This window comes from Patiria miniata, unplaced genomic scaffold (assembly GCF_015706575.1).
Source record: "Patiria miniata isolate m_02_andy unplaced genomic scaffold, ASM1570657v1 HiC_scaffold_9, whole genome shotgun sequence".
Lineage (NCBI taxonomy): Eukaryota > Metazoa > Echinodermata > Asteroidea > Valvatida > Asterinidae > Patiria > Patiria miniata.
The window spans coordinates 14,120,223-14,264,401 of record NW_024037076.1 but is presented as its reverse complement, the minus strand read 5'-3'; the positions used below and the strand labels follow the sequence as shown (position 1 = coordinate 14,264,401).

Here is a 144,179-nt window from a genome sequence, read left to right as displayed (position 1 = left end):
AACAGAACATTTTTAAGTCTAGCCAGTGTTAACTAAGCTCAAGTGGACCATGTGATGACACAGAATATGTGCAAACTATATATAGCTTTTCATAATCAAGCTGCACATGAGAGCAGACAATCCGGAACAAACCTGTCGCACTTCTTTTTGTGTGTGTGTGATCTGAATGTGCTTTTCTGTTCCAGCTTGATGGTGTCGTGGTGCAGGCCAGCTGCAGTCGCAGGTCCACTTGAGCTTATGGATTTACATTGGGTTCATTATATTAGTGAAATCGTAGAGCTAGTCCCTATGGTGAAATTGGAATAAGCCGTTGGTTTATGAACGAACAACACAAGATAGCACTTTGTTGCCAATTTCGAGAGCCCCAATGGGAGGACACACCACCTGCGTAAATTCTAAATGTGCGCAAACCCATAATGTCTTCACCTGAGCATCAGGCGTCGTCAACAATGCGTTCAAATGTCCCTCCCAGTGGTCTCCCCCAACTCTCCTTTTCTAACAGTTAAAGGGGTGCTTGTACACAGACTCCATAGCAGTGTTAACTTTTTTTGTAGATTTGGGATAAACATTTACACTGACACACTGTACTAGCAAGTCACATAGGTATTGTGAGTCATGTATGAGCTACATGTACATGTACTTATTGTTCATTGCAGTTAAAACAAATTGCATAACTCTGAAAGTGTGTTGTTTCAATAAAAAAAAGTTGGCAGACGAGTATTACAGAGTATCGGTACCTGTTTTAGTTTCATGTAATTCCTTAACTTTGCTTTGCCTTTGAACTGTTACAAAATTCAATTTTAACCAAAGAGTGATGGAGAAGTACTGAATAAAAGCTTCATTTTTCTTATGAACAACCTTGCAACTAACAAACTGAGACGCGTTAATTTCTTCCTTAATCATATTAATGCATTACATTATCTTTAGTGTATCATCCAACAGCAAGTGGCAAGTCATTTCAGGCAATAAGCATAAAGTTAAGACTACAGAAATTACAAATTATTATAAAGACTTTTTTACATCAACAGTATTAAATGGCATTCAAGGCTATGTATTTTCAGATGAACGGACTACAAGTTAATGCGGTGCTACACATGTCATTAAGTTTGACTACAAACAAGATACAAAAACAGTTTTGGATTTCAGATAATTGGAAGATGAGGTAAAAAAAGGGGTGTGGTCAACTGGTATTTTGGTTGATGACATCACTCCCTCACAAAGGTAAAAATTGTACAATGAACAAGTAAGAACAGCACCTATTGAGCATGTAGAATATAATATTCTTAACCCTAACTCCCTAGCGTCTTTTACTAGGAACTGGACCAATTCCATCAAAATCCATCAATCACTGTACGTGTAATACAAAACTGTACATGACATAATGGAATCCACCACTGACGCACTGGTTGACATTCATGGACTTGCTACACATGGCTTTATCACAAACGCAGTACAGGAAGCTCTAGAGGCAAAATCAATCGGACACCACTAGCACTGCTTCAGGCCATTAGGCCCACTGTCCATCAATATTTAGTCACGCCAGGCCTTCTGTACCAAGTCCACCGAAGTCCACCAAAATGGAGGGGGGGATTTTGATGGAGTTGGGGTGGTTATAAAAACATTAATACTTGTAATTGAAAAGTAAACATATTTCAGTATCCCAATCCTCAATTGCATTAATTGAGCAGGAGGTACCGTATTGAATCAGATGTTTGTTCCCAAGATGACGAAAATTAAAAAGATGTACAAAGAAATTGTACGGCTACGCACTTTCAAAATATTTCATTTTCATACCACAAGTATATGTATTCACATTCATTGTTTGTTCATTTCTCAAATTATAATAGTCACAGCATTTAAGAAATATTCACACCATACACTTTATAATTTTTTTTTTTAAATACATGTAGGCCACCAGCATCATTGAACTAAAACATTTCATGATTAGAGAGTAATTCTGAGAGCCATGGAATTGGGGAATTAAAGATATATGGCAATGAACCTCTGGCCTGGACTTGGGGCTTCCAATTCAGAGCATTTCGCATGAAATTGGGTCCGAAAGTGGTGCTATATTTAGCCATGTTGTGGAGGGATCCTTTTTCAAGATGGCTACTTTTCCACTTCGGGACTGACATCGCTCGTTTTAGGGTGGTCTTGTTTGGGTGAGAACTTCTCCAAAAAAGTCATTTGTTGAACCCACCAAAAATTGGACAGAAAATGACAGATGACATGTTCATCACAGTGGTTAATCCAGCTTTTGATGGTGGGGGGGGGGGGGGGCTGGTATCCATCTTTCAAATGGGGGCGCTCTTCAAAACTGACCATTATTATGCATACTGGAAAATATGCCTATTGGAAAATATATGCCGAGTGCTGTAACTTCTGATACTTGTTTCTGACCGATGTCCTGACAACAGTCATGATGTGGCGGGCCTCACACCCAGCAGCATCTAGAATTGTGACATCTGTTGCTCGCAGACAGTGGTTGGTGTAATGTTTGGAACATTTTGCCTGCAGCGATATTTCAGCCATTTTGTTGAAGAGCTTGTTTTTCCCCAGAGGCATGTTGTCATACCAAACATCACTGTCAACAACGAATTTTTTTGGGCGTTGTCAAAAAGCCTCACAGTTTGGGTTGAGAACTGATACATACTTCTCAAATGAGAGCACAGGACACCGTTGTGGATTGTCTGGTGTGACATACATTCTACCTCCATGACTATCGTCATCAGTACGATGATTTTTGGTCAGACGATCTCTGCTTCTACAGACATAACGCTGATTAGTAGCATCGGTTTTAATCTCGAAGTCGTCTCTGGCCATTTCACGGAGATTCTCGCGACCTCTGTTACACATAATTATGCAGCATTATGTCAATGAAAACTTTATTCTGAAGGCCCTGTGGTGTTTTCTGATCGAGAGAGTTTTGAATTTTCTCCATATCCTCGTTCTGAATAATTTCCTTGTGTTTGACAGCACCCTTGCCTTCCTGTTTCAGTTTAATCATCATGCTCTGAAACATGAGATTGCCGGCACTGTCAAAGGGAGAGTCCTTGATGATGTCAAATTGACGGAGTTTACTAAAATGTCTTTGCAGACCATATCTCAATTACGGAAGCTTGAATTGCCTTCCGCGATACTGCGTTACCGCGATAATTTATCACAGAAATCCGGAATTCAAAGATAATTCCTTCCGCGATACCGCGTTACTGTGATAATTTATCACAGAAATCCGGAATTCAAAGATAATTCCTTCCGCGATACCGCGTTACTGTGATAATTTATCACAGAAATCCAGAAATCAGAGATAATTCCTTCCGCGATATACCGCGTTACTGTGATAATTTATCACAGAAATCCAGAAATCAGAGATACCTTTTCCTCGATACCGCGTTACTGTGATAAATTATCGCAGTAACGCGGTATCGTCGAATGATTTATCTTTGATTTCATGATTTCTGTGATAAATTATCGCAGTAACGCGGTATCGCGGAAGGAATTATCTTTGAATTCCTGATTTCTGCGATAAATTATCGCGGTAACGCGGTATCGTGGAAAATCTTCGGAGAAATTTGTCTAACTCACCAGAAGAATATCCCTCCACTTCGGAAATGTTCAGTTCTTTTGCAGTGCAGTAAGTCTTCAGAGTTTCTACCGCCTTGCGGACAATTTTTTCGTAGCGGAGGCATCTTTATTGTCCACAATATTCTCTAGTTCGGCATCATTGAGCTCGGGAAAACGCTGGTTAACGTGTTGCTCGGCCATCTTTTCGTGTGTATCTATAGTAGTATCTAGGGCGATGTGCGCGCGTGCGTACTGCACCCATGCGACAGTTCCTCGATTGCTCTGTAAAGCGCTACTACGCATGCGTATTTACAATGTGCGTGAATCCTCGCGCGCGCGTTTGGTAAACAGCAAGAATAACATCTGGCACGTGATGGTGAATTGACCAGTGAGAGTTCGGCTCTCGATCATGAATATGTATGAGGTATAGTAATTTGGTCTGGTGGCTTTCCGTAAAAGTGTCCACGGCACATGAATGTTGATCTGGCCGGGGCACAAGGTAAAAAAAATCTGTCCAATGACAGCTCAAACAAATCAGATGTACTAGTCACGACCCAAATCCTTGCAAAGGGTGGTCAGTATGGTCAGGCATACCACAGAGTCCAACAGTTTCGGTGTTGAGTTTACCCATATTACATGGTATAAGAGCATGGAAGTGTGGCTTGTCCTTCCGCTTCTCTCGGACCATGGGGCTGCTCAGTCAGATGGACCATTTTCGGTCAAAGAACATAAATGATGTCTAATATTTACAATTACAGGACAGTCTCTCCGGCATCCTTTTTAACAGCAGCATTAATGTTATTTCAAACGTAGACTTCCAGGGAACTTGTGATGGCACGTCGACAGAGAGGACACTTCGCAGCTGCGTTTCCTTGGGATCGTGCACTGCCTGTTATCAAATCCAAACACTCCTTGCAGCAGCAGAGGTGCCTACAGGGCAGGATCAAGATGTTCTTGACTTTGTCATAGCAGACCACGCACATCTGATCGCGCTCCCTGAGTTGCCCCGTAGGAGTGGTGTTAGTTGAGGACTCGGTAGTAGTGGCACTGGTAGTTGTGTCCTTAGTAGACACTATTTTAAAGGGGTCTAAACGGTTCGCCATTGTGTTGCCCGACCTCAAGGAGATCTTTACAAGGACGTAAAGCATGAAGGTGATTAGGACGAGAAAAAGGAAGGCAATGACAACAATCCCAACGTCGGACAGAAAGGCAACAGCGAGATCCACAAATAAACCTAACGCATTGAAGATGGTTTGTAACATTTCGCTTAAGTAAGCCTTAACCGCCATAAGGGGAGTCAGGTTGGCGTAGCGGTACTTTCCTCGCCTTCCACCGCTGTGACCCGGGTTCGAATCCCGCCTGGGCCAATATGTGGATTGGGTTTTCAGTCCCTGCCTGATTCCGTGGGTTTTCCCCAGAATATTCTTCTGGGCTTTTCCTCCCACCTCTAAAACTGTAATTTCTTCTTATTGTCTTCTCTCTACAGGTTTTTTCAGGCTTGCGAGCTACAGTGCCTTGGGCGCTTTTGAGGAATCCTTGGTTTCATTACCAGAAATGATTAATAACAATAACAATAACAACAATAACAATCGTCATAAACGTCAGAACAGCGGTCCTGATCTCCCACAAATCAGCCACACATACATGAAATGCATCAAAAACAGCAGTCATTGCTACGGTCACAAGACGGGAGTTTTTCAATGCCTGAACAATTGTGTCAAATACTTTGATCAGCAACATCCCAAAAGACTCAACAGCACTGAACAACATTGAAATGATGCTCCTCAGATTTGCTAAAAGCCCGGTCAGTGCCGGTGTTGGAAGATCAGAACAAACATACCATATGTAAAATACTATTGCTGTAAAAACAACCCCACGATTTAACACACGGTAATAGATGGCTAGGAAACTGCTTATCCTATGTGTGATGGTTTCGTCGATGCAACGGATCCAATACAAAGGCCGACTGCAGACCCATAGGAAACCGATAATCCAATACGTGATGGTTTCGTCGATGCAACGGATCCAATACAAAGGCCGACTGCAGACCCATAGGAAACTGCTAATCCAATACGTGACGCTTGCAATTATATCTGCCAATGCCATGTTCTCATGTATTTATGTCTTGCAATGACAAAAGTTAGGTTTTTACACTTTTTGCATCCAGTGTGATATATGTTACAATGTTCATGTACTTTACTAGAAAGAATTCATGCTTCCATACATAAAATTGCCTGCACACAAGACAAAATGTAGTAGATGTTTCTGCACATAAGACATTTCTTAAGCGTGATTTTGCGTGCGTCACACAAAATGTCATACGTGTACAAAAAGAACACTCAGTCGATCGTGACATGTACAACACAATCCAGATGTGCTGGCAATCCTTGCATTCTCCTGTCCCAAAAAGCTGCGGCGTATTCATGAGCTGAGGAAAACATCAGTCACTGTTGAAGATACATGTACGTATAAGCTTCTGGACGTTCTGGTACTAGTCTGAAGTCACGAAATGACAAAGTGCTAATGATATACGTACACACATGTACATCTGCCGTAGGTCCGAACCTCTTGATCTTGCAATTGTATTTGTGTACACTTTGTTCTCATTGTACAGCTCCGTTGGACAGTTTGCTCAAATCGCTGTTGTTCCTTTTTACTAATTTCATTCTACGGACTACTGAGTGTTGCTATTTATGAGACGGTGATTCTGAAAAAAAGCAGAAAAACGTATCGCTTCCATCACAGTAACCTAAAGAAACGAGAAGAAAATAAGAAAAAAATGTGTTAGGCTTACATTGTAATATTGTAATAAAAAAACATTTCTTGAAATGAATGCTGGCTGGGAACCGTGCACAATATGCCACACGCTCCTCGGATGGCTAAACAGCTAACTCGAAAACCAGTTTAGTACATACATGTTGCAACCAAATTCTATACAGTTCTGTAGATAGGCCTTAGAAAATGCACCTTTAATGTGACGTCAAATGTTACGTGATGACGTCATCATGACATGACTTTTTTTTTCCATCTACAGCACCAAACAGTCTATCCAGTTTTAACCCAATCGGAACTGTAGATATACCTTCAAAATATACAAATTTAATATCATGACATCATATAATTATGTCACGTGCGACACATCTGCATGTGCTGGTCTAAGTTTGTGCCAAATATAAAGGCAATCGGATTGATTTTATTGTCCAAAGTGTCATGCACGATGAAAACGTGTACAAGTGCTATGGGATTTTGACTGAAAAAGAACAAAAATGTACTCGACTGAGCATGAAAAGCAGGGAAATATTCGCGATTGTGTAGTTTAGGATTTCTGTATAAATTGTCGTCATATTACTTTTGGTCTGGAGTATTTGATTACAGTTTATTTCAAAAAGCCTTTTCTGATCGACCTAAAGTAGACTTCTCTGAATCCGAATGACATGCTTTTGTAATACTGCAAAGTTTTTCAAGACGGGATATGCGATTTTCTTACGCGGGTTTCAATTTGGCTGGGTCAATCTTAATCCTGGAACCAGGCGCATTGACGTGTACACTGGATTATTGGGCAACGCAGTCTCGTATTTTTTTTTACCAATTTACCCAAGATTTCCCTTAAACAAGCCTGCAATCTGTCTACGACATGGCTGTTTGTTCTGATTGTGGCACAACAATTTAGGTTGTGTTCAGCATGGGGGAAAAGTGTCCTAAACTTCACAATCGCACCAATAGAACAAAAACAATAGCTGTTTAGGCAAGCTACAGAAACAGCCAAAAATACTAGAGCGCTTTCTTTTTGCAAAACCTATCTATAGAGTCTAGTATAATTAATACTGCACGGTTGGTCTTCATCCAATCTCATTTGGACAGTGGCCCAGTCTAGAGGCAGAATGAAAAGGCTTAAATTCCGAGTTGGGCCACATTTCTGGTACGTTTTGCATTCACAAGGTGTGTGAATGCCTTTCATTTAGATACCAGATAATCTGAAAAGTGGCTGAAAAGGGTGGTGACAGTCTTTACAAGCTTTGTCATATCTTTTAAACAAAAGGTCCAAATCACACAGAACAGTTTAATGAACCACATAAAACTGTTCGGTGTGATTTGGACTTAAAAGACAGAATGGATGATTAGGCCTACAAAAAAAATTGTTAGTTGTGGTTAACAACGAATAAGTGACTCGGATTCGAGGCTTGTGACTCGGGACTCGGACTCGAACTTCACAAGTTTAAAAAATAAACCATTAGGCCCTATTACAATATTAAATTAAAGAAAACAAATTGTAATTGTAACGTAAACTTGAAGGGGTGAAAATATCATTACATTGTACAAAGAATTTAAATGTCAAAGATAAAAATAATAAAACAAGAAAAGCTGAATAAACACACAGTCAACCCAATAAACGTAACAATATAGATCTTGGAGCTAGATAGTAGATACTATTCCGGGTAATTTCGACCCAACTCATCACCTTTTTTTTTTTGGACATGATCTGGCGATAGGGTCCAAAGTCCATGGCACTGGCAGCCATCGATCGCGCCTGACACAAAAGGCCAAAAAAACCTGTTGTGTAGTTGACGCGTCATATCATGACTGAAGAAAATATCAGGAGGGTTGGTCGATCGGGGAAAAATCTGCATGCGCCAACTACATGTATACCGGGGTACATTAACACGCATGCGATGCAATGTACATTGTACATGTACATGTATACAATAATGTGCAGAAGCGTAGAATGGTACAAAATACCGTAAATTTGAAATGTACAGTCGAATCTCGTTAGTACAAAAATTCTGGTTATAGCAAGCACAAGCCTTAGTCCCGACTGTGCATTAAATGTGCACATTGGGACTGATGTTCCTCATAGTACAAAATTCTGATATTAAAAACAATTTGGCAAGGTCCGAACAAGTTTGTATTAACGAGACTCGACTGTACTACAATTTATAGGAATGTCCATTTTGTAACGAAATGCAAAACGAACCATGGCATTACAAAGAACCAGTAATGGTAAGGTCAAAGTTAATTTCATTAAAAAAACAAAACAGAGTGGAGATTTCCAGGGTCGGTCAGATGAGGGCAAATGTCTTTTCTTTTCTTTTTTTTGGTTTGGCCTAACTATACAGAGTATACTAACGACCACACAAAAACATCAGATTTCACCATCAAAACGGCCACAATTTACTAGATATACACGCCACCTGAGATCTAAGTAGAGAGGTCGATGACTGTTAAGATCGACGTACTAATTAGGTTTACGATCTGGATGAAAAGTAAAATGTTCCGTTCAATTCCGAGAGCCCAATGGCGTATCCAGTGGGATCAAAGGGCGCAACTTGCCCCCTGGCGGATTGGTTGAAGTTGTTCCATTTAGGGGCCATTCAAAATTTTCAAGGTTTTAAAATTTCGATCTTTTTTCCAAATTGTGTGGGTGGGTGGGTCAAGCTAAATAATTGAAAATCGAAATTCACTTTCCATGGAAAAAAAAGATAAAAACAAACAAAGAAAGATAGATCTTGTGACTTGCCTGAACTACGCGCAAACGTTCCGATATCGCGATGCGTGTTTCTTTTCCAACTTCGTCCCCTGTATGTACTGTCAGTGGCGTAGTCAGGAATTTTTCAGTTGGGGGGGGGGGGGGCTGGGGGGGTGGAACATTTCACGGGGAGGGGGCGTCATGTAGATCAATGATGTTTTTTTTTTAGAAACTCAAAATCTCAGTGGGGGAGGCGACAAGGTTTCATGGGGGGGGGGGATTGTCGCACATAAAAGTATTCAAGTCGCGTTCTTGCACACTTTCTGCAAGTCGACATAGATATCCTTGAACCACTGCCCCTGCTTTGCATAACAAGTGCACATGAATGAACGATTCGACTTTTATTCAAAGAAATTTCTATGTACAGTCACCAGACTCTATTCAGTAAAGTCCCCGTCAAAACGAAAGTAAACAATCCACGTGCATAACGCACGGCTACACCATCGTACAGTGTGGCAGGGACACCAACAAGTAACACAACAACTAATTGTTTTTTTTATAAATTGATAAATATTCTGATTGAATTTCGTTAAAAGATACTTGTTGGTGAGGTATCGCATATTTTATCACATAAAAGAGGAAGACCGACAACTTCACGCCGTCACTGAACTAGACACACATGTACATGGTGTTACATGTACATGCAAGTGCATGTACATGTACATGTACATGTTCAGTTTTTTATTAATCGAAATTAGGGGTGGGTGGGTGGGTCAAAATAATTTGGGGAAAAAAGTCGAAATTTTAAAACATTGAACATTCTGACAGGCCCCTTAGTTAGTCTATGTAATAGACCAATAGACCACGGCCGGAGATGATAGGGCTCCGTGGAGAACGAGCGATACTCGCACTACCTTTTAGTATAGTCCGAGTAACTAGGGCCTGATCGGTCGTCATGGCGACCAATCAAAGTGCCCTGTGATTGGTCTGTACTGATGCTAGCCAGGAAACAGTCTAGCCAGAGTTATGCACAAGTCAATTTTTCCTGAATTCAAAATGGCAGCCTCAAACAAGGCGTGTGCGACAAGGATGTTTCAACCGTGTTGTGTGAATTTTGTTAACAGATTTACTTCTTTCAACTCCCTTACCTATAAGTACAATTCACATTGTTTGCAAATTGTGTTACATATAAATAGGCAATACGATTCCAATTCCATCAGGTGACGATATGCTTACGCAGCTTTATGAATATTTTCTCACGATTAGTTTAATTCTGCAACGAATGTCAAAATAATTAACGCAAAGGCTCTTTTTAGGCCCAAGCTCGTTTTCTCTAGCTCTTAACCTTTAAACTGTTGAAGTATTGTACAAAGTTTAACTTAACAGGTTCAGCAGGATTGGCGACTACATGCAGATAATCATCAACTTCTTTTAGACACATTGTTGTTATTTTATTGTGTTGAATAGTGTCGGAATGAGAATTCCATAATTTATTCTAAAGTCCAGAACACTGATTATGCAGGAGCGTAAACACTGCCTCGCCTACTAGTGATAACAGCAATAATAGTTAATACTTTCGCAATTGTCGAAAATATGTTCAATGTAAAATTGTAATTCGTCGCTTGGAGATGTTATCCGGGGCCAAGTCTTGACAGGCCAACGATGCCACTACGAAACAACTTAACAACTCGGGCTGTTTTAATTTGCTCGTATTACATGTACTTGCTTGTGATTTAAACACAAAAATCAGTGGCATTATAGTTGTCACCGTGTATACCATGCGAGGTAGGCTACATGATGTTTTGACCAGACACGGTTGAGGGCCAAAAGTTGTTGTTATCAGGCCTAGTCCTGAAGGGCCTTAATGGCCAAAAGTATATGTGCTGAGTTCTGATCGGATGTAAGAGTTTTTGACACTATTCTGTATTAAAAGCGCCCGTCATTAATGCCTTGATAGGGCCTATATTACAGAATTAATTTGTAAGAAGATCCTTCGGTTTATATAAGAAGCTAATAAGAATGAATTATCAACTTTGAGGTTTAGACAACAACCAAGCTGTATGAATTTGTCATAATTTTTATTCAATTCTATAAGCTATATAAGTCCAATTCACATTGTTTCTGTGTATCTTTTTCACTATGCAAATCAGTTCCTAAATTCTTCAGCTCATGATGTGCTAACACAGTTGTATCAAAACCAGAAAATCTGAAAATGTAATACCTATATATGTACATGTAGTTTTATTCAATTGTATATCAACAGACACCAATTGTCCAGCCTGAGAGCATTGAGTTGCATAGTTCAGATGTACGTTTCCACTTTTCCAAAAATGTTTTTTGTGGTTTTTCGTATCTGGCAGTCGACACAGCAGTGGGTTGCAATGTGTAACAAATTACTAAGCAAAAGAGCTAAAGCAATCGCTAAAGAGGAATATTTGCTAATCATTATTTATCTTAATTTGCAAAAATTGGCGACTCATATGGAAAGATTCATACATGTATGTACTTCTTCAGCTTAATGGGTTTTGTTTTGGAAGTATTGTAGAAATGTACAATCTGAGTCCAAGAAGCTATAGTTTTCAGTGTTTGATTACAGGAGTATTAAGTGTTTGAAAGAGACACTTGGCGTCTACTGCAAAGGGATATTGTTATTATTATATTATTATTGTTATGATTTGAGTTTTAGACATATTGCGTGCCCGGCCGGCCGTGCGCAGGCCAGCCCCCATGGTGTATAATAAACTGTGAGTGTCTCCTGCCCCTCATTCTGTAAAACAAAACTGTTTTTCATGCGTATGAGCGAAGCGAAGTAGCATGAAAATTAGGTAAAACCGACCCGAACTGATCCGACCCGGAAAAAAAACGAAAAGAAAAACCGATATACCTGGCTTAGACAAAGTGATCATTTTTTTTGTGCCTGCCTACGGAAGACGGATCAGTAAGATTTGAGGCTTTGCATGGTGTAGATATATTAAATAATGAAAGGTTTGCGGAAACACAATGTGCAAATAATTTCTCAACTAAGAGAATTGTTCTGAAAAGAACCAGAGGTATAACGTCGACGTTCCGGTCAGTATGCTCTGACCGTCTTCAAGAGATTTGGATCATTACCGCGAAATTAAGGATCATTACCGCGTACGCAAGGAGAGCCCGATTTTAGACAAACTCACTGCAAATTTGGCCTGAAAATTCAATTTTCCTGCCTATTAACCAGGTGAGTAGGCATATATCTTCTATGGTTGAAATCAAGTGAGAAAAATGGTTCCAATTTCGATTTCCTTAAAATCAACTTTTCCACACAAATTAAGTCATGTCCGGAGAATGCCTGGTCACGTATTCGAGCTGCATTCATGTGGCTATACTGTGCCACGGAGGAAAGATGGAATTAAAAAAAATACTGTACCAGTCATCCAGCTGTAGCCGAAATGCAATCGTCCCCACCGAGTCGGGAAAACAACTTGAAAAGACCAGCATTTCATCAGTGTCCTCGAAGTCGAACACTAAATAAAACTAGAAGAAATAGTTCATTAACAATCTGCCAAAAACGAGGTGGGGCGTAGTGTGAATATTGACGTGGCTACTCGTCAAACTGTAAATCCCAACTGAATGACGACAGTAAAATTTCCAGGAATTCCCAATATTTTCTAAAAACGGAGGTTGGTAATGTAGGGGTGCAGACCAGTAAATCGGTCCGAAATTGCCTGCGCCGGCCAAATCACGATTTGCATGCCCTCAAAATCTTCGGTATTTGAGCATGCTGTGGGCCATGAACTTGAGGGTTTGTAAAAAATATGGGTGGAAACCGTGCACAGGACTTGGAGCTTGCAGTTCTGTGTAATTTTGATGTAATTTGGACCCTAAAAGCGCTCTACTTTGCAATGGAGTGTAGGCATCGTTTTTCAAAATGGCGATGGGCTTCAGGACTATTTTCAGGGGTGATCATCTTCAGATGGAAATTTCTCCTAAAAGTCATCAGTTGACCCCCCAAAAATTGGAAAGAACATGAAAGATGATGAAATAAGTTTTAATTTGATGTGTGTCTCGAACACCTTGGAGAGTTGTGAATATTTTTCCCGAATTTTTGAAGTGGGAGCATTTTCCATTGGGGTCTATGGAAGTTTATTTACTGGTCGGCTACCGTATGAGCAAGGGCGGCCTCTCTAGTCCTTTCCAATATTATGTCGATGACGTATCTGATTTGCAGTTTCTTTATGAAACATTACTTTGTTGATGACCTTTGTGCTTCAACTTCAACAACATGAGAAGCTAGTCCTTAGGGCCATCTCTCACAATTTAATTTGGGATTATTATTGTACAATTTTATACTTCCGATTCAAATATTTTATACATGTAATTTCAAGATTATCGCTTGTAGTTTCATTGTCTGGTTGAACATTGTCGAGGTGTTTGCCCTAGCGTATAAATATTCAGACGAGTGATTTGGCAGCTCCCTCGATATACATGTACTTTTCTCGGTCTTTTTCGGAAAATTCTTCAACCGAACACATTCACAGCCACACTTGTGTCTCGTTTTTCATCATTTTTGGTGCGCCAGTGGCTTTGCCATGACGGCCATGTGTCCTGCGGGGTAGAGCATTCCCAAAGAAACACCCAGAAATGTTTTTTTTTCAGAGTGACCTTCATAAAGTTCATTTTCGCTCTGCTTCTCATCCTTTTCTGCCCCGGTCCCGTTTTGGGGGTCCAAAAAAAAAACTGCAAAGAGAGAAGAAAAACTGTGGAAATGCTAAATAGCGCTCTCTGGCACTAACGTTGTTCGTTGAAGTAGTCTTAAAAACAAGTCTTTGTTGTTGCTGAGCCTGCATGCGATACAGGCGGCCGTCACACTAGACTTGAGCATTAAGTTGGTATCTTCCATAGAGCTATATTAAATGGTATCTTCTTTACTATAATTCCAGGAATCTCTGGCTCCGCCTCGACTTATTCTACGGCTGTTTGCGGAAGTGTGTGTGGGGTGTACGTACATGCACACAAAGCACACGCAATGGTCGTTAGGGCTAACGGTACTGTACAACTAGCGTGTCGCGCGCTGTGTGCGGGGAACAAGCTGATAGCCTTGGTCAAGGCTATTTTCTTCCTCACGTTTTCTTCTATTATTCGAGAAATCTCTCTCCACGTGTAAAAAAAAAAATTGTGCGTTCAACCTGCGAGTGTGCGTTGATTTCTTTTTCATTTCAGTGCATTCTATTTAGCACTTTTTGCATTCAAAAAAATTAAAATAAAACGAAAGCATACGACGCCAGTCTTTATATTTCTTCCACCTTTTTATCATTTCTGCTTTTCCGTTTCATTTTTTTTCAAAGTGTCTACTATCCGTCTCTTTATTTTAAAGAATAATGTAAACAAATTAAACAAAAAGGGGGCATAACTTAACATATATGAATATATGAAACAACAAACCTATAGGCAACAGTAGACTTAGCTGATGTTTTCCCTTCTTTTTATCGTGTTCACATAAATCTATGTTCTTAATTCTTTATCTTTGGGTTTTTGATCTTCTGTTTTCAATTGTGATCTTGGTTATATATATATATATATTTGTTTACATCTCTTTAACTGTTCAGATGTTTGATCATCTTAGAATCCCTTTTTGTCTCTCTTTATTTTGGAGTGATGAAGAAACTGTCTTCTGCAGGTCTGTTAGCCATTGATCTCTTGCCGTGCCTTGCATCTACATTTGAAATTCTCATGTAACGCCCATTACTGCCATGTTGATATTTCTAGTGCTTCAAGCTAACAGTGTGCAAGGCGATCAGAGTATTGGCAGAATCTTGTTGGAGACAGGTTTTATATCCATACTTCCAAATTGGAACAAAGGCACTCCATCTAATTCTAACAAACAATGGAATGACATAAACCTATTTCGAATTCATTTGCTCACTCTTCACAAATGCCTGCTTAATGGTGAATTTGAATGACCAAACTTACACAGCTGGGAGCTCCGGCGAATTTGGATGCTCGTTTGTGCGATTTTAATTTGAATGCCCTGTTGTTTAAAATTGCATGATTAAAATGTGCAATCGCATGCTTCAAATGTTAAATTGATTGGTGTTTTTAGCTAATTGAATGTTGATCTCCACGTGCATTCAAATTCGTGCGAAAATGAGCGATTGGTCACCAATTTGGCCGCCAAATCTGCTAACTTGGCCGGGAAAATCTATAAAAAACTGACACACATTAATTTCTTCCTATCTGCATTACAATATCTTTAGTGTATCATCCAACAGCAAGTGGCTAGATAACAAGTCATTTCAGGCAATAAGCATAAAGTTGAGATTACAGAAATTATTGTAAAGCCTCTTTTACATTTACAGTATTACATGGCATTCAAGGCTAGATGCATCAAATGAAAGGACTACAAGTTAATGCGGTGTTACACATGTCAGTAAGTTTGAAAAAAGCAGCAGTCTGACTACAAACAAGATACAAAAACAGTTTTGGATTTCAGATAATTGGAAGACGAGTTGAAAAAAAGGGGTGTGGTCAACTGGTATTTTGGATGATGAAACCACTCCCTCATAAAGGTAAACATTTTACAATGTACAAGTAAGAACAGCACCTATTGAGTATACGTGTAATGTCATATTCTTAAGACGGGAACATTTTCCTTGAAATAAAAACATTGATACTTTTAATTAAAAAGTAAACATATTTCAGTAAAAGTAAACATATTTCAGTATCCCAAACCTTAACTGCATTGAGCAGGAGTCAGGAGATACCATATTGAAACAGATGTTTGTCCTCAAGATGCAGAAAGGTAAAAAAGATGACATGGAAACTTGAATACAGCTTTGCAGTCTGTACAAGACATATTGTGTGTTTTCACAATACTTCATTTTCATAACACAAATATGCACATTCATTGTTTGTATAGGCCTATCTCAAATTATAACAGTCACAGCATTTAGAAATATGCATGTACCATATACTGTACTTCATAAAAAAAAATTACATGCAGGCCACCAGCATCATTCAACAAAAACAGTTTGCATAAATTTCATGATAAAATGTCATATTACAGCCATTTACATGCACACACATTAATACGGGAATAAATATGAGCTTGGCTTGGCCTGGATGCTGATAACCCATTCATAAATACCTTTCGGTCAAAAATTCACAATTTTCCCAACGATTTTGTTCAACAAGTTTACCTCATTTTTGTGAAACACCCCTCTTGCCATTTCTATGGTCAGTGCCTCACGCGCGTAATGCTAAAAGCTACAAAATACTAATGAGTAGTAACCTGTAGTATGCATAATTTCCTTCCATACGAAATTACAATGGGTACAACACATGTAGTATTCTGTGGTATTTGAAATATATCACTTGACCCCAAATAGTTAGGGGTTCGGGTTAACGTGCTTCAGCTAGCACACCATGTGATGTGACTGCATTTTTCAGTTGGCTTAAAATGTGCAACATAAACAATTTTTCCCACAAATATTGAAGATTCCTTTGAAGCCCAAGCCTATAAAATAGCTTTACCAACCGAGTCAACATCCCTTGTTGGCAAAGTCTCCTTTTGTCAGTTATTTTTGCTCTGGGAGTGCCTCTGGAAGTTACAGGTGCAAATCCCCACTTTTACTCGTACCCGCAACCCTGACAAGTGGTGTTGGTGAGTTCTAAGCACCTTCAAAACTCTTTATGAATGAAAAGTAGACTTTGCAAAGAACCGTAGTAGCTTATTGCCTTAAACCTAACCACCCCGACCCTTCAAATTCCAACACCTGGTGTTCCCGAGCTGTTCCCAAAGGAAGCAATGCATGTTCCCAATTAAAACAGGCTTTTGCCTGGTGGAAAGTTCCAAGAGTTCTGGCTTTTGAGACATTCCCATATCGGCCACAGAACATAAATGATGTCTGTATAATGAATACAATTACAAGGCAGTCTCTCTCATCCTTTTTCACACCAGTATGTTTATTTCAAGCGTAGACTTCCAGGTAACTTCTGATGGCCTGTCGACAGAGAGGACACTTCCTCGCATCTCGTCTTGGCTGGCCTGTTATCTCCTCCACACACTCAAGGCAGATGCAGAGGTGCTTGCAAGGCAGGATCAAGATGTTCTTGCCGTTGTCCTGGCAGACCACGCACAGCTGACGGTCACGTTCCTCCTCCAGTTGTCTCGCAAGGTCATTGGCAGCGCTGGTAGTGGTGGACTTCGGGACGGGTGGGTGGGACGCTGGGGGAGATGGTGAGCTTCTCCGAGGGTTGACTCGCCTCTGGTTCTGACTCGCCCCTGATGGGCCAGCACCATTGGCTGCTGGAGGGGCATACGGTGGCTGCATTGCTGGAACCTGCTGTTGTCCAGGTTGTGGCGCGCTTTGCGGCCTAGGCTGTGGCACTCGCGGGGCTGTGCGCCGTGGTCTTAGAAGCGACTCATCATCGTCCATATCAAATGCATCCCTCTCCCGTGGAAGCCTCTGTTCCACGTTCTGCTGGTATCGTGGTTGCCGTAGGTGGTTGCGCTCACCACGAGACAATGCGCGGTGGAAAAGGTTCATCATTGTGTTGGCCGACCTCAAGGCATTAACAAACAGGTTGTAAAGCTTCAAAGGGATCAGGACAAGAAGAAGGCAGACAATGGCAAAGATCCCGACGTAGGAAATTGTGGACACCAGGGCAACCATGAGATCGACAAATGAACCAAAAGCATTGCTGCTGGCTTCTAGAATTTCAGTATATATTTCAGCCGCCTTTCTGCCCGAGTAAGCCTTAGCCATCATAATTGAGTCTTCAACAGCGGTCCTCATCTGCCACAAATCGCCCACAAATCGGAGAAATGCATCCAAAGCAGCAGTCAGTGCTCCGGTTACAAGACCAAATGCCAATGACTGGACTTCAGTCAATACATCAGAAACCGTCTTCCCTGCTGTAATCAGCCAGCTCCCAAAAGACACAACAATATCGTACAAAAATGAAACGATGCCCTTCAGAGGTTCCTTCAGAGGTTCCAACAGCATGGATGGTGTCGGAAGACCTCCAGCAGAATCCAAAGCCCAATTAATGCAATATGCTATCGCTGCATAACACCACACGGCACCACACCACACCTTTTCAATCACCCAAGGTCCATATTCCAGTACCATTTGGAAAACAGAAACTGAAAATTGCGAGATCTGAATCCCAAACTTGATGAGCGCAAATATTGCAGATGAAATGAAACGGAAGACATATTTCAGACTTGCAAGCACATCTATAATAATCTGGACCATAGACAGAATGCCAAACAATAGCAACTGCACGGCCTTCGCTGTGTAGAACAGACAGTAAAGGATGGCGGAGAATAACGCTGACACAGCATCGTAGTTGGTTTCGTAGATGCAATGAATCCAATACAAAGGCTGACTGCAGACCCATAGGAAACTGCTAATCCAATGTGTGATGCTTGCAATTATATCTGCCAATGCCATGATCTCATGTATTCATGTCTTGCAATGACAAAAGTTAGGTTTTTACTCTTGTAGCAACATCCAGGTGTCAGATATGTCTGTTGTGTTACTTTACTAGAAAGAGCAATTCACCCTTCCAATTGTTCTGTACTCAAGTTGACTGCACGCAAGACAAATGTCGGACAAATGTCGTTGATATATTTCTGCTCGTAAGAAATATCAAGCGGTGTAAGTTTTGGAGCGAAGCGGCACGTTACAGAAAAGTCATGTGTACCTAAGCTAAAGAACACTCATCACCATAGTACAATGCAGTCCAGATGTGCTGGCATTCTCTTATCCGGACAAGCTACGTGAGCTGTGCAAAACAGTTACTGTTGAAGATAAATAAAGAAGCTATTGAAGTCACAAAATGACGAAGTTAATGATGCATGTACACATGTGCATAATCTGCCGTAGGTCTAGCTGGCTGTTAGACTGAAATGTCTTGATCTTGCAAGTGTATTTGTGTACATTTGTTCTCATTGTGCAGTCATTTTCATTCTTCTACTGACTTGACTGGGTTGTACTCTACAGTGTCACTGTCCCGACTGTTTTTTGATACGGTGCTTCTGGAAGAAGGTAGGCTTCCATCACAGTAACCTAAATTAAACAAGAAAAACAAAAGAGAAAACTACGTTAAGTGTAACATTGTTAATATTTCCTAACATTCCAATGAAAATATGTTTTGAATGAATGCCGGTGCGGACATGGCGGAACTGTGCGCATGTGGCTCACTGTGGCCCACAGCTCACAGCACAGGGCCAGTTCGATAGCTCCATGCTTCGACCGACCAATGTCAAAATTTGAAAAAAGGGAGTTCTCCAGCCCACCCCCAGTTACCAAGGTAAGCACTTATTCCAGGTACTGAGTGACGGCAAAGTTGAAAATGGGTGAAGTGACGGTAATTGTGTAGTTGAGGACCAAAGAGAATGAAAATCCACTTCTTAACCCTTGGATTCATCTAAGTAGATGACGATGACACCATGTTGAATATCTGCAGGATTAATATTGTGGAAAGATGGCAGTGTTTTGATATTTGAGGGAAAGTATGGGTTAAAAAGTGATGACATTGACAAGAAACACAAACACTGAAAACCAACTTGGCGATAGTGTCAAATCTGGTTTGGTAGACCGTCGGTTATTGGTTGGTATACCAGCGCACTGTGCCTCACGTGCCACCAGCATACCGCGGTACAACAGTGCGGCAGTGTGTTGATTCGCATGCTCGTTACCAGAAAATCAAGTAAGAAAGTCACATTTTCTCCCAATTGATCGTTCTAAAAAAATAATTTAAGGAAAGAATTGTAGTATCCATGGTATCCAGACTTACGACAGTACCAAAGACCATTGGAAAGACCAAATCCAAATTTCGGGGGAAAAAATGAGTTCTAGCGCCCCAGTTAGAATGGTAAGTGGGTCTAACGTTACGATGATTTTATTTTTAATGAAAAAAAGTGGCGTCAGGATGCAACATTCTTTCCTTTTTAAAATAAGGTCAGTATAATTAAGACTAAGAGAATGTTGCCCGAGATTGCGGACTTTGGAGGAGCGACAGAACTTTTTTAAGAAGAACAAAAAAAACCGGAGGTGTCCGGACACCTCCGGTTTTTTTTGTTCTTCAACTGTCTACACAATCACTCCAGCATGCCAAGTGAAAAGTCACGCCCAAAGTCGCAGCGAAGTCCCCCAGGCACCACCAACAGTCATGACGTGACCATACCGGAAGCAATCGTCCAGCTAAAACCGAAAAGGAAGGAATCGTCCCCACCCTGGTAAAAAGTCTGAGAACAAAAGACCATCACTGCAGTCTACTTCTGTCCTCGAACACAACTAAAATTATCAGCCCGAAACAAGGCCAGGCCGAGCTAACACTTCAGTTCAGTTGTAAACAAAATCTCAATTCAAGCGGATCCCTGACCCAGCGCGGATTAAATGCATTACTATTTGCTTAGTCGGGTACTAATGGTGCTACAAAAAATATTGCTTACGCAATAATAGTTGTCTTAAATATATCTAATTAATATTTCCGTCAGTATACTACAGTTAAATGTTCGCCTATAATTTACAAAATCAATGAATTTTGGGTCATCAATAGTACAGTTGTGTTTGCAAAGAACGAAGAGAACAAAAAATGTGCAGTGTAAATTTTTGTCATTACAAAAGGGGTATCAATTTTTTGCATAGCATTAATGACGTCATCAGGTTGAAAGCGTTCCTATCAACCTCGTCTCCGGCCCTGTACAGATTTGTGCAATGTCCTTGTGCGTGCGTCATAGATAAAATAAGACACCGGGTACGTACGAAACTGACGTGACGTCACTTTAGTCGCCGTTTTCTATTGTCGCTAGTGAGACTCCGAGAAAGGTAAGAAAATCCATCATAATCGCGCTTCATGCGCAAGTAAACTTATTAAAAACAACCTAATTTTGTTAAAACTGTTTCAAATATTTTATGAGGGAGAATTTGTGGAATACTGATTGCCATTTAAATACTTTTTTGGACAAAGATGACAAAGAATTTGGTTAAGGCAGTTTTGTGCCTGAAGCCACGTCTGAGATTAAAATTAAGCGTTCGGAATCGCAAATGGGACGAGAAAATTCTTTATAATTAGGAAATGGGAGCAACTATAGAATGCAGGGCCACGCCGAAGCAAGGTTTTTTATTTTGCCTGGAGGCGTGGATGGAATAGGAGTAATAGATATGCAAACCTGCCAAAAAGTGCTAAGTACAGCGAAGGAATGCACTGCACTTGTCTTCAAAGCTTCTCATGAAGGATCGGAAGGGAGGGCGTGCTTGTAAATGTGTTGGGGGCACTGTCTGGAGCGGCGGAGGCGCGGAGTCTTGGAGTCGCAGAATCGCGGAGACGCGGGGCACTGGAGTGGCCGCAGTGGCGGAGGCGCGGAGTCGCGGAGTCGCAGAGACGCGCACCGATAGAGGGCGCAATTCTCGGCGGAATCTTTTGAGAACGAAGCATCCATATCCACTTTAATTGGGCGGGCCAATTAGGAAGGGGGGGGGGGAGGGCGACGGGGCACTGTCTGGAGTCGCGGAGGCGCGGAGTCGGGGAGTCGCAGAGTCACTTTAATTGGGCGGGCCAATTAGGAAGGGGGGGGGGGAGGGCGACGGGGCACTGTCTGGAGTCGCGGAGGCGCGGAGTCGGGGAGTCGCAGAGTCACTTTAATTGGGCGGGCCAATTAGGAAGGGGGGGGGGAGGGCGACGGGGCACTGTCTGGAGTCGCGGAGGCGCGGAGTCGGGGAGTCGCAGAGTCACTTTAATTGGGCGGGCCAATTAGGAAGGGGGGGAGGGCGACGGGGCACTGTCTGGAGTCGCGGAGGCGCGGAGTCGGGGAGTCGCAGAGTCACTTTAATTGGGCGGGCCAATTAGGAAGGGGGGGGAGGGCGACGGGGCACTGTCTGGAGTCGCGGAGGCGCGGAGTCGGGGAGTCGCAGAGTCACTTTAATTGGGCGGGCCAATTAGGAAGGGGGGGGAGGGCGACGGGGCACTGTCTGGAGTCGCGGAGGCGCGGAGTCGGGGAGTCGCAGAGTCACTTTAATTGGGCGGGCCAATTAGGAAGGGGGGGGAGGGTGACGGGGCACTGTCTGGAGTCGCGGAGGCGCGGAGTCGCAGAGTCGCTTTAATTGGGCGCGCAAATTAGGAAGGGGGGGGGGAGGGCGACGGGGCACTGTCTCTCTCAGTGGTGGAGGCGCGGAGTCGCGGAGTCGCAGAGACGCGCACCGATAGAGGGCGCAATTCTCTGCGGCTCCACGACTCCACGATCGATTTTCGGAGGTAGGTCGACTGCGGTTCCACGCCTCCACGCAGCCGTACGGAGGCGCGGATGTAGAGTAAAGTGGCCCTGCATTCTATAGTTGTACCAGGAAATGGTTCACATCCTTAGATCCGAATTGGGGTTTTCAAGTTTTTACTTTTGAAAATGAGGACTGTCTTGTTTTTATCTACGAAGTGGCTATCGTTACGGCAGCCGTTGTTTAGCGCCCTCTACGATACTTTTTTGATACGCACGCAGGTATATAATTATTTGTTTCCCCACGTTCTAGCGAGCAGTGCGACAGCTCAGTCGATAGGGGGAAAAATTCTGCCAACCGGACACCACTTACCTGCCCCAAACATCCAAATTTTCACCTTACCTTGTGATTTCAACCAAGAGGAATCCAGGAAAGAGTGGACATGCGAAAAAAAATTGGTAAAAATGTGTTTTTGGAGCACACTTTGCATGCACATGTAGTGCAGATCTGAGTTGAAGCAGCCGGTCAAAACTGATTGAAGTGTCTGGAATAGCGGTACGTTATACACATGACATCGATAACCATGACGTCCCATGACGTCGCATGAGACGTTGCCTGAGCCGGCCAATGATAGTGCAATACGTCATTATGAATATTTATTTTCTCATAAATATTTAGTTTATTTCAATGGATACTTCAAATACATCCAAAGATTGATCATTGCAACAGCGATCGTGCGCAGCCTAGCGGTTAAGAGACTCGTGTATCAAGCAAGCGTCCGAGGTTCGAATCTCGATGAAGTGAGTGACTGATTGATAAATAGAAATTAAGGAAAGGAGGCGGTGAGAGTAGAGGAGGGAAAGTGGAGGGAATAACCATAAAAAAGGTAACTTTTGGCGCTAGAAAATTAATTGAAAAAAGTGGTGTCCGGTTGGCAGAATTTTTCCGTTTTTCCTTCTAATTTTATATTTTCTTCTCATGTTTTTATAAAAGTTGCAGTACTACCGTAACGATAGAAAATGGGAAATGCGTTACGGCTGCGGTAACGATAGCCACTGCGTTTTATCTCTATGTGAGTTGTCGATAGAGGGTGCTTTGAGCGAAAGTGCAGTGGATATTCAAACCTGACCTGACAATATTCAACGTCAAAGATGTATTATCTACGGCTTTTGGAACCAGCCTTTCTATCGACATGACCGAATAGTTCTTGGACTTTATTTCCCATTTAAAAAATCCTCTAAGTCTAAGACTAAGCCACAGATTACGAAGAATAAAATGATATCTACCTCTACAAAAACTCTGATTTTATTTTATTAAAAACATTAAAAGTGGGGACTTCAATGAAACTAAAAAAAAAAAATGAAAATGGTAGTGTAGTCAAGCATTCATCCGAGCTATCAAAGTGCTCTATTCAGAAGATCAGTTGTAAATGTGATATAGATTTTTTTGCAATGCCATAACAATAGCAGTTGAAAATCGTGTAACCGCTGTTGTAACGATTGCCACTACGTTAATTTTTTTGTCCGCGAAACAAAGGCTGACAGATATTTGTGGGGATTTGACCGACCTTTCACTGTCATTTGGAGAATTAAACATCAGTTCCTTACTCACTTTGAATTGTTCCCCAACAACAGCAACATAATTAACTAAAATGGCCGAAAACGACGTTGAGCAAGAGCTGTTGGACTACGAGGAGGAGGAACATGACGCCACGCAGGAGGCCGGGGGTGATGCGACCACCCAGGTGGTGGCCAAAAAAGACGTGAAAGGCACGTACGTGTCCATCCACAGCTCCGGGTTCCGCGACTTCTTATTGAAGCCAGAGTTGCTCCGGGCCATCGTGGACTGTGGCTTTGAGCATCCCTCAGAAGGTAATCAGTTTACAGAGATGCCACTTTTCCGGTTTTAACTGGAATTCCCGTTTTTAAAAAAAATGTCACAAAATTCCGGTTTTTCCGGCCGTCAAATTAACCAGAAAAAGAGAAGAAAAACTGTGGAAATGCGTTGATTTTTACCTCGATTTAGTACATTTAGGCGCACGCATGGCACAACGTTGTTCGTTGAAGTAGTCTTAAAAACAGTCTTTGTGTATGTTGTTGCTGAGCCTGCATGCGGCCAACGTACTTAATTGCACGCAGTATACAACGGCGCCTCGCGCGTGCTTCACCGCGTGCGGGCGTGTTGTGTGCTAAGCACACGTATTCTTTTTTTTCAAGCAGACCCAGTTCCGTTTTTTTTTTCAAGCAGACCCTGTGGCATCTCTGAGTTAAGATTTAACTCTGAATCCCCTGGAATTTTTGTCTTCCTGACCACAGCTATTTTCACTTTAATACCGAGGGCTTAATGCCCTGGTTTGTTCAAAGGCAATTTCTTCCAGCAGTTGAAGTGGTTTGCAGATGCCTTATAAGTGTAAAGATATACCATAAAAGGAACGTTAACCCTAACTCCCTAGGCCTTTTTGCTAGGATGTAGCCTCAATCCTGCAAAATCCTCCAGTTGGCCTCATGGAAAAATAGCATGTAGCCTCAATCCTGCAAATTCCTCCGTTATTTCTTGAATATGGTCCATGGAGGGGTGACCACTGCCTGAATCCTGCAAAATCCTCCGGCTATGACTGTCAATAGGCTGAGGCAGAGGCAGAGGCAGTGACATCCTGGAGCAGTGCGGAGGATGTCAGGTATAATCAAGGACTAAATTTATGCACGGCTGAGCATATACAAATAAAACAACACAAGGTCCGGCCCAAGACCTTGACAAAGTGCGTACTCCGAAATCAGCAATGCACTTTTGCCATGTAACCTCAATCCTGCAAATTCCTCCAATTTGCAAAAAGGATTTTGGAGGATTCAGGGCGGTTAGGGTTAATATTCTAATGTTTCTAATGTTGTATTTTTTTTTTAAATCCCACAGTTCAACATGAGTGCATTCCGCAAGCCATCCTGGGCATGGACGTCTTGTGCCAGGCCAAGAGCGGTATGGGCAAGACAGCTGTCTTTGTTCTCTCCACTCTGCAGCAGTTGGAGCCTGTCTCTGGTCAGGTATGGTGGATTTTTCTTAAGTGCAGAAACACAGCCAATCAATTTTTTATGGATGAATTGTATCCAAAAGGGAGATATGCTGAGCCTCCTTGGTTAGACTTTCCCTGCCCATTGCTTATGTGCATTAAAAAAAAATGTATTTTTATTAACCCTAACGATCCCATCCAGTCAAAGCCCAACACCAGGGTTTGTTGGAATCTGTTAGAGTGAGTACTGCACTAGTAAACTGATTATGCTTTACATGGGGTTAGGCATACCACCGTAATCAGACTCCAGCACTTTGGATGTAGAGTTTACCATGGTGTTTGAATTCGTAGGAGTAAGGAAGGTTCCTAGTAAAGCACTCAAGGGGTAGTGGTTAAATTCATGATGCATGTATACCTTAATTGAATCTAGAGTCGGGTTCCCCAGAAGTTTTCTTGCATTTCAAAATGTCTCATTATGTGGCTTGGCTTCCAAAGCATTATTCAAGTACAAGATGTGGTTTGAGCAAAACACAATTGGTCAAAACGTAGTTTACTATAGCAACATACTTTCTGACAAAATGTATGGCGCCTTGTTAAAAAACAAGCATGCATGTATTGTTCGACTTGAACGGTTCATAGTTGTTTTCTGATGCACGCGTGATTCTCTTCTGATTTTCTCCCAATCACACTATCATATTTTTTTATTTATTGCTGTAGATTGGTGTACTTGTCATGTGCCACACCCGCGAGCTGGCCTACCAGATCAAGAAAGAGTACGACCGCTTCTCCAAGTACATGAAGGACATGCAGGACAAAGTGGCCGTCTTCTTCGGCGGGCTGAGCATCCAGAAGGACATGCAGCGGCTCAAGACGGACCCGCCGCACATCGTGGTGGGCACGCCGGGCCGCCTGCTGGCCCTGGTGCGCAACAAGTCCCTCAACCTCAAGAACGTCAAGCACTTCATCCTGGACGAGTGCGACAAGATGCTGGAACAGCTAGGTGAGCCAGTTACTATGTGTTGAGATTTTGAACCGAGGTACTTCCAATGATTGGCGCTGATTTTGAAAGCAATTGGCTGCCAATGTTGTGGTGCTACCCCGAGCTCTGTTTAATTGAGCTGCTTAGCATATATAAAATCAACTGTAAGCATAATCACAAGCAATATATTGCACAGTATTTCTGGGATAAGCAACTCCACTAACTTGGCTTTCCAAGTGAAGGGCCAGTTAAGAGGTGACTAATTTCAATAAATATGTAGGGAACTTGACACTAAATTACATCAATGGCATCCTTGCTAGGAACCTTGTTTATTCCTCCAAAATCTCTTCTGTGCAAAAATCCAATGGCAAATTCTTTGTTCATGGACTTCCAAAAGGCATCAATCCCCATGCAAAGTACAAGTGGCTGGTTCCGTATCGCCTAATCTTTTGAAAACCACCTGGGGGATTTTGAAGGATTAGGATGAAGTGGTCTTGTAAGCTTCAAAATTGACTCAATTTTATAACATAACACTCAGTGCACTGGATTATCAGCTATAATTTTTGTTCTTTTTCTTCTAGACATGAGGAAAGACGTGCAGGAGATCTTCCGTTCTACGCCCCACGAGAAGCAAGTCATGATGTTCAGCGCTACACTCAGCAAAGAGATCCGCCCAGTCTGCAAGAAGTTCATGCAAGACGTAAATATACCCACCCTCTGTCCTGCACTCTGCGGGTTCCAGCTCAAGCGCACCGTGACCGTGGGGTCCTGAAAAGGCCACACTCCGGTAGTCTCATTCTGAGCGTGAATCTTTTCGCTCGATAGCAGCTGATTGCGTCGACAGCGAGATGGCTGTGATCCAAGGGAAGGTCGCATATGGGGTTGGCAGCCAGCAGAGCACCAGCATCGGGGAACAGGAGGCAGGTCGGCAAATGGCAATCAAGTAGGCAGACAAGACATGGCAGACCTTCATCTTCCGACCTCCAGTGGCGGAGTCTACAGCAAGCAGCTTCCCAACGACAACGCACATAATGAAAAAAGAAATTGGGGGGGGGGGCAAAAGCTTCACTCACATTCATATCTTGATAGACTGTGGCAGGCACATTCTAATTCAAAAGTCATTTTTTGGAATTTCTTTTGATGGATGTTTTAGGTTGTCTTCTCGGAAATGCGGACGTGAATTCAGGTCACGCCAAGATGCCCATGAGTTTGTCTCGTCAATGATTCAGTTCCGGTTTTCAAGACTTTTGGTGCTGTTTTTGTCTCATGGAAATATAGACTTGCATCAGGCTGGGCACAAAGAATTTTATGTTAAGTGAAGGATTAATTGCTGAAAGTGTTTATTTTTTATGATTTTTTTTTTCTTCTCATGGGAAATGCGGACTTGACTTTAGGTTAGGCCCAAGGCGCCCATGAGTTCTTCACTTCCGTTTTTTAGGGATGATAATGTTTGTTGGGTTTTTTTGTCTGTGGACATTTCTTGGTCTGGAATTATTTACTCGTGGGAAATGCGGACTTGACTTTAGGTCAAGCCCAAAGGCGCCCATGAGTTCCACCTTTGTAGGGTTTCTCTATATACAGCGGTTTTTTATGCTACTTGGAATTCTTTGGTTTGGATTTTCTTATGGGAAATGCGGACTTGACTTTAGGTTAAGCCCAAAGGCGCCCATGAGTTCAACATTTTTTTTTAGGGTTCATAATATGATGTGGTTTTTTATGCGTCTTGGAATTTTGGTTTGGATTTTACTCGTGGGAAATGCGGACTTGACTTTAGGTCAGGCCCAAAGGCGCCCATGAGTTCATCATCGGTATTTTTTCAGGGATTCTCATTTGGTTTATGATTCTTGCCTTTTCTACCAACCATACTGTCCAAGACAAATGAATAGTGCCTGCCACTTTTCTCCCCGAAAAATACAATTGATAATTGGTTCGTATAATTTCACGCCCTTGATGTGTTCGCGTAGGTTTCTGCATCTGGCTTTTGGCCAGTGAATGAAATTTGATCCCAAAAAGGGCGGACTTTTAAAGGAAAAGCAATACAGCTTCTACCAAACGACAGAGAGAAATATTTCAAAAATACTTCACTATGAAGTGTGGACTACCAGCGGCAGCTCAATCACTACACTATGCAATCACGTGGAATATCCCATACTGAGAACTCTTGCATCATACCGTTATCGGAATCGTCGGCTGAAGTGGAAATTCTTAAAATCTGGACGCATCGGACAATAATCTTGGGGTAAGCAAACCAGCCCTTCCCAGTGGGTGAACTGTTATATATGGGTGATTGGTTATCGGTGACACGTTTCACAAGGGACTTGATAACCTACCTCCACGAATCAACGGATACTTCACCGGCTGTGGTCATCGGGCGACCCCCTGCATCACCCCCTCCTTTGCCTTGCCATTGCCTGCCTGTCCTGTGGTTCTCGGTCGCGTCATCGCCTGGTCGTGGCTCAACGTTTTGCTGGACCTACCATCTCCCTTTCCAATCACATGTCCAATGGGAGAAGGCCTGAAGGGGGCCACCCCAATTTTTTTAAATTTTTTTTAATTTAAATTCAACAAGATTCTTTTGGGACAGCAATCAAATCAATGAAACTTGGGGTTGTGAAACAGTCAAATTCCCAAAAATTTACTGTGAACAGAAGCAGCATTGATAAAAAGGAGGATACTTGATTGCCAAACAAAACAAATGTGAGACAAATTAGCGAGATTGAAATGGGGAGCTCTGTAATGTGCAGCAATACAAATTTTGATGGAAAAAAAAACCTTTGCCAATTACAATATCACTTGAAACTAATTGTCACAGCAAATGAAAAGTCTGTTCTTGTTTTTATAGAATATGGAATAGCACATCCAACAGTAAAAGCATAATTCAAACTTGACGCTTGGCTGATATTCGATGCCTTTCAGTCGAGTCCACAGTTATTCAAGAAAGTGTTTTAAAATGTCGCTGCAGTTTTAACTTGACATTGTCAGCCACTGATACTGGACGACGTGGGGGGGTGGGGGCAATCGTGACACTGGGCTATTTGGCTTCGTGAATTGTGGCTGGCATAGGCTTTTACACTTGGCCCCATTATTGTAGGGACTAACATGCCAGAACAGCTGCTGTGCCGACACAGATCAGACCGGTGCTTGGAAAGTGCGGACCCCTCAACCTGCGTGTTGTAAGGCCTCAATGCGTCCAAGATCATCGGTCTGATAAAAAGGCATTTCCATTGTCGGATTTCTTTCAGGAACAAGAAAGGAATATAAACAATAAAAAAATTTATAAATTGTGAATACATTCTGATTTCTCTTCTATTGACCAATTAAAATTTGATCCATAGAAATGATACGTCAAAATGACTAGAAATTTTGTAATAAAATATGCAAGACAAATTTTGTGAAAAAGTTGAGATGATATAGGAAAGAATTCCTAACCCGTTCATGCTGTTCTGGCATCCTTAGATGAATGGCGCCCCATCCCACACCAAAAAAACCTTGTAAATTATGATGTACTAAACCGTATTGCCCAACTCTCCTCAGCCCATGGAGGTGTACGTAGATGACGAGACCAAGTTGACCCTGCATGGTCTGATGCAGTACTACGTCAAACTGAAGGACAACGAGAAAAACCGCAAGCTGTTTGACCTGCTGGATGTTCTGGAATTCAACCAGGTAATGATAATACTAAATCACCAAGCAGGGTCACATTTACAGTTCCAGATGAATATTTGAGTGGTGTTTCTTTCACTTTAATCCTAACACTCCGAGGTATTTTGACTAGAAACCCTGCTAAAGGCAGCAACTGCAACACTTGTCAAAATGACAAGCCTGCTCAGTGTAGCAAGATCCATCCAGTCAAAAGACTCGAGGCCAAACTGCCTCAGAGTCTGTGTTTGCCTACTGCAGCAGGATACAACTGTGGCTGATGGATTTTGATTGAATTGGTCCAGTTCCCAGTAAAAGACCCCAGGGAGTTAGGGATAAAGACCAACCAGTGATCGCCAACACTTTGTTTCTGTGCTCTCCCTAGGTGGTGATCTTCATCAAGAGTGTGCAGCGCTGCATGGCTCTCTGCCTACTCCTGGTGGAGCAGAATTTCCCTGCCATCAGCATCCATCGCGCTATGCAGCAGGAGACAAGGTCAGCAAATGATGTTTACTTGATTTAGGAGCATGTGCGAAAAAAAAATACGTTACCAATTTCTTGCTTCAAACTCTTCCTCCCCCCCCCCCCCCCCCAAACGACATTTCCGTTCGGAAACTTGCTGAATTCTCCAAAATCCAGCACTGTGCAATTGCCTCATTCTTTAAAACCATAACTCCCTAGGGGGTGTGCAAAATCGTATTAAAATTGAAGGATTTCGGATTGTTAGGGTTAGGGGTGTCAAGCCCATGTAAAGTAATAATGGATGTACTTTTTTTAAGAGATTTTGAATGTTGTGGGAGGCTTAGTGTTGTAAATTCTCAAAAAGTCTGTCCTGGATGAAATTGTTCTGATTTTTTTTCCCTGAATCTTTTAACATTTTAATTACCTTGCATGAAGCAATCAAATTTTGGACCAACACCTCTACGTACACCGTAATGCCCAATACAGGCATTTTCCGACTTGTAGAATCCAAGAGCTTTGTAGCCTACATTTGTCTATCCGAACTGCACACGTTGAATTAACACATGTTGCACTAAATGGTTGGCTTTTATTAGCAAGAATCTTCCATCATGGCGTCGCTGAGCTGGAAGTTGTAAAACCTGAAACCAACATTTGTTTTCATATTTGTCTTTGTCTCACAACCCCAGGTTACAAAACTACAAGCTGTTCAAAGATTTCGAGAAGCGTATCTTGGTGTCCACCAACCTGTTTGGCCGAGGCATGGACATTGAGAGAGTCAACATCGTCTTCAACTACGACATGCCTGAAAACTCGGACACCTACCTTCACAGGGTAAGAAAAAAATTGCTTTGGGTTCTATCTATGGGCTTCGTGCACAAGTACCCCCTCAACGGTAAAAAAGGGAGAGTTTGGGGAGACCACTGGGCGAGACATCGAACGCATTGCCAACAACGCCTTACGGCCTCAGGACTCTCGAAAGTGGTCAAAAAGCGCCCTCTCTTGTTGGTGCATGGAGCCAATCGTTTCCACCAGTCATGAGCCTGTTTACTGAAATGAAGTTAGATATTGACCCACATTTGGAAAGATTCACTAGCTGTAGAATGCAATGTGTGTTCATGGCAAACTATTTTGGCCAGTCTTAACCTGGTTACAGTTACTTGTGTATGAGTGCTGAATTTTTTCAGAGCTCCTAAAACTGCACAGTATCTTATCACAGACAAGTTCTCCCTGCCAAAAATGTACAAGTTTGCCAAAATTTTCGAAAAGGACATGTGGTGTACATTGCTTTTGGCTGGATGTCTGCTGTGTTTTCGCTTTAGCGCAGAAACAGAGTAAGTAGTGATCTTGGTGACATTTGGGTCTGACTGGCTGAGGATATGTATTATCCATTTCCTAGCATGTTAAACACCAAGGCAACAATAGTAGCCATCTCTAAGTCTGTGATGCTTCCAGCACCCTTACGCAGATTCAAATTTTGTCAAACATGCCTTGATGGATTTGCTTGTCATCCTTGGATGATGTCCGTTTGATTCATTACCCTTTTTTTAACTGTTGTTAATTTTCAAGATCAAAACAATGAAATTCAAAACCTCTTGAAATTTGCAGGTTGCCCGTGCTGGCCGTTTTGGCACCAAGGGTCTGGCCATCACCTTCGTCTCGGACGAGAACGACGCCAAAATCCTGAATGACGTGCAAGACCGCTTCGAGGTCAACATCACAGAACTCCCCGAAGAAATTGACATGGCCTCCTACAGTAAGTCACTGTTCTGTCTCTCCAAGTCTAACAGTGTCACCTCACAATAAAAAAAGTTGTACCATTTAAAGTATTAAACATACTCCTGCTGGGTCGTGCGACAACGCCCCTCACTCTAAATTCCACCATTTTTATTTTACCCAAGAGCAGGAAATCCACCTTGATCCTAATGCCGATTGTACCCATCACGTCAGTCTCAGATCTTACACTTCATTAACGGGAATCGTCACTTAAAACATTCAATCAGTGGGCATCATCAGTGGGGTTTATTTTTGTTGATGCAACTTCCATGTTTGTGAGCCTAACTTAACCAAGTTATCCACATAATTTGAAGTAACATGTAAATAATTTATACCGTTATTTTCTTTTTGAGTTTAACAATTCACTTTTTATTTATTGCTTGTTTACAATAGTTGAACCTGACAGATTCCAGTGATCTGCAAGCAAGTTCCGAGCGGTTCGTCAGCCTTGTGATCTGAAATTCTCCTGGACAAGACTTGGCAAATCTGTGGGAGGGAAAGTCTTGCTGAAACCTATCTGAACCTTTTTCGAGCCAGTAATCTCCAACACGGTGCCAAGCTAGTTCAAAACCAGTGGATTAAACGTTAAATATCAATCATCAACATTCCAAGTTGGTTGGCTTTTCGTGGATCTGTGAACTTCAAAAATCAATGAGTTTGCATCAGTTGCGAAAAGTCAATCTAAGCCCGTTTAGAATTTGAGAGAAATTTTTGAAGAGAGTAGTGGGCTTGAGGTTGCTTAAACCGGTTTGTTCCTCCAGTATGCAGTTTGAACTGGTTCTCACTGTTAAAGGGCCACTTTTTAGGGCGGATTTTTTAAAATGTATTTTGACCATAACTCCATAATTCGACTTCAGTGTATAAATCCAGACAAAGACCTTGAACACTTGTGAATAATTTCATGGCTAATGCTTGGCCTATTTTAATGAGGTTGCATTTTCACTGGACTTTGAGTATTTTAACATCCAAAGAAACCCCTGTTGAGAGAAAAAAACCCATGAAATTAGTTATATTAAAGAAAGATGTGGTTGAACAAACATTAAAAAAAACATTAATGTAATGCAGATGGGTTTCATGCTTTTAAACTTTTATTTTTTTCTTTTTGTCATGTACATGTAGTTACTATTCTCTGTACATATTGATGTTAGTGTTTTAGCTTTTAAAGTGATTTTGAATGACACATGATTTTTTTTCCTTCCGTGCTGCCATAACTCAGAGATACTTAACATATACATTGACCGAAGTACATATGCAGACTACAGTAATTTGACAATCTCATTGAAATTCTGACATTGCTTGAACCTATACACGTGGCCGTGTATGCTGTGTTCCAACAGGCCATGATTCAAGTGTTAAGCAGTTGTAGCAGCCTGTATTTTTTATGAAGTCAGATATTGTTATAAAATAAATAGCTGCCGAGTACCTTTTTCCTCAACAATTCAAGAATTATTTTGTCTGTGGCAAAAAGAGTTTAATTGTAAAAAAAAAATGGCTGTTGAATTCAACATTGTGATAGTTTTGTCAATAATTTTGTTCAATATTGTAGCACAAAAAAGTGTTCAAATGTAAGCTGTTTCATTGGAAAAATCATGTACATGTACTTCAAAGGTCAGCCTTTTTTTTTTACCTTTTCATTTCCAGTTTTATGGATACCCCAAGGGTTTAGTTTCGTTCGAAAGTGCATTTTATATGTGTTCAATTATGGGAATTAAATAAATAGTGTTGTTTTAAGACTGGGCATCTGTGTAGTTTGTTGATTTCTTCTTTCTTTTAGGGGGATGGGAATCATTATTCTTGCCAAAAAAAAGGAGTAACTTTCGGGTCCAATTTTAGGCCAAATGTCTTCACCCTGAACCAAGCTGATGGAGGAAAAACATTCCTCTGCATAACTGCTGTTCTGGTACATGTATATATGGGGTGGGGCGGGAATATTTCGTTCACAAACATCCCAGCGTCTGGGTCTATTTCGCAAAAAAGGCAGGGACCGGGCCACATCTAGGGGGGGGGGGGGGGGGGTCCTTGCTGCACATGACACTAGGGGGCACTGTTCAGGATACAGATGTACCTGTACATCTTAATTTCTTATGCATACTTGCACCCCTCAATCTCGCATCAAAACGGCGCATTTCAAGCTTATGGTGGTTGGGAAGTTGGAAGATGCCTCAAAATATTTTTTTTGTATTTCACCGCGAATTAGTAGAGGGGGAGGATGATCCAATAGCCCATCCCCCTCCCCCTCCCCCTCCCCCCTTGTCAAAAAGTGGGGGGGGGGGGGATTTACGCCCTGTATGTTCAGGGGCCGGCTTAGGCCGGCATTGAGGTGGGAATAAAACAAAAATCAAAAATGGTTGGTAGCTCTGGTAAAATTGAATAAGGAAATTGTCCAGGAGTTTGTAATCTTTGTAATTTCCAGAATTCACCTTGCTCCTCATCTGAGTGCCTCGGGAGGGCGCTTTTTCTGTGCTATTTTGGTTGATTCCTTTAATATGCACATTTTTTTTTTAGTGGAGTGGAACCCCTCTGGTATTCCTGACCCTGCCCTAGACCCTAGATATAGATACCCTAGATGACACGTCACTCTTACCATGGAGGAATAAAAACGGTAGCGTCAGTATCACACTGGGAGGAAGGTGCACTTATCATAATTTATGCCTACGTCACCAAGTTGATTAGCAGGTCGTATGACGTCGCTAGAACATGAATTATGCAGATCCGTGCCAAGGGCCGGCGCGCGCACGGAGGCCATATGCGCCAGACCGTTATAAGGTGGATCAGGATCAGATCCACCTGATCCACCTCTGGACCAGGATACAGATCCCCCAATTGGTGGATCAGATCCGGCAATTGCCGGATCACGATCAGATGGGAACGCAAAAGGTGGATCTGATCCGGCGATTTGACCTGTTAACATCCGTCCGGTGCACGAGTGGCGCGCAAATGTTGCGGTCTCATGAACGAAGAAACACGTTTTCAGGCGTGTAGCTCATGTGAACATTACAGCGTTTACAACATGCACAATAAACAACCGCTGAACTACGGGCTAGCACCGCGCATGCAAAAGCGCACGTGGTATCCTAAAACTACACTATAGGCCTTATACAGCTCTATGGTCCAAAGTCATTTAGCTGTGCGCTTTGGCCAGTTTACATGGGGTCCTTTTGACCACAAAGGATTTGATATGGGCTGGAACATTTCATGGGGGGGGGGCGTCATGTAGATCAATGATAATTTTTTTAGAAACTCAAAATCTCAGTGGGGGGCGACTGGGGGGGGGGGGGGGGGGGGGGAGGGGGCGACAAGGTTTCATGGGGGGGCTGTCGACCCCCCCCCCCCCCCCCCCCCCCCCCCCCCCCCCGTGGCTACGCCACTGGAAACCGGTATTTAGGGTAATTGCGTTTTAATGGTGATATTATTTGAACGGACTGAGCAATTTCAGTATATATTTTTTTTATGTAAAAAAAAAAAATCTGGAATAGTTAGGTTTTCCTGTCATTATATACTTATTTTGATGCTACATATTTTTTTTTTTTTATATATGAAATATATTTTTGGAGGTTTGGGTTCAGTTTTTTTTTGGTACTCACCCTAAATAAATGAAACGAGAACTGTTTAACACTCAAGGCTTCTGCATAATTCATGTTTTCACAGTGATGCCAAATGACCTCCGTAGCGAAATGGTGACGTAAGCATATTTTATGATAAGTGCCCTTTCTCCGGCCGGCCCAGTGTGATACTGACGCTACGAATACAAACCTCTGTGCCCCTGGCGCTATACGGCTGCTTTTCACTGATTCGGACGGACTGATGATGTGTTAATTCGGCCAAACTACAAAAGGTAACTAATTAATAACTGGGCACAATTGCAGAACGGGCCTACCCCGCTACTCGATCTATGCGCCTCGTACTTCGTATAGCGTAGCCGGCTACGGAGTCACGGTTGATTGCCCCATGGAGCTATAATAAACACAGGCATGTGTTAATAGGAGCTATGGGGGTGACAGCGTGGGGGTGACAGCCCCCCCATGAAACCTTGTCGTCCCCCAGTCGCCCCCCACTGAGATTTTGAGTTTCCAAAAAAAATTATCATTGATCTACATGACACCCCCCATGAAATGTTCCAGCCCCCCAGCAGCGGCCTTCACTGAAAAATTCCTGGCTACGCCACTGCCCCCACGCCTCCCCCCCCCCCTCCCGTGGCTACGCCAGTGAGTAATTCGTACGTGCGATTTATTAATTCGTACGTACGGTTAATTAATTCGTACGTACGAATTAGTAATTCGTATGTACGAATTAGTATTTCGTACGTACGGCAGTGTTGGAGCAAAGGCTTTGACCCTCAAGGCCAAGGCTTTGACCCTCAAGGCCAAGGCTTTGACCCTCAAGCCTCGAGGCCAAGGCCAAGGCTTAACCCTCAAGGCCAAGGCCAAGGCCCTGTTTTATGAAATGACCATTGATATAGAACTAATTATAGTCACATGAGTGACACATCATCACGCAAGGGTGGATCCAGAACACCATTTTGGGGGGGGGGGGGCAAAGAATTTTTGGCCCCCCAAAAAAAGTGGGTCAAAAAATTACGGCTTGGGCTTCGGGGTTAAGGGCCCCGAAAAATTTTTGGATTCGAGATGCTCTGTGGTGCGATTTGAGGCAATTTCTGACCATTTTAACCGATGTTTTTTTAGGAAAAGATGGTGTTGTACTCATTGCCTGCCTTTATTACGACGTCACATAAAAACAAATGGTTTCTTTTTGGGGGGGGGGGCATGGCCCCTTTTGGCCCCCCTGGATCCGCCCTTATCATCACGAATTGCTCGTTACGAAGAACAACATTTCTTTAATTGCAATCAACATGCTCGCATAGGCCTACACCGTTTTATGACTGCACTGTATCTATTAAAGTATAAGTTCAGGTCTTCAATATGGTTTAAAGGTAGAGTCCATCATTTGTAATTTGTGCATTTTGTTCGTTTGAAGCAACAAAAGAGTTCAAAATCTAATGAAGGATACTGAGCAACTAACCTGATGAAGTTTCAGCTAAGCTTCAGCTGTACATTCCGAGAAAAACAGCATTCTAAGATCTCAATTTCAAATCAAAAGTTGCTGAATCATGTTTTGAATTGTTTTGAATAGCAACTATACGCGACGTCGCGCACTGATCCGACGAATTATAACAACCGCGCGCGCGTGTGCGTCGTTCGAATACTTGTGCGCGCTTCGCTGAATAACAAAACAAACTACTAATTTAAATTTTCCTACGGTGCTTCTTAAGAATCACCGTTGGAAATGCCTTCTTTCGTTGATTACTTCAATATGACAGCTTCCCAGAAAGAATAATTTCACAGGGAGTTTAGTCTCCTTACTATCTTTCAACCAAGTTAGTTTTTCAACAATAATTACGCCAGTTACTTTTCGGATGGCTGCAAATGATGGACTCTACCTTTAACTAAACAAAATAATGATTTACTTCTATATTGACACACAATTCTCCCAAGTGTAACAAAAGGGGGATCCAAGAAACTGATTTGGGAAATTTTTATTTGCTGGCCCAACATGGTCAGAAATATCAGCATTATCTAAAACAGATACATGCAAATCTTTAGCACTTATCAGGGAGACATATATATACAACCAATCAGATCTATTCCATAGTTATATGCAATTAAAGAGGTTGTGGAATGCTCGAAGACATGTCCGTCATTTTTGGGGTATATGTAGCCTAAGGTGTGATGAAATAAAAACGACTATAAATTGTTTCTGTCATGAAATGAGTACAAAGGTTACTTTTGAGAGCTATTTTTCAGGTCCTGTTTCGACCAAAACGTGCAATTTGTGTAAAAGTCGTCGTTGCGGGCAGCAAACAAAACACAGTAAATCGTGACGTAATAAACAGGACTCGTTTATGCTATGCTACTCTGCATCGGGAGTCCTGTTTATTACGTCACGATTTACTGTGTTTTGTTTGCTGCCCGCAACGACGACTTTTACACAAATTGCACGTTCGGGTCGAAACAGGCATGACAGGACTTGAAAAACAGCTCTCAAAAGTACCTTTTGTACTCATTTTATGCCAGAAACAATAGTCGTTTTTATTTCATCACACCTTAGGCTACATATACCCGAAAAATGACGGAAATGTCTTCGAGCATTCCACAACCTCTTTAAAGTGATCATCTCATTAGCCCCACAAGTGTACGGAATATTTTTGCAGCAAATCTACTACAATGGTAACAAAATGTGATGCTACAAAAGTGGAAGTGTGCCCAACACACAAATCTATAGGGTGCTTCCCTCCTCCATGGTAATACGATTAAAATGGTAACAGCAAAATTTCGAACAGATTTATCTGGAAAATGAAAAAATCTATGGGCCTTGAAGAGCCTTGACTCAAAATTGCAAGGCCCTGAACCCTCAAGGCCAAGGCTAAGGCCAAGGCTTTTGCCCTCAAGCCTCGAGGCCAAGGCCAAGGCCCTAAAATCCAGCCTTAAGGCAGCCTTAAGGCCAAGGCCCAGCATCAAGGCACTACATCACTGACGTACGGTTTAAGTAATTCGTACGTACGGTTTAAGTAATTCGTACACACGGTTTAGTAATTCGTACGTACGAATTAGTAATTCGTACAGTGTACGAATTAGTATTTCTTACGTACGGTTTAGTAATTTGTACACGCGGTTTAGTAATTCGTACGTACGAATTAGTAATTCGTACGTACGAATTAGTTTTATTTTTAACCATGTCCTATCTACACTTCCATACCATGGTATGCCTTTTCGACAAAAAGATGGACGCAAAAAATTGGATGATGGAAAGGGCATGTATGACGTCATTTATGACGTCATCAGCTAATTATTACATGAAAAAATATAAATTAATATAAAAATAATCTTCAGAACTGCAAGCATCTCAACAACAAATTTGGTATCAAATTAAAGGGGACAACAAGATCTTCCATTTGAGTGGTATGTCATTGGGATGGAATATAGTTGAGGATGATTTTGTGGGTCAAAAAACCCTTTTTGGTCAAAAGACCTGTTTTTTTCCGGCTAAAATCATGGATTTTGGGTAGTCACTTTGACACCTTGTTTTAATATGCAAACAGCAAACAGTATGTGGTATTGTGAGATGTTGTTTTTAAGTCAGAGAGAAAGGCTTAAATTCTATGCTTAAAGAGTTTTTGTAATTGATTATTAGTATCTTAAATGTTGAAACTTGTTCCAAAGATAAGCGGAAAAGTGAGGTACCTTAGTGATAAAATCGTGACACGGGTGGACAAAAGCACCATTTTCACACCAAAGCATCTCCATTGTTTACCTTTTCGAAAAAAAGGTAGGATGCAAAAAAATGGATGATGGGAAGGGCCATTTATGACATCATTTATGACGTCATCGGCTAATTATTACTCACTTATACATTAAAATTGAGATATTAGTTAGGAATAAGCCATGGATCGTTTTTTTTTTACATTTAATAGGCCTATACGTTTTTGAGATCAAGAAAATCAGTGCAGTTGCCAATTTTGTTCTTAGACTATCTTTAAAAGATTTAAGTACAAATAGTTTGATAAAATGAGGGATGTTTCCTAATTTAATGTATTAAATTAAACATACATGTAAATTTGACCCTCGCTCCTATCCCCTGTTGTGATCAATGATTCGTTAAAATGGAATGTCTTACGTCATGATTATCTCATAAATGATTACCTCAGGAATGATGCCACGAGGCATTATTTTCCACAAAAGTTTCTACTGTCCCTTCGGCTCCATATTCTACATCAACTGGCAATGCATTTATTGCCCTAAACCCTTCAACATTAGCCAGGAATTGAGCATATACTTCTCCGGCGTTACAATTTAAACCTTTTTGTGGACAACGTAGTTTTTCTGGTGTAGTTTGCATGCAGATAATACAAGCAGTCCAAAACAGTTCACATAAGCAATAAAAAGGTAGAATGTTCAAACCAATTATACATGTACGTTCCAATGTTGCAAACTAATACGTTTTGTGGAAGTTTGTAAACTTGCAAAGGTATATTTTACGCAAGATGAATTATATCTACAATTTCTACAAAGACTTCTGTTCATTTTTACCAAAATCTCTAATAATTAATAAACAAGACTACAGATGAAGCTTTTTTTTAAGATTATTTATTTGCACGATCTCAGTCGCAATCCAGCTTTGCGGAAAATAACAAGAAAGAATAAACTACTCACACAGTGGACCTTCAGAAATGCTCTGCTCGTGTCACACAGAAGATGATGTCTGATGGATACTTCAATAGGATAGACGGTCCATCAACGACAAGGATGGTGCATTTAATGGAGAAACACACTTGTGCTTGTGCATCATGGATAATTGTTTGTCTTTTTCATGTCCCAAACTAAAAACCTTTACAAACTGCAGGACATGACTTGCTGCACTGGTATTGTGTTTGTAATGGTTACAGCCCGAAAGTACGAAGGTTCCCTAGTCCGAAGGGTCATTAGTCCAAAGGTTCGTTAGTCCGAAGGTTCAATAGTCCGAAGGTTCGATAATCCGAAGGTGCGATAGTCCGAAGGGCCCATTAATCCGAAAATAGAATACGGTTAATTAATCCGAAGGTTCGATAGTCCGAATAGAAGATAGGGTTCGATAGTCCGAATTGAGAAAAAGGTTTGATAGCCCGAATTGAGAATAAGGTTCGATTGTCCGAATGGGCAATACGGTTCGTCAGTATGACTCTTCGGACTATCGGACCTTACTGTTGATTCGGACTATCGGACCTTATTGTCGATTCGGACTATCGGACCTTACTGTTGATTCGGACTATCGGACCATCATAGAGTCTTTTCGGACTATCGAACCTTATTGTCAATTCGGACTATCGAACCTTCGGACTATTGAACCTTATTTTCAAGCCCGCTGGAACAAACTTTTGCCAGGGAGTGCTGGAATTTCTAAAGGACGGACAAAATTAATGCGAACGCGGAGCCCAAAACCCTTACGGCGTGGCTTAAAGGGCCCCTAAAAGTTTTGGAATATGGATGCTCTGTGGTGCAATATGAGGCGATTCCTGGCCACTTTCAAATGACTTTTTTAGCAAACGTTTTTTGAGATTATAAAGACAATTTATTTCACTTTTTGGTTTAGAATATACTGTTGCTCTTATAACGTTTCTACTGTACTGAAAAGTCAAAAACCCTGTATTTTTATCTCCATTCTTTGTTTCATTTAATTCTGGAAAAAGAATTGTATCATTATGCATGACATCGCATGTAAATATTATTGTTGCTAGGCTGCTTTCTTACATTTAGTAAATTCCATCGCGTATGTTTTGTTTTATTTTCCGAGCCCTTACGGCGTTGGGCCCGGGGCCTGCTTTAAGGCCCCTGAAAACAGTGGCGTAGCCAGGAATTTTCAGTGGGGGGGGGGGGGGCGCTGGGGGGCTAGAACATTTCATAGGGGGGGGGCGTCATGCAGGGGCGTCAATCGCTTCTCAAAAGTGGGGGGGGTGGACATACCTTGATCAGAACTGATGCAAGCGCGAAGCCCTTACGGCGTGGGGTTCGGGGCCCGCTTAAGGGCCCCGAAAAACATTGGATTCTAGATGTTCTGTGGTGTGATCTGAAGCAATTTCTTACCACTTGCCTCCATGCTTTAACTAATATTTTCTTAGCAAAATATAATTATTTGAACTTCCTTTTCGAGGTTGGAGTCATTGAATCAGCTATGGGTATTCTGAGCTATAGGCGTGGGGTTCGGGGCCCGCTTAAGGGCCCCGAAAAAATTGGATTCTCGATACTCTGTGGTGTGATCTGAGGCAATTTCTTACCACTTTAATCAATAATTATCTTGGCAAAAGATACATTTCAAGAAGTACATAATAGGGCCCTGTAAATGAGACACGAGTTCAAAAATCTAGGGGGGGGGACCTTTGATATTGTGTCCCCCACCCTTCAAAAAGTGGGGGGGGGGACCTGTCCCCCATCCCCCCAGGATTGACGCCCATGGCGTCATGTAGATCAATGATAATTTTCTTAGAAACTCAAAATCTCAGTGGGGGGGGGGGGGGGGGGGCGACTGGGGGGGCGACAAGGTTTCATGGGGGGGCTGTCGCCCCCCCCCCCCATGCCCCCCCGTGGCTACGCCACTCCCTGAAAATGTTGGATTCTGGATGCACTGTGATGAAATATACTGAATGTATATATACTTAAACTTATAAAACCCGACAGGATGTTTTTTGGTTCAAGTTAAAACAAAATGGTTCCACTGGAAGCGGGTGAATTTCTGTTCATAAAAATATTCACATAGGCCTAAACGATGTAGCTCTTGATATATTTGCAGTGTTATTTGTTTGTTACAGGGAATGGCAAATATAAAAGACTAACAGACCAAATGCATCTTTATGTTTATGATCGGTAGGTGGCAAGTTTGGGGCTAGGCAAGGATTTATCGGTCTACTGAGTTTTTATGAGAAAAAAACTTGCAAAGGGTAACACATGAATAGCTTTTTTATTAAAACGAAACTACACTGGAACTAGTTTCAATGGAAGCCCGTCCCACTCCTATTATGTTGGGATGTGTGTGAACCTTGCTATTTGTTAAAGTACAGAATGCTAGCAACGTCAATGAAACTTTTAAATGAAAAGAAAAACCTTCATGGACATTTGCCCCTATTGAAAGATCGAATGAAAAAAAAATCCTGGCAAGCATAATCAATTTTGCCACCATTGTCATGGCCGAGGTTATTGCTTTCGGGTCAAACTTCCATAATGGCGGAAATATCATAGACATGTAATGATTTTAGATACATTGAGAGAAATATCGATTCTGCACTGCCTGAAGATTTAGAAAATACCTCCTCTGGATATTTTACAGTGTTACTTTGTGCTAGACGTTCGAAGCGCCGAGGTTAGCCGGGGCAAAACTAGAAATGAACAAAACGAAGGAGATATTAGTAGAGCAAGCATAATGTATAGCGCAGCGGCGCAATTTCAACGTCGTAGAACACTGCTGGCTGGAACACATTTTTGCCCGGGAGTATATATTTCAGCACCCCAGTCCAAAAAGTTGGGGGTGCTGCAGCACCCTTAGCACCCCCCGTTCCCGCGGGCTTGAGGTGCAGTCTTCCTAGATCTTAAGAAGGCGTTTGACACGGTCAATCACACCATACTTCTTAAAAAGCTTCTTAGTATTGGTGTCTGTGGTCTGGAGCTGGACTGCAGGTTCCGGTCGTACTTATCAGGGAGAAAACAAGCCACCAAAAAAGGTGACATTGTATCAGATGCCTCTCACTACATGTACTATGCGTCATGCTCCACTGCACTCCTACTCAGTCTGTATCTGCGTAGCCGGCAACAGGGTAGGCCTACGGTAGTTGGTTTGGACTTAGAATTTTTTCAGCAACTCCCATTACTTTTGTGTTGCTTCGTTCTCAAGCATACAAGGACTCCCACTAATCGTAGCCTCGTAGCCGGCAACAGGGTAGTTGGTTTGGACTTAAAAATTTTCAGCAACATATTAAGCAGTTGTAGACGGCATTGTGTGAGTATAAAGTGACAAAATAATTTCGATCTTTAATTAATTTTCACATTTATGGGACTAGAGCTAAATACTCTCAGTCCTACTTCTAGAATTAGAAGGCTTGGAAAGTTGGAAGTGTGGCCTTTATTTACGGAGGTAGTCCAGTAAATTCGCCACATAAATTATGGGGCTATCTCAGTCCAAGATTCATGTCTATTGTCTTATTATCATTTTTGCAATGATCGACTGACCTTCATTGAGATGATATATGAAGAAAAAAGCAGCGTCAGGTTGCAACTTTCTTTCCTTATCTGTATCTGTATCATATAGTCGGCAAAGCATCCGGGGGAAACATCACACCAACCTTGATGTATATTGTATACACATCCGTCCTGCCAGAAACATCGGGGCGAACCCCTTCTCTTAGCGATAAGCGTTACTGGGTTCTTTTACGTGCGTTAGGCCTTATACAACACTCGGGACCTACGGCTTTGCGTCCCATCCGAAGGACGAAGCAAGAATTGTTAAGTACCTAGCTTAAGGGCACAAGTGTCGGCGCCCGGGCTCGAACCCACGTCACTGTTGCCTCTGAAACACCAGAACATGAGTCCAGTGCTCTTTAACGGCAAGGCCATGACACGCCTTTTGTTTAAAGGGACACTAGCTCCTGGAAGAGCCCAATTGGGCTACAAAACGCGCTTTGAACGAGATGATGATAATCGGAAATAACATTTAAAAGTAGGATATACATCCACACAACTATCCTTTCAAAACTGGGCGTTTTTGTGTTATTCCTGTATTATGCATGCGAGAACGAATTTCGGAGTCCACTTTTGCGACCCCATAAATTCGAGCTGTTTGGATGCTAGTTGTGATTTCATTCGTACGTGTAAAGTGTTCGCCTTTTGCGGACGTTGAAGAAACCACAATATTTTTTTTGCATTGGTGATTGGTCACCGCGCGCTGTTCCCAAGACACACGTGTATAGCGTACACTGAGAACGACACGAAAAACGTATTCGTACTCCGTCATGTCCGATGTAAACAAGCGGGGTTTTTCGTCTTTTCTCGGGAACGGTAAAATATTAGGTTGGTTTCCTTTCAACCAGATGTTTGAAATAGGCTAAGTAAACAATCCAAAACAAATCGGGGATTTCAGGACCCAGTGCCCCTTTAATTTAGAGCAGTCAATTGAAAGAAAATCGGCTTTGGTGATTTACTACAATACTAGGGACTTGCAAATCCCAACACCATATTGTAAACTGTGGACATAAACATTTCGTCGTGTGACAAGGAAAAGGACGCTAGCAGGTCAGGCACGAAAAAAACACTTTTGGAGATAATCCAGTTGAAAGTTTTTGTGCTGCCATTTCTTGATTAAAAATCACATAAGGTTGAAATTTTGACTGATGACATTCGTTAAAAATTAAAGTAATACTGTGCATTTTTATGTCAAAATATTACTTAATTGTGAAGTTATTTAATTTTTATGCTAACGACCTTTTACCGGGAACTTCCCAAACCTTAAATGTACGCTTAAGCGGCATGTTAAATCCTTACGTCCTTTTGCCGGGAACAAAATTGGCTTTGCGTACTCACTTCAGTGGGACGTTAGAGCACTTCAAACATTTTTTGTTACATTAGTATGTGCCCTGGATGTACAGCTGGTATTCAGCCTTTTCAGTCTATTCCTTTTATTGTATGCTTTACCCATTGCATTGGTCTTGTTGGTTGGGCCAAAGTCCACTTGGTATCAGAATGCATAGCAAGATTATCAGTGTATACATACCGGAGCATAATGATGTTCACTAAGTCATTCCGCACTGAACTGGTCGTCGACTGGTCGTGGCTGGTTTGTCCATGGTTTGCCGGTGTTACCTCCATGATCAGTGTTTGTAATATAGATTTATGCTTAATTTGGGCAATGTTGTCGGTCCTCAGCATGTAGGCCTACAATTTATTTTTGCACTGCAGGAATTCTTTTAACGAAATTGTAAGAGGGGAGTATGCTTACATATTTGTTCAGTTGATGTGTTCCTCATTTTCTGTTCCCTGGGAGCTACAGTAGTTGTGTAGGCCTACATTAGCAGTCACGCTTGTATGGCACATGTATGCTTATGAATTGTACATAATTAATCATCCGTTATATGTCTCTCCATTGTGGTTAGAAAAGTGTGATCTATATGGATCATGAGTTACATAAATAAATAATGCGGTGCTCATATAGCGCGTTGTACCAAAGGTGTACCAAAGCGCTGTTCAATTATTACCCCTATTCATCAGGCCACGAGACCACTTCAGCAGCAGCTCAGTAACAGCGCATATGGCCCGTACCTTCGCAGGTACCCATTTACTCCTGGGTGGAGAGAAGCAATGCGTGACAAAGTGCCTTGCCCAAGGGCACTCACACCATAACCCCAGGCTAGACTCGAACCCACAAACTGCAGCTTTACCTGCAGACCACGAATCCAATGCCCTTAACCACGAGTTATCCTTTTTTGAAACCCGAACACAGGTTTTAGGTTGTATGGTAGTATGGATTTTGGGAGGGTATGGATATGAAGGGGACTCTCACTCTTAGTCGGAAGATGCCTCGATCCATAACTGCGCATGCATATTTACGCTTTGCGTTAATCCTCGCGTGCGCGCTTGGTAATTAGCAAAACTAGCGGCTCCCACGTGATGGTGAATGAACCAGTACAAATTTGGTATTTACTCATGAATGTATGAGGTACGGTAACATTTTTTATCTCGAAATTTAAAATGCCTCTGCAACTTTTCTCGTCCTTCATATTACTATCAAACATGCAAGTAATTAAGACAAAATTGTCTTGTTCCTTAGGTCAGGTGTGACTAGATTGTGACTGGACTGACACTGAGAGGTTGTCCCAACAAAGACTCAAATAGAAGCACATCAAGATGTGGCGGTCTTTAGCTAGGACCTCACGCTTCATCAGGCCCCGGCCCTATGCAGCTGTTGCTGCATCCGCAAGGCCGCTGGCGACCGGCAGCTTGCGTCACTACAGCCAGCAAGCCGAGGGCGGTGTCCCGTACGAGACCCTGCAGAGCGCCGACAAGACCCGGCCGGCGTCGGTGCCGGCCTCTGCGGATGTGGTGGTCATTGGGGGAGGGTCCATCGGCTGTAGTACGCTGTACCATCTGGCCCACATGGGGGTCACCAACGCGGTCTTGGTGGAGCGAGACCAGTTGACCTCTGGCACAACGTGGCACACAGGAGGTAAGGCCATGGCCAAAATGTGTCTAAAGCCGTGTCCGAGTTACTTGGCTATTGCTGGATATGACACAGGTCTATAGGAAGAAGCAACATCGCGTAGCTGCAATCGGTTGAATAAGAACGTGTCCCGGATGCTGAATTGTGGCGCAGTTCAAAGCATGACTCGGCAGCTTTCGATTTGAAATCGGGAACCATAGAATATTGTTTTTTTTTTAATAAACAGCATTCACTGAGCTAAAACTTCATCAAGTTAGTTGTTCAGCACCCTTCTTTAGATCTTGAGCACTTTTGTTGCTTCAAACGCACACAGTGCACAAATTACAAATGGTGTACTCTACCTTTAATATATAGCTATTTTTGGCCATCAGTGATCCATAAAATTTGAGAAATTGCATTTTCTGTGTGTAATCTGTAATTCTCACTCTGCTCAATTGCTTCCAATGGCATGCCATGGACAGCTATAAAAAATAGCTTCTTTCAGTAAAACATAAATAACTTCTGATAGCATGGATCAATTTCAGTAATTCTTTTTTTTTTTCAGATGGGCATAAGAAAATGCTCTTTTGAGGCATACTTCATTGGTGCATCAAATTTGATTGCTTTTTAAGAAAAAAAATTCATGAATCCAGGTCAGTTTCTTTTTGACTCCCACTGTAGTGATTGGTGGCAAAGCTCTTAAGCAAGGCACTTTACCATTATTGCTTCATGTGGGGCGCTGTGGTCCAATGGATACGGTGTTCGATTTGTGTGCCGTGGTACATGAGTTCGAATCCTGACCGTGGGAACATGGTGCTTGTGCTCTTAAGCAAGGCACTTTACCATTATTGCTTCGTCCTTCGGATGGGACGTAAAGCCGTAGGTCCCATGTGTTGTGTAATGCACGTTAAAGAACCCAGTATCACTTATCGCTAAGAGAAGGGGTTTGCCCCGGTATTTCTGGCAGTGGCTGCAATATGCACCGCAGCACCTTGTCAACCCTTATAAGGTGCTACATAATGGGTCTCATATTTCTCTTATACTTTATTTACTTTTCTTTAATAATAGACATAATAACCAGCGCCTTGAGTACCTAATTGTTGGAAAATGCGCTATATAAGACTCCGTTATTATTATTATTATTATTAAAGCACCATCTATTGTCCACCCATGAAGTCTTTTGGAGCTTCCTATTGTATTTTTAATGTCATGGTTGCTCCCTGTGCCTTTCTTCGATAGGTCTAGTCTGGAACCTGAGGCCCTCGGACCTGGAGGTGCAGCTGTTGATGTACATGGCTCACCTGGTCCGCAACGTGCTGGAACCGGAGACAGGCATAGTGCCAGGCTGGAAAGAAAACGGAGGCATCTTCGTCGCCAACAACAAGGAACGTCTGGATGAGTACAAGAGACTTGCAACGGTGAGTGTGCATAGTCTAGTTTTGCCCAGCCTTGGTCGAGGCGTTCATCATTATCTGTCGGTGTGGTGTTCGGCCACGTGTCCTTGCTATGCAGTGCATTATAAATGGAGCGCGAACAGCGACCTCATGCGGCCACTTTATGCAAATCATTTGGATCCGATCAAACGCCTTGGTCCAATTGTCGGCGAAAGCTTATGTTTTTCTTTATTTTATGCTAGATTTCTAGCGCACGACCTTATATGTGAATATAGATAAGTGTAGGCAGGGCTAATATGTGACCTGTTCTGTCAAAAGCAGACGCTTCTGGGCAGAGGTTGAAATTGAGATAGGGTTAAAAAACGCTGTGGGGGTGATCTTTATCGATTTTCAAATTTTTGCATATTTGTAATCCTGAACATGTCTAAAATATATTATAAAAGTTTGAAACCCTAATTTGAACTCTACATATACTATTTTTGATGATTTTGATAAGGTATATCAGTTAAAGAAATAACTGTTTTGTGACATTCGTGGCCATTTTCTCCGTTTTCTACTTTTCGACACAATGAACTTCAAAATAGCATAACTCTGCCCAGGAATGACCGGTTTCAAAAATTAAACCACCTATTAAAAGGAAAAAGAACATATGTTAACAATATGTAAAAATATCATTTTCGACCTTATGCCCAGAAAAGTCTGATTTTGACAGAACACGGGTCACATATGTGGAGTGTCCGATCACACCTTGATAAATCCCGACGTCATCAAATTATTTGCAGCTATTCCCCTTTTGCGGACGTGTCAGAAACCATATTTTTTGGGCATTGTAATGTGAGACACACAGCGTGTGTATATGTATTATGTACAGTTCATGTCACACGTTATTGCTATATGACCTTTCACCGCGCACTAACTATCATGCAAGTTTCCACGCAACGATTGATCAATTAGAAAACCTCACATTGACGATTGGCCCAAGGCTTTAGTGTAGATCCAAATGATTTTCATAAATAGTGGCCGCATGAGGTCGCCGTTCGTGCTGATTTTTACATGCACTGCAAAGCAATCAGTCAGTGCGCGGCGAGGATAATCTGCTGAATTACCGTACGGACAAAAAGTGACGAACGAAAATTATAGCAAAAGCAAATATTGTATATTTGATTAAAACATTACGTTGAGAAAAGCTAATTGTTTTCAAATTTATTGTTTTCACATGAATGATGAATTGTGTATTTCTGGTACTCCTCTCCTCCTCCAGCTGGGCAAGGTGTTCGGTATCGAGTCTCACGTCCTGTCGCCGGATGAAACCAAGAAGGTCTTTCCGCTGATGAACACATCGGACATCTACGGCTCGCTGTACTCCCCCACCGATGGTGACATTGACCCAGCAGGTTTCTGCTCTGCATTGACACGGGGAGCCACAAAACTCGGTGCTAAAGTAAGACAAGATTCTGAGATTACATTTTAAAGTTTTAAGTGGACTATCAAAAACTGATGCTTGATTCGAACCTGTAACCTGCCGAACGTACTGCCATCACTCTACCAACTGAGCTGTCCGTTCCTGTGCATGAAGTCTGACCAATGGGCACACCCAGCATTGGGTTTAAGAGCTCGGTTTGCATTAACGGGTAGTGCGGGACCTGGGTAACCGATTGAAAGAAACCCAGCCCCAAGATTCAAATCTCGGAAGTTGCTGTTCAAATTGTTCATGAAGGTCCGAACGATAATACTACCACATTGGCGTGTCAATTTTTGCCATTTCTTCCAAAAAGAGGAAATGACCATTGTCACAAAAAAAGTAAAAAAAACAAATAAAGAAAGAAAGAAAAACTAGAGATACAATATCTTATAAATAAACAATATATTATGTCTATTTGCAACAGAACATGGGGCTTTTTCGTATTATGCTTATTTATTAGTAACATTTCGTCATTGTACCAAGTTTGAAGTCAATCTGATGAAAGGAAGTGTACAATTTTCAGAACAAAAACAAAGGCTTTTTCGCAAATTTGCAAAAAAGCCAAAAAATCACAGAAAGCAAAGCTACCCTCACACCAAACCCACCACATTCCTAATATAATGACAAATAAAACCTTGGACAAATGACAAAGCGACTCGTGTTTGAATTGGTCATAACTCCATAAATATTTCTACGATTGAAAAAGCTATTGTTGGTTGCAGAAAGCTGATGCACTATACTTTTCAAAATATTTCTGATAAATTTTTAAAAAGCTGTGACAAACAGGATGCTTTGAGGGTTCGATTTTTTTTTTTTGGGGGGGGGGCACCTTGTCTGTCATTCATCCAAATGAATAAGTATGTGTTTTTCACTGGCCGCCATGAGAATGTCACAAAGCTCCTCCTACAGGGTGAGTCAAAGAAAGAGGAACCCAAACCCCAAAAATTATATTTCATGTTTTAAAAAAATATGTAGCACCAACAATAATAATGACTGGAAAGCCAATTTCATAAGCTACTTCTAGATGAAAAAAAATACTGAAATTGCTCAATCCGTTCAAAGAATATCACCATTTAAACGCAATGACCCTAAAACCTTTCTCCTTAAAAAAAAACCAAGTTATTGTGGGTTTTGACTGTTTGGAACAACAAAGAAAATGACACAGAATACTTGTTTCAACAACTGTCACCAACTGTAGTACACAACAGTGTTGTAGGTCTCGAGACCGGTCTCGGTCTCAGTCTCGGTCTCGAGACCACTTTTTGCCGGTCTCGGTCTCGGTCTCGGTCTCGGGAGCTGTGGTCTCGGTCTTGGTCTCGGTCTCGGTCCCCTTTGGTCTCGATGTTTTGGCTGGTCTCGAGTCAAGACCAGCCAAAAAGTGAGGGGGTGGATTCCGCCCCCGGCCCTTTTAGGGTTAAGTAAAGAATCAGTTTAGGGCAAATGTGACTGCAGTGTGATGCTAATGGACATGTCTCTCTTCACTTTCTAGTGAGTGAGGCATAGTCCAATAACCATTGCTCCTCTTCTTATATTTCTCGTTTTTATTGTGGGATGATCTGTTGAAACAAGCACTTTATAGCCATCCTCATTGATTCCAAATACAACTGAGATTTAAATCTTATGAATCAAGACTGAAACTTATTTTTACCGTCAGATTTTGTATTTTGAATATGGGGAACAATTCAACTCTTTTTCCCTAGAAATATTGGTGATTTTTTTCTATTTTCTTTTTCAATTTTTCCTTTATTCGTGGAGGCGGGAAAACGTTTTTTCTTCCATCATATTGATAAATGGATATTCATCAATTCGTAGACCGTTAAATTGGTATTAGTGGTGGACAGCTGAATTTTGTGATATCTTTATTAAAATAGACACGACTTGGGAATAGAGTATGCAAATTACGTGAAATGTTCACAGTTACTACTCAATAACATGTTCTTTATCCCAATTATATTTTTTACAAAATGGAGCGGGCCATTTTTTTTTATCATACGGTCACTTTCTTTTTGACTCGCCATGTATTCATCTTTTCATCATGATAAACACAAATTGAGCTACTGCCATGGTCACACAAAAATAGAGTCTAATTGCCCGCCTCGTCTCCTTCCTAAATGTCAATTGCATTTGCATGGGTCGAGAAGAATTGTGTTCCATTAATCGCTATATGCTGTTTACGGCCATCACAATAAACTATTAATAAATTGGCAACATGTCGTACTTGTTAATCACTAAAATATTCAAGTAAATTGCCCAGCAAAGTAGCTGATGCGGGCGAAACGATGGCACGGTACAAAACACAGAGAGGCATGGGCACTGAGCCATGAATCCTAAAAGTATATCTCACCCACCCTAAAAGTACATCTCACCCACCACATTCAGTTTGTGACAGCGCCCTTCTATTGTGTCGGCCATATTCTCAAATAGGCTAATGACGATGATGACGGCGGGCAGAAGATAGATCAGGCAAATATGGTCCATCAATCTGCTATAGTATATGTAACGTTATTGACATTAAACAAAAATAAAGTGGCATTACATTTCAGCCTTAGCCAGGCCTTCTTCAGAGGTAAATGACAGAGGAACAAGAAACAAACATGTAGGGGACACACAAACATGCAGGGTTGGAAGGAGAATCACAAAGAGGTATGGGGGGGGGGCAGACCAATCCATATCTGGCTACCATCTCTCAATTTTTTTGGACTACATGTACAAATCTATATTCCATGACTGACATTTTAAAAAATGAATCAATATTTTCTTGCTCCAAATTTTTTTCGAATCAGGTTTACAAGGAGGTCCAATGTAAAATTAAAGTTGCACTTAAATATCTGTTAGTGGTCATTGCTGAAACCAAGGGGTGGCTGTGGAGTTTAGGGTCCGAGTTCCTATAACAGATGAAATATCCACCTTTAACTTTTTACTTTTGTCAAGTTTCAACATGTTCAAGTTTTGTAAAAACTAGTACAAATTGTCGTACTCCTAAGTTAGAGTTTCTTCATCAGATTTACACTTTATAGTAGTCAAACAATATTTTAAAAAAAGTTGTTTTTTTAAAGTGGCAAAAATATATGGAGTTCATCAAATAAGGTTTTCCCCTTCTTTAAATTAGGTTGTTTCCAATTTTTTTAATTGATAGTGACAATAACAAATTCTGTTGCCATGTTGTAATTTATGGCATGAAGCAAACACGAAGAGCACTCGCATGACACAATTAAGCAGGTACAAGTGATTCCTAACTTTCAATCACTTCCTTCACATCCCCATGAACATCAACATCTCAAGGACAGACTGTTCAGCTGTAATTAGTGTCTTGTTGTTTATTTAGATTATTGTTATTTATTATCCGCGGTCTCGGTCTCGGTCTCGGTCTCGGACCATTTCGGTCTCGGTCTCGGTCCGCCTTGAAGGGGCTGGTCTCGGTCTCGGTCTCGGTCTCGCAACTTCAGGTCTCGGTCTTGGTCTCGGTCTCGGACTATCCGGTCTCGCTACAACACTGGTACACAATATCTTTATTAACAACCCTGGTTAGGCAAACATTTATAATATATATAAATTAATATATAAAATTATTTATAAAATGTACTTTTTTTAAAAGACGGGTGTTCAAAAGGACTTTGTTGAATATTTTGAACGTTTAAACTGAGATTTTATCGCTGGTGATGTTTGAAGACAATTGTGACGACGATTCTTGAAATGGCATTTTTGGGACGAGACAGGTTTAGGGTCATTGTGATATTCTTTGAACAGATTAACTAATTTCATGTTTTTTTCATCTAAAAGTAGCTTATGAAATTGGCTTTCCAGTCATTATTATTTTTGGTGCTACATATTTTTTTTAAATATAAATATAATTTTGGGGTTTAGGTTCCGCTTTTTTTTACTAACCCTGTACATTTCATTCAGGACATAGCTACTTATAGACAGATGATATTACCGTTTCTGTGTATGTGTCAGGTACTGACTAACTGTCCAGTCACAGGCATCCAGGTAGGAGAAGACGATTACGGGGTGAAGCGGGTCAAGGGGGTGGAGACGGTGTCCGGTACCATCAAGACGTCCACTGTAGTCGACGCCTGTGGTAAGTCACTGGGGCCAATTTTATTTGAAATGCTTGATGCAGAATTGTATTTATTACCTCCACCAAGGAGGTTATGTTTTCATCAGTGTTGGTTTGTCTGTTAAGAGGATAAACTCAAAAAGGTATGGACGGATTTTCATGAAATTCGTTTTGGAGGGTGGTCCGTGTTACAAGTACGGACCAAATAGATTTTGGACATGATCCAGATACAGTATTTATTTTCAGGATTCTTCACCATTTTGTATGTACAAATATGCCATATACCATGAACCACCCCCCCCCCAAAAAAAAAACCCACAATGATGGGCCCATCCATTTTTGGGCCTTATAACATGCACACAGTGCAAGTGACAGGCCGTGTATGTTAAAGTCATTATACACGAGGACACTGGTCCCTCTAGAGTTAAGTACAGACCTCGTGGCTAGCTGTATGCCGCTGTTTTACAACCCTTATGTAAACAGTGAGTCTATGGAAATTGCACAATTCTGCTAGATGCATTTGATAATAATTCTGTATTCAACAAAGGAACAATACATATTAATACAGAGTGTTTCTGCCCTTTGATTTCAGAACATGATTTGATCATTTTAAAAGTTCCTCGTGTTGGATGTACAAACAATATGTCAGGGAATTGTTCAGCCTTGGCGGAGGTTGCGCTCTCCGAGTGCTTTCTAGTTTACTTTGTTTTGGTAGTCTGTGTCTTGATGTTCCCACTTAATATCCTCCTGCATGCATTATTTGTGCACTGTGTCACCTGCAGGAGTCTGGGCACCATACATCGGTCAGATGGCCGGGGTGAACGTCCCACTCACCCCCATGCATCATCACTACGTGGTGTCGGAGAGAATCGAGGGGATCCACGGCCTGCCCAACGTGCGCGACCACGACCTCTCAGTCTACCTCAAGGTCCAGGGGGATGGGCTGGCCTTCGGTGGCTACGAACCAAACCCAATCTTCTGGAAGGAGGTAGATGGACTTTGTTATCCTTGTGACCAGACTTTCAGAGTACTGCAGTATTTTTGTTGCAAATATTATGAGTCAAAGAACTATTCATGGTTTGTTGCATGAACCTTCATAATCTGGAGATGCTTAACATTTACCCTAACCCCTTGGGTAATTTTACTAGAAAGTATCCTGAATCCGCCAAAATCCATCAATTTTGCCATGCAAAAATAAATGTTGGTGGCCAGTGAGTCCATCAGAAACTGCCAGTTAGCCGGAAGTAAATCGGTTGAGATCCTGAATCCATCAAAGTCCCCCAACTGCTCAATATGAAGGTATCCTGAATCCATCAAAATGTGGCAGTACCGCTAGGCTTACTGTCCTGAATCCATCGAAATCCCCCAACTTTCTCAATATGGAATTATCCTGATTCTGCCAAAATCCTCCAAAAACAGGGTGTGGATTTTGATGGATTCAGGTACGTTAGCGTTAAGGGAAATGTTCAGATGGGAAGTGAGATTTCATCCTTTGACCTTGGGGATTCTTTTTTAGTGCTCCACCATCTGAAGTAAATGGACCTCTGATGTCTATCTCTCAATTGTTCAGTCTCCCCATTTTGAATGTTCAAGTCATGTGAGAAAGATCTTGACACATTGAGCAAAGTACTGAAAGATACATGTCAAGCTTTATGGCTCATTTCATAGAGCACTGGTTGTCAAGTTTTCCGTATTATCCGTATTAGTTTTCCGCACCTACATGTAGTTAGTTTCCCACAGTCAGTATTTGATGTACTTAAAAAATGATTTCACGCCTTCACTTCTGCAATTTTTTTCATAGGATTTGGGGAACTAATTTAAAATCATGCTGGTTTCACTGTGATAGACAATCAAGTTATTTTAGTTAGTTTTTTATTGATTGATTGATTTTTATTTATTTGTTCTATTTTTTTTTTTTTTTTGGACAGGTGAAAAATGACTTTGCCTTTTCCTTGTTTGAGTTGGACTGGGACGTCTTTGGTTTCAACATTGACGGTTGCGTGAATCGCATACCCGTGTTGGAAACCACGGGAATCAAGTCAACAGTCTGTGGACCGGGTAAGACTTGGTAGAGTAATGCACTTTAGTTAGGTTGGGCACCAGACTTGAGTCAAAGCATAAGGTTTTTTTTGTAGGATCATCGAAACAGTCTGAATTTGTTAAACATCTGTTATCTGTACAGCTTATTTTAGTGGACTAATTAGCAAATCCCCTTTCCACCCCCTTCCTGCAATAAAACTTCAGTGGACTATTTGAAAAGAACATCTCAGTAGCCAAGAAATATATTATTACTAGCACTGACAGTTAAACAATTAGGCGAAGAATAAAAGTTGTGTTTCCTTTTACATTTAAAACATAAAAGGGGTGTGTGGGTGGGTGAGTTTGTTTCTGCAATCAATAGGGGGTGTTGAACAATAGAGGACAATAGGGTCCCCAATTCACGAGAGGTCCCCATTTTAGATTGTGTACAAAACATATGGGAGGTCTTCCTAAAAAGTTCAGAGTACAAACAACAGAGGGACAATAGGGGGTCCCCAGTGGGTAAATATATTTTTTTTTGCTCAAAATTTTTACATCCCCAAAAAAGGGGTGAAAACTATTGGTTTTTGTTTTTGTTTTTTTAATAGCCCTAACAGTCCTGAATCCTTCAATTTTAATACGATTTTGCACACCCCCTAGGGAGTTAGGGTTAAGGCATTTTTGTAGCATCTAACGTGAAGAGAAAAAAAATATCAGATAAAAAATGTCAGAAAAAAAACTTTTTTCATTGTCCTTGTTTCAGAGTCTTTCACCCCGGACCACAAACCACTGATGGGGGAATCGCCCGAGGTGCGGGGGTTCTACCTGAACTGTGCTATGAACAGCTCCGGTCTGATGCTGGGCGGCGGAACGGGCAAACAAATGGCCCACTGGATTGTCAATGGCAGGCCCGAGCTAGACATGTACAGCTACGACATCAGGTCAGGGGCAAAGCCGCTATAAAGCAAAGACTAAGGCAGCGTCCGAATTACACACGGCTGGTAATTACACACAAGTCTATGGTAGCGGCTGCAGCCACTTCCCATAGACAAGTCTATGGTAGCGGCTGAAGCCTCATCCCATAGGCCCGTGTGTAATTTCAAGCCGTAGCCAGGTAATTTGGACACGGCCAATAGTTCTGTAGCAAAAACGGTGTAATTTATAGACGTTATGGAATTATCTGGTCAGGGAACCAGACTAGCTGGTTTACACCCGTTTATGGACGTGTAACCGCTTGCAAACACAGTGTGGACTGATTAATTTTGGTAAATAGGGGGCAGTATATGAAAAAAAGTCAGGGTTTTTTTCCAATGATGTCCGACTGACCTTATGATTTCGAGCAACTCTCTTGCTTCAAACGAAAATATTTTCAAAAAAAGCAAATCAATCAATGTTTACTTGAATTGGAGTTGTGTAGTTTTAAAAGCCCTGTTTTTTAAGTGAGCATTGAGCATGCATGTCATCTTAGAAATGTAAATCAATATTGGGTTTTGCCCTTCATCGACGTATACACACTGTATACTACGTGTGTTACCTCCCGAGTGAAAGTTGGAAAAAAATCACTTGGGTGGGACTCGAACCCACGACCGCCTGCTTTCTAGTGCAGATGTCTTACCACTCGACCACCGAGCTTGCGGGATCGGAAATGGCTTCTAATTGTGGTCCTTTGTATTTCTTGCAGACGGTTTGACCCCAAGGTCAGCAGGAATTCCGCCTGGGTGGACGAGCGTAGTCAGGAAGCCTATGCCAAGAACTACTCCACTGTCTTCCCTCATGATGAGCCTCTGGCTGGTAGGAACATGAGGAAGGATGCCTTGCACAAGGTACTGCACTGGCAGATGGCTGAAGGGTTGAAGTCCAATGTATCTCAAGGGGTGGCTGACTAAACCAGTTCACTAGTGGAGTGTCATGGCCTAGCGGTTAAGAGCACCGGACTCATGCTCTGGTGTTTCAGAGGCAACAGTGGCGTGGGTTCGAGCCCGGGCCCGGACACTTGTGCCCTTAAAGCTATAGTCCATCATTTGCAGCCATCCGAAAAGTAACTAGCGTAATTATTGTTGAAAAACAAACTTGGTTGAAAGATAGTAAGGGAACTAAACTCCCTGTGAAATTATTCTTTCTGGGAAGCTGTCATTTTGAAGTAATCAACAAAAGAAGGCATTTCCAACGGTGATTCTTAAGAAGCACCGTAGGAAAATTTAAATTAGTAGTTCGTTTTGTTATTCAGCGCAGCGCGCACAAGTATTGGAACGACGCACACGCGCGCGCGGCTGTTGTAATTCGTCGGATCAGTGCGCGACGTCGCGTATAGCTGCAATTCAAAACAATTCAAAACATGATTCAGTAACTTTTGATTTGAAATTGAGATCTTAGAATGCTGTTTTTCTTGGAATGTACAGCTGAAGCTTAGCTGAAACTTCATCAGGTTAGTTGCTCAGTATCCTTCATTAGATTTTGAACTCTTTTGTTGCTTCAAATGAACAAAATGCACAAATTACAAATGATGGACTGTAGCTTTAAGCAAGGCACTTAACCAGTATTGCTTCGTCCTTCGAATGGGACGTTAAACCGGAAATCCCGTGTGTTTTATAAGGCCTAATGCACGTAAAAGAACCCAGTAAAAGAACACTTATCGCTAAGAGAAGGGGTTTGCCCCGGTGTTTTTTGGCCTCCTAGTTATACTCCCTTGTGGAAGTCCTTAGGAGAAGAACCAACCAAGTACCAAGTATTTCAGCTGCGCATGCACACAATGATATGGGTGACAGGTCATTCAGAATAATCAGGTATTGCACACTGTCAACAGTGTTGCACACTGTCATATGTAAATCACACAACGAAGGGCTTGGGCGCAGGAGTACTGCAACTGCACTTCCAAGGGCTTAGTTGAGGATGGAGCACAAGTGTTGTGAGCACAGAACATGCCAAGTCAGGCTTATGATGCTGTGGACATCAACGATGAGGATCAACGAAAAACTACTCTTGAAAGCCTGTAAAAGTCCTGATGTTGTCCTCCAAAGTCCTACTTTTGTCCTGTTTTTTTTGTGTGGAAATTTTGATCCTACTATTCTCCTTTTTTCACCTGGGTCTGCTTGAAAGTCTGGGGGGGGGGGTTTGTAAGACAAAAGCATTAGCCACCTCCCCCCCCCCCCCATCCCAAAACAATATATTATTCCCTCCTTAACTCCTTCGTTCAGCCTTCACGAGATGATGACATTCATGTTTTTCTTGAATTGAATTGCAGGTTTTGGAAGATGCAGGCTGTGTTTATCAGGAGCGGCTGGGATGGGAACGGCCCGGCTGGTTTGCAACAGATGGCCCTGCTCCGGTAATAACTATTACATTATTATGTTTATAAATATTCAATCACATAGACCACAAGGGATTATGTGTAATAAAAAATAAAGCGGCATCCTCTCTGAGTGATCCGTGTTTGCTATTCCCCAGGTGTGTAGCATTGCTAATGTTGCTAGCATTGTGACTTTGAGCGTAATCCCTGGTTACATGGCATGTGCAGGTTTATGGCTTCTGACTAGCGCCCCTTGAACAAAGATATTGACAAAATGGGGAACCGCCAACATAGGGCTGGATAGCTCAGTTGGTAGAGGACCGGTACGGTATTCCGGAGGTTACAGGTTCAAACTCAGCTGTTCAAACCCCGCTCCAGTCAATTTCTCTGTTCAACTTTTAAAATATTTTGTAAAATTTAAATTTGCCTTGAATGCCAATAAGAGCAATCTGCCACAAATCACAGGGTGGGGATTCAATTAGGAAAGCTTCAGAGGACAAGGTTTTTTCCCCATCGCAGGAGTTTGCGTAGTACTCAACAGACAGAATTATAGTCTACATAAAAGTAAATTCCTAGTCTTTCAGTCTCAAGTCAAGTCGGAAGCAGTTTGAAGGAATTTCATTCCTTTGTCTTTGGTCATCCCCTGGTACATGTACCTTATTGTCTCAGGATTCAACTTGTGAGTGACTAACAAGTAAAGTCTGTCCCGAGCCAATATGGCCCATCAGGCCGGCGTTTATCTCCGGTTTCAATGGCACGAAACGACTGAGAATATTTCCATTCTCCCCTGGATGGGATGCCAGTCCATCGGAGGTTACTCCCCAGCTAACGCCGGTACCCATTTATACTTCTGGGTGGAGAGAGGCAAGTGGGGGTGAAGGGGCTTGCCCAAGGGCACAACATATGGCCAGCTGCTGGATTCGAACCCCTGACCCTCTGATCATGAGTCATGAACCCTAACCGCTAGGCCACACTTCCCCTCAAATAAGCGATGTTAGAATTATTTGTTATCCATTGTCTTGTTACCTTCCCCTGATGTCTTTTTCCAATAGTAATACATACGGAACATGTACATCTACCTTAGTTTTTCACCCATAAAAATGTGATTGAATGGAAATCTGCCATTTTGCTCCAAAATCTGCTGTTGAAAGAGAAGTATTTCAGTGTGCCTTTATCATAATAAGATATGCTCATTGATATACATACTTATGCAGAAATCATAATTACACATTATTTGATTTTTTTTTTTTTAGGTTTTGAAGTATTTCAGTGTGCCTTTATCATAATAAGATATGCTCATTGATGTACATACATATGCAGAAATCATAATTACACATAATTTGATTTTTTTGTTTAGGTTTTGAAGTATGACTTTTACGGCTATTACGGCACACCAGAGCATGAAAACTACCGCTACAAACAACTGCTGGGCGATGATTACACCTTTGACTTCCCCAAGCATCACGATATTGTAAGAATTTTAATGTAATTGTTATATCCGCATAAAATTGCTGATCATCCAGAGTGCCAGCCTTCCCTCTTTACCTATCTCACTGACTGCCTAACTGTCTGACCGTCTGCCTCCCCGACTCGACTCACCCACCCACCCACCCACCCACGTTTGTTTATGGTGTAAATCGAGGATTTTCTTTTGTTCCTCTTCCCTTTTCCTCTGTTTGTACTCTAACTGTTTCGCAACAGCTCTCATTGGTTTTTGTACACGTTTTCTAACGACCTCGATTTGGTTTCTGTCCTTTATTCACCGATGATGCCAAGTTCGCGCAAGGACTATAGTTGACCAATGGTTAAATAACGTTTGCCCGAACTCTGTCTAGTCGACGATGGTTGACTACGCTAGTCAACTATTTGGAACCAGCCTACTGGGGTTGGTTGCTTCGTTGGTAACCAATAGCCACGGGCATCCATAACGCTAGCAGAGAGCCAGGATCCAGAAGTTTTGCGATGAAATTTTGACCAGCGTTTGACTAGAGACGTTCGCACAAATCAACCACTAGTCGACTAATGGTCCTTGCCCGAACTTGGCCGATGTTGCACGTGTGTGTCCTCGATGTACACTATAAACAAACGCACCCACCCACACAATTTATTTTTTGAACGTGGCTTAAAACATTGAAACATGTTTTTAATCCCAAATTATTCATCAGATTTGACCGGTATTCATTTGTAAGTAACTTTTATTTCATTGCTTTCATTTCTACCTGCAAGTCCCAAAAAGTGAAGAGTTTACCTCGCTTTCAATTTAATATGGCCGACTCGTGAACAAAGTCTATAGTCTTGTTTTATAGGGTCGGGAATACAGACCAAATGTTGCCGTTTGTTATTCACAGATTGGGAATGAATGCATGACGTGTAGGACGAGCGTTGCAGCCTTCAACATGTCGTACTTTGGCAAGTTCTATGTGACGGGGCCGGACGCACAGAAAGCTGTTGATTGGATGTTCACCAATGATATGTCCAAACCCGTGGGTAGGTCAAATGTCAACTGACATCTATACAATGTGATCCACAAAAAAAACAAGAATGGCATACTTCCACTACCCTGAGACTCAAACCACGTATACCAATGCGTGAAGAATATTTTTAGAAGAAAAATGAAACCAAGATCGCCCGATTCTGTTCAGGAGTTTTTATTCAGTGAAGCAAGGTTAGAAAGGTTATTTTTGTTCCGATGAATTACTAAACTGCGCCCGGGAATTTGACTTACATTGTAATTGATAGAGGGATTATTATGTAATGATACCCACATGAAAGAAGTGCGCTTCACAAAACAGGCTCTACAGCAAAAACTACTGGACCGAATCAGGAGATTTTCGTATTATTCTGCTTCTAAAAGGATTCTCCATCAATTGGTACAGGTGATTTGAGTCTCAAGGTAGTGGAAGTATATACCGTTCCGGTTTTTGGACCACCCTGTATAGAACTATTGGATCATATCTTTATGCTGGATAATGTTTGCTGCTACTCAGTTTACATGAAGAAATTATTAACCCACTAGCAACTGTGCTACATTGAATTACCTTGTGTTTATTGGCAGGTGAATCCATAATTTCATAGAGTGCTCAGATAATTTTGGGCGTCACAGGGAGTTATAGATAGGGCGGTTTGGGGCGATACAGTGACTAAGTTGTTAATACCCACCAGAAATAGCAGGGGGTAGCTCAACATCTGCCCCCATTCACAAGTGAGTGGGCCTATTTTTTCAAATGGGGATGGGAAGCAGGATTATTGGGAGCACTTACCTCGCTGGTCAGTGTACATGGTAACCACCTTTTAACTATTTATAAGATGAACTTCCGTTGGGGTGATGTAAATCAATATTAGGTTTTGCCCTTCACCAACGTATAAACACTGTATTCTCAGTGTGTTACCTCTCAAATGAAAGTTGGAAAAAAGATCAGATTCGAATCTACATGAGATTCGAACCAGCCAACCTATCCCACAAGCTCGGTGGTCGAGTGGTAAAACGTCGACACTTAAAGCAGGAGGGCGTGGATTCGAGTCCCACCCAAGTGATTTTTTCCAACTTTCACTCGGGAGGTAACACACTGAGTATTCAGTGTTTATACGATTCACAAGATGAATTTGTGTCGGGGTGAGGTAAAACAATATTAGGTTTTTTCCTTCACTAACGTATGAAGACTGTATACTCGGTGTGTTACCTCTCGAGTGAAAGTTTGAATCAAGATCAGATTCGAATGTACATCAGATTCGAACCAGCTAAACTGATCTCACAAGCTCGGTGGTCGAGTGGTAAAATGTCTGCCCAAAAAGCAGGAGGTCGTGGGTTCGAGTCCCACCCGAGTGATTGTTTCCAATTTTGACTCGGGAGGTAACACACTGAGTATACAGTGTTTATACATCGGTTAAGGGCAAAAGCTAGTACTGATTCACCTTTTAACTGTTATTTCTACCACTGAGAGGATACTTGTGCTCAAGCCTCAAAGTCCAAAGCAACATATTCCACTTTTATGAGAAATAACACACTTGTCCCCCCCCCCATACCCCCTAGGCTCTACCGTGTACACCTGTGCCCTGAATAAAGCCGGGGGTGTAGAAATGGACCTGACGGTGTCCGTCATGGATAGCGGCACGGGCTCTGCCATCGATCCCGTCTTTGATGGGCAGGGCTTCTACGTGGCTGCCGGAGGGGGTGTAGCCCAACACGCCAAGACGCACATGAGGACCATCATGCAGGATGAGCGATTTGACTGCAACATTTTGGACCACTCGGAGGACATGGGAGTTCTAAGCGTACAAGGACCAAAAAGGTACTTTTTTTCGAAAACTTGTGACCTTGGTCCAAATTGGTGGCTGCTTATCACAGACATCTGTGCTTGTGATCACCATTTTGCGTTAGCAAATTGTAAGCATGAAAATGTTGCACCAAAATTGTAAGTGTAGAATCATAGGTTACCAGATACAGGCATGGACACAAGTCAATCGTCAGATGTTGTGTCAACTTGTTTAAGACAGTTTTGTCCACCAGTACCGTTGAGATACGCTGGATTTTTTGACAAGTCATTGTTGTGGAGCGACGCAGCAGCCGCGGTGACTAATGAACAAAATTGGGCCAATTACCAACTTGAAATTAAAGGGAATGTACAACATTTGCTTTTGCTGCAATTTTCAGAAATAAATGGATTTGGAGGATTAGTATGTGAAAGCGAATATCGTTAAACTGACTTGTTTCACGTTTTGGGCTTGTAGATGCTGGAAAAACCAAGAAAACCAATCATGTTCTTGTAGTCTGGTTCCCTAACCCCACTTAAGATGAAACGGAGCATATAATATACTTTGGGGAATTGTAACGTCAGAGAATAAGTCTAGCAGGCTTGTACCCCTTCACAGGTGTGTAATCAATTGCAAAGAAAATGTGGAATAACTAAATATGAAACACTTGGAACGGTTTTTGAAAAAAGCCGGTTTTGTTCCAACGCTGGTCGGCCGACCATCGTTGGAAAAATACAATTTTTCTTGAAAAGGTCAGCACGCCAGGAGCCACGATTTTACTGGACGCTTTAGACTGTCATTCCTAACAATCCAGTAAGGTATTTCGTGATAATTTGATCATTTCGTTTTTTGATGTTTGCAAATGTTGTATCTTCCCTTTAATGCTAGTAGAATTTCTGTGCAACTCCCTTCAATATGCCTATCGTTAGCACAGAATTTTTTGTTCTGTTTGTAGCAGGGATTCTTCACTTATGGCAAGTAGAGCCAGGCAATTTTGCCATTATCATTCCAAAATAATTTTAAAAAGTTTTGTCTACTTGTGAATTGTGGCCAATTTGCACGTTGCAGATTCATAAAAATCTGATATCTGCGGTTTTTCTTTGCTTTTAAATCTGTACAGTACTCGAACATTTTGTCTGTCATAGAATCTTTGTGATTTAACAAAGAGAATGTTAAAAAGATAAACTTTACATGACTACAATTTGGCTATTTCCGTCATTTTATCACGCCCAGCCGAGAGCTGCTGCAGTCGTTGACGTCAGCTGATCTGAGCAACGAGGCCTTCCCTTTCGCAACCCACAAGGTGATCGACATAGCAGGGAACCAGACCCGCGCCATACGGCTGTCCTTCGTCGGGGAGCTGGGGTACGAGCTGCACGTCAACAACGAGTCGGCGGTTGCCATCTACCAGGCCGTCATGGAGGCCGGGGCCAAGTATGGCATCGTGAACGGAGGGTACCGGGCGCTGGACTCCTTGAGTTTAGAGAAGGGTGAGTCTGGGATATGAGAATTTCGTCAGGAAAGGATGTTTATTTTCTAGTTGGCATTTTTCTTTAAAGGGAATGTACAACCTTTGCTTTTGCTGCAATTTTCAGAAATCAATGGATTCGGGGGATTAGTATGTTATAACAAATATTGTTAAACTCACTTGCTTCACGTTTAGGGTTCGGAGATGCTGGAAAATCCAAGAAAACCAACCATATTCTTGTAGTCTGGTTTCCTGACCCCACTTAAGATGAAACGGAACAATTCATAGGATTTAGGGAATTGTAAGGTCAAAGAATCAGTCTAGCTGGCTTGTACCCCTTCACAGGTGCATAATCAGTTTCCCAAAAAAATGCGGCATAACTAAATATGAAAAAATTAGGAGCAGTTTTTGAAAAAAACGCTGGTCGGCTGACCAGCGTTGGAAAAATACAAGTTTTCTTGAAAATGTCAGCACACCAGGAGCCACGATTTTACAGAATGCTTTTCACTTTCATTCCCTAACAATCCAGTAAGATATTTCATGATAATTTGATCACTTTGTGTTTTGATGTTTGCAAATGTTGCATCTTCACTTTAAAAGTGATAATATAATCAAAACAACATGACTGTTGGTTGAGGGCACTTTCAACATTATTTTCCAGAGTCACCACAAGCCATCACTTCAAAATGAAAATGATATCAGCCAGGAAAGGATATCCCTTTTCAAATTACCGTTTCCTTTCAAATTGAAAACATGAACAAAATTTATTATCAGGAGGTCGCAGGTTCAAGCCCCACTCCGTCAATTTCTTTGTTCAACTTTTCAATTGTTATAATTCACCTAGTCAGGTTCCCTTTGTGGTTCATTTGAAAATTTGTAAAAAGAAAGAAGCTGTATTCTCTCCGAGTGATCGCTGTTTGCTATTTCCCAGGTCTGTCTCGTGACTTTGGGCGTGATCCCAGGCTGTATGGCACATACAGGTTTATTGCTTCTGACTAGCGCCCTTGAACAGAGATATTGACAAATTGGGGAACCACCAACATAGGGCTGGATTGCTCAGTTGGTAGAGCACCGGAACGGTTATCCGAAGGTTGCAGGTTCAAGCCCCGCTCCAGTCAATTTCTTTGTTCAACTTTTCGAACTTTATTACTCTTAGGTAAGGGCATATTCAGCATCATTTTCCGGACAGGCATGAATGCAACTTTTCCTCGGATCCATTGATTTCCTCGTTTCTTACTTCTCAGGAATGCCATTACAAATTGAAAAACACTGTACAAACTCTAGTTTGGTTTGGAATTTCCTCGTTTTTTTTCTAAGTTCCCAATTGCACTCCTGTACCAGAGTTGTAATCAAGTCATCCATCACAAGTGATCCAATCTCAAAATGAACTCCAACAAAGACGTTCTTTTGTCTCTATTCAACACTGTTACCCGTGACCCACATAATTATTACGCCTTTCTGCAGGCTACCATCTATGGCGTAACGACCTCCGAGCAGAGGACACCCCTCTGGAGAGTGGACTGGGCTTTGTGTGCAAGTTGAAGAAGGGCACTCCATTCCTCGGGAGAGGGGCTGTGGAAAAGCAGAAAGCCGAGGGGATCAGAAAGAAGAGGGCTTGCTTCACTATAGAGGAGTGAGTATTAAAGAGAGTGAATCAGATAGCGTCTATCTTTATCACTTATGCACCTATCAATTGTTTCCCCCACCCCTCCCCTCCCGGGCTGCCCCACCCAAGACGTGGGGATTGTCACTTTTGAAGTGACAAAATCCCCACCCCTCGGGCAAAATTTAATTGACAATCCCCGACCATGCCCCGACTTACATACATGGGCGCACTAGTGATTGCCTTTCCATTAGTACGCCAATGTTAACAATGTAATTTGAGTGACCAAAATCCCCACCCTGGGGCATGAAAAACATGTCCAAATCCCGACATCGGACCTGGGGTAGCGCGGGGGGGGGGGGGGGGACATTTGATAGGCGCATTATATACAACAAAACAGTTTATCTGTTTCTTCTAAACGGTTAATTAATTTTGCTTTAAACTTGGAACAAACGTCAACCCATGCATATTACTGTGATGTCAGGCACTGGTTAAAAGTAATTTTAGGAAGAAAACAAATTTGACCGAGTTCATTCAATTCTAACCAATGAGAAAAATCAATTATTACATACATATTTTTAAATCAGGTAGACCATACCTTGGAAACATTTTTTGTCCAAAATTGAAGTTGAAAGATCTTTATTTTCAGGGATACCGGAAGGTGAACTCAAAATCAAAACTGAAGCTTAATGCAACCCCCTCATCCACCATAATTGAGTGTTAAAACCATTTGAAACTTAGGCAAGCAAAAATAGTTTCACAGAAATTCTGCTTCAGTTAGCAAGTCTAATTTGTGAAGTTGGACTTCTGCTTATAACCCTGGATGTCTTTCCTTTGTCGTAGTTGGTTTGTTTCATTTTTTTTTTTTTTGGTCATCTCTTGCTTTGATTGTAGGCACGTACCACTTCTCGGCTTTGAATGCATCAGACGCAACGGCGAAGTGGTGGGTTTTGTCAGGCGCGGCGAATTCGGCTACCACCTGAACAAGAACATCGGCTACGGCTATGTCAGCAACCCCAGCGGCGACGTCGTCACAAATGAATTCCTGGCAGAAGGGGACTACACCATCGAGAGAATGGAAGAGGTCTACCAAGCCAAGCTACACCTGATAAGCCCCTTTGATCCACAACACAAGCGAATAAAGGGTATCTACGCCGACGACTAAGTGACCAATTACGATAACAAGAAAGTAGAAGAATGTTGCAACCTGACTCCACTTCAGCGGTTGTGTACCAAGTCTATGGAGAGTCAAGACAATTTATTTCCTAACAAAATTGGAAATGTTTCTCGGTCCCAGATTCATGTCTCATCATCATTTCTGCAATGAATGACCTTCGTTGAGATGATACATGATGAAAAAAGCAGCGTCAGGTTGCAACATTCTTTCCACTAGAAAGATAAGCTGATCAACGTGGACGAGCCATGTTTGTACTTTGTTTTTACTTATGTTATCAGTAGTTTTGAGACTTTTTTTTCCGCTAAATATGCATGTTTCTTTTCTTTTCTTTTCTTTGCTAAAGATACAGATATAGTTTTGAAAGCCTATTCTAAATATTAAGAGTGAAGACAGGACAGATTGTGCACAACTGCCCGAAAAAAAATGAAATAAATTTATTTAAAAATTGTGCTTAAATTTTATTCTTTTTATAACGCTTAGCGTGCAAAAACACGATTGCAGTTCAAACTCATGACCTCAGATATTAATGCCAAAAAATTGACAAACATACCATGTTTGTACCATTTCTTTAGGGTGATGTACTTCAAAATATATTTCAGGGAAACAAAATTTAAGTACATTTGTCTATTGTTTTTAATCCTAAAATCTAATCTTACAACAACAAAAAGTAAATAAAAAAGTGGAATCTTTTTCCCAGATCAAAGAGTTTAAATTATACTGATTTATTCCTATGTGATAGGGTGGTGGTAATATATTTTTTTTTCTAAGATTGCAGAAATTTTGTATTAGATTTAGAAATTTTTTTTTGATGTATCATGAAAACTTAACATGGGCGGGTGTGCGAGATTGGCAAAAATGTTACACAGGACCCACTCACATCTGATTTTCAAAATTGGGTTCCGAAAGTATTTTTGTGGAAAATTCTTATGTAATTTGGAAATGTCTGATTCTTCGTCCTTAAAAGCTCAGGAATCTTTTACATAAGCCAGTTTTTTGTTTTTTTTTGTAAACCTGTCTGTAACGTCGTTCTATCAAACAACTTTAAAAACTACTGGCCGCCATGCCGATTAATTAATTGACTGTTTATTCACTGTAAGGCCAAATAAAAATAAAAAACATGTTTAGCGTCCTACCTTTTTAAAAAAAGGAAGTGGGAGGCCCTTTTTTCTCTCTCTCTCCAAAATGGCCGCCCGACCGGGCTATTTTTCAAGATGGCCACCAGTTGGGTTTTTTTAATGGCCGCATTTGGACTCAGGAAATGACATACCAACTTTACATGGGCTAGATGCAACAGACAAAGTGGCCAAAATGACATCACTGTTTAAAATTTATAATTTTTTCAGTTTAAAAAAAAGAAAAAAAGGAGGCGGCCTCCAAAAAGGAAGCGGGTGGGGACACTAAACATGTTTTGTTTTTATATTTGGCCTAATAAACGTGGGATTTTTGAATGCCGTTTTCTCAATAATTTGTTTTACCTACTTGAAGTTAGTGGGCAGTCAATATTCCCATGGGTGAACTAGGTACCCACAAACCAAATGTTTTATACCATTAAAAGCTCTTGTTCTGCCGAATTCAGACAATTAAATTCTTTAAAAAGTCTGACTTTATGGTCACATTACTTTGAACTCCTACCCCCGCTAAGGGTGTGAATTTAAGCCAAGTAGGACGGATGATGGGGAAAAATTGTACCTTTTTTTACTTCCGAAATAATGTATGTATTCAATTCAATTCAAGAAGACATTTATTCCACACTCCAATATAGAATACATCCATTAATAAAAGAAAGACTGGTAAATAGCAAAATAACAAAATCAATTAATTTGTCTCAAAAATAATAAAAGTAAAATGCGCTTTGAGAAATGATAAACGTATTTCAATATATGTACAAGAGAAAGTAAGGAGTATGGGGCTGTTTAAGTAAGCCGAGGCTTGTAGAAAACGGCTCTTACAGACAACACTAACAACAGAAAAAGAACATGATAACGACACACGGGCGAGACAGAAAAGACAAAAGACTTACACGACGATTGCTAACGGCAAAAAGAAAAGAAAAAAAAAACGATATCCATGTGATACGGTTTTATACCTACATGTGTTCATTGTGCCTTTTTTCGGCTCAAATTGATTAATCACATACAAAATTAAATCTTTATTGTTTTCTCCTGTATAATGATGAGGCATCATTCAAATTCTTATTTTACCTTGCAGCTGTCTTCAAACCAGTCTTAGATTTGATATTTTATTACACGATTTGTCAGTGCACAAAATCACTAACGTACAAGTGCAGATTCTGCATTGGACCAGTTTGTGTATTCTGGACGTAAAAAAACCCAACATTTTATTGAATATCGGAAGATTTACCTTGACTTTATTCAGGTATAATTAATTGTAGACTTTATGTAGAGACCCAATTTCACATTTATTTCATTTAGTTTGCAATTCAATTGCTTTTATCAAGATGCGCATTTACAATAAAGCCAATTAGCAAAATGCATCAGTGTGTACACTTGTCTGCTGTTTTGAATGATTAAAAAAACGAAGTCATTTTCCAGGTGTATAGAGGGCGAGTCTTATAAGTCGGTTATTTTTGCCCAAATCTTCAATATGATTAGTGTTTGAAGGTCGATTGATGTTCCTCTTGCATCCCAAGCCATTTCTGAGTTGTTTGGAGAAAAGTCCATTTTTGGCCAAATTTGATCAAAAATGTAAGGCTAACCCCTTGAAATTTTTTCAATTTTGGCCGAAAAATGTAATTGCTTGAAACTTGCAGGGAAGATGCCTGAGGGTCCCTAAAGCACATTCCAACTGGAATTTTGGACAAATTGGGCATTTAAAAGAAAGATTGCTTCGATAATTTGGGTCCAAATTAGTGGAAATTATTCATTTTTGTCTCAATAAGTCGGTGATTTTTGCCCAAATCTTCAATATGATTAGTGTTTGAAGGTCGATTGATGTTCCTCTTGCATCCCAAGCCATTTCTGAGTTGTTTGGAGAAAAGTCAATTTTTGGCCAAATTTGATCAAAAATGTAAGGCTAACCCCTTGACATTTTTTCAATTTTGGCCGAAAAATGTAATTGCTTGAAACTTGCAGGGAAGATGCCTGAGGGTCCCTAAAGCACATTCCAACTGGAATTTTGGACAGATTGAGCATTTAAAAGAAAGATTGCTTCGATAATTTGGGTCAAAATTAGTGGAAATTATTCATTTTTGTCTCAATAAGTCGGTGTTCCTCTTGCATCCCAAGCCATTTCTGAGTTGTTTGGAGAAAAGTCCATTTTTGGCCAAATTTGATCAAAAATGTAAGGCTAACCCCTTGACATTTTTTCAATTTTGGCCGAAAAATGTAATTGCTTGAAACTTGCAGGGAACATGCCTGAGGGTCCCTAAAGCACATTCCAACTGGAATTTTGGAAAAATTGGGCATTTAAAAGAAAGATTGCTTCGATAATTTGGGTCAAAATTAGTGGAAATTATTCATTTTTGTCTCAATAAGTCGGTGATTTTTGCCCAAATCTTCAATATGATTAGTGTTTGAAGGTCGATTGATATTGTTTTTGCATCCTAAGACATTGCTGAGTTGTTTGGAGAAAAGTAAATTTTCGGCCAAATTTGATCAAAAATGTAAGGCTAACCCCTAGAAATTTTTTCAATTTTGGCCGAAAAATGTAATTGCTTGAAACTTGCAGAGAACATGCCTGAGGGTCCCTAAAGCACATTCCAACTGGAATTTTGGACAAATTGGGCATTTAAAAGAAAGATTGCTTCGATAATTTGGGTCAAAATTAGTGGAAATTATTCATTTTTGTCTCAATAAGTCGGTGATTTTTGCCCAAATCTTCAATATGATTAGTGTTTGAAGGTCGATTGATGTTCCTCTTGCATCCCAAGCCATTTCTGAGTTGTTTGGAGAAAAGTCCATTTTGGTTAAATTTGATCAAAAATGTAAGGCTAACCCCTTGACATTTTTTTTAATTTTGGCCGAAAAATGTAATTGCTTGAAACTTGCAGGGAACATGCCTGAGGGTCCCTAAAGCACATTCCAACTGGAATTTTGGACAAATTGGGCATTTAAAAGAAAGATTGCTTCGATAATTTGGGTCAAAATTAGTGAAAATTATTCATTTTTGTCTTTTAAGTCGGTGATTTTTGCCCAAATCTTCAATATGATTAGTGTTTGAAGGTCGATTGATATTGTTTTTGCATCTTAAGACATTGCTGAGTTGTTTGGAGAAAAGTAAATTTTCGGCCAAATTTGATCAAAAATGTAAGGCTAACCCCTTGAAATTTTTTCAATTTTGGCCGAAAAATGTAATTGCTTGAAACTTGCAGGGAACATGCCTGAGGGTCCCTAAAGCACATTCCAACTGGAATTTTAGACAAATTGGGCATTTAAAAGAAAGATTGCTTCGATAATTTGGGTCAAAATTAGTGGAAATTATTCATTTTTGTCTCAATAAGTCGGTGATTTTTGCCCAAATCTTCAATATGATTAGTGTTTGAAGGTCGATTGATGTTCCTCTTGCATCCCAAGCCATTTCTGAGTTGTTTGGATAAAAAGTCAATTTTTGGCCAAATTTGATCAAAAATGTAAGGCTAACCCCTTGAACTTTTTTCAATTTTGGCCGAAAAATGTAATTGCTTGAAACTTGCAGGGAACATGCCTGAGGGTCCCTAAAGCACATTCCAACTGGAATTTTGGACAAATTGGGCATTTAAAAGAAAGATTGCTTCGATAAATTGGGTCAAATTTAGTGGAAATTATTCATTTTTGTCTCAATAAGTCGGTGATTTTTGCCCAAATCTTCAATATGATTAGTGTTTGAAGGTCGTTTGATGTTGCTTTTGCATCAAAAGACATTGCTGAGTTGTTTGGAGAAAAGTCCATTTTCGGCCGAATTTGATCAAAAATGTAAGGCTAACCCCCTTGAAATTTTTTCAATTTTGGCCGAAAAATGTAATTGCTTTAAACTTGCAGGGAAGATGCCTGAGGGTCCCTAAAGCACATTCCAACTGGAATTTTGGACAAATTGGGCATTTAAAAGAAAGATTGCTTCGATAATTTGGGTCAAAATTAGTGGAAATTATTCATTTTTGTCTCAATAAGTCGGTGATTTTTGCCCAAATCTTCAATATGATTAGTGTTTGAAGGTCGATTGATGTTCCTCTTGCATCCCAAGCCATTTCTGAGTTGTTTGGAGAAAAGTCCATTTTTGGCCAAATTTGATCAAAAATGTAAGGCTAACCCCTTGACATTTTTTCAATTTTGGCCGAAAAATGTAATAGCTTGAAACTTGCAGGGAACATGCCTGAGGGTCCCTAAAGCACATTCCAACTGGAATTTTAGACAAATTGGGCATTTAAAAGAAAGATTGCTTCGATAATTTGGGTCAAAATTAGTGGAAATTATTCATTTTTGTCTCAATAAGTCGGTGATTTTTGCCCAAATCTTCAATATGATTAGTGTTTGAAGGTCGATTGATGTTCCTCTTGCATCCCAAGCCATTTCTCAGTTGTTTGGATAAAAAGTCCATTTTTGGCCAAATTTGATCAAAAATGTAAGGCTAACCCCTTGAACTTTTTTCAATTTTGGCCGAAAAATGTAATTGCTTGAAACTTGCAGGGAACATGCCTGAGGGTCCCTAAAGCACATTCCAACTGGAATTTTGGACAAATTGGGCATTTAAAAGAAAGATTGCTTCGATAAATTGGGTCAAATTTAGTGGAAATTATTCATTTTTGTCTCAATAAGTCGGTGATTTTTGCCCAAATCTTCAATATGATTAGTGTTTGAAGGTCGTTTGATGTTGCTTTTGCATCCAAAGACATTGCTGAGTTGTTTGGAGAAAAGTCCATTTTCGGCCGAATTTGATCAAAAATGTAAGGCTAACCCCCTTGAAATTTTTTCAATTTTGGCCGAAAAATGTAATTGCTTGAAACTTGCAGGGAAGATGCCTGAGGGTCCCTAAAGCACATTCCAACTGGAATTTTGGACAAATTGGGCATTTAAAAGAAAGATTGCTTCGATAATTTGGGTCAAAATTAGTGGAAATTATTCATTTTTGTCTCAATAAGTCGGTGATTTTTGCCCAAATATTCAATATGATTAGTGTTTGAAGGTCGATTGATGTTCCTCTTGCATCCCAAGCCATTTCTGAGTTGTTTGGAGAAAAGTCCATTTTTGGCCAAATTTAATCAAAAAATATGTAAGGCTAACCCCTTGAAATGTTTTCAATTTTGGCCCAAAATGTAATTGCTTGAAACTTGCAGGGAAGATGCCTGAGGGTCCCTAAAGCACATTCCAACTGGAATTTTGGACAAATTGGGCATTTAAAAGAAAGATTGCTTCGAAAATTTGGGTCAAAATTAGTGGAAATTATTCATTTTTGTCTCAATAAGTCGGTGATTTTTGCCCAAATCATCAATATGATTAGTGTTTGAAGGTCGATTGATGTTCCTCTTGCATCCCAAGCCATTTCCGAGTTGTTTGGAGAAAAGTCCATTTTTGGCCAAATTTGATCAAAAATGTAAGGCTAACCCCCTGATTTTTTTCAATTTTGGCCCAAAAATGCAATTGCTTGAAACTTGCCGGGAAGAGGCCTGAGGGTCCCTAAAGCACATTCCAACTGGAATTTTGGACAAATTGGGCATTTAAAAGAAAGATTGCTTCGATAATTTGGGTCAAAATTAGTGGAAATTATTCATTTTTGTCTTATAATTCGGTGATTTTTGCCCAAATCTTCAATATGATTAGTGTTTGAAGGTCGATTGATGTTGCTTTTGCATCCAAAGACTTTGCTGAGTTGTTCGGAGAAAAGTCCATTTTCGGCCAAATTTGATCAAAAATGTAAGGCTAACCCCTTGATTTTTTTCAATTTTGGCCCAAAAATGCAATTGCTTGAAACTTGCCGGGAAGAGGCCTGAGGATCCCTAAAGCACATTCCAACTGGAATTTTGGACAAATTGGGCATTTCAAAGAAAGATTGCTTCGATAATTTGGGTCAAAATTAGTGGAAATTATTCATTTTTGTCTTATAATTCGGTGATTTTTGCCCAAATCTTCAATATGATTAGTGTTTGAAGGTCGATTGATGTTGCTTTTGCATCCAAAGACATTGCTGAGTTGTTTGGAGAAAAGTCAATTTTCGGCCAAATTTGATCAAAAATGTAAGGCTAACCCCTTGAATTTTTTTCAATTTTTGCCGAAAAATGTAATTGCTTAAAACTTGCAGGGAGGTTGCCTGAGAGTCCCTAAAGCACATTCCAACTGGAATTTTGGACAAATTGGGCATTTAAAAGAAAGATTGCTTCGATAATTTGGGTCAAAATTAGTGAAAATTATTCATTTTTGTCTTATAAGTCGGTGATTTTTGCCCAAATCTTCAATATGTTTAGTGTTTGAAGGTCGATTGATGTTCCCATTGCATCCAAAGACATTTCTGAGTTGTTTGGAGAAAAGTCCATTTTTGGCCAAATTTGATCAAAAATGTAAGGTTAACCCCTTGCATTTTTTTCAATTTTGGCCCAAAAATGCAATTGCTTGAAACTTGCCGGGAAGAGGCCTGAGGGTCCCTAAAGCACATTCCAACTGGAATTTTGGACAAATTGGGCATTTAAAAGAAAGATTGCTTCGATAATTTGGGTCAAAATTAGTGCAAATTATTCATTTTTGTCTCAATAAGTCGGTGATTTTTGCCCAAATATTCAATATGATTAGTGTTTGAAGGTCGATTGATGTTGCTTTTGCATCCCAAGACATTTCTGAGTTGTTTGGAGAAAAGTCCATTTTTGGCCAAATTTTATCAAAAATGTAAGGCTAACCCCTTGTAATTTTTTCAATTTTGGTCGAAAAATGTAATTGCTTGAAACTTGCAGGGAACATGCCTGAGGATCCTTCAAGCACATTCCAACTGGAACTTTGGACAGATTGAGCATTTAAAAGAAAGATTGCTTCGATAATTTGGGTCAAAATTAGTGAAAATTATTCATTTTTGTCTTATAAGTCGACGATTTTTGCCCAAATCTTCAATATGATTAGTGTTTGAAGGTCGATTGATGTTGCTTTTGCATCCAAAGACATTTCTGAGTTGTTTGGAGAAAAATCCATTTTTCGGCCAAATTTGATCAAAAATGTAAGGCTAACCCCTTGAATTTTTTTCAATTTTGGTCGGAAAATGTAATTGCTTGAAACTTGCAGGGAACATGCCTGAGGATCCCTAAAGCACATTCCAACTGGAATTTTTGACAGATTGAGCATTTAAAAGAAAGATTGCTTCGCAAATTTGGGTCAAAATTAGTGAAAATTATTCATTTTTGTTTTATAAGTCGGTGATTTTTGCCCAAATCTTCAATATGATTAGTGTTTGAAGGTCGATTGATGTTTCTCTTGCATCCCAAGACATTTCTGAGTTGTTTGGAGAAAAGTCCATTTTTGGCCAAATTTGATCAAAAAATATGTAAGGCTAACCCCTTGAAATTTTTTCAATTTTGGCCCAAAAATGTTATTGCTTGAAACTTGCAGGGAACATGCCTGAGGATCCCTAAAGCACATTCCAACTGGAATTTTGGACAGATTGGGCATTTAAAAGAAAAATTGCTTTGATAATTTGCGTCAAAATTAGTGAAAATTATTCATTTTTGTCTTTTTAGTCTGTGATTTTTGCCCAAATCTTCAATATGATTAGTGTTTGAAGGTCGATTAATGTTGCTTTTGCATCCAAAGACATTGCTGAGTTGTTTGGAGAAAAGTCATTTTTCAGCCAAATTTGATCAAAAATGTAAGGCTAATCCCTTGAATTTTTTTCAATTTTGGCCGAAAAATGTAATTGCTTGAAACTTGCAGGGAAGACGCCTGAGGGTCCCTAAAGCACATTCCAACTGGAATTTTGGACAGATTGGGCATTTTAAAGAAAGATTGCTTCAATAATTTGGGCCAAAATTAGTGGAAATTATTTATTTTTGTCTCTTTACTATTCCGCATTTCCATTTGTACTCTGGAACAGAACAGTAGTGATGAGTACATCAGACGCTGTTCTTTCATCTCCAAATAATTAGGTTTTTTAAAACAAATCTTGTTTGTAATTAAAAGCACAGAAAAAAATATTCCTTATTTTTCTTCCAATGATCATAAACCAAATATGTCATTAATATTTTGTACAATACCATGTAGTACTTAAAATGCACATTACAATATACATACATAATAATTTAATATAATAGTACCAATGCTACCATATGAAATAAATTGTCTACACTAACAAAAATTTACAAAATTCCCGATTTTACTGAATCAAAAAAATACAATGTAGTTTGGATTGAAAACTTGATTATGTTATGGGAATTGAGTACTCTATTAAACATTTTTGTTTCACTTAAATACAAAATGGAATAAAACAAAACAAAATTTAATACAAGAGCAATTTAAAATTTGCCAAACAGCCAGTGAAAGTTGCTTTCTTCTACATGAGTGCATCAGGCTCCCTGTGAAGGAATAGTGGTTCGGCTCTGATGTTGGATTTTGACTTGTATAATAGTGTGGGAGGGGGATGAAGAATAAGGATAATGGAATGTGTTTTTTCCCTGGTCTTTGTGGTCCTTTTGTCTTATTTTTGCTTATGTTGTCAGCAGATAATAGCCTTTTTTCCAAATAATATTGAGACAATGGATCACTGACTGGCAGTTGCGGCTTGTAAGTTTTGAAAGTGGGGGGTGGGGCAAGCACCGTTGGGGCCCGTCGGCCGTTGCAAATTCGAAAAGCGGGGGAGGAGGTGGGGCTGGACCTCATTCGTCTGTAGGGGGCGCCCTTTTCTATGTTTTATTTTGGTACAGGTTACAACCCCCACCCCCTGGTTCCACTGCGTATGCCATGGCAACTGCAGTGAATGTCGGCCTTCCCGATAATCGAAATTGATCACTCAATCCTATTATTTCCAGAAACAGTAGACTACAGAACTCATTCAATAAAAGAGTAGAGTACACTATTTTGGGAACTGCCAAGAGTTGGGGTCCCATCCCCCCCCCCCCCCCAAGTGGACAAAGTGGGGCAGCCAATGGCCACCCCATCCCCCCCCCCCCACACACACACACACACACACACAAACACAATACTTTCATTCTGTATATGACTTTCCCATCAACAAGAGAACTTAACGAAGACAACAAGACCACTGTGTTGGCATGCTGAACGTGGGTGAGGAATTTCCTGCAAATCTGGGAAAGGAAAGGACAAAAAATACACCTTTACAGTTGTGATCAGCAATTTGTTACTTAAGTAGCCCCATGCAAACAGTCAATTACAGCCCCCTACTTGATAATACCGGCGTTGTAATCAAGTTAATTACAAGTCAATTACGTGCCAATCATAATGATAAACAAGACGCACAAAATCGGTTACTCACGTTACGAAAATGTAACATGAGTAACCGATTTTGTGCGTCTTGTTTATCATACATAACACATTTTTCTGGACGTCATCTTTGGTGCTTAGGTAGGTCTAGGTCTACTCTATCTACCATGGGGATAACAGTTATTAAACCTTTTCAGTAAGGTAATTACAGCCCAAGAAAACTTACATCAAGTACATCAAAAATGTAACGTGAGTAACCGTGGAATTGCCCATTAGGTACTATATCAGTGTCAAGGGTTTTAACCTGCTAAAAGGATGGGAACATTGAACAATGAGCGAAAGACGTGGCATCAACAAAAAAGTGGCATCTGATAATAAAGGCAGCAACTTTATGATTAAAATGATATTTGGGATTTTTTCCCCCAAAAAATTCAAACCGGCAAACAGATATTCGAATATTTGGTCCATGCTCGAATATTCAAATATTCGGTATATTCGGACAGCCCTCCTTCCCTAATAATTACCAGGCTGCCGTTTAGCATCAGTGCTATGTGCTCTTGTCTTTGTCTGCATCTTTGCTGTTTGCCTTCAGTCTCTGCTGGGTCATTTCTTGGTGGATCTGCAGCGTGGAGTCCAGCAGCTCCTTCAGCTTGCTGTTCAGCGAGTCGTTCTTCTGCTCCAGATCGTCCAGGCAAGAATCCAGTTGGTCCAGCGTCTGCTCTAAAGCAGCATACTCTGTGGAGAATTAGTAATAAGTTGAGGCTTTGCACCTTTTGAAATAGGCAATGTACATGTATATTTAACAGGCGCCGGCTAAATTTAAGTAAACAATATTTCGCTGGCTAAGCACTGAACAAGGGAAAAAATGTTGAAGAGACATGAATGTGGAACCAAAAAAACCTTTCGAATTTTGTTAGAAAATACTTTAAAAATGCACTCGACTCTCCGTAGACTTTATACACAACCAAAGAAGTGGCGTCTGGATACTACATCATTTCCTAACCATTTTCCTTTGGCTTTGCCACAACACATTTTGGCGATCGTGTAGTGTAGGGCCCGGTTCCTATATTAAAGGGAACAAAATCCACTTTAAAATTATCAGACCGACCAAACTAGTTGGCAACATTCTCAATAAACAGGTATGTCATAGATAGAGGGCAGGGTTTTGAATTTTTTGTGTGGGAAATTTGGCGGTAAAATGACGATGACAGCGCGGCGACAACACACAACCCGAAAATAAAGATGGCGATCACCGCACGATGTACCGTGAGCACGCACGGCGCACTGAATCGCAAGGCACAAACCGCGCAGGAAAATTGTGGTTTCTACCCCAAGAATCTATTCAAAATTGCAAAACGGGTGTCATTAGAATTGAGAGAAGTCTGCTTTTGATTGTAAAGGTGATTTTTGAGCAATACAAAACATTTTTTACTCTAATTTGATCAAAACAAAACATAGCCCCACTTGTGTGGCCTAGGTATTGCTGTGCTGTACGTTCATGACGTTAGGCCACACGTGAAGAGTTTAGTCCGAAACTGGCGCATATGGACTCCAGAAAGATGTCTAAATTTCTCAAAAAAAATTTGGAGAAAGATTACCTAATCTACCCGGAGGGCAAAAGATGAGAAATCATATTAGGATACAACCATATACACTGTTAGTGTTATGTAAAAAAGTGCCAAAAAAGGGTGCGCCAGAGTTCAGACTTAACTCCTCAGTAGGTTGGAAAACCAGACGTGTGGCCTAACGTACAGTGCAGCAATACGGAGGCCACACAAGTGGGGCTAAACAAAACAGGGGCCCTATACACTTCACGATCACCCACATTTTGGCCATTTAGACCGATTACACCAAGCAAGAAATGGCACCTGTCTTAACCACAGTGACAAGCAGGATGAGCTTGTTCAGCTGGAGTTTGTCAAGCTAATTAGTGACAGTGAAGTGTCTTAAGACTTGTGATTTGTTTACCTTCGGTTGCTTCGATATTTTCAGCCAGCGCAGTGGGCGTTACGTCACCGATGTCTTTCATGCTGTTATTCGGTGGATTATTGGGTCCCTCTCCGTATTCACCCATCTTCGTATTCGGCAGTGGGCGTGTACCATGAATACCGAAATTTAAGCCGGCGAAATTGATGATCAAAATCACAAGCACTTGTCTGATGATTTCATCCTGCAATGATGATTTAATGTTAATACAACAAATCACGTGCTGTTGATGTCGTCTAAGTGCAATAGCCCCCTCAAGCGTTCTCAAAGGCCAAGATCGATCGAGCACGTGTTTCGTTGTTAACGTTAAGGTTAGATGCACCCTTGATTCGTTAATTCAGAAATTATCCCTTTTTTTGGCATTTGCTACTTCTTGGAGCAATAAACGATTAGATAATTTCAGGCAGAAATCAACTCTACAAATTCGAGCGTTAAATAAAATAAATAAATAAATAGATAAATAAATATGAATTGAAGTCACGGTGGTGTGAAGGACTGATCAAATTTTTTTGTGAAATTTGTTGGTCTGTTTAAATTTGAAAAAAAGGACAATTTTCTTTCAACCAGAAAATTGAAATAACATTTTAAAATGTAACTTCCAGAATCTTAATTAATTGGAAACAGTTGTTGCTAAGCAACCTGAACTTCTTTGCCTCATGTCAAACAACGTCCAATTCACGTCCGAATCCGCAGAGTTAAAATAGGGCAGACAAAACTATTTCTATATTTCTCAAAATTTCAATAACTTTTTAAGGGTGATTTTGAACATCGTAGTCACTAATTTCAAACTCTTATTTTCAAAATATATACGATTTTTAGAGCCTGTATTTTTTTTTATTTCTTGTTTTCTGTCGCGTATGTATATTTTTAAAGATGGCGTAATTTGGCGCCTACTTTCTTGTCACAGTTGTCTTTTTTGACTTTGAGGTTTCAGGTTCAAACTTCCACGAATTGTGGTTTCCAGCAGGTTTTCAGCAACTATTTGGTACGTCTTTATCAGCAGTGCTGCATAGTTTTCACCAACAACTCAAAATAATGTCGACTTAAGAGTAAGTACGTTTACTTTTGGTTTCCTTTGATACCTTTAGAATTATTCTCGGGTAACTTTTGACAGCAATTTGATGTGTACAAATCAATGAATATAGTACGTGGCGCATTTCGACGTTTCCCCCGACTTTCCTCGTGCAGCAGGCCGGCTGCCAAACATTTTTGTTGAAAAGTTTCAAATGCATTTAGTTAAATTCTGGTACTTTCAACTTAATAATGCTTTCTGTTGAACCTGTTTTTGAACAATTTGAGTGTCATAAAATTTGTTCGAAATTAAAATTTTGTCCGGAAATTGGGCGGACAAAAATACGGCAGAGTGTTCCCTAATCCCGAAGAATTTCGCTAAAGTTGACAAATTTTGATAAACCATTATCACCTCCACTCACATTGTGAGTGGAGGTGATAAATAAGCCTATCCATAAACCTGTTTGTCACAAAATTAGTTTCTTACTTTTGGGCACATTTGTTCACACTTCAAAATAGAATCGGTCTCGGAAAATCGCGCCAAAAGTGCAATTCTCTCTTAACTTTGAGACGGGTAGTTAACTCAACGTTTATGAACAGGAATGTTTTATAGAGCTTGATGAAATTTCACTGACTCTAGCTGAAATTTTAGAAGGCACTTGCCCTAGCATGGCACTAGAGGCAAAAAAAAATCAAAGTGCGCCACGTTAGGGGCAAAATATTTCATCCGTTTTATGTTTAATATGCGATCATTTTACTTCTCAATTTTCCATTTTGTCCTGTCCCATTTTCAAGACTCTACGAGGGGCTCTGGCCACGCTCCTTCCCTTGAAAGGCGCACCACTGCTGGGCGTTTAGCTATTTTTGTTGGTTTTTTTGGGGGGGGGGGGGGCGGGGCGAAATGCATGGCAGTTGGAAAACTTGATTTGTAACCAATCGTCTATTGCTTGGATGTCAAATCATCACAATTAGCCGAAACCACTTTTTTTACTCATCATGATGGAATTGAAACCACAGGAAAACCTTACCCAGTTCCATTTTAATTTGACAAAAAGCTTACAAAATCTGCATTAAAGGGAATATATATCATTTGCTTTTGCTGTAATTTTCAGAAATGGATGGAATTGGGGGGTTGGAAATATAAAGCAAATATAGTTACACTGACTTTTTGGAGGTTTTGGGTTCGAAAATGCTATAAAAACCAAGAAAAACGATCATTTTCCTGTAGTCTGGTTCCCTGACTCCATATAAGAAGAAACAGAGCAGTTTACATAAAGTTGGGGAATTGTAAGGTCAGGGAACCAGTCTAGCTGGCTCGTAACCGTTCATAGGTTTGTAATCGATTGCAAACAAGTGCAATGGTCAATTGGGGCCAGTATTTGAAAAAAAGCCAGTTGTTTCCAACGCTGATCGGCCGATCAGCGTTGGAAATTGATACAAAAATACCACTTTTCTTGAAAATGACAGCATACCAGGTGCCATAATTTTACAGGATGCTTTAGACTGTCATTTACCAACATCCTGTTAAGGTATTTCGCAAAAACTTGGTAGTTTTATTTTTCGATGTTTGCAAATGTTGTATATTCCCTTTAATATAGAGAAGGAAAACATGAACACAAAGTCAGAACTAATCACTGTTTGCATCATTTTCAGTTAAAATACATTTTAATGGTAATCAAAGTTGGATTTTTTAATTTACATGTACATTGACAGAAATTTGTACATCCACAGTCATGATAAATAATTAGAAAAATTACATTACAGTCATGTACAGTTATCGGCATACTTGAAAACAAAGATGCTATACACAAGCGAAATGATGACAAGAGAATAACATAGAGGCGGCTCATACATTGGCCACTTTCTCAGTTCAAATTTACACATTACACATAATGATTCTCACCCCCAATATTAAGCAACCTATGCGTAATGTTTGAATGTATAAACTTAAAATCAAGTGGCTAATAATTTTAGTCTCGCATTTTCAAAGCCTGATTCGAAACGACTATCTTCGAGATATATTTTTCAAAAAAAAAAACCAATGTAATAAGTCCGTTGAGAAATTTTGTTAAAGCTGTATAAAGGATGTAATTGAATGAGGGATTTAAAATTTGGAAATTTCTTGGAAAATACATTTTTTTTGAAAATCTAGGCATTAAGACATGTTTGAAATGTTTTTTTTTGGAAAGAAAAATCAAATCAAATCAATCCTTTTCATTTTGAATCACACTTTTTTGAGATTTCCCCATTTTTTCCAATCCTGTCCCAAAGCAAAGTTTTACACTTTTAAGATGACATTAGCATACTTAATCATTCAATGCACCCCCCCCCCCTCCCATGTAAATAAAAAAAAGAATTGACACAACACTGTTTCATTCCAGATTTTTAGAAATGCAGCTTATGAAGTCCCAAGACTTGAAAGAAAATTATTTTCAAACTGAAATTGAATGCTGACATTCCCGACCAGTGAAATCAGTAAATTAGACTCTAATGTGGTGGGCAGCCGTGTTAGTCAGGCAAAAACACCCGAAAAAGTAAGGTAGCACTTAAATTTTTTAGTTTTACTCTTGTTAATCATAACAAGAGTAAAACTAAAAGTTTGCATTATAGCTTTCGTAGCTACAACTTCTTCATCAGATGCAATGAAATTTAGACTCGTGAAAGTTTCACTCTTATTCATATTTAACAGCAACAAAAAAAATGCACTCTTCAAACAAACCACATCAACAATGCACACAAGGTGCGTACACAGTGACTGAAAATATTTCTCGATGAAATATTTCAGAAATCATTTGCACAAAGCATGCCACGCTAAAAAATAAAAGTTAAACCACCATCAATGGCACTTAAATTGCGAAGTTTCATTTATATAGAAGCATGATGAAGGCATAAAACGACAAAATCACATCAAATAGCAAACGTCACTATCACACAAGAAGCTGCTACACTGCTCCTCTAAATACGCACATTTTAAAAACATGAACCTCTTACAAATTATGCATAATAACGGTGTAAGACTTCACAGACAATTAAACACATCACAAATGTCATAAATTGCACATAAAATGTCCTAGTAAGTTTCAATCACATAATGCCAATCTGAATACTGCAACAAAAGCATTGCTTTCTTTGTCATCCGAAAATTGCTACATAATATAATTTCAACCTTGTACAGGGCACGGCCATGTTATTTCCTTCAGGAAGGGCACTTCCATTAAAAAACAAAACAAGAAAAAACAGAATATCTACAGGCACCAAAAACCAAGAACAGTGGAAATGAAGGCCTTACTTGCCTCTGTGAAATACTAAACAAAAATACATTTTCCAATAGCCAAGGAATTACATTTATTTTATGTCTGCCGGGGGTGAAATGTGTCAGGATTTCTCCTGATTTCAGGATTTTTGCAATAATGCCTATTAAAAATCGGGAATTTTTGAGATTTTACAATAAACGTCACTTTAGTTATAAAGGTTTATTTAAAACAAAAGAAGGGCAGCCTTTAGGCTAAAACAAACATATATCACAGAAATGGCCATCTCATCATGGTTCTAAATTAAAATGATAAAAAATCGGAGCAAGTAAGAAAGTGCATGCCAAAAAAAACCTTGTTTTCTACACCAAAAGCCTTAGTTCTTACTGAGCAAACTTTTTACAGCAGTCACTGAACAAATGTCACCAAGTGCAGTTGAAAACCTGACCCAACAATGCAGGCTCAATTTTTTTAATGACCAACCAAATATCCCCCCTTAACATTGTTGAAATTAATTCTTCCCATTAGAAATTGTGTTACCTGTGCCTATTACAGAGCACACACAATGCTTTAACAACAAAAGGTTGTCATCTTAGCCCAACTTCATGGCTCTGCTAAAATGCACTACAAGAGAAAAATTCATCGCTAACTGTTGCAGAAATTTTGCACTAATGGTTGACGTATTTCGCAGGTTAGCAAGGAATGTGTACATCCTATTGCTACAAACAAAGAGCTTGCAGGATTAGCGCAGAATTCTACACTAACACTGAAAGCACAGAATCGCGCAGAATTCCGTGCGAAGCAGAGCCAAGAAATTGGATCCTGGTCAGAGATATTAAGCATTTTGGACAAAACAAAAATGATAAATGAATACATTTTCACACAAATTTAAAAGAAATAAAAGTCTCACAGATGCATTCATGAATCGGAGGTCAAACTAAAAATCAACACTAAATTTACACATATGCGACAGTGTCGCAAGTTTTTATACATATATTATTTTTACAAATGCGCACAAATGAATGAGTGATGAGACGCACGACTTAATCGCGTTGATGTAAACACACTCATTGATGTGTGCGTATTTACATGTATAAAAACGCACGACAATGTCGCGCGACAAATCACGTATGTGTAAATCGGCCTTAAGGGCACAAAAATATAGCGCCTTGGTTTTTATACGTTATTTTTACAAATACGCACAAATGAATGAGTGATGAGACGCACGACTTAATCGCGTTAATGTAAACACACTCATTGATGTGTGCGTATTTATAAAAAACGCACGACATTGTCGCGCGACAAAGTCACGTATGTGTAAATCGGCTTTAAGTGCACAAAAGTATTGCGCCTTGTGTTGTGTAACAAAGATCACATGGACATCATTTCAATCAAAATTCATACAGGTCATCAGTAATTCCATTTGAATGTCAGTAAATTTTCAGTGCTGTGAAATGCAATCCGCGGAAGCTAAAAAGAAATTGTCTAAATAAAACGCAAAATGTACAAAATCTACTTCACACATATCTTCAACAATACAGGGTGGTCCAAAGAAACGCAACCCCATACTTCAACTATTAAGAGACATACACTATTGATATATATGGCTAGGACATTTTGTTGGAAGGAAAATTATACCAAGAACTCCTAATTTGGTCCAGTAGTTTTGATGCCAGCGACATTATTGTGAACCAAAAGCAGGGGCTCTAATTAGGATTATCGCACACATCATGTTTGTGTTATACATCCAAGACCAAATAACCCCTGACTTTGGTTCACAAAAATGGCGCTGGAATTAAAACTACTGAACCGAATCGGGAGTTCTTGGTATCATTTTCCTTCTGACAAAATTTCCTAGCCATACATATCAATGTTTTAGGTCCCTAGATATTGGAAGTATGAAGCTGTGTTTTTGTTTTTTTACCACCCTGTTTAGTTGTCAAGGAGCACGAAGACTAGATCATATACGATGAGAAGCTCTTAAGACCTGTCTGGCAATATGGCTTCACATGAAAACATTCCATCGTCAATTTGTCCATCGTGTCAGTTTTATGAACAAAGTAGCAGTTCGTGGTGATCAGGTGAAATCCCAGTCAAGAGCCCCCCGGTTTTCACCCCTTAGCTAGGAACTCAATCACTTCAAATGTACCAAACTAAACGTCTCCCTTCCATAAATGTTCAAGCCAGGGATAACATGACCTCTACTTCCAACTTGACTGGCGAAACCATTTCACTTTAAAACATGAACCCCTTCGCCTAAACTCTTTCTTTTACACTAATCACAAACTTATGGAAGTACCTTCAGTCAATTTTGAAGAAAAAAAAATTAAAATCCTTTGATATCTTAAAAAGCAACAGTTGCCCAGCAATATAATCTTACAAAGGAAAATCAAAATAATATCCAGGGGCTTTTTTTTTTTTATAATTACTGATTCTTTATAATCAGGCAAAAGACACACCAAATCTGAATAGCTGTTAATTTATGAATAAATTTATACAATCTTCCAGCCAGACAGATTTTAAAAAAGGTGTCTTTTGGGACAAAATCACATGTTATCAGCATCCAAAGCCTTTTGATGTGAAGAATTTACAAACAACACAGACTTTCACCATCTGCAGGTCAGTTAACCCGTCAACTGTATTGCAACCTCTCTAAAACTTTGGGTCGAGAACAAAGCACTTTTCAAAAATTCTCTGGAAGTTTCATTTAAGTTTTTGAGAACAGAGATGCAATTTACATCATGATGGTGTTGCACCGATTGAGCATGGTGTTGACATTTAAAAAAAAAAGAGTAGGTCATCCATTATTCCTTAAAGAAGTTATATCTTAAATGAATGAAAGATCACCTGAGAGATCACATGAAATGTCACCTGGCAACTTGCCATGATTTAGGTCTTACATGTACATATTACAATCTGATTCGCATCCACCAAATTGTCAAACCACATTTTCAGACAACAGCCAATGCAAGACCTTGCACCAGTCCGAGGACAAGCACCTGCTGCTCCTGGTGCAAGTGCAGTTACTCCAACCAGGGAGATCTGGTCCCCTGACTTGTCACACTATTATGATGCCACATGACTGGCCAACAGGGAGCTAAATGATCACATGACTCGTCACATGGTATGAATGGTCACATGACTACATGGAGGGGCGCATTCTGCCGGACTACCTTTGGTCGATGACAACTTGTTCAAACACACCCGCCGACATTCTGTTTGAGAAAAAAAAAAAAAAACAGATTTGTTTCATATTATTAGTTATCTTGCGAGCGCGAGTGGAACACGGAATAATGTAGTGCGTCTGTGTCCCACATACCACGAGGCCGAAGGCCGAGTGGTATGTGGGACACAGACGCACTACATTTTCCGTGTTCCACGAGCGCGAGCGTGATAACGAATTTATCTTCAAGCAAACTTGACGCACAGTAAAGTTGGAACACGCATGCTGTGTAACCTACGCGCAACTTTTGAATTCACAGTGAATTGTGCAGCACTAATCGCGTCACGTAGGCTTAGAATAGCGCAATACGCGGAGTGCGGTATGGACCGTGGTCGTGCGGTATGGTTATAATATATGTAGCACGGCTTGTTGCCATGGATCGACCAATCAGGATCGAGGAATCAAGTTTGCTTGAAGATAATTTTGAAAAGACTTCCAAAGAAGACAGTGAAATAAGAATCATCAACGACATTACTTCAGTGCATTCTCTGATTTTTTTGCAATAGTCTCTGAAGTTTATTTGAAGCCTTGGTTGGATAAGACCTGAACCTTCAACCTTGTCGATACCAGAGCAGATATCCTAACCATCGGAATAATGAAATCTGCTTGGGATTTCCCACTGAATCTAATAAGTAAAGTCTGTCGTGAGCCACTATGGCCCATGTATCAGGCCGGCATTTATCTCTGGTTTCAGTGGTATGAAACGCCTGAGAAAATGTATACTTCCCCCTGGATGGGATACCGGACCATTGCAGGTGACTCCCCAGTTAATCCAGGTACCCATTTATACTCCTGGGTGGAGAGAGGAGGGTGGGGGTGAAGTGGCTTGCCCAAGGACACAACACATGGCCTGCAGCTGGAATCGAACCCCTGACACTCTGATCATGAGTCACAAACCCTAACCGCTAGGCCACAGCTTTAAATTCAAAACACAGAATACCAAGTTGTTGCTTGCTGAATGAAGCCCTTGAACTGCAATTCAGGGGTCAGTGGTTCAAACCCACCCCAGACAAATTCCTCACTCACATGAATGACAGCCACCTCATACTAACCTGTTTTTCAGTTGGTTGCTCCCAAGTGCTGTCGAGCCATCTTTGGCAATGAATAACTGAAGCCCTTCATCTGAAAAATGAAAGCAGAAACTCCTTGAAAATCCACAGTAAAACTTAAAAAAAAACATTCTTACCTTCTCCAACTCTCCTTACACTAACCTTCAGGACACTTCCAGTTAAGGGCCTCAGTGTGGCACCAAAAAAATATGAGAGGCAAAAAGACAAGTAACAAACAATGCAAAATTTAAGTTTTCTTGTTGTTGTTCTAGGTCTGTGGTTTGATTTGCTAATCGAACAGACTTAGGCTAGAAAACTGGTTAGTCCTTTATATCCTTCACTGCTGCAGGTCATGGTTTATCCAGAGAGGTACATGTATGTCAGTATCTTTTGGATGTAACTGAATTCATTCAAAATTCAGTTCGGAACCTTCTATTTATTTAAATGTATTCAATTGTTGCTACAAACATTAGTTCGCAATGTTGTCTCCATTGAAACTCCATGAAATTGAGCCGTGATCTCTGTGAACTACCTCCAGTATCATCCAGCTTACCTCCTGCGCTTTCGTCTGCCTGGAAGTCTTGCTTGCTCATGATGTCATCGATGATCTCATCGGCATTCACTCGCGTGTCATCCACCCGCCTCTGCTGTTGGGATTCCTCCGCATGTTTCTACAAAATGGAGGATGAAATATTTTATGAACTGCGAGTTTGCAAAGTTACAGTGTATTTATATGAGAACTCCTTGAAATCATAGGAATTTGCGGTCGTCTATTCTGCAATGTACAGAAACGCCTTTTAATATTTCCAAAAACGTTCTGCTGTAAAGGTGTCTGACACCTAATTTAGAATGTAAAAGTTCAGCGTATCATTGTGAAAGTGTAAAATCCCCAGAGCTTTTTTGACAGATTTCCTGGACCTGCCATGCTTTCTTTCGCATTTGCTTCAGTTTCATTTTAACATCTGGGGTAGCCAGCCACATTGGTTAATGACTGATATTTGCACTTGAAGTGGCAGGGAATGAAATCTTATTATCTGAAGGGAAGCCATGGATAAGTAATTCTGCAGAAATAGTCAACCCGGGTCTGAACTAGAAATCGCCATTTGTTTTCATCAATATGAGTAAAAAAAGAGGTGCTATCTCATCCCGAGGCACGCTTATCTCACTGTTATTTTGCCGGCACAGTAATTCACTCCTATTAATCAAGATGCCTCCTTTTAGGTTTGATTACAGCATTCCAAGCTTTTCACAAGCTGTAAAGAGTTTCGAACTGTCAAAACCAGATTTGAAAAGACTTCAACTAGCAAATCTTTAATCTCAAACCTCAGTGAGTCAGGTTAATAGTGCCAAAGTATTTTCCTTGCCTTTCAATGCAACTGGGGTTCAAATCCCAACAAGGCTGACATGTGGGTTGGCTTTTCATTCCCTCACTGATCGTATGGGTTTCTTGCTGGAAAAAAATCACTCTGGGTATTCATCCAATCTCTAAAACTGAGTATTTGTTCATCATCCCTTGCGTTTGTTGGGAGTCATCCCCTTCTATCTGGTTTTATCTCCAAAAGGCCTATTGTATTAGGTATTAGTTGTAGGATTCTAAACAAGTTCTCCTGTATTTTCCCACAAGGAAATTATCAGCATTATTTACAAACTAACAACTTTATTGTAAGCTCATTCCGGGGAAATTGTTCAGTATCATGCAACTGATACTCAATGCAATGGACCTACTGCGGACAACCTTGTCCACAATTTATCCCAGACACCTAATGAAGTGACTTCTAACCAGAAGGAATTTAGGACATCTTAAACCTACCCTCCGTCTCTCATTGGTGCCCTTCCAGGACTCCTTGGGCTCCTCGTGCTCCGGCAGGTCCGTCAGGCTCTGGGCGCTGGAGAAATGCTCGGTGGCACTGGAGGAGCGGGAGTGAGTACTGCTGTAGCCACTGGCCCGGGACTGCTGGCTGTTGTAGCTGGAGCTGCGGGAATGGCCCTGCTCAAACGTCTCGTCCTCAACGACGACGACTGCGCCTGGCTCAGCAGACGATACTAGACCTGTAGATGGTAACAAATGTAAACTGGTAAGGAGGTTTTGCTTCAATACGGCTTAAGTTCCAAGGTAGGTGTAACTTACATGTATGCTACTGCCAGCTACTACAGGGCCCAATTTCACGGCACTGCTAAGCACACGATTTTCTGCTAAGAGAGCCTCCGTCTATTTCATGGAGACTGTAAGCATAAGCACAGCAAAAGGCATGCTTACTTCAGTGGAAAAATGTGCTTAACTTAGTGACGTATCAATAGAAATCTCCATGCACGCGCGACCGTTAGCACACACACGCCGTGAAATAGTGCTTAAGGTTAGCACATTTTTCTGCTATGCTAAACACAACTTTTCTGCTAACTGTTAAGCAGCGCCGTGAAATTGGGCCCTGGTCTTTTCACACTTCTTCTTCTTTCACATCTTCCCACCTACCCATGTTAAAATCAACACGGGTCCACCATGGGCTGAACTTGGTCCAATCGAACATGGGTTGACATGGCATGCTGTTCACAACTTACACCAGTTGGTACATGAGTCAACTGTGGATTTTGGATTTACTAGCCGCTCATTACTCGTCCTGACCAGGGTGTAATTTTACCCATGTAGAGCACCAAACCAGTTAAGAGGTTGTGTTGGGTTCTTGACAGTGTGAAAGGTGTGAGGAAGTTACTGGGTGCACTTGGAAAGGAGGCGTGGCTCAAAAGGGTAACACAACGACGATATGGCAGCAATCAAACGAATGAGCAAGAGTTAACTTTGCTATGACGTTTATTGAATACAACTGTCTGGATATGATGATCAGGTTAACGATATAGAAAAGCAAGGATTGTTGACTTTGACCAGAATGAACTTGGGTGATACAGATACTAGGAGTAGTGGAGATAAACTGTGGTGAAATAACTGGGAGTAATGGAACCGGAAACAGTGATGAAATCTTGGAAATATGGAACAGGAAAACCGTGGTGAAATTATCAGTGATGCAAGGTACAAGGTACAAATCAGAGCTCTTCCAATTTAGAATGGAATGTGAAGTAAGGAAATTAAGAAACTATTGAAGGCACCCTATTGATCACCACTCATCCGTCGGTTACTGAGGAACTTTCTCACAAAAGGGGTTCCTGAAATCTCAGGGTTCGCCCCAGGTCCAACACAGAGATTCTGGATGGAGTGAAAGCACCTACCTGAAGTCAGGATGTTTGGTCTTGGCTTGCCTTGCCGGCTTCTTGCGCTGCTGTCACCGACCAGACTGCCCATGCCCATGAAGTCATTCCCTCGCAGGCTGGACTTGGGCTTCTCATCTTTCTTAACCTCTCCTGGCAGGAAGTTCTGTACCACATCCGGCCTGAACATAGAAGACAACAAAAAGGATTCATGAATTTTTGTTTGCAATTCTGTGCTTGCATTTTATGACAACTTTATCATCTGTCATCACAAGTCAATCAAAGGTAACCCAGTCTGAAGTCAATTGACGAGCTATTCAAATGAACTGCAACAAAGAAATTCCTGTGTCATTGTTCATCCCTTAACTTGTGATTTGGCCTGTGATTGACTAGTGATCAAGTTGATCAGGTCAGGAGTCAGGTTGGCGTAGCGGTACTTTCCACGTCTTCCACCGCTGTGACCCGGGTTCGAATCCCGCCTGGGCCAATATGTGGATTGGGTTTTCAGTACCTGCCTGATTCCGTGGGTTTCCCCCAGAGAATTCTTCTAGGGTTTTCCTCGCACCTCTAAAACTGCAATTTCTTCTCATTGTCTTCTCTCTACAGGCTTCTTCAGACTTGCAACCGCAGTGCCTAGGGCGCTTTTGAGGAATTGTTGGTTTCATTACCAGAAATTAATAAATAATAATGATTACATTTTTGCTTCTCAAACGTGTGACACAGCATCTATAAAAAATAGAGAATGTACAACATTTGCTTTTGCTGCAATTTTCAGAGATAAATGGATTTGGAGGATTAGTACATGTTATAGCAAATATTGTGAAGATGACTTTTTCACATTTTGGGCTTGTAGATGCTGAAAAAACCAAGAAAACCAATCATGTTCTTGAAGTCTGGTTCCCTGACCCCACTTAAGAGGAAACGGAGCAATTTATAGACTTTGGGGAATTTTAAGGTGAGAAAATCAAACTAGCAGGCTTGTACCCTTTCACAGGTGTGTAATCAATTGCAAAGAAATGCTGAATAACTAATTATGAAAAAAATAGAAGCAGTTCGGAAAAAAAAGCCATTCTTCTCCAACGCTGGTCGGCCGACCAGCGTTGAAAAAATACCGTTTTTCTTGAAAATGTCAGCACACCAGGAGCCACGATTTTACAGGATGCTTTACACTGTCATTCCCTAACAATCCAGTAAGGTATTTCTTGATAATTTGATCATTTCGTTTCGTGATGTTTGCAAATGTCGTATCTTCCCTTTAAAGGGAAAATACAACATTTGCAAACATCGAAAAATAAAACTACCAAGTTTTTACGAAATAACTTACTAGGATGTTGGTAAATGACAGTCTAAAGCATCCTGTAAAATTATGGCATCTGTTGTGAAGTCATTTTCAAGAAAATTGTATTTTTGTATACATTTCCAACGGTGGTCGGCCGACCACCGTAGGAAAAACCTAACTATTTTTCAACTACTGCTCCAAATTTACCATTTGTTTTAGTCCAAATTGTGTTTGCTATTGGTTACATGTTCATGAACGGGTGCAGGCCAGCTAGACTGGTTCCCTTACCTTACAATCTTCCGGCATCTATAAATTGATCCATTTCATCTTTAGTGGAGTCAGGGAACGAGACTACTTAAACATTTTTGTTTTTCTTGGTTTTTCCAGCATTTTCGAACACAAAACTTCAAAACTTGTCAGTGTAACAATATTTGATCTATTATACTAACCCCTCAAATAGTTCATTTCTGAAAATTACAGCGAAAGCCAATGATGTACATTCCCTTTAATTATATCCCTCCTCTCCACTGACAAATTATCTTACATAAACACTTGGCCAAACTGCCAGAAAGAAAAACCACAGAAAACACATCTGTGAACTGGAGTACATCTACAAAACCCCCATCCATCACCAGTTATCGATTGGCCAGGATATTCAATCTCCCAGCTCTCCCAGAGTGTAAATGCCATAGGTACACAATAGCTACAGACATAACCATCATGAACTCAAACGGACATCTGACACGGGCTACCAAGGCAGAGGAAAAAATATAGGGAAGACTAATAATAAAACCAGTCTATAATCCTTACACTTCACCAAGTATCAAACTGCGGACATTCGATCCACTTGGCACCTCTACCTGTACCCAACAGATGCGATTAGCATGAACATTTACCAAGCGGGTGCCACTACAGACTGTTTTTAAATTCAGAACTATAATTCCTAATTCAAAGTGTAGTTAGGTTTAGTTATAATTGAGAATATAAAAAATGCACATATTTCTGGACACATCACAAGTCTAGTGACCAACAACATTGGAATTGATGACATCAAGTTGTAACAGGCAAGACTAGCCTTCCCCCCAGGCATGGGCGTCAATCCTGGGGGGGGGACAGGGGGACATGTCCCCCCCCCCCCCACTTTTTGAAGGGTGGGGGACACAATATCAAATGTCCCCCCCAGATTTTTGAACTCATGTCCCATTTACAGGGCCCTATTATGTACTTCAATGTATCTTTTGCTCAAAAAATATTGGTTTAAGTGGTCAGAAATTGCCTCAGATAGCACCACAGAGCATTTAGAATCCAATTTTTTTCGGGGCCCTTAAGCGGGCCCCGAACCCCACGTCTGTAGCTCAGAATTCTGGTATGTTCAAATAATAATCTTTTGCTACGAAAATATTAGTTAAAGCATGGAGAAAAGTGGTAAGAAATTGCTTCAGATCACACCACAGAGCATCTAGAATCCAATTTTTTCAGGGCCCTTAAGCGGGCCCCGAAACCCACACCGTAAGGGCTTCGCGCTCCCATCAGTTTTGATCAAGGTATGTCCCCCCCACTTTTGAGAAGCGATTGACGCCCCTGCCCCCAGGCCAATGGGTCATCAATTTTTGACATTCAGCTCACTGTCTCAAAGTCCAAATACCAACATACTGATGAATTATCCGCTGCATTCTTGAACTCCCAAGACAAATTGAATGAGATAAGTACAGTTATTAATCCATCCCGTGACAGGTTTTTTTTTGGCCAAGGAGAACAGGTCAGGAGGGCCCAGAGTGTGGCTAGGGGCTACAATTACAGTTCTTTAGATTTATCACAGTGGGGTGTCTGCAAATAGGACATTATCTGGAAATTTATCTAGTTCAGATGGGGTTTGAGATGCAAGTAGATGCAGGCATGACGTGCAATTATATGAGTTTTGATATAACAGAAATCAATTCAAGGTTTTCATTTTTAGAAAATTGTGCCTTTTTGGAGGAAGTAAGAAGGTTTTTTTTTTTTCAGTGAACGAAAAGATATCTTCACATGAAAGAATATGAAAAATACCCTGCTGTGGATTCGTACCATACTACCATGAATATCTAGGGAAGAGGACATTCAAGGGAAGAGGACTTTCAGCGATCAAGGGGAAAAAGTGCCTTTTAAGAAATTTAACCATTCCTTCTATAGCCCTTTATTAAATTATGGCCCTAAATTAAAACCACGTTTAAGGAGCAAACCCAATAAATCAACTTTTTTTTAAAAGCCTTGGTACACTTGCACAGCGATTATCAAATAAAACTCAAATGTGAGCTTTTAACGTACATAAGCACTCAGATACCTGAAGGAAGAAGCATAACTCCTTGTCACAAAATTAAAATTTCAACGGAAGAAAAACGACCGACGAGACAACTTTGAATTTGCTCCCCAGTGGAAAACCATACCAATAATGTTCAAACTAGGCTACATGTGTCATTTTTGGCAACCTCTTCATCTGCCGGTGAGTTAAGACTTATGTTTATTTGATGGTGATTCTCAACACAACTCCAATTTGGCAACTGTCAACATACCCCTGGAACATACATAAATAAAAGGGGGAAAATGTTGCAACCTGATGCCACTTCAGCGGTTGTATACAAAGTCTATGGAGAGTCAAGAAAATTTTGAAAGTATTTCCTAACAAAATTGGAAATGTTTCTCAGTCCCAGATTCATGTCTTATCAACATTTTTGCAATGACTGATCTTCACTGAGATGAAGAAAAAAGTGGCGTCAGGTTGCAACATTTTGTCCAATAATAGATTTTAAAAACAGCTTTTTGTCCTCCTCCATAGGCCAATGCAAGATGTTCGAGGCTTGGTTGGGATCTGAAAATGGAGGAGCACTGTGCATTTACTCCCAATTCCTCTCCGTGAGATGCCCAACTTGATCAAAACCAGAAATCTGGTGACAGGTATTGTCAGCTTTCATTCTGTCTCCGTTTTTGATGCACTTTCATTCTGTCTCCGTTTTTGATGCACTTTAAAACAGTGACAGCTTGAAGTGGCGTGATGTGGTACTTCGTATTAAAACGGACTATGATTCACGCTGTGTCCAGAGATTTGAAAGAATCGATGAAAAATTGTGGGGATATTGCCCTGCCGTACATCATACGATTTCTTTTCTGAGAAGCGAGTTTGGAAGTGATCAATTTCAGTGGATTTAATGCGGAAAGCTTCATTTATCCAGCAATAAACAGTGTGTTATGAGGGTTGAATGGGAATATAAACATAGCTCCTAAGGAAAGTATTACTTAACTGGGGATTTATAAAGAGTCTTTCAGGAAAGCCAGGCTTTTGCCAAATATAGAATGCAATTATAGGCCCTATCATTTTTATTACAGCTTCCTGCATGGCCTGTCATTGGTTCTAAAAATAGAACAATAATATTTACAACATGTTTTCTGGTACTGTACCTTTTTATACTATAGCAAAATATAGTTTTCCATAAAAAAAAACCAACCTAATTTTTAGGCTTAAATGACTATCAAACTACCATGCTGACAATTCTAAAACGGGCATCATAAAGATTTGCATGGGTACTAACTTGTTATATGTCCGACTATATTAACAGGTTGTCTATGGATGTAGGACAGTTTTGGCCAGCAGTTTTCAGATAAATGTTCCTAAATTCTTCAAAACATGAAATTAACAACTTGGGTTACATCCTGTGTAATAGTGACACAGTTTTTCAAAACATTCTACAATCATATTGACAAGAGGGGGTCTACCCGATGTTCCCCAATACCTATGTTCCCCAAAATCCTTAGGGTTGGGGTCAGGCTGAAGAGGGACGCAGCGCAACAAGATACCACTGAGCTGAGGACGCTGATGCTGGACCGGGATGCGTGGAAGGGGACCATCAGAGGTTCCCGAGAAAGCGTCGGATGAAGACGACCTCTCGCATCGCATTCGCATTCGCATTCATTAGGGTTACATGATTAGGGTTTGGGTTAGGGTTGGGGAACATAGTATTGGGGAACATACATGTAGGTATGCACCTGACAAGACTACAGTGGTATGTAGTCCGACTCTTGGTTGCAGCTATTAAATCTAAGGCAACATTTGGATTGACACGAGACTCAAAATGGCTTCAAATCCTGACAGGTTACGCCACTCTGTGACAACACACCGTAAGCGGATCCAACTTCAAGGTTAATGTTCAATGTATACTGCTGTGGTCCCTCCCAAGGCCAAGTGCACAAGACTGGAATTTGGGTCATTCTCACGTTTCAATTTGCCTTCCAATTCCCAGCGTACAATTCCCATGTGGTATGTAATTTAATTTCTTAGGACAATGTTGGGCAACAGAAGATATGAGATTATGTTGGCACTTTTGGCTATACAGTGGCCAGCGTGTAAGTGTGCATGTGTGGGCGAGCCGTCATCGCTTTATGGGGCAAGTTTTTTATTGTTAGGGTAATTAGGACCGAGTTATGGGGACTTTCTGCTGGTCCCCATATAGTGTTTTTGGTCCCCATATAGTGTTTTCGGTCCCCATAATAACTATCGCTCGACAGGTGTGTTAGATGTAATAAAACATTGCTTGCTTACCATTTCAAAGGTCAATGAACCACAATGCAAAAGAGTGTTTTTGCAAAGCGCAAGCATTCTCAACCTATTCATTGTATCTCTAATGACATTATTTTGAACCAAATTTAAATTATTACGGCAAAGGATGATTCTCCCAATTTAGATTTTTTAAAAACTTTGCTGGCAATTTTTGCAGAATTGTGGCTTCACACAATGCGACGTTATGCAATTTTCAATTCAAACTCAATAGAATGCAGAAGCACTTGGAAGCATGCATTGTTGACACAAAAAACAATGTGCCAGTTTGCCTGGGCATTAAAATCACACCTATTTCCTTTAAGGTCAAGGGTCCTGACACAATTAACTCAGGAATTGTTTACGTCCCTTCTCTTGATTAGGAAAGTGAAAGTGGGTGGTTTCCCCCAGGTACTTACGCTTTGAAGCACGGATCTCCGGATAATAACGTCATGTCTATGTTAACCTATACAACATGAAAGACAAATAAGTTGAGTTAAGGATAAGACTAAGAATACATGTATAAAACAACAAGAAGTAGTCGATTATAGTAGTTGACCATTATCATGTTGCAGCCATCGTGATTTTCCCCATTCAAATCAACGTAACCAAAGTGAGACTGGAAGGAAAAATAGTCTGGTTCCTTTTTGCACATGAAACATTATCTTTCAGTACTGTTATTGGATACAGGGAACATGACTGAAATGGTGGCAGCATGATAAAGGTCTATTGGACCTACAATGTGATCACAACCAATTGACCTTATTTCTGGCCAATAAATCTACATGTATTCAGAAAACACTGCAGCTCCATAGGGAATTTAGCATTGACAACTTCTGCCACCTCACAGAGTGTGGCTGATTGGGATGGCCTCAATCAACTTCACGCTCCCAGCTTTTTTGTTCCTTGACTGGGTGAAGACTGAAGTAATTTGCTGCAAAGCATCCAGCTGTCTCATCAATCCATTTCCAACCCCTCATCTCCAAAATCAAAACATGGTCTGTTTACCACGCACGCCATGCCAATCCAAGATCCAGGGCCAAGCTACAAATTACACAAAATTGTAGGCCTCGTTCAGCACTTTTCCCTTTCAAATGAAAACAAGAGAGAACTTTCACCTTAAGAATACTGTTGTCTAATCTCCGCGTGTCGTATCCTTCAAGCAGATACCGCCTTGTCATGCGACCTGAGCCTGCATACTCTGCCAGATTGACATCTGCAAAACCGTACTTGACGTAAGATTTGCCACCTTTGACCTCCTGCAGTGAATTTGAAAGGGAAAAAATGACAGAAAAGAAAAGACAATCAAATGGCTGTTTACAATTTTTTTTCGCAATTTTTCGTTCACCACGATCTTTAACCATTTAACAACCAACATCACAGTGTGAAGCCTGCTGGATCAACGAAAATTGAAAAACAAAATGTGTCAATCCTTTTTATAAATGGCCCCCACGCCCCCAAAAAGGTACTTTTGTGGTGGCTCCAAATCTGGAAAACACTTATTATCTTTATAATTATGTCTTTGTGAAGTTTCTTGGTTTTTGTGACAATTAAGAGTATGTCCACGAGAGGACCATGCAGACCGTGACAAGGTGGGGGTCGGCGGATTTGGTTAAAATTTGGGGGGTAGGTGGGTCATAGGTAGCCTTGAGGTTGTACAAAATATTTGGCCAATCTGACCTCTGTAGCAGAAAAAACAGCCAAAATGTGTTTCTTTTAGTGAAAAATTGGTGTTTTTGATGATTTTGGGGTACAAAAGTTTAAACGCTTGCTGCTGAACAGAGGAAAGCAGCAGAATAATGAAATTTGCAGGCTCTTGAGCTTGTATCCTGACCTAAACGTTGGAAGCAAAATTAAAAAAAAAAATTGCTCTTAAGAGGCAACAGCACTAAGGGTACCCCTAAAGTTGAGTCATAGAAATAGCGATCTTTAAGTCGCCGTAGCGTCATTAGTGCAGGTCTTTGAACAATGAAACTCAGGTGAAAGAGAGTTCTTATCATGGTCTTCAAGTATCAATAATAAAAACATTGTCAGCAGTTTTTAGTATGAAATGGCAGGAGCCTGTTTTACCCCTATTTTTCGCTAGTAAAGGGACAGGGGAGGGGCATAAAGTGCCCCCCCCCCCCTTTCTGTATTTTCAAAAGTCGACAACCAATTTTCATGAAAATTGCCACCAAGTTTTATTTTTCCAAGTTGTAAATAATGACGTCAAAAATGTTATAAAAAATCTTCAATAGAGGGCGTTTTTAATGTTTTTTGCACCTTTTTGGTAAAAAAATGTATTTCTCACATAATTTCCGTCTTTTTTGCTTGAATGTTATGAAAATGGGCAAAGGTGTATATTTTTTCATGATCAATATAATTAAAACCTATTTTAATACTGGAAACACCATTAGGGGTGCTATAATCCCTTAATTTATCCCATTTTTAGGATGGGGCGGGGTTCACTTTAAATCAATATGGCCGCCACCTTTCAGAGTCCAGGATGGAATGTAAACCCTGCCCGATTTGTGGCAGAGGGAGGCCCCACAAATGTTCCTGTACTCAACACACACTTGTCTTTTTGTTAACAGAAGTATCCCCCAATAATCCTCTAAAGAATTCCTGAGATTACCAGAACACAATGAAGACACAATGGGGGTGGGGTGGGGGGGGGTACACCCTGCCACATATCGTGCACCAAATGTTGGAATGTTGAGGCTTGGATGACAATTCTGTTATTTTTTTGGCATGTTAATGTAACCTGGAAAATTAATAAACTTGGAAAATAATAAATTGAATGAGAAAAACGCTAAATGTTGGGGTACTCGCTGTCAAAAATGAGATAGACCTAGATGGGGTAGGAACAAGTAGAGAGGAATTTGAATAAATAGAAACAATGACAAACAAATTTTTGGAAAGACAAAATAAAAAAAAGATTTATTTTACCAACCAAAATTTGAAGAAAACCATTAAAAAAAACCCCAATAATCAAAAGGATCCAAATTAACTTTTTCACAAACCTTAAACCTGTTATTCCCACAACCAAATAAGAAAAATGGTAGTACTACAGTCGACTTATGTTATAAAGAGCACTTGTCCTTTTATAGCAACGTTTCTGTTTAAAGAGGTAGTTTGGGCGATCTCACCGACCTTGCTATAACGAGAGTCAACTGTACAAAACTAAATTGAACTTTAAACTTAAATGGAGGTTGAAAGAAGAAAACTGAACCAACACAGTATCAAAATAGACTGACACATGGAACGACCTAACGATCAAACTCGAAGAAAAAAACCCAATTGAATATAAATAAAAAAAATCTTTTTCCTTTTTAAATTAACTCAAACTGAAACTACTAGACCCACACTTGGATGCTTTTTCCAAAGATAGGAAAAAAAGGTAACTGTATAATCCATACAAAGTCTGACATTAAAAAACGAGAACAGTCACTGTCTTCCAATAACAAACCATGATAACCCTTTGTTTAAACACAAAAAAAAGGTAAAGGAAGAGAACTTGGATCCACTACTGCAAAAATGTTGGTAAAAAAGGATGTAAATAAAAGGAAAAAAATGAGAAATAAAAATAGATGATAAAATTAAAAACATCCTATTGTTTAAAAAAATGTATTTAATTTGACCCTCCAGTTACAGGCTGAAAACATCAAATCTAAGATGGTTGCCGGATGTAGCGGCCATTTTGAATTTCTAAAAGGCATTAAACACTATCATGTGACTCATCACTCTCTCTTTTCAGGGGAAAAAAAGGAAAATTCTTTTTAAAATTCAATAAATTCACTAAAAAACATTTACAAAAACATATGACCAAAAGACCCTATTTATTTTTTGGGAAGTCCAAAAATTATGCGGTGATCAAATGCAGTCATTTACAAAAACATACATGTATGACCTAACGACCCTATTCATATTTTGGGAAGTCCAAAAATTATGCGGTGATCAAATGCAGTTAAGCAAACACAGTTGGTATGTTGCCCAAGACTGGTCAAAATATCAACAGGTTAAATAGTTGTTTCAAAATGTTGTATATTTCGTCCCAAAAAATATGTGAATAGTTGTGGTAAGTGCTGACCAATTCTATAATGCTGTACTATCCTGATTTTTTAGTGAAGATGACCATTTCCTCAGGATTAGAGCCAAGTAACCGAAATTTGCGCTTAGTTATGTCATTACATGTAAACTCAAAAATCCTAATTTATGTCATCTTTCTGACCCCCTCTTCCAAGCGATTTACCCTTTTTGATTGGTGTGGACCACTGAGTAGCTATAAGTGCAAGCTTTTGGATGTTTTAAGTGGTCAGGCCATAGTGTGTTTGACCCAAAGATTTGATAGCGCCCTGGACACAAGATGGATCACTAACCCCAAAATGTGCGTCAATGATTAAAGTACATGTATGCACTGGACGCCATTTTAGGAAGCAAAATGATTGATAAATGCACTCCACGTTTACACTGACGACTTGAAAGCTGTCGGGAAATTGCATGATGATGTGTAATTTGGTTTGTGCGCTGTTTCTGCATAATCGATGAATAAAACCTGTCGCTGCTTACAAGAATGGCAGCAAAACACACTTCGCATGTATGTGTCAGTTATCCATCTTGCAACTACGGCGCTATACCATCTTTGGTTGGACCACGCATGGTAAAGCCCCATGCTGCACAGCTACGGTCCTCTTGAAAATAAGGCTAGTCAAAAACAAAACAAATACAACAAGATTTCACTTTAACTGAACTAAAAACACAAAAGTGACAGTATTTTTTTTCTTATTTACATGATCATGTACATGTACATGTATTGTGCAAAATAACATTTGATCTCCTTGCACATAACATTGGACCTCCTTGCACAATATACGAGTATGTAAATAAATAAAATAAATTGTCACCATTGAGTTATTAACAAAATTAAATGAAGTCTAGGTGTTTATTTTGTCTTCTGATTGCCTTTTTTAAATTTTAACCTTCACACCAATGTGTGGTAATCACTGAGTATACATGATACAATAATGCAAAAAATCATAGAATATCAATCAGGGACATCAGGTTTAGATCACTGCCTCAAAGCTCACACTGCTTCTGTACAGCATCCATGAGAAGCTGTCGTTCAACCAATTCTACAGCATTATTTGTCACATCAGTCCAGCCCTTAGGTGGCAGTGTCCCTGATTTGTGTAGGGCAGCAAGACGTGAAAAGTAACTGGCTATCTGCTGGGCAGTCAACCAATCATCTCTCTGGAACTGACTTTTGAAGCGCTGGGAAACAGTTTGTGGGTTTTCTTTTTTTCCTGTGTTAACACCAACCATGAATTGGGCAAGCAAAAAATCCTTGACTTGCTGCGAGAACCTCTTCTTCGCCTTAGACACTTTGCAAGCCCATCCAGATTGGATTGCCAGGGACATGGAGGCTGAAGGTGCTTCTTCTGATCTCACCATCACACCACCTTGACTCGAATGTGAGGTGCCAGCTCGCATGTCACCAATCTTTTCAGCCCACTGACGTGCAATCTGGTCATAGCGAGATTCCTTAAGGGGACGAAACATATGACGTCCTGCTGCCAAATGATTAGTGAGGAGCTCATCAGTGGGGAAAGTTTTGACACAATTTGATTCCGTGCAGGAGAACTGGACATCATCCCTTTGTTGACGAAATGCCCCCGTTACAACTTTGGGCTCTGTGTATTGCCCAACAGTGCAAGTGGTGATCAGTGGTACGAGTGGTTGCTTCATCAATTTTGCGTATGGATGGAACTGGTCGCTGATGTTGTAAGCAAGCCAGGAGCGCACACCACCTTCCTCAAAGCAGAAATTGGTATAGTTGGTAACACCCGGCCATTTCAAAGTCCCACGGGAAGAAGGCATGTCACCAATCTTCAGAACAGATGCATAGCATCCTCTCACACCATTGTAGGACTCTAAGGCAGAGTGCATGTCGTCAGCAGTGAGTACGTTGTTGCCTTCATTGATGTACCGCTCAATGTGGGCTTTCATTGGCGCTATTTTTCGATCACATATATCTTTACCTGCCTGTACCTCGGAGAAGTCATATCTGAGAATGTCGATGTTCACCTTCTTAGAGAGATCTGCCATGGAAAGGATAAGAGGTGCACAATGATAGCATCCTGCATTATCTGACCTCAGATAGACTTCATTGATGTTGGGACGCCTTCGTTTCAGCTCAAGCAACGAGGCTTCCAATACTGATAGGACGCTCCACCAATTCTGAACACACTGCTGGATAAGATGGACGAAGCACAAAATCTGAAGATAAAAAGAGAAACACAATTTTATTTTTATGGTGCAAGATTTAAAATCTAGGATAAAGAATTAAAACTATTATTTATTTTATTTACCCCTTCGCCGATGTGTAGTGAGCACTGTACATGTATATTCAGTGCTTTCCTTGGTCCTGCGAACAAATATGGTAAAGTCAAGTGGTTTTTGAACTCCGTTTTTTGTAAGTTCATTTCCCATCTGACATGCCAGTGTTTTCGTTTAGCAGTACTCGAAAAGGACTGGAGTATGCAGTGTAAGGGTGAAATTAAAAGTACCGTTTCATTCAAGTGACAAATCAAGGATTATAGCAACACATGCTCTTACAATGAGGTTTCATTGACAACCCATTGTGAGCACTTGAGAGGATCTGCTTGTAATTTTTGCACTTTTTTTGTTATTAAATCTGCAAAGTCAATAGAAAACTGGGAATGGTACAAAGTATTTTCAGTGATTGTATCATCAAACTCTTACCTCAAATTCAATACCAGATTTCACTACAGCAACCGTCACATGCCAGGATATCCCTCTCTTGCCAAACCAGTCTTGTTGGGCTTCCCTAAATCGCCTGGGCAAAAACTTCATTGCCCAATCCATGGTCAAATGTGCTTGTGAAGAGGTGAGATTCGCAAGTATATCGCCTTTGCACTTTGCCTGAGCCATTGATCGCACAGCATGATTTTTTAGAGCAATGATGCGGTCCTTGGCATACTCAAAATCATATGCTACTTCATCCTTCTGTGATGGGTACCTGGAATAAATTAAAGATTCACAGTATAAAAATCAGTGTATTGAATATGAATCATCGAGAAACTTCAAATGGATAGAAAACATTGATGTGTAAGAAGTTTCATACAGGCATGAGAATGGGTGATGATAAAAAAACAAAGGAAATCCACTTTTTACGTTTATAATAGCAAAAGCGCGTGAAAATATGAATGTTTTTACAGGATGTTTATTTTTGGTTTTAAATGCTGTACTGTGCAGTCTGAAGCATTTTCAGTGATTTGTTTAAATGTGTTTGGTGAAATAAATCTTTAAAAATTTTTTTAAAATGGCAGATAAGCCCTGTGTATGTGTATGCTGTACAATGTGCATTGAGTCTGTGTCTAGACAGTTATGCCTTGTTTACATGTACTACCAAGTGGCCAGACTTTAATATCTTTTAGACTTTCCAAAGTCCCCACACATGTACCTCTGCTGCAGCAGTATATTTATTACGGTCAAACATTAATGAACCATATCATGAACGAAGCGAGGAATGAGAGAAGTCTATACCCCGTCATAAACATTGCGTCTTGCTTGCTGCAAATATGCAATGCTTGGAAGAAACAATCACGGCAAATCGGACCGGCGGCCGGGCGGGAATTTATTGTTAACGTGCCATTTTTTTTCACGAAAGGTAAACTTACAATTTCTGATTCAAGAAGAGAGATTAGCGAAATCCACAAGTACACTCCCTACACCTCATCCCCCAAATTTAATATCAAATTCACACTGAACTTGAAGACCACAAATTTGAAAGGGAAAAAATGGAATTACGGTTTAAACCCGAAGGTTCTCATGCCTGTTCATAGTTCACCCTGAAAAACTTACTTGTATTTCGTGTCAACACTTGATACGGAGAACTCAACCTCATTTAGCACAAGACGTAGATCATCACACATGTCACAGTGTACGTTATGAGGATGACTGCAAGAGTCTTTAGTACTCAGTGCGTAAGTCCAACAGTGATCAGGACAAGGACTGTTTTCCTCAACATGGAGTTTGAAGTCAGATTTAAGGTATTGGCGGACGCTTCGGAGTCTAGATTTGTGCTCATCTACCCACGAACTTGAAAAGCCTGTAACAATAAAAGCAAAGCTTAGCAATTAGTTTTGTTTTACTCTAGATCCTCAGTATGGTCCTTACACTTGATCTTGATTCAATTGAGACTTTGGGCATACCAGTGAAAATGCAGCTGTTGATTGAGTGCGGTAGAAAACTCACCAAATTCACCAAGCAATCCTATCAATCTGTCCATTGCATCAAACCCTTCAGAGGCCTCGGCAGCAATATTATCCAGACCGGAGAGAGATTTCTTCTTGGCAGCAGCACAAACCTGTGAAAGAATCAATGCATCATGAAAATTTGAAACTCATTGACCAAAATGATGCTTTAAATGTCCAACCTACATGTATAGAAACAAAGAAAAAAAAAGATGACAGATTTTACAATTTGCCAGTAAAATACACTAATGCTCGTTCTTCACTTTTGCCGGATTTGCACCATTTATTCTTAAGTGTGTTAGCGCTGTGACACTTTGTGATTGTCATCTTCCCATTGTGACATTGCATATTATTGAATTTATTGTCATTTTCCCTCTTGTCTTTGTCTTGATGATTCCGTCTCTCTTCTTTGTTGTTTGTCCAGTTTTTTTTTCCCTGTCCATTTGTCTGTGTCATTTTCATAATGTCTGTAAAGCCCCGGCTTACCATTAACAGCCCCATACTTTCCCCTTATTTCTTATTGCTTTTTAATATATTTTATAGTCCATGTATTGACTTATTTTGTATGTCTTTACCTATTTGATGTATGGAATTGGAAAGTATGAAATAAATGTTTAAAGGGCTCATTTGAAGAAAAGCAAAAAAATCTGTATTTTTTTGTGCACAAACCAACCATGATGCAGCTTTGCCTTGAAATATCACATATTTGCTCATGAATATGTAAAATTCAATTTGCATAAAAACACAAAATTCAGAAACAAGTTTAAAAAAAACAAATTTGGCAATCAAAGGGTGAATTTTTGTCGTCAGATTGAAGACAGAGTTGTTTAAAGTCATAAAAAATCTTATTTCATAGCCCCTTTAATTGAATTGAATTGAATTTAAAAAATTCACTTACGAGGATTAAAAATTACACAATTCTCACCTGAGTGATACTGAACAGTGAGCTACGACCCAGTGGAGTGAATCCAGTCTCGTGACAGTAAACTTGATATAGATCAACAAGACGAGACACGACAACAGTTCGTACAACATTTGGGATTTCAATCTTTTCTCCTTGAGTGAGTTTCAGTCTCCTGGTCCCAAATGCAACGTCTTGAACAAACTCTGGGCGTGAGATGAATTGAATGAAGTGATCAACCTTGGTCTTTTGTAGTCTTGATCGTGTTATTGGCTCCAACTCCACAGGTTGCCCTCCACCACTTTCCTTGGCATGCTTTCTGGCTGCATCTATCCGGTATATGGTGAGCCCTGGAATCAGTTGCTGCAACAATGGAACAAGAATAAAAAAAATTGCATCATGTAATAATGTTTTTGCTGTAAATGCCAGATGCTGAGGATCTTGGCCGAGGGTGAATGTGCTGGTAACCTCTCCCCTCTTATTATTTGTAGTTTGAAAATTGTTATTGGAATTTTAATTGGAATGCTGTTATTTAACTTATGCTGTATTTTAATTGATTGTTTTTCTTCTTGATAATATTTAGCGTGTACTTTCTGTGAAATATATTTGTTGATTTATGTATATTTTGTAAAGCGCTTTGAGGCCTTGCATAAGGCGCTACACACATTTTTTTATTATTATTATTATTATAAACTACAAGGAAAACTCACAGGGTAAAGTTTTGGATACATTTTGGGTGAACAAAGAAGAATTGACAAGAGCGGGATTTGAACTTGCATCCTCTGTGTTGACCTGCCTGTGTTCTACCAACCAACTGAGCTACCTAGCCCTACGTTGGCGGTCTCCCTATTTACTGTCAATAAGATATTGTCAAAAATAGGGACAGCACTAACATACGGCTAAGGACAGCGCTAACATACATACTAAACTCAGTTAGTAGCATACCGGCATGTCAACCCGGACGTCGCAGGTTTAAGTACTGCTCAAGTCATCTTTTCTTTGTTTACTAAAAATGTATCGAAATTTCAATACAATACAATCAATTACAGTTAAAACCAGTATGAAAGGTCCCATGGTGACGGAAAGAAATTACATCAAACGATTTGTAAAATGTTTGTACATTGTATGTTGTCTTTGACAAAAATTATCGAAAAGTTCAAGGGGAAAATATACATTGTCTTACCAGTAGTCTTTGCTTTGTCATGTTACGGGCCAATATTGATAAAATCTGTCGCTTGGTACACCAGTTGTCTGCAGTTTGATAGCACTCGACTAGAGAACGGGTACTACTATCAAAATCTTGACCACTTTGTGATGATTCAGCAGTTGTTTCACCGATGGTAATCTTCATGAGCCCATCTTCTTGACCTGGTGCTAAACAATGAAGAACTAAACCAAAGGCTTCCTTTGCCTTCCTTCTATAATAACGGATGGTGCTATCAGATGCTTTGTCTAATGACAGATGAAGCTGCCCATCAACAGCAGACATTCCACCCTGAGTAAGGAAAGTGTTCAGGGATTGCAGCTTCACATTCTTTGGTCGGGGGGTTGGAGCCCAAGAAGAGTCAAGTGCACCTACATCCTGTGTTATATCTCCATTAGTTGATGAGGACTCGGATGTCTGCTAGAAATAATCATGAGAAAATAAAAACAGTGAGATGTGTGCTACATATAACAGGGTTGAAATACAAATTTATGTACTCAAAGAAGAGTGCTTACAATTCATCTGTGACAAACATGATAAATGAGATGCAATATGTCAAGGTCCATTCTTAGTTCACTCTCATTACCTCATGAACTGAAGTGCACTCTGTGTCGGTGGGTTGGAGAGATGGTACACCAGCCGGCGATGTGAAATCACTGGTTGTACACTGCTGCTCTACTTGTTCCTTAGAGAGCACATCGCTAGGTGGTAATTGTTCCGCTGTCTGGTGCGTAACTGCTTGTTTGTGCTTAGATAGACAACCTCTACAGATACCTGAAAGTCATATGAACAGTGAGAATTAAAGTGTTAAGGCCGCAGCAGGCTTAATATATTTTTTAAAGTAAAAGATATAAATAATAAAGCGGGGCGTATGTAACCAACAATATTGAGCAATAGATCCCTTGAACAAAACCCATCTCATAAATTCCCCACACCCCAAAAAAAAAGTTAATAAATAAACAAAAAATGAAAAATCTTCTTTATTTTAGATTGACTGTATTTAATTGCACTTATTACTTTTTCTTTTTCTGATGTGGCTGGCTCTGGAGGATTCGTATAAAAGGGGAAACAAATCTGAAATTGTTCTTATAAATGGTCTGATGAGTCACATCTCATGAATAAAAGTCAAAACAACTATGTAAGTGCAAAACAAATATTTGTTTCATTCCCCAAACTGCGCATGTTAAGTGCAGCTCCAACTTTCTTTATATACAAAAAAAATCAAAATCCAGTTCCGGCTAAATATCCACCATGTGTGTCCACTGCCGAAAACCATGTGTGTGGTCCAGAGCTGTGACAACCATGAAAACCAGTTTTAATTTTTCACACAATAATACATTTCACTGGTCCCAAGTCAACTGCATGATAAGGGATTTAATTGATATGACCTTCCCAGAAACAAAATCAGTTGATCAGAAATGGACCATGACCATGACTGATTCATCATTTCAGAAATGTGTTTTTGTTTGATTTCTGTCTTCTAATCTTAGTCTTACCTGTTCCAACTGTGACCAGGGTACCCCATCGATCAAACATCTCACGGCTAGTTGCTTTATTCACACCACGGAATGGTTTGCCTTTCCCTTTATGGAGTGGATGACAACATTTCCTTGATGAAGTCCAACTGAACCCTAACTTGTATCTATGCGCTGGACATATTGTCTTATCAGTGTATGCATCGACGTCGAACAAACCACATCGCAGGAGGATCAGTTTCCACTCGACATTCACATCATATGCAGCGACTTTCCACTTCTGCAAATGGCTCCGTATGTTTTTTGTGCATCGATTAAGTTGCACTGTATTTAGTTCGCGCGGATAAGAGGGATTGACACCACATTCGATGGCTTTGCTATACTCAAAATTACTAAAATCACATTGCAGCCGCACAGACGGCATGTCCATGGCCGCCATTTTGACGGTAATGTATGCGAGGGCGCCCCCTTTCGATACCGCGCGCTAAGTGGGTGGGCGGCAACAGGACGTTACCCTCCTACCGGATCAGTGCGCACCACCAAAGATATACCACTCACCCACCTACCCAATAGGTGAAGGCTGCAAAATGTAGATTTTGTTACGCTCTTACAACAATTCTTGCAAAATGTCAATTAAGGGCAACCAATTGCACTCGGAACTGTCTAGGGGGCTATGTAGGTTTGGTCATGAAAATCAGGAATTTTTCAACTTTATTGACCGTGAGCAAACAAAAACAAGAAGAGCTGACAGCTTTTTTATTTTTTATTATTGTAGTCGAATATCTGAACTATATTTCCTTCAAGTTTGTTGACTCTCAGCCCTGCATTAATTAAGTTATGGTTTACCGCGTAAAGGACTTCATTTCGTAATAGAGCTGATACGTGTTTTTCTTACGCCTATATCTCCGAAGTGAATGCTTGCACATCAAAGATTTATATTTTATCGTTTAGAGGAGATTAAACCCTTTCTTTTGATATGTAGGTCGACAGTAAACGACTTAGTTTAAGGGTTTAAACGAGGCTATAACTTTACACCAGAAACAACACAAATTTACTCCCCGGAAGTCACCCTTTTTGCTCAAAATTGTCGGTGCCCCGTACTCGGCCACCGTGTGATTATTTATCGAGCTACTCCACCGAGTGGTATCGTCTCAGGTGGGGATCAAATGGCCAAGATTTGAACTTAATTCGCTGACCCCCCACCTTGTCGATTTTTCAGGATTTTGCATGGTCTTCTCATAAACGCACACTTAAGTGGGAACAACCGTTTTAAATGCGGGCATGATGAGTCCCGGCCCCCTATTTTTAATGGATGCCATGCCCCTAAAAAGGTGAATTTGCAATGGCGCCACATCTAAAACATTTTCTGACATGAATAGGAACATCTGTGCCAAGTTTCACGCTTTTATGCAAAAGTGCACAATTTATCGATATTTTGTCACATATCTGCTGGACTATCTATAGCATTTTCTAGTTAAAAAAATGTAGGAACATAGACTGTCACTACTTTCAAATGTGGGTCAAATTATGTTTTTCAATTGTGAAGTTCACAGACTATGAGCCACATAAAGGGTTATAAAAAGTTTATGTGTCAATGTGTACAATGACCCAGTGAGTTGAGAAAGAGACTGCATTATTGTGACCGTCACATTTTGGGGCAATATTGGGTGCATCCAAAGTGCAGCCTTTTCCCCCAACAATCCTCAGTGGTTCTATTCATCACACAGTGACCCAAATGGCAGTCAAGTTTCCAACTCTCATGTATTATTCAAGCCTGCCCCTGGGAAGGCAAGGTGGCCGCATGCATCATTCATTCCCCTACATCACACTAGTATAATCTAGGGCATTCCTATAACCCTGGCTCTTAAATTTTAAATGAACAAACAGCCAGAGAAACGTGTGCATTTGTTGCAAATTTGCTTGATAAAAACCTGAACCTTCCCTAAAACGTTGAGATTTTTAAGACAAATTCATGTAAGTCTAAATCAACAGCTCCTGGATAATTTTCACTGTCTAAAAGTGGCTCTATGCTTCTGAATTAAAAGCATTAAACAACTCCACAAGAAAAAGATTTAGATTTAATATATTTAGCATATGACAGGACATTCAAATGAATGTATTTTTCACCTTCATAACCTTACAGACTTCTGCCATGAAGTCTCAGGGTCACAGAAAGTAGGACAAATTGGTGCAGAGACCAGGTCCCTGAAAGGTAGGCCGATTTGAGTATCAAAAAAATGCCTGCCGTTCTGACAGGTAGGCCTTGGCTCCAGCCAGACAGAATGGAATTTATGATGGATTGCTGCAGACAACAAATATGAAAGCAATTTGACCCTATTTGTATTAGATTATCGGTTATTTACGAATGGAAACACTTCCAACAAACAGGAGAATGAATTGAAACTCTTGTTCGTCTGTCACAAAAGGCAACCATTTTTTTTAGTTCTGTGATATACAGTTTCCATGATTTATACATGTAACTCTGGGGTTAATTCTACCCAAAGCTGCAATAAGCGCAGTAACTAATCTACAGGAATGCAGGCAGAACCTGTAATTTTTGTAAGCGTATGACAAATGATCAGTTTTGCTATTCTGCTGCAGGTCATCTTGGGGTATGCATTCACTATAGACAGTAATTCCAAAATGAGACAAATCGTGCACTGGTACTTGAGCATCTCTGGTTTTTGTTCCATCTTTTGTGACCTTTGCAGTTTTCTGGTTTCTCTAATACAAAAAGATTACCAAAATGTTCCCATCATGGTCTACTGCTATGGTTTGCAACATGAACAGTCTACAGATCATGTCTGGCTCTCATGCAAGTGATAACTGATCGATTAAATGATAATAAAACCTCCAACAACAGACTGCATGTCAATATTACATGTGTGTACAAGGTAATGTGTACAGTACCGGTACATGTGCCATGTATGTACAATTACGCATCCATTGCTATGCAAAATCTTGATAGTGCTGTACTCTATCAACACGTACATTTTATTTATATCAAAACTGAATGCTTGGAATAGATACATTCTGTACATACCGTAATGTAACATGTCTAAATCACATACATGTATACCCTTCCTTGTCATTTGGCAGGGTTCACTTCTTCCTTTTTCACACTAGAGCTTCTCAACTCGGGTTGGACTCAAAGCTGGGCGAACCCAGTGCCCCCCCCCCCCCCCTCGGGTTGAGTTTTTATTCGTCAACCCCGCATCGTTTAACATTTGTTTCTTGCAAACCGAGCTTATTTCGCTCGTTTACCACTGTTTTGAAACCTGGCAAGAATTTCAACTCGGGTTTAAAATCTCAACCCAGGTCTAACGCAGGGTTGAGTTCAACCAACCTGGGGTGAAATCAATGTCGGGGTTGACGCAGGGTTGGCGCAGGGTTGAAATTTTTCAAGTGTAAAACCCTGCATGTTTTCAACCCTGCATCAACCCTCTGTCAACCCGAGATTTGTTTGGTGTGAAAAGGCATACTCCCATCAACATGATTGATGCCATTCATGTGGCAGGGTTACTATAGAAGGCAACAGTTACAGTTTCAACCCCCATCTCTTCCATCTTTCCGTCCTTCCTCAGGGTCACGGTGACCCCAGAGTGAACCCCAATCGTGAACAGCAAGCTAACCCCAGCTACATACATGTACATCATACATGCGTGAATGCAAACTGACAGGTACATGAATAGTGTAAGTACATGTATGTATAGTACAGGTGGCTACTGCCTAGTCAGCACAGAAAATCATATGAAGTGGGCAAACCATTTCACATCATATTGCTTGATATCCTTTTAGCTAACCCTAACCTTCCCAAATCCTCCAAAATCCTCTTTGCAAAATGGAGGATTTTGCAGGATTGAGGCTACATGGCAAAAGTGTGTTGCCGATTTCGGAGGATGGACTGTGTCAAGGTCTTGGGCAGGACTTGTGCTGTTTATGCTCAGGCCTATAAATAGGCCTATAAATACTTGCAATCCTCCGCACTGCTCCAGGATGTCACTGACTTTGCCTCAACATACATGACATATTGACAGTGATTGCCGGAGGATTCCCTCCAAAGACCACATCAACAAGAACTAACAGACGATTTTGCAGGATTCAGGCTGTGTGCTATTTTTACATGAGGTTACATCCTAGTAAAAATGCCAAGGCAGTTGGGGATTTATAATTAAGGTGCCCATGCTTAGGATTTAAATAACACACAGAAGTCCCATATTAATATGACAATTTGTTTTCTCATTTGCACTAATAAAGCAATTGTTTTTCCAAGGAGCCAATATCAAAAGATTATGAATTCATCCAAATGTTACGCAAAACCAGATGTTACACATACATGTATGCCATAAACAGTGGTAAATACTACCCTATAAAAAAACTAGAGTCTACTGGGAGACTAATGCAAATTACTGCACGAAAGGTCAATGTAAGTTACAGCAGCACATGTATTAAATATTTTAAAAGCACTGCTCTGCATATGTTGCAACATTCCTCAATGTCTGCCAAACCTGAGCTGATATAAGGTTAAAGATCTAACACGTTCACTCTGTCTGACCTTGTTGAACTTTGTTTTGTTTGGACATCCTGCCTGCACTTTTGCACCCAGAATGACCTGTATTTTGTACAGGTCTGATAAGTAAACACAGTCAGAAACAAAGAGATGAATCAATTATCCTGGTACGGTGCTGTCATTGAGTTTGGAAATGAATAAATGAAGGCTACACTTATCACATGATATTTTCTGGCAGCCATATGTTAGCAGCCATGTTGGATAAAAGCTTATCTTGGCACTGTATCAAGTGTTATATTATCAGACTGTGGCCTTTTTAGATTCAACTTGATCTTGTCTGTAGAAGTAGTTTAATTACTGTTTTTCATTTCTACCAGTTCATACATGTACACATGTAAATGTACATGTTGTACATGTATGTTCATCTGGAAAATAATAAAAGCAGTGATATAGGTTCTGGATAGTTGATGATATTTGATAGTTTGGGATCTGCCATTGCATTGTGTGTTATTGCCACCCCATGGTTCACCCTACGTGCATACGGTACCTCACAATATTCTGAGCATGAAAACAGATGTGCATGAGAGATGACGTATAAACACAATGGCAACTACGGCATCTGAAGGATGTCTGATCATCAGTAGATTATTTTGTGTGACATTGAGCAGATTGAACTATAAATGCCGGTCTGATCATTTCAGTTGGGAAGTATTTGATATCAGTTTCCTATCTGACAAAATGACCTACACACATGTATGATATGCTTCCTACCCTTTCAATTGAAATGTAGTCAATTCAGACACGTAGTTTCGCTTATTAAGTGGACTGTGCAAATGAGAGCACAATAAATACAGTGGCAGAACAAGGGGAGTGTGGGAGGCGTCCCCACCCCACCCCACCCGGCAGTGACCAAAATTGTGTTGAATGAGGCCATTTTCACTTGAGAGAGCCCCCCCCCCCCCACTCTGGATCCACCCTTGAAATACATTTAAAGGGAATATACTTGCTTTTGCTGTAATTTTCAGAAACGGATGAATTTGGGGGGTTGGAAATATACAATGTATAGCAAATATTGTTACACTGACTTTTTTGACGTTTTGGGTTCGTAGATGCTATAAAAACCAAGAAAAACAATCATTTTTCTGTGTTTGGTTCCCTGACTCCATTTAAAATGAAACGGAGCAATTTATAGACGTTGGGGAATTGTAAGGTCAGGGAACCAGTCTAGCTGGCTTGTACCCGTTCGAGGTGTGTAATCGATCGCAAACAACAAACTAAAATGGTTACTTGGGGCCAGCATTTGAAATAAGCGAGTTTTTTCCAACGCTGGTCGGCCGACCATGGTTGGAATTTGATACAAAAATACCACTTTTCTTGAAAATGACTGTGTTCCAGGTGCCATGATTTTACAGGATGCTTTAGACCGTCATTCACTAACCGTCCAGCAACGTATTTCAAAACAATTTGGTAGTTTTATTTTTTGATGTTTGCAAATGTTGTATTTTCCCTTTAAAGCATGTGAAGAATACTTCACTGGTTCACATGCAGAGTTCAGAACCACTGCTCAAAATCCAAATTGATAGTGTTGAGGAAGCACTTGTGCACTGAGTCCATAATAAATGTACCGGTATGCAGTTAAAATGGATAACTATTATGACAACATCTTTTATCTTCAAGCACACTTGTATCCTCGATCCTGATTGGTCGATCCATGGCAACAACAGTGTGATATGAGGCTGTATTGCACGGTCCATATCGCACCCTGCGTATTGCGCTATTCCAAGATGTGAGCGACATTCCAGCTGCATGCGCTGAACTGCTGAAATGTTCGTGTAAAACGTGCTCATTCCAACTATACTGCGCGCCAAGTTTGCTTGAAGATAGATTCGTTATCACGCTCGCGCTCGTGGAACACGGAACATGTAGTGCGTCTGTGTCCCACATAACACAGACGCACTACATTATTCCGTGTTCCACTCGCGCTCGCCGCGGGATAACTTATAATGTATACATACATGTACATTTCTGTGTAGATGTCAATGTCAGCTCTGTGAAATGATACATACCACAAGAGGAGAAAAATATATTGGGTTGGTTTTTTTTAGTTTTAAATTGAAACTGTAAGTCAACAACACAATTGTGTTCTACAGCACCCAGTGACGCAATTGCAAATGCAGCGCAGAGGGTCAAGTACCAAGTTGACATCTCCGGCTCCACATTCACCAGATATTCGTAGTCATCAACCATAAATGCTAGTTTTGTAAGTGGGACTTGAGAATCAGAGGTCTCCAAAAAGATCTCCACTGTACATGCATATATATAACAACAAGGTTGTTTTCAGTGTGAAATGCCTACAGGGGGGACAGCTAAGGACAAACTAACCAGGGATCTCTGACATTGATGAGAAGTGCCTGCTCCGATAATGACCTGCCTAAGGGACAGGCAGTTGTGAATTGAAGAGGCTGTGCTGACACCCGAGCAATCTCTGAAACTTCTCCACTGAGAGAAGGAATCAGACCGAGAAATACAAAAAAAAAACATGGCCTTTGCATCTCAAGCTCCTGGACTGCCTGGATGCTCCATCATTGCAATATGTACACTACCAATACCTAGGGGTGAGATGGTCTGATTTCATCACCAACGAGGCCATCTCTAAGAAAACCAGGCTGGAGGATATTCGCTGCATTTTCACAGCGTCACTCCATCTTCGGGCACATTCGTCGACTCCCTAGCAACACCCCAGCACACCCGCCCTCAAGCTGGCCGTTGATGCATCTACAGGAGTCGAGCCTGATTTTGGTTGGTCTCGACCACGCGGCCGTCCCCGAAATACCTGGGTGCGACAGCTTGAGGCTGACCATGCTCTGTTAGCCCCTGCCCTGTGGCTCATCTCGACTGATTGGTTGGCGTGGGTGGCTCAACATCCCATAGCTGGATTTGGAGACTGATGATGATGATGATACCCTGATGAACACTTACATGTACATGTACATGAATGTTGTTTTGCTGTGAGCTACACGTACATGTACGCCCACGTTTGATTATGGTGTAAATCGAGGATTTTCTTTTGTTCCTCTTCCCTTTTCCTTTGTTTGTAGTTTAACTTTTTAGCAACAGGTCTCATTGGTTTTGTTCACGTTTTCTAATCGAGGTTGTCCTCGATTTGGTTCCTGTCCTCGATTCACCTATGTTGTTGCACGTGTTTGTTATTGATTTACACCATAAACAAACGCTGCCCTACTTGTTTTTAACTAAGGTATAGGTGCTTTAAGGTTAGCCAGCTCCTCGTAAGGGATTCTCCTCTTCAGCGCAAGCAACTTCGATTATAGTGTAGATGTGAATGGTGCATTTATAGCCAGGATGTACATGGACATCTTTCAGGCCGCTGAGGTCTTGGCTATTACCAACTAAATCTGCCATTGTTAAATAATCTTGAAACAATCCATTAACGGAATGTTAGCACTTTGTGGGAGGTAAATACATTTGTACATGTAATGATAAGAACTGAGCTTGAATGTTGTCGGCAGTACAGAGGGATTATAAATTTATTGTTAAAGAGGTATCACAAGTATGAGTTAATGTGAAGAATATATTGAGATTCAGTCTGTATCCTGCTGGATAGAAATAACTGGCTTTTTTATTGATAGGAAAGTCAGACACCATTTCCAAATTACAATATAGGCTTTGAGCTTTGCTCATATTTCCAAATACATGTAGATTCAAAATAAAGGGGTAGGGAAATTATAAAAAGTACCCAGGGATGGAGTGTCGGTCCCCTCCCCTCTCCTCCCCCCAAAAAACAAGGTTTTTGTAAAAAGAAAGAATCAACAAGCTCCTAATTTCTTTTCACATTTTCGTGAACTAATGTTCCCTTTTCTTCATTTTTAAAATCTGAAAACTAAATTGGACCAATTAACAGAAATATACTAAATGCACCCATTCCAATGTGTGGCTGACCAGTTGTTTTGAATGTTGCAGAGAAATGTTGCTCATAAGCATTGTGTTTCTAGTAGATTGTTGACTAAAACCCACATTCCCCCACAGTTCAAACGATACACATATTTTTTTAGAGCACAGATCCACATAATGTGTTATCACTCTGTGTGGTTCTGTAAAGCCTCGCTGACACACATATCAGGAGCCGCGGGGTAACTATAGATGCCTCGGAGAGAGGTGAAGTGCCTGACATTTGGAAACCGATGGAGGGTGGCTTTGACGTGCCAACCTGTTCAGCCTTGCATGAAGGGCAAATGGAGTGATTAAATGAGGCTTTGGCACTAGTGCGATTCACGCTGAAGCAGAAACATGTTAAGCTGTTTGCAACGACTGTGGAAAAGCAAGATTGGCAGGGCAGGGCATGGAATGGGTGGCGACCTTTTCAAAACAATTTTTTACTGTGTAAAAACAAAACGTCTGTCACTTCATTTCTGATTCCTCCAATTGCTTTTTTTAAATTTAAAATAAGTGTTTTACATCTCTCAACAATAAGAGCCAATGAGCGGATATATTCAAATGTTTAAATGACAAAAGTATACAAATGCATGACTGGGACATGGTCTCCATATGTGCACATGTATGTATGAGCTGACCTAATCTCAATAAGTGTGCAAATTAGCATTCTTAATACCACATGTAGTCATGTACATGTACATGTACATACGTTGTACATTACAGTGCATGTTCAAACAAAACGCTATGTACCGGTGCGGTATATCATGGAGCTATTAATGGGTAAATGAACCAGTACAAGTAATGCATGTTGTGGTTGTACTATGTGCTGGGATGCGAAAGCCTTCAATTTTCAAACACAGTTGATCAGAAACAGTCTGTTCAATTAATAAAAATCATAACTACATGTAAGTCTCATGTTCACACGGGCACAAAGCCACATGTACGATGCTGGAAGCAAAAATGTATTAGATACATTGCCACAGTAGCTGATATGGTGTCACGTACATTTTTGTACATGTATCGTACTTCAAGCACAGCCAAAATGGTCGGAAATGCTGAAAGTTCATTCGCCTTTGAGTGAGGCTTATATTACATGCATGCATGGAAGACCGAACCGTATTATGTCAACACAGTTCTGACTTGAACCTGTAGCACTCTGTCAAGTATCTCTATCGTAATTATGGTGGAGCCATACAGTATCTGAAATCTTGCCCTTTGACCCTTTACTCATGAGCTTTGACCCTTTTGCTCCTATCATCTGCAGAACATCTTTGTACGTGTAGAGCTACGCATGTATTGTCCGGCCATATGGCAAAATAATTTCCACAATAGCCAACCCTTCTTTGTTCACTGTACCGGTACGCATGTACATGACACTGACCCGTAACCGTAAGAGTTTTTTTTTTTTACTAATCTAGTAAAATAATTTTTTCGGGGTTTTTTTTCCCTCTAAAATATTTCAATGAAGAAATACAATTTTGTGGAATAACATGTACAGTACATGCACAGGTACAGGTAGGTCATTGGGCAGTGCAAAAGCATTCACAGTTTTTATTTGTGCTTGTATGATGGGCTAAAAAAAATATAAATATAGGCCTAAATAGACACTTTCCAGTAGCGTTATGTTGTATCACTTCAACCCTTGGTTACGTGGAAACTGTCACGAAAAAGACATTCAAACCTTATACTCAGCTGTTTCCTACTACTCCGGACCCAATGATGTCAGGACCAGGAAGTATGAATTCGTCATAAGGATTTCAATTTTAATATAAAATTATGACAACATTAGTGTAAGGCCCTTTCAGTTTCTAGTGAAGAGCAAATTTGATCAGAGGTGAGTAACAAGGATGTCGAGTTTGTTCTCATACTAGGATATGACACATAGTCACATACACAGACAATTCAATATATTCTGATGTAGTTTTCCACTTAAAAAAATGTTGGAACAGGATATAAATGTGTAAGGGTATGGAACAATGTTAATGTATGGAACGGCCTGCCAGATAAAATTGTGGGTCATCCTAAGAACAGGAACCAAGACATACAGCTCAAGGACACATAACTTTCTTAATAATTAATTGTTAATGTAATTTTTCTTCATACACAATGTATAATGTTATCATTACTGCACTTTGTTATCCTTCTTTTGGTTCCTTTTGGTACAAGTGGGCGCTGTTTTTTTTTTCAGTGCTAAGGCCCCCCCCCCCCCAAAAAAAATAGTTCTGCTCCCGGTTTCCCTACCTACCCTATTCTGATGACAGCCCCTACCCTAATTTTTTGTGGGAAAAATGAGGAAAAAAACAATCAATTTCTAAGTTTTACCATTGACTACATGCAGGAAGTACACACAAAAACATGGCCAAAAAAGAAAAAATTCCCGTCCTACCGGTACCCTATTTTAGAATGCCATGCAATCGGAAGCAGAACTTTTTTTTTTTTGCTTAATCCGTAAAAAAAAATCAAAATATATACACACGTATATGTAAAATCAAAAATGTCCTATTTAAAGCCAAAACATTTATAATATTCGCCACAAAAAAGGAAGCCGACATAAACTGTTACCTTAAATTGTAACCTTGTAACGGCAAGGTAACCAAATATTTTCAGCAGAGTTCAATCTTGAAAACAATATGTCTCCGTTTTCATGGGGAAAAAAGGGTATAATATTTAAACAAGATTCATTTATGTCAAATTCAACATGCCGGTCACTTTGGGAATACGAGAAAAATGGATGATCAAATATTGCTAAAATCCCATGGTGTCTGTTGTCGGTAACTGTAAATCTCTCGCTCTTCTGGCCAGTGACATTTACAGATTTTGATATGCATTTAACATGTGATTCTCTAGATACGAACCTTTCGGACGGACACGCGGCAATGGCAAGGCTCCAGGATCCCCGTGGATGCATTAGCGCTCATCCGACAGGTGAAGCTGAGCGTGGCTCCCCATTTCACTGAATGGTCCGACACCTCCTCCCTGAATTCAAGCCAAAAAAAAATTGAAAAATGATAATAAATTATATACTTAGTGCACAACAACATTTTATTATTTTGGTACCTATTTTGGAACACACAGGGAATCTCCAAAACCCCATACGAATAAATTTACAAAACAGTAATGAAAACAGTGATACCTACGAATGAATGATTAAAATAAAAAATATCAAAAAAATTTAAAAATAAGAAAAATACAAATGGCCTCTTCAAGTTCAAAAGGACAGAGTTTTGAAGACAGTTTCTTGAAACCATCAAAATCGATCAAATGTTACGAAATACATGTATCTATGTGTACATGCATGAAGCAGAAATCAGCCCTGAACTTCAAAAACAAAAGTCCTGAACTTTTCCGGAATATCTAAAGTGTTCTTAAAAATAAAAACAAAACAAATTATTTCCATTTTAAGAATAAGGCTGCATCCGAATCAATTGTCTAGAGCTAGGTCTAGGTCTGCGCCCATTGAAAATACGCGGGGACGCGCTGACAATAGACGTAGCCGTAGCTCTGGAAGCCCGTTTCGGACACAGCCTTACTTATTTTGTTTATGTTTCAACATAATCTTTCTCTACGGTCATATACAAAATTTAAACACAGAACATTCTCCTCGTACATGACTTTTTACACTCTTCTGGGCATTTCGTCTGTGTACTTTGTAACCATAGCTGTATTAACTCTGTCCAAAATATGCTTAAAGCCTAAAACCATTCCTACAACCTTGACGGAAAGGCCACCAACATACTTTCACTTTCAGCCTCGTAGCTGGGGAGTGCTTTCTAGGGGATATATCTACGGTATGCAGGGTGCTGTAAGAATTGACTCCAAATTAACCAATTACATATTACTGTGCATGGGGCAGTTGTCACACATTGTACATGTGTATCCCACTTGTGTGAATTCAAGTAGTTTGCCTACTGAAATGTCAGAAAGTTGAAAAGCTTCCACCTGCTTTAATATATGTATCTGCTAGAAATATTTGGGAGTGTTTACAAACAATCCCAAGGACAAGGCGTGTCCACTTGTGATGTTTGGATTAACGAAACAACCTTGCCACTGTTCCCTAGAGATTCTTAGCATTGTTGCCATATAAAAACAAGCTGTGAAAATAAAAAACATTCTCACTGATAAAAACAATTACGAAGAAAGCAATTCACTGATTTTTTTCTTTCGATAGCACTTCAAAAGAATTGACAAATTAACAATCCATTTATTTCTTAAACAGAATTTACTTCAAACATAGCCCAAAATGTAAGCAAATTGACTAGTATTTCCACTTCCCCAAAACAGAATTTACTTCAAACATAGCCCAAACTGTACAAATTGAAAAGTATTTCCGCTTTCAGGAGAGGCCACGATTTCATTTCCAAATGAATTGGTGAATAAGTAATGCATAAAGTACACATATTTATTTTGTACAGCATCGGAGATGACCATAAGTTTACAGAAAGGGCTAAATATACTTTGCATGAATCATCTAGAGACAACCGAAGTTTGGAAATCCCCTCGATAAGTTCAGCAGAAAGGAACGTTATTGCACTCAACACAATGGAATGTCATAAAAGTTGGTTTCTTTGTCAGCATCGGTAATAATTCAACCGTGAAGTGTCTCTTTTGTACGGTGAACCTCAAAAGTTTTGACACTGGGTTTTAATGTGATGCTTTTTATAGGGCCTGAGAAATCAACGGGAATGACTCGTTAAAAATGTCTGGAGCAGGTTACTGGAATGCACATTCTGCGCAGCTTGGAATGCACTCTGTGACGCATTCAAATGTCAACGACTCTAGCAAAGAGGGGTTGGGGTGTTGGTGCCTCAGCTCTGGGGTCAAACAAGGTCAAGTCTGCTGTCAAAGATCAGCCTTGCTGGAGGAAATTTACTTGTAACTTTACATGTGTAAAACACACATGTAGGTTGTTAGGTTGGCATTTTTTTATTTTGTGAAGGGGTAAAAGTGACAGAGTGGAGGGCCTTGGTATCTCATCACGCATGTGATTGTTTCCAATGACAGATTGTTTTATCAGAAACAACTGGAGGACCATGGGAGGACGGAATTTTACCATGAAGGAATATTAAACAAATACTAGTACTCCTCCATGATTGCACCGTTCAGGTGTAGGGTTGAGTTGAGGCCTGTATTGGATTTGGAACTTATGCTTAGGTGCAGGAAAAATGGAGGGTGAGGCTGTGCATGTGCCAATTCCCCCTCCCCCCCCCCCCCCCCAAGTTCGCTATAGAAACTGAAAAACGATGTTGGCCTGACTTCTGGGACATACATAGGTCGATACATGTACATGTAATGTTCATCCATACAGCGTACCGTACTGTAGATATTACTTGTACTGTATGTACTGCATGGTGTCTGCAAATGCCACATGTCCATTGGTATTCAGTGATATGAAAAGCGAAACAGGATTTTTTTTTTTTTTTACAAATACATGTATACGTGTGTACATTCAGCTGGATTTACGTAGGTTGTGCACTAAGAATGGATATTTTGAGTACATTTTGTACAAACACTGTGTGCTGATCCCCGTGATGATGCAATGTGAAAAGGCAAATAAATATACAGGTACCTTCCCATTAACAAGACACCTTTGACCCAACAATCCTTTAATCACTTCATCTCGTGACAGTTGGCAAACTTTCAGTTTTGTTGTTCAAATGACTGCAATGTGCGTGTACAGAGACTACTCATCCAATAATCAATAGTTGCATAATACTTCTGCAATGTGCACTGAGCTATACTGGTTCCTTTCCCAACAATTGTTACCCTTGATGATGTTACAGTTTGTTACAGGAAATAATATGCAGAATTCAAAGCCTGGTTTATTTGCACAGAAAGTTCCGTTCCCCTCTGGTAAACACAGAGCAGGCAGAAATTAAATACAAAGCAAAACATTGAGTAAACAGAATTAATGTTTAGTTCAGCAAATTGTGAATTCACATGTAGGCTTACTGCGTGTACCGGTACATGTACATGTGCATGAACAGCAGTGGTCCTTTGCCCAAGTTTGGTTTCATCATACACGGTCAGTTAATGATGCACCTTGAATGAGAAACTTGTCAAAAATTTGAATATTTTCAAATTTGTATGTACAAAGAAAAAATTATGTCATAAAATGTCTGTGCTGAAAATGGAAGAAGAAATGTGATTTTTACAAAATTATGTAGAAATTCGTAACTTAAGGAGAATCATAACAGTATCCCACAACAAGTGTTACTTAAAGAGACCCAAACTCCAGTAATCAACAGAAGCAAGTTGAGCAAAAAAACTGCATTCTGTGCACAGATCAACAAGATACGAAAGAAACTGCCCATTACCCACTGTTTGAATGGTTGAGTTGGAAAAAGTTTTACGAAATTGAAAACTCAACCGCGCCATGTGTATATGTACAATGTACAGATGTATCATGCAAAAATTAAGTTGACCACGTCCAAAAAAAAAATTCCGAAAAAATTTCTTTGTTAAATGTTCCGTTACCTATATGTACAAATGTACACGTATTTCATAAAGCAATCTGCTTGATAGGTACCCAGGGGGGACTCCAGGTTAAACACACATAATAAGCATGGATACCGCACCAGTTTAATAGCAACCCCACCCAACACGTTGCAGCCAACGCTGGCCTTTTGTTACGTCCAGAAGCCACTCACAATATGGTCACTAATAGCCTTTGTGGCAATCTCTCTGCGTTAAACTAAGCATATTGAGAACCCCAAGGGGTAATTTTTTCCAGTCTTTGTGTGTGATGAAAAGCCGACTATTCCAATCAGCAATTCTGGTCAGTGAACCGTGATTGAAATGGGATTATTTTTTTTTTTTGCCCCGAAAGGAAGGAAACGGTAATTTAGGTGAACTAACAAATTACTACTGCAATTTCCAATATTACAGCATAATTTGTATATACTAACTATGCATAATATTCAACATTTATTTCGAAGGTTTGCATTGTACATTAAATTGGGATTTCCAGAAAACCCTGCTTGTCAATACAAATTATTACTTCTTTTATACATTTTTGTGTACAACGACATCTCTGTACCAAAATCCTAACACAAAGTAACACAATTAAAGGTTACCGGGAAAGGGAAAGTAACTGCTTAAAGAATGTTTCCCAGTTAGATTAGTGAAGTATTTTTTCCCACAAAAAAAATTGAATACTGAATGCTGTATTAACACTGCTCGAACATTTCACCCAAATGTTTTCAACAGTGTAATCCTAAATTCTGCAATATAACCATGCTTTTCCATAAGTGTTGCCCTTTTTCACTACGTTCATGCAGTAAAAATGTTAGCATTTTTGTTCATGAAAGAGGTAAGAAATTACACAAGATTTTGCTCTCCTCCAAAGCAAGTACATGTACAAGTGTGCACTAAACTATTTCCCAATGGCAAAATTCAATTATTTTATTTTTGATTGCATGGCCGTTTCAAGGAAAACTCCACTTCTGAAAGTGAAATTTCCCCTTGCAGATGTAGACTTTAAGTTTAAGCTGATACTAAAACCAATGTTGAGATATAAAATCATTTGTTTCAATTCTCCAACAGAAAATGAAATAGCCACCACAACTGTACAAAATTGTGGAGTGTACATACCTGTACGTGTACATGTACACGTACCGGTACATGCCATCGCAACAGCAACCCCTGCTGCAAATGTTCTGCATGATTTCCACATATGCACCCCCAGAGATTTCTTTCTGCAATATTCCAAATGTCAGCGATCTCCTGTGTTCCATGAACTATGACCGATATGCAACACCGATATTTTCTAAATTCTAGGTTTTCAATAAATGAGGTTTAATACATTAGGCTACATGTACCGGTATATGAAGACTTTATTTCCAAAATCTGATTAAATGCAATTTTGTTACCTTTTAGGAGAGGTTACTCTCAGGAGAGTCTCCCGGCTGCCCAAAGTAATTTTTCGGCGGGTTTTGTTTAGTTGAAGGAGACAGTGGAGTGAAAAATGAAGTTTTGACATCCAGATATAATACTTTTTATTCTTTAAACTCTGATTTTAATAAACATGCAAATATTTCACTTTTTCCCCAAATGGATATATCGCGTTTTGGAAATGAAATCTTCACACTGAACTCAACTGAATCAAAGCAATATGAAAGCAACCAGATCTAATATAATTACGTCGTTCCCTGTCAAAATTGTAACTGGTCATAATATGCAGAGGTATGCAAAGGTCAATATGCACCTGTGGTCCAATTTGCTCATATACATGTACCATGATACATTGTATCATGGAGGTAGAATCATATGGGTGCATACCTATGTTCCCCAATACCGATGTTCCCCACTACCGATGTTCCCCGAAATACCTACCAATATAACCCTAACGCTAACCCTAGCCGTAGCCCTAACCCTAACCCTAATCCTAAGGATTGGGGGAACATCGGTAGTGGGGACCGAACATCGGTATTGGGGAACATCGGGTAGATCCCGAATCATATTATACAACAGGTGACATGAAGTTGTAAATGTTGTGGGAAAAATCAACCACATGGAGTCATTGACCCATTAGTCACTGTAGGCCCCAAACCACCCTGCCTACATGTACATGTACATGGTATTTATTCCCTGTAGCATCCGAAACCACAAGAGTGATCTGTGGTTTTTTCATTCAGTCAGTGAATATTCTGTACATCATGTAATACAATGTAGTATAGGTGCTATAATTGTAAACAAGGTAACTGTACTGTACCGGTACATGTGTATGATGGTACTCAATAACATTATGAAAAATCTATTGTAAATATTTAACAGACCACTCCAAAATGATAATTTGGTACATGTACAAAAATGCCAATTTCCTTGATTCCTGTATCTCAATATTATACCAGACATTTACATGTACCGGTATAATACCAGTACAATAATGCATGTCATGTCTACATGTACAGTAGCACTACACCCAGACAGAATTATCCAATTAAATATTCTAATTGCCATGTGTACATGTATCAGTACGCATTGTAACATGTAATACCTTAATCGCATCACAATTACATGCCATCTAATGGGATTCAGAGCCAAAAAAGCATAATTTTACATGCATATTTTCAGATGGCGTGTCCCCATCGTGGCAAAGTGCACCAGTATCATATTCAACAATGTACTTTCAGCCCACTCAGATTATACCAAATAATACTGAATCAGACCGCATATTTAAAGGGAATGTACAACATTGCTCTTGCTGCAATTTTCAGTAGTAAGTGGATTTGGGGGACTAGAATGTTATAGCAAATATTGTTAAACTGACTTGTTTCACGTTTTGGGCTTGAAGATGCTGGAAAAACCAAGAAAAATATCATATTCCTCTTGTCTGGTTCCCTGACCCCACTTAAGATGAAACGGAGCAGTTTGTCGACTTTGGGGAATCAGACCGGCAGGCTTGTACATGTAGTTGTACCCCTTCACAGGTGTGTAATCAATTGCAAAGAAAATCCGGAAAAACTAATTATGAAAAATTAAGAGCAGTTTTTGAAAAAAGCCAGTTTTTTCCAACGCTGGTCGGCCGACCAGCGTTGGAAAAATACCAGTTTTCTTGAAAATGTCAGCACACCAGAAGCCACGATTTTACAGGGCGCTTTAAAATGTCATTCCCTAACAATCCAGCAAGATATTTTGTGATAATTTGATCATTTCGTTTTTTGATGTGTGCAAATGTTGTATCTTCCCTTTAACTACAAAACAGATCCACCTTGCTGATCATTCACATGGACTTTGCAAAATATGAACCTGTACAAATGTATCCATGCATGTGCATTACACATTACATACATGGACATGCATGTATTCCAAAATGCCATGATCATAATATTTAATTACTGCTTATTTATTATTGCTCCTAAATATTAATATCAAATACTTAATTAGGCCTAATATGCATGATAGCACTGAAATAACTGGGAATTCACTATGACTGTACAGAAGGCATTCAACAGTGTAAACTGAGGCCAAAACATCTAGAAAGTACAATTACATAGGGGTAATTGACGTTTTACAGTTTTTTGTACAAATTCCTCAAATTTCACGGTAATCACCCCTTAATAAAAACTCTACTGGCAAATTTACGATGTTCACATGCACATGTATTCCCTATTTGACATGCGCAATTTACATCGTAATGCAATAACCATCCGGATGACTTATTAAACCAGCCTGTTGTCAACCCAGGTCAAATGTGTCTCGCAATTATTTCTACTACATGTCCCTCCGCCATCGATCTTAATCGAGAGCTTCGCGGGCCAGGCCAGCCCTGGACGAGAGTAAACATGCCTACGCAAACGATGTCCCCATGCACACCGTGCTAGTTGAGTGTGTGTACATTGTAGCCCCTGGACTCCTTTAAAGGCGAAGAAATTAATTCCCCGGGGAGAGATGTGCGTATAATTTTCATGGAAGGGTGAATTTCTTTTTACCGTGCAACCATCTTGCAATCACTATGATTTGCTGGGAGGTTCCAATCAAATTGATGAAAAAATTATTGTCAACAGCGTGCTTTCAAAATTACATGTATATGAAGATGCATTATCATCTTTTGTTTGCAAATTGCATATATTGAGTGGGATGGAGTAACTTCATAAAATGCCAGGGGATGTTAAAAAAAAGAGGAGAAATTACAAGTGATCTTATCTCTTCTTTAAAGTTTATGTTTAAAGGGAAAATACAACATTTGCAAACATCAAAAAATAAAACTACCAAATCATTTTGAAATACCTTGCTTAGCTGTTAGTGAATGACAGTGTAAAGCATCCTGTAAAATCATGGCACCTGGTATACTGTCCAGTGATGTAGTGCCTTGATGCTGGGCCTTGGCCTTAAGGCTGCCTTAAGGCTGGATTTTAGGGCCTTGGCCTTGGCCTCGAGGCTTGAGGGCAAAAGCCTTGGCCTTGGCCTTGGCCTTGAGGGTTAAGGGCCTTGCAATTTTGAGTCAAGGCTCTTCAAGGCCCATAGATTTTTGCATTTTCCAGATAAATCTGTTCGAAATTTTGCTGTTACCATTTTAATTGTATTACCATGGAGGAGGGAAGCACCCTATAGATTTGTGTGTTGGGCACACTTCCACTTTTGTAGCATCACATTTTGTTACCATTGTAGTACATTTGCTGCAAAAATATTCCGTACACTTGTGGGGCTAATGAGATGATCACTTTAATTGCATATAACTATGGAATAGATCTGATTGGTTGTATATGTCTCCCTGATAAGTGCTAAAGATTTGCATGTATCTGTTTTAGATAATGCTGATATTTCTGACCATGTTGGGCCAGCAAATAAAAATTTCCCAAATCAGTTTCGTGGATCCCCCTTTTGTAACACTTGGGAGAATTGTGTGTCAATATAGAAGTAAATCATTATTTTGTTTAGTTAAACCATATTGAAGACCTGAACTTATACTTTAATAGATACAGTGCAGTCATAAAACGGTGTAGGCCTACTGGTATGCGAGCATGTTGATTGCAATTAAAGAAATGTTGTTCTTCGTAACGAGCAATTCGTGATGATAAGGGCGGATCCAGGGGGGCCAAAAGGGGCCATGCGCCCCCCCCCCCCAAAAAAAACCCAAAACCATTTTTTTATGTGACGTCGTAATCAAGGCAGGCAATGAGTACACCACCATCTTTTCCTCAAAAAACATTGGTTAAAATGGTCAGAAATTGCCTCAAATCGCACCACAGAGCATCTCGAATCCAAAACTTTTTCGGGGCCCTTAAGCGGGCCCCGAAGCCCAAGCCGTAATTTTTTGACCCACTTTTTTTTGGGGGGGGACCAAAATTTCTTTTGCCCCCCCCCCCAAATTGTGTTCCGGATCCGCCCTTGCGTGATGATGTGTCACTCATGTGACTATAATTAGTTCTATATCAGTGGTCATTTCATAAAACAGGGCCTTGGCCTTGGCCTTGAGGGTTAAGCCTTGGCCTTTGCCTCGAGGCTTGAGGGTCAAAGCCTTGGCCTTGGCCTTGGCCTTGAGGGTCAAAGCCTTGGCCTTGGCCTTGGCCTTGAGGGTCAAAGCCTTTGCTCCAACACTGATACTGTCATTTTCAAGAAAAGTGATCGACCTGCTTTTTTTTCAAATACTGGCCCCAGTTGACCATCGCACTTGTTTGCAATCGATTACACACCTATGAACGGGTACAAGCCAGCTAAAGTGGTTCCCTGACCTTACAATTCCCCAATATATGTAAACTGCTCTGTTTTTTCTTAAATGGAGTCAGGGAACCAGACTACAGGAAAATGATTGTTTTTCTTGGTTTTTATAGCATTTTCGAACCCAAAACCTCAAAAAAGTCAGTGTAACTATATTCGCTATATATTTCCAACCCCCCAATTCCATCCATTTCTGAAAATGACAGCAAAAGCAAATGATGTATATTCCCTTTAAGATTGATCTTAACAGAAATGAGATTGATTTGTGGCAGATAAGATCAATCTGAAATTTTTGTGAACACCCCCCCCCCAAAAAAAACCCCAGGTTGGTCATTACCAGGGCTGTTTTTACACACGCTTTCTTTAACTCCGTTCCACACAATCCTCTCACCTTCAAATAGAATGAAGTGTTCACATGCTTGACTTCAGATCCCTGCAAGTGCAATAGGGGCCGGAGACTGGGAGTGTCCAAGTGCCCGGTAGTGTGGTGAACTTGGGACAGTGGATATTGGGAAAGGTACCGATACTAGTTGTAGTCTCATTTTGATTCATTTCATTCCTTACTTTGCATTTTCAAGACAGACCTACATGTACTACATTGTGTGTAATTTGCAAATCACGAAGAGGCTTGAGAAGGTTTCTTCCCCTGAACATCCCGACTGCATTTCCGCACATAGTAGCAAAGACAATCCCTCAGTCTGCAAACCACAACTATTGCTTCAAACAAGCAAATAACAGTTTCTCCCAAACTTAAACAAGTACCAAGTGGTACAACTCACTGCGGCCAGGTACTAACGGCGTTAATACGGCACCGTCCGTGCACCCGAATAGGGCGTGATCTAATACGCAAATATATGCAAATTAGACACATGCGCAACAGCGCTTTTAAAACCGGTCTTCGAATGCAAAGCTGTAATACTCGAGTTGCATGAAAAAATATGGCCGAGAAAACTGTCCCCCAACCAACCCACCCACCAACCAACTACCCAACATTTGGCAGCTCAAGCTTGCGGCATGTTTCACACCCACCGTTGGAAAAAAGGAGACCTGTATTCAATCACCCAGAAAGGGAAGTTCATGCTTCAAATCTTCAAGCGTAACAAATGCATATCAATTGTAAGCTTAACAACGCACCCTCAGTCATAAATGATTTGCAAACGTTTTCGATTTGGAATTTCCCTGAATCACAGATGACATCAGACTATTATTAAATTGTGAAAATCAAGTTGTTCTGTAAAATAGTGAACACCCCCCCCCCCCCCCCCATATTTACATACAATGCATTTGTACATAATGCAGGTACGCGTATAGAAGCTTGGATGTGAAAATCTTTAAAAGGCTTCCTTAAAGGGAATGTACATCATTGGCTTTTGCTGTAATTTTCAGAAATGAATTATTTGAGGGGTTAGTATAATAGATCAAATATTATTACACTGACATTTTTGAAGTTTTGTGTTCGAAAAGGTTGGAAAAACCAAGAAAAACAAAAATGTTCAAGTAGTCTGGTTCCCTGACTCCACAAAAGATAAAATGGATCAATTTATAGATGATGGAAAATTGTAAGGCAAGGGAACCAGTCTAGCTGGCCTGCACCCGTTCATGAACATGTAACCAATAGCAAACAAAATTTTGTCAGAAAAAATATGGTAAATTTGGAGCAGTAGTTGAAAAATAGTTAGGTTTTTCCAACGCTGGTCGGCCGACCACCGTTGGAAAAGTTTACAAAAATACCATTTTCTTGAAAATGACTTCACACCAGGTGTCATAATTTTACAAGATGCTTGAGACTGTCATTTACCAACATCCTAGTTAGGTATTTCGTAAAAACTTGGTAGTTTTATTTTTCGATGTTTGCAAATGTTGTATATTCCCTTTAATGAGTGTGTGAATATGTCCATGTGCCTGTCCTCGCAAATACTGCTCATCACATGATGAATTGGATTCACAAGATGAATTTGAGTACCACCATATGGCACAGCCCCTAATCTGCTCACTACCACTTAGCCCTGCCCAAGGTGTGAGCTCTAATGAAAACAATATTGATCGTGTACATGGAGCTGTTCATCATTGTACATAGATGCTTAGTGCTTAAATTTATATCTTCCACTCTATGTGTCTGATATTTTAATTAATAAGGCTCAACAGAACAAAGTCTTTTATTTAATATTAACCACAGATTAATTATTAACAGTGAGTGCAAAAATAGCAAGCACTAGTTCTTCAATAATTTTAATCAAATCTCTTGAAAACGTTTGAGGACCTTGGACTTTCACCACTGGAAAAAAATTAAAATGAAAATGCTGCATGGCTTAATTTTAATGAAGTGGCATCTCTGCACACTTTGGTGCAGGTCAGCCGTTCTCTACAAATATCTGCTAGCTGTATTTCTACTGTCAATGATGAAGATTGGGGCATGCCTTCGTTGCTGACAAAACATTGTAAAGGTCTTTTCAGCAAAAGGCTCTGCAGGCCTCTTTGAAATCAAAATCCAGCTGGGCCACAAGGTGCCCATGGTCCCAAATGTCAGTTGCCCTCATATTGGAAGTAGACTTAAATACTTCCATTTAGAAAATGTCTGAACATTAAGCAGCAAACAAGCTGTAAATATCAACCAAACTCACAATCCTACGTGAAACTTGTTGCCCCTGGCCAGGATTTACAGCCAATTGTAGAACCGTGGGCTCACTATTAAGTTTCCTTGGGAAATATCCTGATTTCAATTCTAAATTGATCAAATTGCACACCGCTGAATTTAGCAATTTGTTTGTTGGAGGATTCTTGACGACATACTGTACCAAGACCTGTACTACATTGTGTTACATTGTATTCACTGATGAGTGCTTGGGCACTACAGGAATATGCTTTATTACATTCTACCGTATTTACTCACTGGCCAATCCATAAAACAATAGAGTGTTCAGCAGTTTCAGGTGCTACAGGGAGTACATGTCATTGCTAAATTCACGTGTCAGCCATAGGCCTATTGAATTAAAAGCGAGGTAAAATGTAAAAATTTTTAAAAGTTCTTGCGCATAGAATAGAATTTGGAAATAAAAGCAATGAAATAAAGTTAATTACAAATTAATACCAGTCTTCTCTGATGAATAATTTCAAATATGTGATTAAACACACACTAATGTTTCAGGCCACTTTTTTTTTTTTTTTAATGAAAGTAAGGCTTGGAACGCATAAATAGTCTGGTACCATCCCATTCAACAGTTTACGATTTATAAAATACATTCAGGGAACACAACCAAAAATGGCCTCTTCGTGAACAAGGTCTATTTAAGCAGGGTGGTTTGGGGCGGTACAGGGACTAGGTAAACGTGGTAAAGGAACATTCTTATTGAGACTCGCTGGCATTCTTGATCAGTGCGCACAACAACATTCTTTCCAAATGTGCAGAGTTTTTGAGACACACAAAAAGAAATGGCCTCCAACAAAGAGGAGGGTTTCACCAATCTGTCAGCCAATTACTTAATGGGTTATAGGGTGTCACATCAACATAAGTGATTGAAATCCAGGCCTGGTGTTGATTTCTAAAAGATCTCAGGTTTATTAAAGATATAGTTCATCATTTGTAATTTGTGCATTTTGTTCGTTTGAAGCAACAAAAGTGTTCAAAATCTAATGAAGGATACTGAACAACTAACCTGATGAAGTTTCAGCTAAGCTTCAGCTGTATATTCCGAGAAAAACAGTATTCTAGGATCTCAATTTCAAATAAAAAGTTACTGATTCATGTTTTGAATTGTTTTGAATTGCAGCTATAGATACGCGACGTCGCGTACTGATCCGACGAATTATAGCAACCGCGCGCGCGTGCGCGTCGTGCCAATGCTTGCGCGCGCTTCGCCGAATAACAAAACGAACTACTAATTTAAATTTTCCTACGGTGCGTCTTAAGACGCACCGTTGGAAAGGCTTTCTTTCATTGATTACTTCAAAATGACAGCTTCCCAGAAAAAATAATTTCACAGGGAGTTTAGTTCCCATACTATCTTTCAACCAAGTTTGTTTTTCAACAATAATTACGCCAGTTACTTTTCGGATGCCTGCAAATGATGGACTATAGCTTTAAGCAACACTGGTCATGGCTCTGTTGTGTGCACTGTGCATCATGATGTACAGGGATACAATAATGAATGCACCAGCTGTCAAAATTTTAGTGACGCTGCAGTATGGACAAAGGGACTGTCCCCGAAAAAAGTGGGCCGTTTCCCAACTCCCTGCATCCTCATTCTCCAGACTGAAGACTGGCTCTCATTTAAAGAGGTTTAGTTCACAAGCCAAAGGCAAATTCACTGTGAAGTTTGTTTGTTGGTCCAAACCTACTGGTACCGGGGTATTCTTAAATTTCTTTGCATATATGCAAAAGGAATTTATTTATTTATTTATTTATTTCTTATTTATCCTGGGTGATCCATTCAGTGAGAAAAACTCACTGATCTCCCATGGATCCCAGCTCACACAAAACTACTATTAAAATACAATTAAAATATTAGGAGTACAATGTAAGAATGTTAAAAAAAAATCATTTAAATAAACTTAAATAAAATTGGAATCATTGGTGAATGCTCACTCTCTGATATTTCTCGATAATGAGATAATCTCTCCAAAAAGCATTTCAATATCTTGTTTCCATTGTCAATGTCCAGAAAAGGCTCAAGTTTTGAACAGATTCACAGAGGAATGTCACAGTTTAAAAAAAAAAGATGTAATGGTACCACTAGGGAGACACGTTATCGTAATTTCTTCGCACGATGGGAGACATCGGTCATTAGGGAGACATTTTTATGTCTCCCTAATGTCACAGCCCCCCTTTAGAGGCACAATTTTACAGTCGCCATTAGATTATATTTGTTGCTTGTGGTCTAATTAGTAAGCATACCGATATTCGTGGAAAAAGGACAAGGGAATATTGGGTAAGGGCACATTGAAGTTTGAAAATTTTTGTGCACAATTCTATGGGGATGTCTCCCAAATGTCCAATCCAGGGTAATTATTATTATTATTATAATAGGTTAATTAAAAATGTGTACCTCACACTCAGTCACAGCCCTAGAGCTGAATTACTTTTAAAATAAATGGAAATTCAAAAACATTTAAAGTTTCATGCAGCAGCTCATAAATCAAAAAAGAAAAAAAACGATTACAGAAGACAGAAAAGACATTAAAAATATACATTGTAAGTTAGAAATACAAAATTGATGCAAAATTTAGAATGTAAAATGCAAAAAGGCTAGGACTAGAGGTCAGCTCCAAAAGCTATGCCAAATCAAACCAAAAAAAACCTGTTGTTTTATTAATAAATTACTGTAAATGTAATTTTACAAAGTTCCATTCACTTGAAGCCAAGACAACCAATACCAGTTCAAATGTCTACAGTGTGACCCTTCAACCCAAAACTAATGAGTTTGTCAGTGTGTACGTAATATTTATATCTAGTGGCACTACCGGGTATTAGGCCCTACATTTCAAAGGTCAAAGAGTACGGAATGGGAAGAATGTATTGGACAAGGTGCAACACTGATAAGCCAGCATTAATTACCTAGATAAAACGCTGTCAGTACTAGTCAGAGAATACAGCAAGATAATGGGAGAGCACATGATGTTTATCCTGCACCATGCTGATACTGATACAATTATGAGGGTAGGCCCTAACTACATGTACCTGAAGTTCCATATTCTAAAAGTATAAAACCATTGATGTCATGCTTACCAAGCCTGTTCTATATCGGTAGCTACCGTACATGTAGCTAATACATGTATTTCCCCAAAAACAGGTTTTTGGAAAATGCAACCCTTCCCACGTTCCAACTTCCAGAGACATGTTCCTCGACATACATGTACCGGTAGGCTACATCATAGCCCTGTGACCCAAACGGATGTATTTTTGGTTTGATGATCACAGAACCATATATTCTGTGAATTATGAATGTTATTCAAGAAAGGTCATGAGATGACACATAAATTAAAATACGCCTATACACACAAATTATATACGTGTACTTTAGCCAGTTAGCTTGACAGGCAACCAAAAGGCCATAAACTGTATCTATTTGAACTGTTTTGCAAAAGAAATGTAGGCCTATGTAAACAGCTGTTGCAATATGCTTACAAACTTTGTGTGACCGTATTAGTTATTATCAGCAGTAGGGCCTGACATTTAAATAGTTCCTTTGACGAAAAAGATGTTGCAACAACTGATAGAGTTTTCAGGGCCTCTGATCTTTGTACTGAAGATTGTCACTAATGGTGTCTGAAAGATATTTTTAGCAGTAACTTTGAATTTTACCGCAAACTTCAAAATGTACAAATTAGTATATTTATTCGTTCATGTTCAGTGCACTTTGATTCTTTGGAAAGCTGTGCCTTACAGGTTACAGATTACTTGATCAAATTTAAATAACATTCACTCAGCCTCCAAGTTGTGAAACCATGTTCCCAAAACCGATGTGACACATGTTGTAGGTCTGTAATTAAAACCCCATTTTGTATTTTAGTAATCACAATTAATAACTTTATTCAAGAAATCATAATGGCTGCTTTCATCATGTGGTGGCCCCTAAAAGCCACAGGAAGATAACTGCATTATCTTGAAACACCTGTCACAAGATCTACCATAGCAGGGGCCTACACTGTACACTGGACCATCAAATGAGTGTGTAAAATGAGAAGAAAGACCACACTTGTTGAGTTAAATGAAGCACGAACTTCACTTCCTTTCTAGTGAGAAAGAGGATCATCTCTTTTTTTTTCTCAAGCTGCTCATATCCAGTCAATAATGGCCCTAGATTGTCTTCAGGCAATCTACAAGCTGGCCTGATTAAAGGGAATGTACAACATTTTCTTTTGCTGCAATTTTCAGAAATAAATGGATTTGGAGGATTAGTATGTTACATATTGTACATAGTAAATATTATTATAGTAACTAACTTGTTTCACCTTTTCAGGCTTGTACATATGTACATGTAGATGCCAGAAAAACCAAGAAAACCAATCATGTTCTTGTAGTCTGATTCCCTGACCCAATTATAGACTTTGGGGAATTGTAAGGTCACAGAGTAGTAGCAGGCTTGTATCGGTACCTCTTTGAGTGTGTAATCAATTGCAAAGAAAATGCGGAATAACTACCGTAAATATGAAAAATAAGAGCAGTTTTTGAAAAAAAAAAAAAAAAAGTTTCGTCAAGGCTGTCGGAAAAATACAATTTTTCTTAAAAATGTCAGCACAACAGGAGCCAAAATTTTACACGATGCTTTAGACTATCAATTGTCATTCCCTAACAATCTAGTAAGTACGGAAGTTCGTGATAATTTGATCATTTCGGTTTTGTGATGTTTGCAAATGTTTTATCTTCCCTTAAACCCTTTTCACCCCTTTGAATTGGAGGGTTTTTTTAATGTACAAGTTACAATGTACAGGTACAACAGGTTTTTGAGATCATGCTGAGATGAACACAGTACACATTAAGTAGTATTTGAAATTTGCTTTCACTATTCATTTCCTTGCAACACAGTGCAAGGTGCATACAGCATTCAACTATGGAGATTTTCTGAGAATGTCTGCTGGTATCCATGGTGCCTTTTGTGTCTTCACACAATGTAGGCTCTTCTATAAGAATGTAGGCTACTCTTGGCGATGTAAACAAAGACGCCTCAAGAAGAGCTTAGGACAACAAATCCCTTTCATTGCAGCAGCTTGCAGCCATCTTTGTTCAACAGGGATACGCATGAGCAGGATTCTTGTGCAATCATTGTTGATAAATTAAAGGGGCCATGCTACAAATTTTTCTTAGGAACACATTCTGTGCAACTTTCTCTTAAACTAAAGGAATACAACATTTGAAAACATCAACAAATAAAACTACCAAGTTTTTACGAAATACCTTACGAGGATGTTGGTTAATGACAGTCTAAAGCATCCTGTAAAATATGGCACCTGGTGTGAAGTCATTTTCAAGAAAATGGTATTTTTGTATAAATTTCCAACGGTGGTCGGCCTACCACCGTTGGAAAAACCTGACTATTTTTCCACTACTGCTCCAAATTTACCATTTTTTTTTCGTCCAAATTTTGTTTGCTATTGGTTACATGTTCACGAACAGGTGCAGGCCAGCTAGACTGGTTCCCTTACCTTACAATTTTTCGGCATCTATTAATTGACCCATTTTATCTTTAGTGGAGTCAGGGAACCAGACTACTTGAACGTTTTTGTTTTTCTTGGTTTTTCCAGCATTTTCGAACACACAACTTCCAACATGTCAGTGTAACAATATTTGATCTATTATATAAATCCCTCAAATAGTTCATTTCTGAAAATTACAGCAAAAACCAATGATGTACATTCCCTGTAAATATAAGAAAACAACCCGGTACTTCAATATTTATTGAAAAGTGAACTTCTTTAAACATTAAAAATTGTCCAAGTGCTTTTCCGGACAACTGAGAACGCTGCTGCTGTGAAGTCATTTCAGAAAGTTACGGTTTAGTTTAGGGTTTTTCTGTTGAAAATGTGAACCCCAAATTTGCCCATTGTAAAGATTTGTGAAAAAGGTTGGCTCATTGGCATACATGTTGCAACGAATCACCAAAGAAAACAAAATTTTCGCCATCAAAATGTCCAAAATTCTAGCAAATGTTTGTGCTGAAATAGCTGTACGTTGAGGTTTCTGCCCGGAATGACATCACAGTTTTGCTCATAAATAAGAAATTTGCATATTAGCATGAAACAAAAAAGGCACCAAAATACCCTTGGAAATGGCAAAACGAAAATTGAAAAATGAGGGTAACCGGGACACAAGGATTAAAAACAAAATTACATGGCATGGCCCCTTTAACTTATAAAGCAGTCCAACTGGCTGGGTGAATGCAATCGATGAGACAGACAATGGGCCAAGTACTGACTGTAACCGTACACTGAATACACAGTAAATAGTGTCTTAGGCGGGGTCCTAACAATTTTTTTCAGAAAATTTCAGCTTTCAATAGAGAACAGCAAGCAACAGGGACCAAAGCAACTGAAATTTTAACTGTACATGCAGTGTTCTCCAACTTTGAAAATTAAAGGTTGGCGCTGGGGTCGGCGGGGACTCCTGCGAGCGCGGAGCGCGAAGCCCTTACGGCGTGGGGTCCGGGGCCCGCTTAAGGGCCCCGGGAAAATTTTGGATTCTAGATGCTCTGTGGTGCAATCTGAGGCGATTCTCCAGGCCAGTTCCCCCGATTTTTTTAGCATTCAAAAATTTCCTTTTCAACCTAAAGCATACTCCTAGAACTATGAGGCTCCGCGTGAGCGGAGCCTCATAGTTCTAGGAGTACCTAAAGCAGACTTCTCTCAGATCAAATGACACCTTTTTGTATTTTTGAAAAACAAAATGGGATACAAATTACGGGTTTTTTTACGCGATTTTATGGGTGGTGCCGGTGCCGTGCGATCGTCATCTTTATTTTCATGTTGCGTTTTGTCGTTGTCATCGTCATTTCCCCCCCAAATTTCCCTCTATTTATGACCTACCTGTATGTTCTTAAATGTCGCCAACTAGTTTGGTAAGTCAAATAAATTAAAAGTGGATTTTGTTCTCTTAGGGAACCGGGCCCATACACGATCGCCATTTATAACTTTTGACAATCGGCATGATCGGAACACCATGTGCACGCGTGTTTTGGCCTCGAGCTCATTTGCCTCGTACAAGAACATCAATGCGTATTATATTGTGTACCGCGCGTGCAAGCACCGAGAAAAAGAAAGTCGGTTGGCTGCACGTAAGATCTGCCGTACGTACTCCTGCTGGTGTGTGTGTGTACTAATACAGATATATATTTTTGCGGCGGGGTTGTTGCTACTTGAAGTATCGGCACACTCCGGAACTGGGGATTCAGTTGTCAGTGTGGACGTGTGTACATCGCGCGTAATAGTATAGTACCGTACGGTGCATGGGGAATCGCTGGTGTTTGCACGGCCGGCCGTGCTATTCAGCGAGATTTTAAGACAACCCCGATCGGGCTGGGATGACATCGAAATACATTGTTAATGTGTGGAAAAACAACTGAAATCAATTATTTTAGTTGTAAGTGTACACTGTAGAGTCAAAAAAATTAAACCTGGCGGCAGGATTTTAAAGCTTGGCGGGGACTTCTTAAACATGGCGGGCGCCGCAGAAAGCATGGCGGGGCGCCAGGTTTGTTCTACATGTTGGAGAACACTGTACATGTACATGTACATGTATATTAAAACTTCTACTGCAAACTTCCATAACATGATTTATGAATCTCATAATACTCTATATGCTTGAATGAACACAGCCCATTATGCTCACTAGTGTCACACCTGCAAAGCTAAGAGCTAGGTTCTTCCCAACAAAGAAAGGTTCCAAAGAAAGTTTGTTCACCTCTCACATGTAACTGTGCATCAAGTCAGTCAACAAAGGGTGCAGCCAACAACCAAAAAAATAGAGTAGAAAGGGCTGTGCAAGGTCATAGTCCTGTAGTGAAAAGCCCCCTGGTGCGTGGGTGGGGGGTTACCTATGATGGCATCCATAATTGCCCAATAGATCAACACTCAATTAAGATGGCATTAACTTAGAAATTGAGGTGTTGGTAATGGTTAGGGATGGGCTAAAAAGCTGATGGAAAGGCAACCAAGCAAGAAATCCAACAAGCAGGATGTGATTACCACAAATTATGTAATTATTTCTTATGCTTTTAACAGTTGTAAACTGTGTTTAGCCTCCATGATTTAACCTACGAAACAGGTACATATGGTTTGATAAGGCAAAACACAAAATAATACTTCTGCTTTTAGTTTCAGTTACCTGACCGACCCTATTTTTAGGCTGCGACCCTAAAAATTCTATTGGCAAGTCCAAAAAAATTTTTTTTTAATGAATAAATAAATATAACAAATCCTGATGTCTTTTCTGTCTTCACAAAACACCTCTAAACAACCCTTTTGCGTCAAAAATGCTTGTATTTACTTTGCCTACTTACATTCGCTATGTTTTTAGAGGACACGGATCACCTCTGTTGTTTTTACAAGTTCGCTTGGCGGTAACTAGTTCGTAATTCGATGTCGCGGTGATGACATATGAAAACACGTAACACGTGCGTAATGCGCAATGCGGCGATGACTGGTTCCCGCCGCCCCGCCAAAGGGCCACAGAAGGCAAGATGGAAATGCGGTAACCAGTCTATGCATGCATGGCCCGGTGCACTGTTTGAGGTACAGTCAGATTAGACATCCTAAAAATGCTAAGAAAACACCGATGGAGAAAGAACATTTTTGAAATTTAATTCACAGAACCTGATCTCTCTTGTCTGTGTATGTATTTTCCGTGTTCATGAACGAGGACGTACTACTTGTAAGCAGAACTATTTTTTGTTTGCCTAAGCTTAATACTGGTACTACCACACTACTTCTTTATGCCAACATGAAATTCATGCTCAGGATTAGTCCATGCATGGAGCCTCCATGGTCCATGCATCCTACCGGCACCTCAATGGTTTATGTACCGATACATGTACCACCCAAACAAAATTGCTCCCAACTACAAATTAATGTTTGTACTATTACGTACATCAGTAGAATTTAAACAGTGTTGATGTCAACAATACAGTCACCATGGTTACCAACACAAGAAACATTGCTTCAAAGAATACATTTTTACAATTCTCCTAAATTGCTACACCGTACAAAATCTGTAAACCATGACAACATGTACGGCCTATACCAATCTTTTTTCAGGGAAACCCTTTCACCCACACACATTCCACAGGAAGGTCATTTTGGCCGTCATTTTACCACACACATGCCTGTTCACCCACTGGAAACCACTAGACAGATCCCACTGAACAATGGAAGAGCTCAACAGTGGGTAACCTCAGCATGATCATCCCATTGTTCATAGATCAGGCACCAGAAAGTGGCCCAAATTCCTCAGCGGACTAGTTCATTTTTTTTCCCCAATTGAGCAACATTCTCATTCTCTTAATCTTTCCAAAAGGTTCTTTCAGCAAGATACCGGTACAAGTTAAAATTGTGTCTGTATTTGAGATTTTCAAAATAACATACTTATAAGTTTGAATCAAATAAATGCCATTTATTTGATCTTACTCCATTGCAATGACTGATTGACCAATATGACTTGACCAATTTGTTTTTAAGACATGCGTAACTAGCTAATGCCCTTTCCTTTCAATTTTTTTGTCAATGTTTCGACCTGTGTTCCTTTTATCCAGTGTTTTGTGCTTTAAAATTAAACAGCGCCAAATTATAAAAACCCTCCTTTGCTGTTTATTATAATGAGTCAAGAACAATCAACAGATCACTCTGACATGCCAACTGGGGCCTTTGATGGTTGCCTAATTTACCCATGATCAGTTACATCATGTGTCCTTTCTCTATGCTATGGTTACATGTTCATTCGTATTTTCAACATTGAAAACTGAAAGAAGGTCATGTTAAAAAGCCACTAAATTAAATGGGTACTTCATGTAAATCTAACATAAAATACACAATGTATGCTTTAAATTATATAAGAAATTCTTAAGCAAAGTACATGTAATATACAACACTCCTGGATTTGTACTTCATCTTCATAATTATTTTTTAAGGCCTTAGAACTTATATAGAAGGACTAGATTAAAAAAAAGTTAAGTCTATTACAAATGATTTTGGGAAAGAATGTTGCAACCTGACGCCACTTTTTTCTTCATATATATCATCTCAATAAAGGTCAGTCATTGCAAAAATGTTGAAAAGACATGAATCTTTGACTGAGAAACATTTCCAATTTTGTTAGGAAATACTTAAAAATAAATCTTGACACTCCATAGACTATGTACACAACCGCTGTAGTGGCGTCTGAATACTACATTCTTTCCTTTTTTTGGAAACAGCATATTCCGTTCACAATTTCCCGAGTAGAATTACTTATTACTATCCAGACTGTCTTAAAGACGTATAATATAAATAAGACCCGGCCTAGGCTAATGCTTACAATTTTCAAAATAATTTTCTCAGTAAAATAACCTTTCAAATTTACTCACCGTGACGTTAACTGTGCAAAGCTGCCTCCGTCCAGAAGTCTTACTTTACTGAATAATACTCCATTGACGAGAGGTATCGAGGACAATTCCACCAACTCAAAGCTCACACTGAACTTGTACTTCTTCTTCTTCATTATGAACGTCATCCAGGGAACGAGTACTGCTCAATACGTGGTCGACTCCCGCAGAATAAATTATTTCCGAGACAATGTCATGAAATCTACAAACTCACAGCAACAAATTGCCAAGCCTTCTCCAGGAAAGTTGCTTATTATGTTCCAGCATACATGGTTGTTATATGCATCACCTTCGGTGTGAACGCCAGCAAAACAATTATGCAGTTGTTTTTTTCAAGTACACCGGCACTACCACGCAACGAATGTCACACTAAACAAACAGGTATACTATCGGAGATCTAGGCCTGTTCCGTTTGTGCTGATGTGCTCATTTGCCAATCCGAATGTCTTTCAAAATACAAATGATACAATCCAAAGAGCTCACCAATAATTCCCTAACAACACGTGTTGCGTCATAACATCACAGCCAAGCGTCGCTAAATGTTCAAAATCCGGAAGGAAAGTGTCAGAAACAGACGATTACAAACTAGCGGTCCGTTTCCACACGTACACTGACGAATCTGATTGTATTTACACGTACACACCGGAAGCGTTGTGTTTGTCAGACTGGTGTCGTTTGGCCCAGAGGTTACAGTTCAACAGGATTAAGGTTGGGTACCGTTTTTGTGGGTTAGCGACTTTTTCGATCAATCAATTAATATAGCGCCCTCTGTCGCCGCAGTGCGATTAGTAATTTATAAATCCAAAATTGTTTGGATAGTTTATAAGTTTAAATAATGTAGGCCTACTTCATTCACTTAAATCGTATGCCATTATTCTTAAACGTACTTCATCTTTCTTAGCAAAGATGCACAACAGCCAAGGAAAGCAACACAAAAAGGCCGTCTTTCAGTTTTTGTAAAACCTCCTTTAACAAAACTGACAGTCTTTTTAAAGTTGCTCTTCTTTTTCACCGAAAGAAAAAAAAGTCAAACATCATGAAGACCCAGTCCTTAGTGAATCTTGTTCCAAAAGAAATGTTAAAATGTGGGTAAACCTTGTTTACTTGAGTGATATTTGTTTGTTATCAAAAGCAAAAAGCAAAGTAGAAACCCCCTGACCCCAAAAAGGACAAATTCATTGAAATGTCTTCCTTTTGAAAAACCAGATCTTGATGAATTTATTTCCTTTGAATATAAACCTTTTCAAAGTAG

At 40.1% G+C, this 144,179-nt stretch overlaps 7 protein-coding genes and 1 non-coding gene across 8 annotated transcripts; 3 read left to right on the top strand and 5 right to left on the bottom strand.

Annotated features, from left to right (window-relative positions):
• Window positions 1-4,367: 4,367 nt before the first annotated feature.
• Window positions 4,368-4,826, bottom strand: LOC119720874 (E3 ubiquitin-protein ligase SPL1-like). Its single transcript, XM_038190740.1, has one exon. The coding sequence runs from the start codon at window positions 4,824-4,826 to the stop codon at window positions 4,368-4,370; it is 459 nt and encodes a 152-aa protein (XP_038046668.1).
• A 10,401-nt stretch (window positions 4,827-15,227) lies between these two features.
• Window positions 15,228-20,412, bottom strand: LOC119719891 (E3 ubiquitin-protein ligase RNF26-like). The gene is made up of 2 exons (XM_038189358.1): window positions 20,246-20,412; window positions 15,228-19,077 (listed from the first exon to the last, which is right to left on the bottom strand). The coding sequence occupies exon 2, from the start codon at window positions 18,457-18,459 to the stop codon at window positions 16,972-16,974; it is 1,488 nt and encodes a 495-aa protein (XP_038045286.1). The 5' UTR covers window positions 18,460-19,077; window positions 20,246-20,412; the 3' UTR covers window positions 15,228-16,971.
• Window positions 20,413-20,761: 349 nt separating this feature from the next.
• Window positions 20,762-33,819, top strand: LOC119719890 (spliceosome RNA helicase DDX39B-like). Its single transcript, XM_038189357.1, has 10 exons — window positions 20,762-20,841; window positions 23,859-24,095; window positions 25,135-25,262; window positions 25,946-26,228; window positions 26,789-26,907; window positions 29,742-29,873; window positions 30,232-30,341; window positions 30,995-31,139; window positions 31,914-32,061; window positions 32,475-33,819. The coding sequence occupies exons 2-10, from the start codon at window positions 23,876-23,878 to the stop codon at window positions 32,495-32,497; spliced, it is 1,308 nt and encodes a 435-aa protein (XP_038045285.1). The 5' UTR covers window positions 20,762-20,841; window positions 23,859-23,875; the 3' UTR covers window positions 32,498-33,819.
• Window positions 33,820-46,495: 12,676 nt separating this feature from the next.
• Window positions 46,496-68,642, top strand: LOC119720472 (sarcosine dehydrogenase, mitochondrial-like). The gene is made up of 15 exons (XM_038190144.1): window positions 46,496-46,814; window positions 48,027-48,205; window positions 49,443-49,622; window positions 53,598-53,721; window positions 54,483-54,688; window positions 55,629-55,758; window positions 56,483-56,660; window positions 57,401-57,542; window positions 58,961-59,044; window positions 60,363-60,476; window positions 61,354-61,492; window positions 63,036-63,294; window positions 64,490-64,746; window positions 66,189-66,357; window positions 67,222-68,642. The coding sequence occupies exons 1-15, from the start codon at window positions 46,496-46,498 to the stop codon at window positions 67,490-67,492; spliced, it is 2,751 nt and encodes a 916-aa protein (XP_038046072.1). The 3' UTR covers window positions 67,493-68,642.
• On the top strand, window positions 62,760-62,831 carry Trnaf-aaa. Its single transcript has one exon. It is a non-coding gene; the product is annotated as a tRNA-Phe (tRNA).
• Window positions 68,643-77,584: 8,942 nt separating the features above from the next.
• Window positions 77,585-80,058, bottom strand: LOC119721041 (UPF0184 protein C9orf16 homolog). Its single transcript, XM_038190913.1, has 3 exons — window positions 79,816-80,058; window positions 78,372-78,582; window positions 77,585-77,711 (listed from the first exon to the last, which is right to left on the bottom strand). The coding sequence occupies exons 1-2, from the start codon at window positions 79,919-79,921 to the stop codon at window positions 78,395-78,397; spliced, it is 294 nt and encodes a 97-aa protein (XP_038046841.1). The 5' UTR covers window positions 79,922-80,058; the 3' UTR covers window positions 77,585-77,711; window positions 78,372-78,394.
• A 5,131-nt stretch (window positions 80,059-85,189) lies between these two features.
• Window positions 85,190-143,617, bottom strand: LOC119720098 (protein FAM102A-like). Its single transcript, XM_038189631.1, has 9 exons — window positions 142,910-143,617; window positions 120,560-120,680; window positions 98,527-98,667; window positions 97,828-97,874; window positions 91,587-91,747; window positions 90,178-90,416; window positions 88,921-89,038; window positions 88,371-88,440; window positions 85,190-87,310 (listed from the first exon to the last, which is right to left on the bottom strand). The coding sequence occupies exons 1-9, from the start codon at window positions 143,053-143,055 to the stop codon at window positions 87,265-87,267; spliced, it is 1,089 nt and encodes a 362-aa protein (XP_038045559.1). The 5' UTR covers window positions 143,056-143,617; the 3' UTR covers window positions 85,190-87,264.
• LOC119720097 lies at window positions 105,392-109,679 on the bottom strand. The gene is made up of 6 exons (XM_038189630.1): window positions 109,265-109,679; window positions 108,355-108,542; window positions 107,748-108,188; window positions 106,589-106,927; window positions 105,622-105,776; window positions 105,392-105,518 (listed from the first exon to the last, which is right to left on the bottom strand). Exons 1-6 carry the CDS (start codon window positions 109,671-109,673, stop codon window positions 105,494-105,496), a joined length of 1,557 nt encoding a protein of 518 aa, XP_038045558.1. The 5' UTR covers window positions 109,674-109,679; the 3' UTR covers window positions 105,392-105,493.
• Window positions 143,618-144,179: the final 562 nt, after the last annotated feature.

What these genes read in the sequence shown, in the direction of transcription:
- LOC119720874 (XM_038190740.1), bottom strand. Translation starts at nt 4,826, where the DNA reads ATGTTACAAACCATCTTCAATGCGTTAGGTTTATTTGTGGATCTCGCT.
- LOC119719891 (XM_038189358.1), bottom strand. Translation starts at nt 18,459, where the DNA reads ATGGCATTGGCAGATATAATTGCAAGCATCACACATTGGATTAGCAGT.
- LOC119719890 (XM_038189357.1), top strand. Translation starts at nt 23,876, where the DNA reads ATGGCCGAAAACGACGTTGAGCAAGAGCTGTTGGACTACGAGGAGGAG. An exon ending in CTTTGAGCATCCCTCAGAAG is followed by an intron (nt 24,096 to 25,134) that starts GTAATCAGTTTA and finishes TAAATCCCACAG; the next exon opens with TTCAACATGAGTGCATTCCG. An exon ending in CAAGATGCTGGAACAGCTAG is followed by an intron (nt 26,229 to 26,788) that starts GTGAGCCAGTTA and finishes TTTTTCTTCTAG; the next exon opens with ACATGAGGAAAGACGTGCAG.
- LOC119720472 (XM_038190144.1), top strand. Translation starts at nt 46,496, where the DNA reads ATGTGGCGGTCTTTAGCTAGGACCTCACGCTTCATCAGGCCCCGGCCC. An exon ending in TGATATGTCCAAACCCGTGG is followed by an intron (nt 61,493 to 63,035) that starts GTAGGTCAAATG and finishes CATACCCCCTAG; the next exon opens with GCTCTACCGTGTACACCTGT. An exon ending in AGCGTACAAGGACCAAAAAG is followed by an intron (nt 63,295 to 64,489) that starts GTACTTTTTTTC and finishes TATCACGCCCAG; the next exon opens with CCGAGAGCTGCTGCAGTCGT.
- LOC119721041 (XM_038190913.1), bottom strand. Translation starts at nt 79,921, where the DNA reads ATGGGTGAATACGGAGAGGGACCCAATAATCCACCGAATAACAGCATG. An exon ending in AAATATCGAAGCAACCGAAG is followed by an intron (nt 78,583 to 79,815) that starts GTAAACAAATCA and finishes AATTCTCCACAG; the next exon opens with AGTATGCTGCTTTAGAGCAG.
- LOC119720097 (XM_038189630.1), bottom strand. Translation starts at nt 109,673, where the DNA reads ATGGACATGCCGTCTGTGCGGCTGCAATGTGATTTTAGTAATTTTGAG. An exon ending in CCTGGTCACAGTTGGAACAG is followed by an intron (nt 108,543 to 109,264) that starts GTAAGACTAAGA and finishes TATGACTTTCAG; the next exon opens with GTATCTGTAGAGGTTGTCTA. An exon ending in AGTGCACTTCAGTTCATGAG is followed by an intron (nt 108,189 to 108,354) that starts GTAATGAGAGTG and finishes GATTATTTCTAG; the next exon opens with CAGACATCCGAGTCCTCATC.
- LOC119720098 (XM_038189631.1), bottom strand. Translation starts at nt 143,055, where the DNA reads ATGACGTTCATAATGAAGAAGAAGAAGTACAAGTTCAGTGTGAGCTTT. An exon ending in TAGACAACAGTATTCTTAAG is followed by an intron (nt 97,875 to 98,526) that starts GTGAAAGTTCTC and finishes CATGTTGTATAG; the next exon opens with GTTAACATAGACATGACGTT. An exon ending in AGCAACCAACTGAAAAACAG is followed by an intron (nt 87,311 to 88,370) that starts GTTAGTATGAGG and finishes TTTCTCAAACAG; the next exon opens with AATGTCGGCGGGTGTGTTTG.